General features: G+C 31.3%; 12 protein-coding genes across 21 annotated transcripts; 9 read left to right on the forward strand and 3 right to left on the reverse strand.

Moving 5' to 3' along the window:
• The first annotated feature begins 9134 nt into the window (after positions 1-9134).
• Positions 9135-13054, forward strand: LOC114382253. Its single transcript, XM_028341537.1, has 2 exons — positions 9135-9354; positions 11778-13054. Exon 2 carries the CDS (start codon positions 11850-11852, stop codon positions 12852-12854), a length of 1005 nt encoding a protein of 334 aa, XP_028197338.1. The 5' UTR covers positions 9135-9354; positions 11778-11849; the 3' UTR covers positions 12855-13054.
• An 8909-nt stretch (positions 13055-21963) lies between these two features.
• On the reverse strand, positions 21964-28508 carry LOC114382326 (thylakoid lumenal 15 kDa protein 1, chloroplastic-like). Its single transcript, XM_028341656.1, has 9 exons — positions 28389-28508; positions 25226-25446; positions 25010-25144; positions 24804-24899; positions 24493-24565; positions 24321-24382; positions 23509-23590; positions 22344-22404; positions 21964-22259 (listed from the first exon to the last, which is right to left on the reverse strand). The coding sequence occupies exons 2-9, from the start codon at positions 25337-25339 to the stop codon at positions 22208-22210; spliced, it is 675 nt and encodes a 224-aa protein (XP_028197457.1). The 5' UTR covers positions 25340-25446; positions 28389-28508; the 3' UTR covers positions 21964-22207.
• Positions 26473-28732, forward strand: LOC114381758 (tropinone reductase homolog At5g06060-like). Its single transcript, XM_028340977.1, has 3 exons — positions 26473-26609; positions 26698-27001; positions 28416-28732. The coding sequence occupies exons 1-3, from the start codon at positions 26473-26475 to the stop codon at positions 28611-28613; spliced, it is 639 nt and encodes a 212-aa protein (XP_028196778.1). The 3' UTR covers positions 28614-28732.
• Positions 28733-31346: 2614 nt separating this feature from the next.
• LOC114382325 (tropinone reductase homolog At5g06060-like) lies at positions 31347-41877 on the forward strand. Of its 2 annotated transcripts, XR_003660244.1 has the most exons (7): positions 31347-31497; positions 31575-31782; positions 32954-33170; positions 33273-33379; positions 34823-35427; positions 35556-35605; positions 35694-35957. XR_003660244.1 is itself a non-coding variant. In XM_028341654.1 (6 exons), exons 1-6 carry the CDS (start codon positions 31412-31414, stop codon positions 41692-41694), a joined length of 813 nt encoding a protein of 270 aa, XP_028197455.1. In that variant the 5' UTR covers positions 31347-31411; the 3' UTR covers positions 41695-41877. The 2 variants fall into 2 exon arrangements, 1 of the variants encoding a protein (XP_028197455.1); XM_028341654.1 differs by lacking the exons at positions 34823-35427; positions 35556-35605; positions 35694-35957 and adding exons at positions 34440-34559; positions 41620-41877.
• LOC114382322 (tropinone reductase homolog At5g06060-like) lies at positions 35404-51074 on the forward strand. 5 transcript variants are annotated; one of them, XM_028341648.1, is made up of 13 exons: positions 35404-35427; positions 35556-35605; positions 35694-35736; positions 36130-36351; positions 36684-36790; positions 37352-37442; positions 38067-38182; positions 39800-39873; positions 44776-44882; positions 44991-45198; positions 49239-49455; positions 49718-49824; positions 50727-51074. In XM_028341648.1, the coding sequence occupies exons 9-13, from the start codon at positions 44776-44778 to the stop codon at positions 50919-50921; spliced, it is 834 nt and encodes a 277-aa protein (XP_028197449.1). In that variant the 5' UTR covers positions 35404-35427; positions 35556-35605; positions 35694-35736; positions 36130-36351; positions 36684-36790; positions 37352-37442; positions 38067-38182; positions 39800-39873; the 3' UTR covers positions 50922-51074. The 5 variants fall into 5 exon arrangements, with proteins under 5 accessions (XP_028197449.1, XP_028197451.1, XP_028197452.1 ...); XM_028341650.1 differs by lacking the exon at positions 35404-35427 and having other exon boundaries at positions 36130-36212; positions 36321-36351; XM_028341651.1 differs by lacking the exon at positions 35404-35427 and having other exon boundaries at positions 35558-35605; positions 36140-36212; positions 36321-36351.
• A 646-nt stretch (positions 51075-51720) lies between these two features.
• LOC114382324 (tropinone reductase homolog At5g06060-like) lies at positions 51721-56861 on the forward strand. The gene is made up of 5 exons (XM_028341653.1): positions 51721-51997; positions 52097-52304; positions 52727-52943; positions 53399-53505; positions 56461-56861. The coding sequence occupies exons 1-5, from the start codon at positions 51906-51908 to the stop codon at positions 56653-56655; spliced, it is 819 nt and encodes a 272-aa protein (XP_028197454.1). The 5' UTR covers positions 51721-51905; the 3' UTR covers positions 56656-56861.
• A 9874-nt stretch (positions 56862-66735) lies between these two features.
• LOC114382360 (protein phosphatase 2C 37-like) lies at positions 66736-68728 on the forward strand. Its single transcript, XM_028341722.1, has 4 exons — positions 66736-67351; positions 67462-67776; positions 67849-67954; positions 68067-68728. The coding sequence occupies exons 1-4, from the start codon at positions 66911-66913 to the stop codon at positions 68408-68410; spliced, it is 1206 nt and encodes a 401-aa protein (XP_028197523.1). The 5' UTR covers positions 66736-66910; the 3' UTR covers positions 68411-68728.
• A 5851-nt stretch (positions 68729-74579) lies between these two features.
• LOC114382686 (protein HESO1-like) lies at positions 74580-81048 on the reverse strand. 2 transcript variants are annotated; one of them, XM_028342259.1, is made up of 9 exons: positions 80919-81048; positions 79942-80224; positions 79047-79211; positions 77896-78074; positions 77722-77817; positions 77370-77439; positions 75980-76110; positions 75547-75657; positions 74580-75351 (listed from the first exon to the last, which is right to left on the reverse strand). In XM_028342259.1, the coding sequence occupies exons 2-9, from the start codon at positions 80078-80080 to the stop codon at positions 74875-74877; spliced, it is 1368 nt and encodes a 455-aa protein (XP_028198060.1). In that variant the 5' UTR covers positions 80081-80224; positions 80919-81048; the 3' UTR covers positions 74580-74874. The 2 variants fall into 2 exon arrangements, with proteins under 2 accessions (XP_028198060.1, XP_028198061.1); XM_028342260.1 differs by having other exon boundaries at positions 80868-81027.
• Positions 81049-82973: 1925 nt separating this feature from the next.
• On the reverse strand, positions 82974-88951 carry LOC114382292 (probable methyltransferase PMT11). The gene is made up of 9 exons (XM_028341600.1): positions 88075-88951; positions 87339-87488; positions 86958-87228; positions 86653-86763; positions 86011-86170; positions 84719-84976; positions 84504-84626; positions 84264-84341; positions 82974-83547 (listed from the first exon to the last, which is right to left on the reverse strand). The coding sequence occupies exons 1-9, from the start codon at positions 88726-88728 to the stop codon at positions 83340-83342; spliced, it is 2013 nt and encodes a 670-aa protein (XP_028197401.1). The 5' UTR covers positions 88729-88951; the 3' UTR covers positions 82974-83339.
• A 10484-nt stretch (positions 88952-99435) lies between these two features.
• Positions 99436-105010, forward strand: LOC114382186 (BTB/POZ and MATH domain-containing protein 3-like). Of its 2 annotated transcripts, none has more exons than XM_028341442.1 (4): positions 99436-100173; positions 101684-102029; positions 102591-102867; positions 104414-105010. In XM_028341442.1, the coding sequence occupies exons 1-4, from the start codon at positions 99764-99766 to the stop codon at positions 104527-104529; spliced, it is 1149 nt and encodes a 382-aa protein (XP_028197243.1). In that variant the 5' UTR covers positions 99436-99763; the 3' UTR covers positions 104530-105010. The 2 variants fall into 2 exon arrangements, with proteins under 2 accessions (XP_028197243.1, XP_028197242.1); XM_028341441.1 differs by having other exon boundaries at positions 99448-100173; positions 104439-105010.
• Positions 105011-109155: 4145 nt separating this feature from the next.
• On the forward strand, positions 109156-115532 carry LOC114380902 (ultraviolet-B receptor UVR8-like). Of its 3 annotated transcripts, none has more exons than XM_028340017.1 (11): positions 109156-109439; positions 110600-110673; positions 110765-110849; positions 111084-111215; positions 111461-111685; positions 111855-112094; positions 112526-112569; positions 113431-113613; positions 113827-113917; positions 114680-114713; positions 114909-115532. In XM_028340017.1, the coding sequence occupies exons 1-11, from the start codon at positions 109238-109240 to the stop codon at positions 114925-114927; spliced, it is 1329 nt and encodes a 442-aa protein (XP_028195818.1). In that variant the 5' UTR covers positions 109156-109237; the 3' UTR covers positions 114928-115532. The 3 variants fall into 3 exon arrangements, with proteins under 3 accessions (XP_028195818.1, XP_028195819.1, XP_028195817.1); XM_028340018.1 differs by lacking the exon at positions 114909-115532 and adding an exon at positions 114072-114102 and having other exon boundaries at positions 114680-114723; XM_028340016.1 differs by having other exon boundaries at positions 109158-109439; positions 114680-114723.
• A 9242-nt stretch (positions 115533-124774) lies between these two features.
• LOC114381759 (uncharacterized mitochondrial protein AtMg00820-like) lies at positions 124775-125107 on the forward strand. Its single transcript, XM_028340978.1, has one exon. It carries the CDS (start codon positions 124775-124777, stop codon positions 125105-125107), a length of 333 nt encoding a protein of 110 aa, XP_028196779.1.
• Positions 125108-129357: the final 4250 nt, after the last annotated feature.

The raw sequence follows: 129357 nt of genomic DNA on the forward strand, positions 1-129357 counted from the left end.
ATATGACAGTGTCATGGACAAGAAAACCTAAATCTTGATCGAAGAGACTGGTAAGTGTCACAAATTCACACCAACCCCAATCCTTCGCAGCTTTAGAGTACCGATTTTGAGATTCCTTGAAATCAAATTTATCTTCCATCCTTTGGTTCACAACTGACAAATGATGACTTACAAAACAACTCCAATCACTGGAAGTATTTCTTGAATCTATAACTTCAAGAAACATTGAAAGGTTGCATGGTGGTTGAGATTGCCCTAATAGCACCAAAATCACATAAAAATTCATCAAACTCCATTTTTTTATCACAACCTAAACAAATTCTCAGTGTATCAAAATAATCTGAGTGTAAGAGATAGACTACTATGTTTGCGCATCAAGACCCAAGATCTAGATTGTCATTTATACTCATGGTGGTATCATCAGTAGATATACAACTACAAGCATAACATATCAAATTCAATGAAATTTTCAAAAATAGGAATGCTTCTAAAACAAAGCAAGCATGCTCCTTCAACCATCAATATAGGCAATAACCGCACCAAACTATATACAAAAAGATCACATCTAATAGAGCTATAATAATTCACAAACAACACAACAAATATCTAGCTAACTATAAGCCTAAGCAAATGGTGCACAAGAAACGATAAAAGATTTGCCAGGCAAGAACATTACACACCTCTAGGGTAAACAATAAGTCGATAAAAAATTTGCCAGGCAAGAACATTTGCCAATCTGAAATCTCCTACTCTTGATGCACAGACTCGTAATTTTCCTATTAGCGAAAAGGAAAAATAGGGGAAACAAAGAGAGAGACCTATCTGCAATAAAGAAAATAGCAGAAGAATCACATCCTTCAATGACCAAAACATCGTCGTCGTAGAAGAAGTGTCAGAACAATTTGTAAATGACCAAACCGAAGATAATCTCAAGCCGTTGGCTTGGTCTTGGTCCTTCACCGTCGTCGCCACCACCTTCACCGTCCTTTGGCTTGGGGTTGGGCCTTGCAACCACAGTCGTGTTCCCATTGGAGGCCGAACTGGGGCTACTATCGTCGAGCACGACCAAAATCTCCTCACGTAGTTTCGAAAAACGACGTTGTGTGATTCGGGAAAGGATGAAGGGAGGGGGAAGCAAGAGAATGTGATTAAGGTTTATGAGTGTGTGAGTCCGGGCATGTACTGTTGGGTTTCGCAAGAGCAAAAGGAAAAATGACTTTAAAGCCCGCAATGGCAACCATTCAATTCTAAGACAGTTTTTACAAAATCATCTTAGAATGACAGTCTTTTAAGATGATTTTCGAGAAACCATCTTGGAATGATAACTATTCTAAGACAGTTTTCGTAAAACCGTTGTAGAGCGATAATTTCTAAGACGATTTTTGTACAATCGTCTTCGTTTAACAATTTTGTATTTACAAAATTGTCACCGTGTGACATTCTAAGACGGTTCCACATAATCGTCTTAGAATATGCGTTGTAAAAAATAATTTTTTTAGTAGTGATTATACGATAAAAAAGATGGAAAATAACAAAAACAATATAATTAATAATCAATCACAAGAAGAGGGTGAAATTAAAAACAAAGCCTCTGCACAATGTTACTCCACTTGTCTTATTGACCAAACTAATTTTGATTAGTTAGAAAATATATTTAAATTATACTTTGAATCGTTCTAATTTTTCTCCCCTTGTGTGTATTTTTAAATTTCACTTTTCACGAAAGCATACTAATTTTTCTCCCCTTGTGTGTATTTTTAAATTTCACTTTTCACGAAAGCATAATTTGAGAGAAACTGGCAGAGTCCTCAAAGTGATGAAGAGTGTCTTGAGAAAACACATTCACTCCTCTCTGAAGTACATTAAACAATTTTTACTAGAAGATAGATTTGTTCTTTCATTATAGTTGTCGTTGGCTTGTTGGTTTGTTGTGTCTAGTTAATTTGTCCATTAATATTCATACTTTTATCATTTCTTGTTTGGTGGTTTGTTGCTTCGGTATTTTTAGGTTAGCTCCTAGGTGATTGATCTGGTGAATCATGAAGCACTTAATATATCCAGATATACGTGTTCACTGGAATACGGGAAAATAATTTATATAATTAAGCTTAGGTCAAAGAACCTCTATGTACTTAATTATCACTAGTGTCCAACAGTCAAGATCATCCTACAGTTGAGAATTGCATATATGTCGTCGTGTCTTACGCTTAATAATGCATGCTTATTACGATAATCGAAATCATAATTAGGCAATTTTTTATTTTGTCGAGAAAAATTAAGCCAATATTGTTTCAAAATATGCACCAAAAGAATGTCAATATGATGACGAATAATAATATTTAACACACACATACACCTCACATCTTGCATATGTACGTGGTAACACCATAGTATATGTTATATGTGGGTTATATTTTATTTATTTATTTATTAAAATGAACATATACTAGTGGAGCTAGGCAGAAAGTATAGGCTGGCGTTGTTAGTTGATGAAAGTCATGTGAGAAGTGAGATATTTGGTACGTAGTTTGGTATATGCTATACATTAGTCTTTACATCCAATCAATATGTGAGGATGTTGTCATTACTCTCTAGCTAGATTACATTTTTGAATGATAATTTCTTTTCATTTTCATTTATGTGCAACCACACTGACCTGTATACAGTTTATTAATTAACAGCTAAATTGATTCTAGAAACGAGTTAGTTGGTAATTTGTTTAATTTGATATAAAAGCTTGTGACTCTGATGTTTACTTGACATGAATACTTCGGCCTGTTCGCTATGCTGACATTTGTTGTACATTCTGTTTCTATATTTCAAAGTATGATTTATCTTCAGATACCACAAGCTAGCTAGGTGCAGCTTTTTAAGGATGAAAGAGTATTCGTAGCTTTTATACATTGACTAGTTTTATTCAATGTGTTCAAAGGCAATGTTTATGCAACAGTTGGTGTTACTACGCCTAGCTATTTTCTTTGATATCAGATTATAGGTACTCTTTATAGTTTATAGGAGGTCCATCATGCAATCCTGTACGAGTCATCTTGAGTATTATGTGCCACAAAAAAATTTCTTCGAATATTTATAAATTATTACAACTACATATTTAAAATTTGAGTTTAAAATTATTAATTAAGCTGAAATAATTATATATCAATTAGATGATGAGTTATCTTAAATATTTAATTCCCATGTTATTTTTATTTTTACGTATAAAAAAAAGTCCGGTGATATATATGTCTATATTGCTTAGGTCATCATAAAGCACATACCGTTCATATGGTCATGGTCGCCAATAGCTTTTCTTTCAGCCAATTCATGGAAAGAGTTACCTAGAGGATTCAATTTACTTTCAATCTTTTGTTTGCACTATGCATGTTATATATCTGCCTAGGATCCAGCACCAACGGCAGAAGTAATTGCATGATTGGCCTTTAAGGCAAATGAGTAATAATTCCCAGCAGTGTGTCGTCTTCTGTTTCTATATTTCAAAGTATGATTCTCCCTAGTAGTAGTATATCAGACAAAGACACATAATAATAATAAGGATATATACCTTTACAATTTTCTGTCCTAAAACTCCAGTCAACACAATTAGCATGAATTTTCATTATGGGTATAAGAAATAACTATGCAAAAGAGTGGACACACATGCTTTGTTTTGTTATGATAGTGTGATACACACTCATGTGATTACTAAATTACTATTATTCTTCTAAATTTTACGCGCGTCCTGGCCTTCACACCAACCCATGCCATAGCTACCTGACTTGAAACGCTCCACTTGTTGTTTTGCAAAGAAAAGGTAGGCTATTTTGTCCCCTACCGTGGATGTTACTATTACTTCTAGACTTCTAGTTGCGTTTGGTATCTGCCTGCATGAATTTTCTATAGCATCCAAACGAAAAAATAATTATAATTACTTGCTTAATTTCTAGTAAATGTACGTTGGCTCTTTTCAACAAAAAACCCAAACACATAGGTACTTTCACAATTGGAATTAATATTTTAATGCAAATATGCTAAATTTTGAGACAAGCTTTAGTCGGATCGTAGGAGTATTTAGTGTTGTAATGGTTTTTACTTTAAGTAGCAAGTTTGTTCGGCTTTTCACAGGCATTTTTTTTTTAATTTAGATAACAGAATTTCCAACCCAAAAAAATTGAAGCTTGTGAAGATATGTCAATATCTCATTACAAAGTCAAAATCTTAATTATGATGATTAAAAAAACATGTATAAACAAAAAAGATTAAGAAAAAAGTGGGTATATTTACTCTTACATAGTAGTCATTATTTATATTCTCTTTTTTAATATATGCATTTCACATATAAGTAAAAAAAAAATCTCTTTCAATGATCTCAAACTATCCTCCTTTATCAAGGGATTTAACTCATATGATTGAGTAGTATGTATAATTAAGTTGTTATAAACTCTTTGACGTCAAGAGTTCGACTCTCTCATTTGAAAAAAATTAATCTCTTTTTACTTTTTATTTGATCTTCTTAACCCTTGCCTCATTCAATTTTTTTTTTCATAAATTGTATAAAAGATAATAAAAGAAATAGATAGCAACTTAACCAAAACAAAAATTGTAAAAGTTCTATTGATTATCAGAAAAGTAAAAATGAAAGGATTGAGGAAGGAAGAATGTAATTTTTGTTTGTTGTGGGTTTGATATAAAAATAGAGGATTATGGCATCTTCCACTAGTTTACTAATTGTGATGTATGATGAGTCACACTCACTCAGGGGAAGATACACGTTATTAGCAAAGGGAGCAATTGCTTAAATTAAAACCTATTAAGTATTTTTTTTTTGCCCGTGTAAAAAGAAAATAGGTATTGCCCTCCATAAAACACTATTATTTAAATGAATGTAGAAAGTAATAAAAGATAAAAAATAAAATACATTGGACTTTTATTATGAGATTATATATTTTTAAGAAAACTTATAATGTTTTGTTTATAAAAACATTATAGACTATATATTTTTTGTCCTCACTAAATTTATTTTCTAAATTATATTGCCACTGCTCACACTCTTTTGTGTTCCAAAAAATGCCTCCTTCTTCCTTGTTTGCGAGGGCTTCCCTTCTAAGAAGCACTTTTCTGCCATCTCAGCTCGGTTGCCAATAGTGCTTCTTCCCAACCACAGAGCTAAAGTGGACGTGGTGACACAAGACGAGGGGCGGGCTCGAATTGTTGAAAATGTTTAATTGAGTGATGAAAGTATTTCACTCTCTATATTACGTATAATAATTTATAATTTACGACATAAGGGTAAATGGTGAATTTGTTTAATTTTTAAAAATTATCTTAAAATTTCAATAAATAAAATAATTTTTCTCTAAATATATTGAATTAAATGACATTTAGTATATTTTAATGAATTTTTTAATTATTTAAAATATAATATTTATTTATTTTATTTTTTATATGATAAACATATTTTCACATAATTATTTTGTATTTTTCCTTAACCAATTAGTCCATTACTGTAACATGGTTAACAATTGTGATTATTAAATAACAAATAGTTAGATACAGCATACAGGTACAAGTCCACGTGTAACTTGTCGGGTGACCTAATAACTGTGTTAGTCAACTTCTGTCCACAAATAAGGAATTTTATTATTGGAATTATTAGTTTTAAAATGCAGTTTACATATATAAAAAATTGTTTGGAAAGTTTTAAAGTTTGATTGGGAGTTTAAACAAATTTAAAATGCAGTTTATATACATGGGAGTTTAAACAAACATATTTGGATTTTAGTGGATATGGGTAAATTTGATTGATTTGATTTTTCTTTTCATTTTTGGAATTGATAATTTGTTTAAATTTATTTGACTATTGAACTTATTCTAAATAAAAAAATAGTAAAATTAGTAATGGACCAATTCATTATTTTTTTTGGAAAATTTCATTTCTTTTAAGGTGTTCTAAATATAAAGGTTGATTTTTTCACAATAGGTATTGAATAAGAGAAATGATTTCTTCTATCTTTCAGGTCAAACCGTTATTTGATTTCATTAGCTTATATCCTTCATGTGAGGTTCCAATCAAGTCTAATCTTATTGGATCTAAGCGGCAAATTGATTAAATTGGGTTATCTTTACAAACTATTTTCCAATAAGAGTCCATTTTGAAACATAATATGAAAGGGGTCTATTTTGGTAAGCATTTCGTCAGCACGATTAGCGAATTCGTCCACGTGGCAGCATGCAGTGCATTTTGCCATTGCTGGTGGTGAAATAGGGACATGTGACAGCATGCAGTGCATTTCACCATTGCTGTTGGCGAAACAGTCAGCAGGGACAACTTTCCACGCTTTGGGTTCAATGTATTTTATAATGGCGAAATACTTTCGCCAGTACAGAAAGTTAATTGAACTTATAAACTTCAAACGGTTGTAACTTTTAATAGAAATGTCCGTTTGAGACCCATAATATGTAAACTTTCTGTACTAGCGAAAGTTACAACCGTTTGAAGTTACAACCGTTTGATTTTCTATTAAAAGTGCTACAATTATAAAGAAGTTTATATTAAAAAATCGGTTTAGTTTGATTTTTGATTTTATTTTGGATTGGTTTGAATTTGAACACCCTAAGTCCGACTCAATCATTTCTAGTGGTTTAAGCGCGTCATAAAACCAACATGGACATAATTATATTCCAAGAATCCTGAAATATGGTAGAACATTTTAATACACTATAACATCTAAACTCATAAATATCACAAAGGTTATGCGCTCCAAGCAAGATAAAAAGTCTTTACCTTAACCTAAGATGGCGGGTTGAATAAGACATTTCACTTGAGTGTTCTAAACTGGATTGTCTCCGTATAAAAAGAAATCTTTTTTAGAACATCTATAAATTAAATCGTTTTTAATTTTTGATATTCCATACATATAATTTTTCTTTCCTAATCGATCAATTGCCCCGGGGTTTTCACTCCCTAAGACTAATCCTTTTTTTTTGGACTTTTCATGCGAGTATCAATCACTTTTTATTCGATGCTTAATTATGTTTTGAATTTTGTATTATGAACTTGAGCTTTTTCTTGTGCTTTTTGAGTTTTTGTGGCTACTATTTTTCGTGTTTTTACTCTGTTTCTTGAGTTGGATTGATTTGCTTTTAGCACTTTTGTTGTGTTCATGTAAGTTCAGAATTTAAGTGTTTAGACACAAACGTTGGCTTAATATATACATGCACTGTTATGTTTATGTGGTGATTTATTTCGTTTAAGACTAATCTAACAAGTATTACATAGTCAAATGTCTTAAAAGCATCTATAATGAATAATTATTTATCATAATTTTATGGGTCTTACAAATTCATATAAATTTAAATATTTTAAATAAAAATTCATTCTAATAATAAAATTGTTAAAAAAAGTATTTAAATTAATTTTATGAATCTTATCATTCTAAAAGTGTGTTGTTTATGATATAAACAACATTATATATAAGTAACTCCCGTCATATGTTTTTTGAGAGAAAAAAATTTAAGCAACATAACTTAAAATTAAACATGTAAGCTGTTGAAGATGGTATTTAAAGTTGGTTATGTCATTAGATACTCATATTGAAAAACATATATTTTTGCGTTTTACTTTTCATTATTTTTCCAGACGTTATATAACATAAATTTAATTGAATTAATAGACAATAAGCAGCAATAGTTCACTTGATGATTCATGACTGTATGTTTATTAAGTTGATTTTCTTTTCGTTTTCAAAAGTACTTGAATAATTTTACATCATACTAATTAATGGTTCTTCCCGTAAATTCTCCCAATTCCTGAATATGGTAAATATTAAATATTATTTTCAAAATATTAATGTTAAATACATTTAATTTCTTATTTAATATTTTACTCAAAGAGTATATAAAAATAAACTTTAAAAAAGATAAATAAGAAGATGTAGTATGATGATAATATCATTTCCCAGCATGTTATTTCCCCAATACAATATATGCAACCCAGAATTCTTCTTTTGAGGGAAGGGATGAAGGGTTTTTTTACTCCCAAAAAGATACAAAAAATCACAAACGGGTAAATGCATTGTATTTAATCTCACATTTTCCTTAACTGGTTATTCGGTATCAGTCTTATGGGGAATGGAAATTTGGAATAGTCTAAATTGTGGCCCTGATGCATTGCAAGACTTCAACATGACAAATTGCAAAGCGCCAACTTCAAAGATTGCACAGTGAATAATTGTCATACATATTTCTTCTTTCCTTATGGCGGTAGATGTAAAACAATACTATATTAGTATGCTGATAAAAAAAAGTATCTATTAGTATATTAACATGTATATTTTGCAAACTAAATATGTATGTTTATATAATTAAAATTTATATCAGATAAATGACTTTTAATATACGTTATATTATAATTAAAATTATATAAAATATATTTTTTTGTGCATCAGCACATTTATAAATTATTAACAATTTTATTAAAAATATTATTAAAGTTAATTTAGTTAGGGAGATAGTTACTAAAGGATTTTAATCTAATAAACATGATGTGTGGTGTTATAAACCTCTCCCGTTTAATTCTTTCAAATAAAAAAATTATAAAAATAAATAGAATAAATTGGATTTAACAAGTAATTAAGAAAAATTAAGTATATAAATAAAAATACGTAAAATGGTCATCCATATGGAAAAAAGTGAGAATATGTTCAACGTGTCTAATTAAGAAAATGTAAAAGTCACAAAAATATTTAAGAAAATGTAGAAAGTAAAAGTCTGGTTTTTTAAGCTGTGGATTTTAATTTATAAAATAAAAGTAAATATAATATAATTAAAATAAATAATAATAATTTAATATCTTTGACTGAGTAACAAAGTATCTTCTTACAATTTTTTTTTCTAATATCTTATAAAGAAAATATTAAATAAGATTTAATGTTTTGAAAACACAGAAAAATATTGAACATTCTACTATAAATAAATAATTATTTAAAATTGACTATAAAAGATTATAATTTTTTTTTTGTTTTGGTAAAAAAGGAAGCATGCAACTGTGGAAGAAAAAAATAAAAAAGAAGTCATGTGAAATTCGGACAAGTGAAGACCCTACAGAGTAAATAATGAAAGTTATAAAATACGAGCTATCACAGGGTTTCCAACGTGGAAATGCAGAAGAAGAAGAAGAAGAAGAAAAAGGGAAAAACGCAAGAAAAATAGAGGAAGATCGATCGAGATCTCCCTCGCGTTTGTCTCAGTTGAAGAAATTGAAAAGCAGAACTAGAGTAACTCAACGGTCTCAGAATTTTCAGGGTTTTCAGTACTTCCATATTTTTTCTTCCGGATTTGAGTTGGAAGAAGATCGAAGAGGTGAGGGATTTACAGTTCAAACTTCAATTTCCTGCTTTTTTTCTTAATCCGTGCACTTCGATTAGCTGAATTGCTTCTGTGAGTTTGGTTTTGGTAAACTAGGGTTTTGAAAGGGAATCGTGTTTCTCACGGAGAAATCTTGTGTTTCTGTGGTAAATAAGCTATTGGATTGAGTTATTTAGTTTTGCAATAAGAGGATTGAAGAAATTTGAAAACTTGAGAAAGTTAAAGAATTTCAGACACGAAGTGTTTGACATGGGTTCAGCCCTTAAATCTTTAGATAAATTGTGTTTTAAGTGTGGATTATGATAGTAGACACTGCAAGTTTTAAAACCTTATCGATCTATGCATTGATTAGAAGTTGGAAATGGACTAGCTTTTGCAAAAAATAAATTCTGCTATAGCTTCTGTAAAATGAGTAGAATTTGAGTTGCAAAAATTGGTTTTTAGTGAAACAATATTTGTTTGAACCTTTTTTTTTTGAAGTATCTAACTGGAAATTTTCAAGATTCAATCTTGGGTAAGAAATTCAGAATAAATTTGAGAACATGGTTTTCTGTTTAAAGTTTCGATGGGTTGGCCTACTTTAAGAGAGAATAACTTGATTCATAATATGATCTTGAAGTGGAACCAATTTTGTTGGAAAGCTTACATAGTTGATTCTGGAAATTTTCAGAATGTCTTGATAACTATAAAATTCCCTGCCAACTTTAATTTCGTGAAATTGACTATTGTGTTCTGCATTTTGTTGCAGCTAAGTCCAATTTGAATGCTCATAATTTGAGCCAGGAAAAATTGTTTTTGACTGAACCAGTGGGGTTTGAAAGATAATAAGTTCTTGTTTTAGTCTATTAAAGTTCCAGAATTCTCTAACCCCAGGCACAAGGATTGCTCCTGGTGCATAAAAATGCAGACCATAGTCGTTCTGAATTCTGATGTAAATCAGTGTACTTTGAAGGATCATAAATTGGGTAAAGAAACTCCAATTTGTGTGATCCTGAGCTTGTTGGAAAGCTTAGAAAATCTAGCTTCTTGTGGTAAAATATCAGAAATTATTTCATTGTAAGTCAATCCCATTTATGGATAAAACTGGAGTAGTTTAGTAAGGTTTTCAATTTTAATGCTACAATTTGAAATTTACATGTATTTGGATGTGTTGATTCTTATGATATTTAAAACTTGCATGCTGTAGTCTATGATATATAAAAATATCAGTTCTTTATTCAATTTGTATTGAGAATAGTGTACTTGCAAAGGTTTGTGTTCTAGTAACAATGTGAAGAAATATGATATGAAATTGTTGGAATGTGATATACTGAATACATGACTTGTTATTGTCTGGGATTTGTTTGAATGCAATTTTTTTTATGGGTTCTATGTTAGAACACCCGCTTTGGCTGAAACAAAGAGAATAAAACTGGCATAATCTGCTTTACCGTAGTGAAGGAAATAAATAGCCCATGTGCATATAGTATATTTATTCAAGCCACTGGGTGAACAAATCCATTAGTGTTTAATTGGGCAAATGGATCCTCTAGCTTGGACTTATTTACTTATTCATTATGGTATATAAAACTATTTTGTGCAATGGTGTTATTGATGCTTTGGATTTTATCAAATTATAATGAGAAGTGAGAACATAACTATCTTACTTGGAAAAAATTATGAAAATAATGAGTGTTATGAGAAAATGATATGAAAATGGATAATTGTTTGAATGTTTACAGTTTACATGTATGTATGTGTACTTTGGGGTGTCCTCACTGAGTCTAAGTAGACTCCCTCTTCTATTAGGGATGTGAAGAATGTTGTATTATTCCAATTTTATTTATAAAGTTGATAGTAGTTTTGTTAACCCTTTTGCTTTGAATTGCTATAAACTTTGACATTTATGATTCTGTTTCAAAAAGTCATTATTCATGAAGGTTATTATCAAGTTTTGAAAAAGTGACTTGTAAATTGGGAGGAAATGATAAGCTTTGGAATTACGAAGATGTCTCTAATCTTGGCTAGTCATGCATGGACAGATTTAGACTGTGATAATAATGGAGAAATATGAAGGAAGGATATTGTTAGATATGGAATCATTCATTAGCATTCAAGCAACAGCTTACCTTGGTGCATATTTTGAAGGTCTTGTGTGCTTAACTTATATTTTCATAAACTAATTTCTCTCATGGAGTTATCTTAATGATAATTATTCCTACTTACGAGATTTACATCAAGTTTTGGAAATGAAATTTGTCTGTGTGGAATAAGAATGCATGGCCTGATAAATCTCGTTTAGGTTCTGTTGTTTTACACATGGATGTCTCATTGATGTTTTTTTTTTTTGCATGGATGTCTGATGTGTTTGACATGAGTTTTGCCGTTACTTGTATTGATGTCCAATTAAGTTTCATGTTGATGCTATCTGTACGTAGGTTTCTAGTTGCTTCAATTGTTCCTCTGGGTGGTGGAGACTTGTTATATTTTTAAAATATTGACAATTCGAAATGCCAAAGGAGAGAAGGGATAGATCTTTGTCACATGAAAGTAGCAGAGCATCACCTTACCCAAGTAGCTCTAGTTGTGTTGGAAGATCTGCTCTTAAAGAGTCAGAGGAGAATGTTAAAGAATGGGAAGAAGCTAGGTGTCCAGTGTGCATGGAACACCCTCACAATGCAGTTCTCCTCATATGTTCATCCCATGAGAAGGGATGCCGCCCTTACATGTGCAACACTAGTTATCGCCACTCAAATTGTCTTGATCAGTTCTGCAAGTCATTTGCAGACACCTCATCAACCATTCCTCAAGTAGAAAGTCAAATTTCAGACACGGTTGAAAGTAGAATTGATGTGCCAGAAGACAGAAATGAGGGGACTGTCCGAAGTAGAATTGATGTGCCGGAAGACAGAAATGAGGGGACTGTCCAAAGTAGAATTGATGCGCCGGAAGACAGAAGTGAGGATTTGGTTACAATGCAAACCTTATCCTGTGAGAATGATGCAAAATCAAAGTTAGTATGCCCTCTATGCAGAGGGCAAATAAAAGAGTGGAAAGTAGTGGAGGCGGCTCGTCATTTCATGAATGAAAAATCAAGGAGCTGTTCTTGTGAGACTTGCAACTTCAGTGGCACATACCCAGATCTTAGGAAGCATGCAAGACTTGAACATCCTCTTGAGCGCCCATCTGCGGTAGACCCAGAGCGTCAGCGTAGCTGGAGGAGGTTGGAGCGCCAGAGGGATCTTGGCGACCTCCTTAGCACACTTCAAACTTCATTTGGGGTTGATGATCCCATAGATGATGGTGGTCTGCTGGCTGTGTTTTTCCTCATTCTTCAGCCTGCTTCCATGTCCAGGGGTACGACACTCCAAATGCGAATAAGGAGACCCACTACTACACTTTGGGGGGAAAATTATGACGGACAATCTGGATCTGATGATGCAAATGAATCTTCAGATGGAGGCTCTGATAGTAGACCTCGCCGTGTCCGGAGGCGGCGGACACCTCCACCATGATTTACAGATGGGTCAAATTTGAATTATCATTGATCCTGACTCGCTCTTCTTTCTCACCCTTCTACCTTTCCAGATGCTCATGAATACATGTCGGTTATTAATTGTTTATCAGTATATTTGATATTTCTGCCATCTTTCCCAAGAATTCTGAACGATTGAGCTTGAAATAAAATCTACTGTTGTGCCAGTTCTTTTCTTTATTAGCTCATCTTGCTTCTTGCTAAATTTAAGGTAAAAAAAGAAGAGAAAAACATAGTATGTGAGGTGTGATGTTGAACCTGGCCTATAAGTTTGAGCTGGAAGAAGATTGTGCTGTTCAATGGCTGCATTGCTAGAGTATCTGAAGAGAATTTGAGTGTGTTTTTTCCTTCTAAATTATAAAAGAGATTTATGTTGAATGTGTTTTGGGTATACGAGGGAGATATTAAGTGCCAAATTTTTGTACTTACTGTGCTTTGTAACTTGTACGAAACCAATTAACCATTGAAACGATTTTTTTTTATAAAATAGATTAAGTTTACAATTTTTCATACGAAAATAGTTGATTGGTATTTTATCATTTTTTATAGATAATATATTATTTAAAATATACGTAAATGTCCAATTTATGTAAAGTTTGATATGCATAATTACAAAGATAATATCTAATTCAATTATTAATGATTTAATAATTGAATTATTTAAATTTGTATTTTATAAAAAGTTATCAAGTGCTGAATTAGTTAATTTCGTATTTTTATAAAAATTAAAGTTAATGAAAGATTATCAAGTGTAAATGTAAAAGTTTAAATTAAGTGATTAAACACAAATTGAATAATATGTTAAAATTAAGATTGATTTTTTTTTAATAGTACTCAAGCTCGATCCTTTTTTTATCTGATCAACTAAATGATTAAGAAAAAAAAATATAAAAGCTCAAAACATGTTCGAAATTAATTCTTGCATAATAATAAATTGGGAATAATGTTTCTATATAAGTTGTGGTGTTGATTGTAATTGTAATATAAAAGTGATTGCTTGATTGCAAAGGTTATTATTGGGTGAGTTTGTTTAGACTTAAAATAAGTGATTATAAAAAAAAGTGATTTATTTATATGTGACTTTTATAAAAAATGATAGAGGTTTTGTGTTTGGTTATAATTATAAAAAAAAAATTAATTAAAAGTGATTTTTAGGCTGTTTGGGTATATCAATTATATAAGTATTTTTTAATTACAAAATTACATAAATAACATTATAAACACTTATAAAATAACATGTTTGTGTAAGAAAAAACATTTGTTATAAATGCTGTAAAAAATACACTTCACCATATGTTTATTTTATTTTATTTATTAAGCTAACATCCACACATGCCTAATAGATAAAAGGAAAAGTCTTGTTTAACAGAGACGCCTTCTTGACTTGATTGTTCGTCCAGGCATGTTGTAAATATAAGATTAGTTTTTTTTTTTCTTACTTTCAAATTCTTGTATAACCAAAATATTCGAAACAAAAACTGGCAGCAGAAGCAAGAGAAAAATTGGTTATTAAAAAGAAACAAGAAATTAATATATCTAGGAATCAAAAGCAGCATATAATATTGTAAATAAATCTAGTTGTCTAATAAAAGCCTAGTTTTTTTTCTTAAAAAGGAAAAGAAGGGGAAATTTTCACAGCAAAATCTGGTGATGACTTTTATGTCTTTTTGAATAGCAATTTACTTGAAAGCACACGGCATGTAAGTCTACATAAAGTCGTGATCATGATCCCCCTCTGCAGTTTTTTCTCAGAAAATAAAAGTAGCTTGTAATCAAACCACCAAGTCCTTCCTTTCCTTGGCCTAATACCACTTCTAGTTGAGTTGATTGAGTAGAATCTCTGAATTATTTGTAAAATCCCCCAATTACTACCAATAAAAAAATATTAGTTGATATGAAAATAAAAAAAGATCTTTTTTTATTAAGAGGATAAAATACATTATTATAATTTTACTAAATTATCCCCTTGAGGTGCTGCTCAGTTGTCCACAACTCCACATGGACCACCACCTCACCTTGTCCACAACTCCACATGGACCACCACCTCACCTTCTAGAAGATCCACAATGTTAAGGTCATTTCCAAGGCCAACCTTGTCACCTATGGCACATAAGAAGAAGAATGAGAAAAGGGCGCGAGAGAGGGTTTTTACCTTGACAAAGAGCTTCAGCGAAAGTTGAGAGGCGAGAGTGTACCCGAGATTCGTGATGTTGGGAGGCAAGAAAAGAACAAAGATTTGTAGGAGAAGTTGTTGGGTGGGAGATTCAGAGATAGGTAGGGTACCATCGAAAGAGAATAAAAAGGAAAAAACTCACAGTCCCTTTTAAAGTCGGTTTCTAAAAACCGATGTTGAACTCTTGCTTTGAACATCGGTTTCTTCAAAAACCGATGTCGTAGTGTGGTTTTAAAGACGGTTTTATGAAATCCATCTTTAAAAAGTTACAAATATTTACAAAAATGTCACTGTGTTTTTTACGACACCTGTTTTATTTGAATCGTTGTTGAACCAATGTTGTAACTCTTATTTGTAGTAGTGTTTGAATCAAATTTTATTAAAGCTCCTAGCAATACTTGGTTGATTGATTCAAGATTTACAATTCACATTGCTAATAATGTGCAAGGCTTTCTAAACCTACGAAATCCAGTGGGGAGTGAACAAAGCATCTATGTGGAAAATCGGATGAGTTCACATGCTAAGGTTGTTGGAACTTTTAAATTTGTTTTGAATTTTGGTTTTTGTTTGTTAGATATTGGAAAAAAAATTATGTTCCATTTTTTTAGAAACTTGGTTTTTGTTTCTAGGCTTATGTGTTCTAGTTTGTCTTTTCATTTTCACGATGTTTCTTTTGAATTGATTAAAGATAATAAAGTTATTGGTTGTGGTTTTTTAGTTGAAAATTTATTTAAGCTTTCATTAGATCTTGTTTTCGAAACAAGTCTCATAGCCTTACATACCAACATTGGAACTAAGCAAAGTATTATGGATGCAAATTCGTCTATGCTTTGGCATATGGGTTTAGGGCACATTTCTCTTGAAATAATTAAGAGAATAGTAAAGGAAGAAATTCTTAGGAATATCGACTTTGCTGATTTTAGCACTTGTGTAGAATGCATAAAGGGAAAGCATACTAACAAGACTAGTAAATGTGCCAAAAGAAGTAGCGAGCTTCTTGAAATTATTCATACAGATATTTGTAAACCATTTCCCACACCTTGCTTAAATGGTTAGAAATATTTTATTTCATTTATTGACGACCACTCAAGATTTATGTATCTCTATCTTCTATGCGAAAAATCTGAAGCACTTAATGCTTTTAAAGTTTTCAAAGCTGAAATAGAGAAACAAAAAGAAAAGAAAATAAAGATCGTAAGATTTGATAGAGGTGGAGAATATTATGGTAGGTACACAAAAAGGGCAACAAGCCAGTTCATTTCCAAAGTTTCTTCAAGAGGAGGGTATTGTTTCCCAATATACTATGGTGGGTACACCACACCAAAATGGTGTTGCCGAAAGAAGAAACCGCAAAAGGTAATGTTGAAAGATATGAAGCTAGATTTGTGGCTAGAAATGCAAAGTTTCTTGAAGATCATGAAGTTAGTGGGAGTGAAAATACTCAACATGTGGATTTGAAGAAATAACAGAATCACCTACGAAAGAAATAGAGTTTATTGATATTCAAAACAACCAACATGATATTATTGAACATCAACTAACTCATCAAGAACCACATGTTGAGGATATGCCACATGAGGAATCCATTAATATAAAACCTATTGATAAAGAAGCAATAGGAATAAGGAGATCTACAAGAAATAGAAAAACATCAATTTCTAGTGACTATATTGTGTATCTTCAAGAATCTAACTTTGATGTCGGACTTAAGGATGATTCAATTACATTTTCATAAGCCATGAATAGAGATGATTGGATTCTAAATTATGGTATGGAGCCATGAAATAAGAAATGGAATCTATGGCTAAATATCAAGTTTGGGATCTAGTAGAATTACCAAAAGGAGTCTTTATAGTAGATTGTAAATGGGTTTTTAAAACCAAAAGAGACTCAAAAGGTAATGTTGAAAGATATGAAGCTAGATTTGTGGCCAAAGGTTGTACACAAAAGGTATTGATTATCATGAAACCTTTTCTCCTATCTCTAAGAAGGATTCATTTAGGATAATCACAGCCTTAGTTGCTCATTTTGATCTAGAACTACATTAAATGGATGTGAAAACAACATTCTTAAATGGGAATCTTGAAGAAAAAGTGTATGTGGCTCAACCTATGGGATTTAAAAGCAAGAAAGGTAGTCACTTAGTTTGCAAGCTTAGAAGATCTATATATGGACTAAAACAAGCATCCCGCCAATGATATATAAAGTTTCATAGTGTGGTATCCAAATATGGATTGGTGGAAAATGTTTTAGACCAATGCATATACCTTAAAGTCAGTGGGAGTAAGTTTACTTTCTTAGTTCTATATGTAGATGACATTTTACTTGCAAACAATGACTTAAGTCTTTTGCATTACACTAACTTTTTCCTCTCACAAAAATTTGATATGAATGATATGGGTGACACTTCCTATTTCATTGGCATAGAAATTCATAGAGCTAGATCTCTAAGGACATTGGGATTATCTCAAAAAGCCTACATAGAAAAAGTTTTGAAAAGATTTAATATGAAAAATTGGTCATCAATTACCGTACCTATAGTTAAAGGGGAAAAATTTAGTCTCAATCAATGTCCCCGAACAACATTAGAACAGGAAGAGATGAAAAAAATTCCTTATGCTTCGACAGTAGAAAGTCTCATGTATGCTCAAGTCAACACCAGGCTTGATATTTCCTTTGCAGTAGGAATGCTGAGAAGATATCAAAAGGATCTAGACGTGGGACATTGGAAGGCAACAAAGAGGGTTATGAGATACCTTCAAGTAACCAAGGATTATAAGTTGACATATAAATATTATGATGATTTGGGAATAAAATGATACACAAATTCAAATTTTGCTGGATGCATGGACTCTAGAAAGTTCACTTTAGGCTATATCTTGTTTTTAGTCGATGGTGCTATCTCTTGGAGTAGCAAAAAGCAAACAATTGTTACATCATCCACTATGGAAGTAGAATTTATTAGTTGCTTCAAAGCTACATTACATGCTAAATGGTTGAAGAATTTTGTTTATGGCCTTAAAGTTGTAAACTCTATTGAAAAATCATTGAAAATATTTTGCAATAATTCGGTTGCAGTATTCTTCTCAAAGAATAATAAGAGTGGAAGCCGAAGTAAACATACAAACATTAAATTTCTAGTTGTTAAAGAAGACAACACGAAAGAATTAATCTCTATGGAGGACATAGACACAAAATCCATGATTGTTGATCCATTAACAAAAGGATTGCTAGCTAAAGTATTTTAGAATCATGTAATTTATATAGGTCTTACTAGTTAATAATAATATTTGTCTTTTTTATATGACATTGTGCACATTAAGTTAGTCATGAAAGGATTCAGATTGAATTAATAAAGTTAGGACCCTATATTTCACTAAGAAAGGTTTACATATTGTAATTCATGGAAAGAAATGTTTAATCTAAAATATAACTGCAAAAGGATTGCCAGTTAAAGTATTTTAGAATCATGTAATTTATATGGGTCTTACTAGTTAATAACAATATTTGTCTTTTTTATATGACATTGTGCACATTAAGTTAGTCAGGAAAGGATTCAGATTGAATTAATAAAGTTAGGATCCTATATTTCACTAAGAAAGGGTTACATATTGTAATTCATGGAAAGAAATATTTAATCTAAAATATAACCGCCATGATTCACAAGTAATTAATTTGTAGTGACAATATCAAGTTTAAGTTGACAAGTTATGGTCATATTTGTTTGTCAAAATAAAGATTATATTAGTAGTATACGAGTCAAGTGGAAGAATGTTAACATAAATGTTATATGGCTCATAAACAAAATTGAAGTAGTTGTTACAAAGTTTTTATTTTGTATTATTGACTTTTGATGGAAGAGACAAATAATAAAGCAATAATTATATTTTGAGTTTTAAGAATAGGTCCTTGCCTTGGCCATATAAAGTCTGGGATGTTCCATTGATTCACATAACTTTCAAAAAATTAAAGCTAAAAGATTCATCTATTCTCTTTCTCTATCTTGTAAGTGTATTGAGAGACTTAAGCCATAGTTGTGAGTTACCAATTTTCAGTTTTGAAATGTTATTTTTAACCCTGTTTGGATAATTTTGTTAAGTCTATGTTTTAGTAGTTTTTAAAACACTTTTTTACCATATTTACAAAACAACAAAAATAGGTTTTAGGATTTGGGAGGTGAGTTTTAAACTGGTGGCCTCTCTCTCTCATTTTTGACTTTTGTCGTTTTGTCGCGACTCCCTCTTTCTCCCTCCCTCTTCTACTCGTGGGTATTTCCTTTCGTTCTGCTTTCACCCAATGTCACGTGTCTCTGTTCCATCACTTGTGGGTCTTTCATCTTCTTTTCTAGGCAGAGGAAAACCTTCTCTCTCTCTCTCTCTGTATTTCTTTCTTCAAGCATGTGACCATGGCGGATGGAAGCAACGAGGGAGTTTTAATGCTGGAAGCCCCACCATCTTACGGTAGGCCTACCAGTTCCGACGTGGAAATAATCAACGCATTTTATGAATTTTGGGGTTCCTTCTATTTGTGCTTCTGTTGACTTATGTCAAAAGGATTTCTCAAGTTTTCTTGAAAATGTATTTTTTTTTATATATGTTCAGTGATTTTTGGTTTAGACTGTGAATTTTGTTCTCAAAGGGGTGAAAAGTTATTGCCTTTTTGTGTTTGATTTATTGGTTGGTTTAAATTGTGAAGTGTTGAATTGAGTTGATGGTGTTTGTTTTGTTGTGTTTTAGGATATGTGTGTGTTCTTATAAAGGTTGTAGTGCTATGCTGTCTATAGATTTTAAGCTGCAGCTTCATTAGATACTAATTTTGGTGAATTTTTCTTGATAACTTGTTCTTGGATTTTTGTTTTATGGTGTTGATGGAGATGTCTATGGGTGGCCAAAATTCCAGTGTTGGTGTCATTATTATTACAGTTAAAACTCTATAAATTAATAATGTCAGGACCGAAGAAATTTATTAATTTAGAGAGTTATTAATTTATCAATAAATTAATAATTATTAATTTAAAGAGTTTTTAAGTAATTATATTGTACATACAAAACAAAAAGGCAAATTAGTCTATGCCTCTTAGAATTACGTTGCAGCGAACCTTGAGACTCAACGTAAATTAGTAACTACTGTGTTCATATGCATTGGAAATCAATAATGACTCTTAAAGTACAGTAAATACTGAGGAAACACTTATGGCGTCGAACACTCTTCACAACTTTATGATACAATACAAAAATACAACACTTGAACTATTGGATGCAATAAGAAAAGTTAGAGATGAGCTCCAAATAGACTTGAACTTTATAGGAAAACAGACAACTATTGAATCATATTTCAATAGAGTATAATATATTTTTTTCAGTTTCTATGAATTATTAATTTATGTTTTTCTTGGGACCGAAAATTATAAAGGATTCTCACGAAAAACTATTATCTTATTATTTTATCGAGTTTTTCAATTTTTCACATTAGACCAAGTCGGAACCAGATAAATTTATTATTTTAGAGAGTTTATTAATTTACCGAGTATTAATTTAAAGAGTTTCTACTGTAGTTTCTTTCTACTGATTCTTTGTGGCATGATTTGTGGGACTAAGAGTGATTTATTTTGCTTGAAAATTGTAAAGAATGCACTTGAGGACCCCTACAATTATTTGCAATCTTGGAATTTCAATAACAATACAAAAGGGTATATATGCAAGTTTATTGGGGTTGAGTGTTGGCACCCTGATGATAACAATGTCTTGAATCTCAAAGTGTCCAACATGGGACACAAGGGCCAGTTACCTTTGAACAAGTTCTTGAGTGTCATTATTTTGTTTTAGTTTTAAGAAGAAAAAAATTGTACATCATTTTTTTTAATATTTTTTAATTATTTTTTATATTGCATAATTTTATAATGGAACACAATAAAATGGAATGATGAACTTATTTTATCTATTTCTAACTTACAACAATTTCTAAAATTTCAAAAGTGAAACTCAACACTCAAAACTGAAACTAGGTTTAATTTTTAATAATTTTAATATTGAAAATAGAAAAAGTTGTTGTTTCCTTTGCTTGTAATAATAATGATTGAAAATGGGAGTTTACTTCTGCTGTATGCTCTTTAATTAATTTTATGTCTAAGAGTATATTTTATTCTGTATCAAGGACTAATGACAAAATAATAAATATATTTTGATATTCATCACAACAGGTCTAAGTGTCTAACATAAAATTCCTTTGCATTTGCATAAAATTCGCGCATAGAATTCTCTCACATTTGCAGAAAAGTCTTCTTTAATATGTCTCAAGAAAGTGTAGAACTCTCTTAAACTTACATAAAATTTACGGTGTGAAACTTTTTCACATTTGCATCAAAGTCTTCTTCAATATGTCTCACCAAATTATTCTATCAAACAGGATAGAATTAATAATGTATTTCAAGTATTGTAGACCTAAGTATTATTTCTATGGATTTTATTATGACTTAAATACAATATTTATGGAGTTTTATGTCATGTTTTTATGTGTTGTTTCATTCATGGATTGTATTATATTTAATTTATTTCTATTGATTTAGGCTTTGTGAAAATAGATTATTTGTGATGTGGATTAATTAATATTGTTTATATTAAACATTATTTTTAATTAATTATTTATGTTTGAGGTTTATTAATAATTATAAAAAATTAATATTTTCACTTAATTACCTGTGGCCTGTGGATTTAGCTTAGCTCACTATGCTACGATGAGTCATCGGTAATCTTTACCAAGGAGAGAAATATGGTTCGATTCGTGGTCATAGGTAATTTAATTTTTTTTTTCCGATTACGGTGAGACCTCGGGTTACTAAAGACTTTATATTTTGCGATCTTATTCATGTTTGGCTTTCCCAATCCACTTCATTGTGGATTATTATACCTACCATTTATGAAAGGATTTTTGCTATATGATTACAATAATAATAATATATAACATAGGTAGGCTGGTTATGAGCATTACATCACAATGTTATTGTCAAGTGTGTGTATGGGGAATGGAAATTTGGAATAATCTAAATTGTGGTGCTATGTAAATACAAGATTCCAGCAATATGAAGGGAGTATTTTGTTAGCTATGAAACCATTCTATGCAAACATTTGAAGGTCTTGGAGTGAGTATTCAGCAATGGAATACTAATTGCAGAACAATGTATCACGCGTAGCATTTCCAGTTGTTGGGTTCACTCTATCACCAGAAAACAACTTGTTACAGATTAAGCATATTTAGACAATAAAACAAGCATAATAATTTATAGAGATATAATCATACCCATCAGCAACTTTGCAGAGGTATTCACGTTGATCTTCTCTTAGTGGTACATCCGTGAAGTCTGGTTCCAAGCAAGACAATAAGCACAAACCATTGAAATTAACAAGTTCGCTAGTATTAAATTTCTTGAATGAAGATGGAAATCTTCACTTTTATGCTGCCATATCTTGGCATTTTGATAAAATTATATCAAAGTTTATCTAGATTCATTCAAAGGATCATCCATTATGTTATCCACTTATCAAACCCAAAAGTATTAAACATGAGAGTGTGTATTGGAAATAAATCTAAATCTCACATTGACTAGAGATAATGTTAAGATAGAGTATATAAAATGCTAAGATAGAGTATATAAGTGAAGGATAACTCTCATCTTATGAGTTAACTTTTAGGAATGAGTTAAATCTAAACTCACATTCTAATAAGACTTATGTTGCTACTTATAGCTAGTAATAGTAATAGTAGTAAATAAGTGTAGTTATGTTCTTAACATTTCATCCAGGTTCAGTTATATCTTCGGGTCAAGGAGAGTAGATTTTTTCTTTGTAAAGTTTATAGATATATATTCAGACCAACAAACTTGCTTAGCATTGTTTTTCTTCTCCCTCTTTTTGGTGTACAATGTTCCCACTAAGGATAAAATTTATGATGTCATGCATATTATCCAAACCTACCTCCACTAGGCTGGCCCTAGTGGGTTATTTGCTTTTCTTCTCTTAAATGCTCTCTTCTTTCCCTCTTATTAACCTTTCCCATAGTCTTCCTAAATAGGTTGATTGAAACCCAAGACCAATTGCACCTATGACAATAATATACATGCTTTATATTAAGGGTTTGTCTACGGGCATTGATTAAGAAATTAAAAGATTTTTTTTTATGTCTCCCAATAAATCATAAAAAAGCATAAAAAAACTAATGAAAATTGTAATTTTACAACTCCCAATAAAAAACTTTTTACTCTAAATTCCTTAACCAGTACTCTTAGAGCACTTGTTAACATTTGTCTTTAATTAATTATAGATTAGTTAATTAATCACCAGCCAATACTAATGTTGTCCTTTAATTAGTTGAAAGCTATTATAAAAGACATACACTCTTTTACAACCATATTTCCCTTGAAGGCCCAATAGTAGCACATTATGGTTTAAGTGATATTACTACATACCAGCGCCTGTAATATTTGATCCCTTAAAAGATGTATTTCCTGTTGCAAGTGCACCTTCCAAGTTAGCATTGCTTAAATTTGCCTGCAGAAAGTGATCATTCATGCAGAAGCCAACCAAAAAGAAATTCGTTAATTACAGTGGACTGGGGTACACTGTCAACATTGACTAAAATAAAATTTGACGTTATGATCAAATTATCAGATCCTTTCCCATCTGATTATATCCATATGCAATTTTTTCCCATTCTGGTTCAACTGCAGATGGCTAACAATTATGCTAATCGTCCATCATAGTATTTCATGGTAACTTTGACTGCAACTTCTGTGCAATAATCATAGAAGCTGCATTCTTCAAAAAGGGAAACTGTATGCCATGAAGCATTTTTAGAAAAATGAGGTGGCAGAAGATTCCACTTTCTTTAGTAGTGATTTCTTTAAGAACAGATTCATCTGCCTTCACTGTTATATGATATCCCTCGTATCTCTATTATGTCACTTTGTAACTTTTCACTTCATCTATATGAAGCATTTATAATATCTCTTCTTTAAAATTTATAAAAAAGGGAGAGGAAACAGTTGATCAGATGGTTGAGAAATTTTGTGCATTAAGTCTCTCTCCTCTCTTAACCCCACTCATACAATTGCCCTATGTTTCGTCACTGCCATTATACAAAATTTTGGGTTGATTTGAATACAATGCACAACACAACAAACAAAGGCTTGGACAATTGATTCGAAATTAAATTCCCATTAGATCCTAGCATAATGAACACACATCAGATATTACCATATTAATACAGGAAAACAATTACCTTTGTCACATTTGCCAGGGAAAAATCTGCATTTCTAAGATCAGCATCCGAAAGGTCAGCACCTGACAAAAAAAAACAGATGGGAAGAGAATGAATGCAAATGGTAAACGGTATTCCAAATGTGCATATTACATTCATTAACCATTATTATAACATATAGTGTTGGCCAAACCTGTTAAATCAGCATCAAAGAAGCTAGCACCTATTAACTTTGCACCTTTAAAATTGGCTTGTCTCAGTATGGACTGCAACAATCAAGCTTAATCAACTAGTTAAATTTAGATTAAAATCACAAATTTGATTGACCCCATCATCATATGCCAAATCAACTTAATTTTAAAAATAATTTAATTAGAATGTCTTCCAATTATGAATTGTCATATATGATAAGAACAACGTCTTATCCTACAATGTGAGTATGGCCACATGGATCACAATGTATCAAAATTAAACTCGTTTAAAAAATAACAAATAAAGTTACACCGTTTTGAAGTCTTGTTTGATCAGAGTCTTGCCACTGAAGTCCTTCCCAGTGAGATCTTGTCCCCTTGTCACTTCTTGCCCGTATGGCCCTCCACCCTGAATTCACCGTACCCATCATTCATCAACCCACAAAAAATTAAACTTTAAAAAATGGGGTTCAAAGTCTCATCTATAAACTACAAAATGATGAGTTACTTATTGATTACCTTGAATGCAAGTGCGGGATCAACAAAGATGAAAGAAGCAGAGAGGAGAGCAACGAGGGTGGCACCAGACACGGATTCACCCAATGAAAATGTGAGTTTCTGAGATGGTTGGAGACTTTTCTTTATGTTGAGTCCCTGTGAAGATGAGTGAAATGAAGCAGAGGGAACAAAGAGTGGGAATTGTTTAAGAGAAGGGTATAAGTATAGTATACGAACCAGAAGAGGAAGAGGAAAAGGAAAAGTAGAAGAAGCTTTGTTGGGATTGGAGGTTGAGAGAGAAAGATGGGGTTTACAAGTGGAACACAATGAGACGTTGAGAACAAGAGCCATATCTTGCAGTCACACGCAGATGCAACTCACCACGACAAAGTGTCATAGGTACCATGTGTATGTGGATAATGCCGCTTGGTCAAAGGATCACCATATCATATCATCTCCTTTTTATTTTTGTTGAAAATAATACATGAAATACTTTCAAGTTATTGCAAATATATGCACATATCCACCATTTAAATTATTTCAATATTTATATCTATATTATATATAAAGTAAGTGGTCTTACAAACTAAAGATTGTTTTGAAAATATATATTTTAATATTATTTATTTTATTTTATTTTATGCTTTTTTACTTTTTTATTTTAACAACTATTCATTAATACTCATTCATATTTATAAAAATTGTAAATATTGACTTAACATATTGGTTATAAAATGAATTTTCATCTAACAAGATGGGCGAGGAAAGGTTAATACATATGTCTATCTTGCTTCATTGTATCCCTAGTCAACAAGCAAATCCAACACAAATTATATAAGTGAGTTTAGGTGGGTTTAAAATTAATTTGGAATGAAATTGATTATGCAAAATTGATTGTGGTTAAAATTAATTTTTAAACAAAATGATCTATATTTAACTAAGGTATTTAGTAAAGAGGATGTACAATTAGATATGAATTGATTTTAAAATCTAACAATTGATATAAAAATAGTACACCATAGACCACTTATTATACTTTGTGGAAAAAAACATTCACCTTAAGATCTGTCTTTATTTTATAATCTAACTGGTAAGTGTTTTTTTTTTTAATTCATGATATTTATCTAAAGGATTTATCAGTTTTATTAAAGATTAATTTTTGTGATTAACCACTTTTAATAAGATTTTTCACATCATATTTTTTCATCGAGGCTCCAATCCAAAAAAATTACTTTTAAGGCACCGAGTCCATTACAATCAAACCAACTCCTTATTCGAAACTGATAAGTGTTTTAAAATGATACTACTATGATACATTTAATAAATCGTATTGACCAAATCTTATCATATATTCAAATGATCTTTATTAGAATTTCGAGACAGCAGAGGAAAAAAGGTGAGTAGGTAGTGTGCATGTGCATTTGAATATTGAAGTGAGAGAGAAATATGCAGGCCACCTTCATTGCACAGCATCAAGTCTAAACATGGTTCTTGGACCAAGATACCCTGCATTTAAAAACCATTTGAAAAAGCAAGTGCAGGGAATCCAAATTCCAAATGCGTGTTTGAGTGAAAGCAGTAGCAGTAGCATTAACAGAGGAGAGCAAGATCGTGGGATCGGGTTACTTTTCATCATTCTCTTTTATCATTATTCATTTTGCTTTTGCTTTATTCTCTTTCTTTCTTTAATTTCAAACTGTGTTTTGATTTTGGCACGCCATAGTGAATGACTTAGCTGCGTTTGGCGCCACAGTTGACACTTGTTCCAGGAACCAAACAGAGCTCAACAAGTGCTTACAAGAATGGCAAGGTCAAGGCTTTCAGGTAACTGGGTCGGTGTGTGATGTGTCCTCACCACCCCAGAGAGAGAAGCTCATTCAGGAAGTCTCATCCACCTTCAACGCTGAGCTTAACGTCTATGTAACTACTACTCCTAAGTCATTATGCCTAAGGCTATGCTGTGCATTACATTGCATTTATAAGCTTAACATATGTTGGGAGAGATCAACCCTTTAAATGGATCTTAATGTCTTTTTAAGGATCGACAAATGCTAATTTAATTTGTTAATTTTGTTAGAAATGTCAGTTGGGAGGATTTGAACCCTCAACCACTTGACCAACCTTATATCTCCTTGGATCTTAGTATGTTGATGGATTATAGCACTCACACTCAGATACGGTTACTCTGCTGGAATGTTACTTAGTGCATGTTTGGGGCACAGTCTAGACCCTTTCAAAAGTACTTTGGGAGCAAAAGATACATTATAGTTCTCCAAAAGAATGTTTGACACCTTCTATCAGATTTCCAATAGTAATCCAAACATAGTTTTAGACATCCAAATGTCTACATGTAGTTACCACCATTGTTTTCTTCAATCCTAGATCTACTACATTCCCACTAACTTGCAAAGTTCATTCAGAACAATAACTATACAAAAAAAGAGATTTTTAATTGACATTCATCATAAACTTCACCAGAATAACTACGTGCCATATATATTATAAACTCCCAATATCAAAAACAATTTTACATATGTCTGCATAATCTAAAGTTTAGATTCCAAACCACTGTCTAACCAGACATACTGAAGCTTTTAGAATCTATAAGGTCTATTGGTGTGCCAATTGCTCTATTGGCTTTGTGGTTTGCTGATATCGTCTCAAATCATCAAAGCTTTAGTTCAAACATGTCATCAAATTAAAAAAAAAAGGTTTACTTGTGTACGGATGAATTATTGAATTATTTTGGCTATCAAGTAATTTCCTGTTGTGTTTAACATAAAGTTACCACTTTCATATTTAATTTTGTTGTTTCTTGAAATTCTTGACTATTTTCACCTTTAAATTAAGTTTTGCTAAGAATGCAATACGGTAGATTCTGAAGTCATCCTAACCTAGCAGAATTTTTGTAGGTTTTCTACTTGGAAATTACATATCTATTATATTGGGATGATGAACTTTTGCATTATCAAGAAAATCCATTTATTCAATGTTTTGGCAATTGAAGTTTGAATGAGAGGTAAAGTTTGGCAGATATTTTGAACTAGATCAATACTCCCTCTATTATGAAGCCTTATTTAAGGAGACTATTCTCAAAATATCGTTCATTTAATAACACTAAAGACTTTTTAGTTTTTTATACTTGAGAGATAGTTTAGGAGAAAATTATTTTTTAATTGGGAATGATACAATTTAATGAAACTAACTAATTTCCTTAGTAAATGTGAAACATCTTCTTTTGCTTATATTCAAGAATGGAGGAAGTATATGTTTAGTGTATGTTGAAAATAGAACAGAACTAGACGTGCAGTTAGAAAGTGATACGTTTTGGTTCCACTAAAAGGACTATAATATGAAGAATAGAACAATTTCATTTCATTTTGTGTGTGCCAAAAGTTACCTTAATTGTTTGTTGTTAGAATTATGAATGTCCATGTGTTCGATTAAACTTGTGGAAGATATTTTGTCTCGGACCCCTCTTAAGGGCATTGCAGAACCGGAAGAAGTGTCATCGTTGGTGACTTTCCTTTCTTTGCCTGCTGCCTCTTACATCACTGGACAAGTTATTTGTGTTGATGGAGGATTAACAGTGAATGGATTTCAACCCAGCATGAGAGTTACCTGAGTTCCTTCACTGCTTTTCTGTGGAACAAATAATTCTCATTTTGATTTTATTTTCTCTCCCTTCTACTTGTCTATGAGAATCGGTGGACTTATTAGAGTCATGAAAGAGTTATAATACGTGTGGATTTATCATGAGAAAATTGATTTTTAAGTGATGTAATTTATATTTTAATTTTTTTTATTAAAAAAAAAAAGTTTAAATAGAGGTATTACTGCATGAGGCTGAATCCCTCACTTTTTTTTATTTATTTGGACACAAATATATACAAGATAATGTAAACTCTAGTCAATCTTATAATTAATCTTGACAATAATTACAAAGATTACAAATAAATACAGACAGCAATACTTCAGCTGCATAATTATCACCAAATAAATTTTTGCTATTGAAGTCAGTAGTAAAAATCAATATAATTTTCCTATCGAACATAAAATATACTTAAAATTTTTTTTTTTTGTTTTGACAACTTTAACTGATATTATTACCAGAAACACTCATATATACTGCAATTAGTCACAAACAAATATACTTCAATTAACTGCATTTTTTTATATTAAATTAGTAGTAAAAATCAACATAATTTTTTATATCTAACATAAAAACAACTTAAAGTTAAGATCAAGTCAACTAATATTTTCTAATAAAAGCAAATAAATTGATTTGGCATATATATATATATATATATATATACACAAAATAATTCAAATTAAAAATAATTATTTTTTATAAGAATTGAAAGAGTTAATCTTCAATTGAATGTATGATTTCATTACAATCATTTTCATTAAAATATATACGTCATATATATATATATATATATATATATATATATTTTTTTTTTTCTCAAAGTAAATGTAAATATTTTTCTTATAGCTTTTTCAATGAGTAATAAAATTTTATTAATAATATGCAACCATATATGCACGTTTTCAAAGAGAAAATAGTGCATGCAATGTAGAGTTTTTGGCTTTTTGCACGGTGATCAAATGAGAAATCATAACATGTAATAAGTTTATTAATTTTATAATAATTATTTTAAAATTTATATCCAGATTTCCTATTAGTCGATAATATCCTATTTTTTATTGATAATGTATAGAAATTAAATTTATTTTTAAATTGTATAGTTTTATTTAAAAAATAAAAACTGCAAATATTATAATAAAATTTAGGTTAAAATAATTTTATATCTTTTAATTTATTATTTAGGTTTAATTTTACCTTTTATTTGTTTTAATTTGATTCTCCAATTTTTAAAACATATTCAATATGGTGATTTAATTTTTTTATATTTAATTTGATCCTCTAATTTATAAAATCGATTTATTTTTTAATGTATATTTTATAGTAGTTTAAAACCAATTTAGTAATAATTTTGAATTTCGATAAAGTGTCATTTCTTAGGGGACTGAAAAATCAAATCAAATTAATGTAAAAAATTACATGATCAAATTAAATTTTAAAAAAACTAAAAGATTAAATTAAATCTAAAAAATAAATTAAAAAACTAAAATACTAATTTGGCCTAAACTTTACCATCAAATAATTTAAATTAAAATATAAAAAAAAAATAAGTTGCTTCAATGAAGGCTTAGGCGGCTTACTTATTGTCGTTGAAGCAGCCAATGCCCTTTGCTGCACTTAAAAGACACTCATCAATTCTGCCGAAAAGCCACAATTACCACTAGCAAACATATTAATGACGAGGAATGCATTTTTGCTATGCTAATAATACTTTACTTACTCTGCTATTCTGTCCAAACCTAATAATACTTTACTTATTCTGCTATTCTGTCCAAACCTGGTTGAGGAAGCGTAAAACAAAAAAAGTGGGGATTAAAAGATTAGGACATACTAGATTTATTCTGTCCAATCTTTTTTTTAATAAACAGAAAACAGTAAGGTAAGACTATTCTATTTCTATAGAATATTCACAAGTTCCATGGCTTTGGGTCCGCTAGCCCGATCATGATTTTTCTACCTTCCCTTTTTTGGCCGGTTGTGGGTGAGGAGGGCACTGTTCTATTTCCTATTTTTTATTGATAATGTATAGAAATTAAATTTATTTTTAAATTGTATAGTTTTATTTAAAAAATAAAAACCGCAAATATTATAATAAAATTTAGGTTAAAATAATTTTTTATCTTTTAATTTATTATTTAGATTTAATTTGGCCTTTTATTTTTTTTAATTTGATTCTCCAATTTTTAAAACATATTCAATATGGTGATTTAGTTTTTCTATATTTAATTTAATCCTTTAATTTATAAAATCAATTCATTTTTTTAATGTATATTTTATAGTAGTTTAAAATCAATTTAGTAGTAATTTTGAATTTCGATAAAGTGTCATTTGTTAGGAGACGGAAAAATCAAATCAAATTAAAGTAAAAAATTACATGATCAAATTAAATTTTAAAAAAAAAACTAAAAGATTTTTAAAAAAATTAAAAGACTAAATTAAATCTAAAAAATAAATTAAAAAACTAAAATACTAATTTGACCTAAACTTTACCATCAAATAATTTAAATTAAAATATAAAAAAAAATAAGTTGCTTCAATGGAGGCTTAGGCGGCTTACTTATTGTCGTTGAAGCAGCCAATGCCCTTTGCCTGCACTTAAAAGACACTATTCTATTCTAGAGTCATTAAATGTTTAATTATATAATACTCATTTTAAGAAATATAAATAAAAAATAATTAATATTATATTAAAAACTAAAATGATTGGAGAATTTATTATAATGGGAGTATTATAGATGACTTAGTGAAGTTGGAAAGGCGTTTTAGAGTGGAAAATGGCAGGAAGCAGCATTAACAGAGGAGAAAGATGGTCTCTCAATGGAATGACTGCTCTTGTCACCGGCGGCACTCGTGGGATCGGGTTTTCATCATTCTCTCCTTCTCAATTCAACTCACGTTCTCTTTTCTGATTATTATTCATTTCAAATTCTGTTTCAGGCACTCCATAGTGAGTGACTTGGCTGCGTTTGGCGCTGCAGTGCACACCTGTTCCAGGACCCAAACAGAGCTCAACAAATGCTTACAAGAGTGGCAGAGTCAGGGGTTTCAGGTAACTGGGTCGCTCTGTGACGTGTCCTCACCACCCCAGAGAGAGAAGCTCATTCAGGAAGTTGCATCCACCTTCAATGGCAAGCTTAACATCTACGTAAGTTCAACTTATGATGCTAAGGCTATGCATTGCATTAGATTGTATTTATAAATTTATGTACTCGTAGTATTAGATCTAGAGTTTCATTTTCAATTCACTTTTTTTTTTTTTATAAAACTTCTGCACATGATCATGTAATTCATATGACGGTTTTAAATATCGGTTGCGGTCGTGTTGCAGTTTCATCGTGTTTGTTGATATCGCGGACAAATGTGGTCAATAGGGTCACGTTGCGGTTGTTGATAATTAAAAAATCTTGATGTTGCAGCCGAAATCACGGTCACCACCGTTTCTTAAAAGCTTTATTCATATCATTAGAAAGATTATAGGTGCACTTTATTTTGTTTTCCAGTCAGAATTAGAGTTTCACTTTGATAGTCTGCATGATAAGATTTCGATTGAAGGTCAATCTAGATTAATGAGGTGAAACTCTCGTTTTGATTGAAAAGCGGTACTAAAAAGCATTTTAGAGTCTTGGTTGGATTGAGAAATTTAAAATTCTGAGAAATTTTAAATTCTAAGAATTTCAAATATTTCAATTGAAATTCTTTTATTTTTAAAATTTTCTATTTGGATAAAAAAAGTTAAAATTATAAGTGAAAAAAAATGAATGAAAAAAAAAAGATATGATTGATGTGCTAGTTATATGTATGTGTTTATATACGTTCTCAACGATGTTTCTTTTCAAAATTTTAAATTCTTCACAAAAAAATATCCAAACAATGAATTCTAGATTACAAAAATTCAAATTTTTTGATAAATTATTTTCCTCAATTAAAATTTTCTATCCAAACATACTGTTATGGAAATTTATCTAAGTTTTATCCTAGATAAAAGTGAATTTGTTTAAGCAAACTAACATACAAGACTTGTCCTCCCAAAACAACTTGAATGTTATACTACTACTACATCTATTTTCTTAATTTATCCATTGATCAATGTTTAGAGTCGAAGTAAACAACAAACTTTTTCACGGTTAAATATATATATAGCTTATTGAATTTATTTGAGGGAGCTAGTTAATCATCCTCCAAAACCATTGATGATATATGTAACAAGTACGTTGTTTATAGCTAGATGTGTTTCATTTAGTAGACCTGAACAGTGTGAGCAAATGCTTTCTATTTGAGATCAGAAGCTTCCATCACTGACTTTGTTTTTGTTTTAGGTGAACAATGTTGGAATAAACATTAGAAAGCCAACCATTGAGTACACTGCTGAAGAATATTCACAGATTATGACAGTTAATTTAGACTCCTCATTCCATCTGTGCCAACTTGCATATCCTCTTCTGAAAGCATCTGAAAAGGGAAGCATTGTGTTCATTTCATCTGTTGCTGGTGTAGTGAGTTTAGGTACTGGAGCTGTCTTTGCAGCAAGTAAAGGTTAGTACCATAGTCATCCCGTCTTTTCTTTCGTGTTCATGTGATCAATAAAGTTTTATCACAAACTAACATAATTTTAATTTTTGTCCACTGAATTTTCAGCTGCAATTAATCAGCTTACAAAAAACCTGGCTTGTGACTGGGCCAAAGACAACATACGGAGCAACTGTGTTGTACCATGGGCAACCAGAACCCCGGTTGTAGAACATGTAATTTACTTGTTCCCTACTTTTATTTTTCTTGGCTCTTTTCCTTTCTACCAAAGCCTTAAAACAATATTACTTGGTAGACAATACATTAGCGAACCATCCAAGTCCTGCAAGATTGGGAAAATGTTTGTTAAGAAGAACTGAACTAATTGTACCACTTTCATTGCTAACAAAAAAAAAGATTGTAACTGGCATTCATGATAAATTTCACCAAAAAATAATTGCATGTCATATACTATGAACTCCCAATATCAGAACCAAATTTACATAAGTCTGCATAATAGTAAACCACTATCTAATCCAACATATTGAAGCTTTTAGAATCTATAAGGTCAGCTAGTGGATTGTTGAATTATTTTGGCTATCAAGTATCTCTTGTTGTGTCTAACATAAAGATAACACTTACTTATTTGTTTTTGTTTAATTTTGTTGTTTCTAGAAATTATTGACTTACCATTAAATTAAGTACTGCTAGGCATGCCATAAGGTAGGTTTTGATGTCAATATTACAGACCCAACCTAACCTAGCAGAATTGTTTAGTTTTTCTGCTTGGAAATTATATGCCTATTATATTGAGACTGGTGCAGCGGTAAAGTTGTGCCTTGGTGACTTGTTGGTCATGGGTTCGAATCCGGAAACAGTCTCTTTGCATATGCAAGGGTAAGGCTGCGTACAACATCCCTCCCCCATACCTTCGCATAGCGAAGAGCCTCTGGACAATGGGGTACGAAGTTTTTATATTGAGAGGATGGACTTGTGCATTATCAAGAAAATGTTTCTTTTTTCTCAATGTTTTGGCAATTGAAGTTTGAACTCGAGGTAGAGTTTGGCAGATATTTTGAACTGGTTCAATTATATGTTTGGTGTATTTTGAAAATAGAATAAAACTAGAAGAGCAGTTAAAGAGTACTATTACTTTTTTATTCTTCTAAAAGAGAGGTAGAATACCAAGAGTGTGTTCAAAAGAGCGTGTTATCCTTAAAGAATGTGTTGTTAGTATTTCTCTTATTAACATTATGCCAATGTGTTTGGTCCAAATTTTTTCTTCTTTTTGGGTAGTTGTTCAAAGACCAAAAGTTTGTGGATGATATTATGTCTCGGACTCCAATTAAACGTATAGCAGAACCAGAAGAAGTGTCATCGTTGGTGAATTTTCTTTGCTTGCCTGCTGCTTCATTCATCCACTACTAGAAATAGAGCTTTCTACGACACACATTCTAAGACGGTTATCTGGGACCGTCTTAGAATGTGGCGCGGTGACAAACTTGTAATTAAGATACTCGAAATTTCTTTTTACAACACACATTTTAAGACGGTTGTCAATAACCGCCTTAGAATATACTTAGGTGGCAATTTTGTAATTATTGACAAAAACAACAAGGACGGGTTTAAGAGAAAACCGCCTTCGTTTCGTTTCTAGGAATTAATTACCATGTGTGCAGGGCCAGCTTGACGTTCAGCCTTCTTTCTCTCACACACACTCTCTCTACTAAAGTCGCAAACACAAACACTTTGTGAAGTGAAGCAATGGAGTTTCAGATTTAGATCTCGTGCTAAATCATCGATCCGAGAGAGAGAAAGAGAGAGGTGTTGGATTATTGATTCGCCGAAGCATTTGAGGGTTTATCACACACCATTCTCAAACCCTTCGTCAATCAGACGAAAACCAAAAAATGCAAACTTCTTCGTCAATCTCCACAACATGACCAGCAGTGTGATTCTCAGAAGATCCTCTTCCGTAATCTCGCGCCGCTTCTTCGCCGCTCTTGCCTCCATCGAGCCGCTTCCTCACAGGTTCCCCGCCGACAAGTATGGTGTCTCCGACGACGGATCCCGAACCATTCACACGAAGCCCGGACCGTTGAATTTCCACGCGTCGGCGGTTCCTCGTGCGGCGCAGTTCGCCGTCTAGCGCGATTACTCTAACTACGAGGAGGTTAGCGGCGCGAATAGTGACGAAGGACTAGAGATTGCGAATCTTGGGATGGATACGCAGATTGTAGATGCTCTAGCCAAGAAAGGGATTGCAAAGCTCTTCCCCATTCAGGTAATGTCTATTTGCTGTGTTCATTAGTTTTCGTTGGGAAAAATTATGACTTCTTTTTTGTTAATAGGTTTTTTGCTTTGTTAATTGATGTTGCGAGGTTCATGTCTAGTTTTTTATTATGCCATCAGGGGACAGAGATGGTTATATGAGTGATCCTGGGCATGATCTAAATGAAAGGGTTAGGGAGCTTTATTGTTTATAATTTTTTACTTTTTGTCAACATGGTGAGGATCGTATGGCTAAGCTTTTTGAACTGGTATCCGCAGGGTTCTGTTTCTTCCTTAAATGCACATAGGGAGTCTGTTTTTGGTAAGCTTCAAAGGATAAATAAATTGTTCCTATCTGTGTTTGAAATTAGTTTCCCTGAGGTTGGATTTATGAACAGCTTAATTGGAAATGATCGAAGCTCAATTTGATGTTTGGCTTAGGCAAAGCCCTCAGTGATTTGGAAATCCAGTACACCTCTGTTTCAAATTCTTGTTAAATCAGTCTTATATGTGAATAATATCAAGACAACACTCATTAATTGACTATTCTGCACACACGAGATATTCTGCATTACCTATCTATTTGTATTGAATATACTCTTAGTTTGTAATATGTCACTTCCCTTGAAACAATCATACTAGTTTCTATTCCTGTTCCATCTTTTTCAATGTTCTTGTTTGCTATTTTATTATGTTTAATGATGCTGTTATGAAGTATATGTCAGAGCTTTTACAAGAAAGGAAGCTCAGAAGCTGTAATGTCCTAAAAGTTATGGACGAAGCAAATTAAATTTTGAGGTGATGTCTTTTTAAAATTAATATTTCATTTCATTTGTAGTATTACTTTTATTTGTGCGTGCTTTCTTTTCCCATCTTCATGTGTGCTTTCTTTTATTTGTGAGAAAGATGAAGGAGTATGATATTGATGGCACATGAGGTACGACCTCAATCCTAATCTCTCTCATTATCTAATGCTGATTAATTTCCTGCCTTGCCAACTGTCCTTTGAATCTTTTCTTTTAATCAATAAATATTAATTATTCATTTTTGTTAAAAAAAATTAATTTATGATTTTTTTCTTATTTTCTTTTTTAGAGGTGAATCAACCTTATATTTTTATTTCATGGAAGCCAATCTTAGTATTATTCTCTCATATCATAATCTCCTTTATCAATCATTTCATGCATATTTTTTTCTTTTATTATTAAATCAGTCTTATAATTTTAGTGCCTGAACTTATATTGTTCTTTCACATCATAATCTCCTAAGGTTGGCCTCTATGTCTGGCTTTGCTTCTGCTCTATTCGGGATTCTAGAGAAAGTGCATTGGTGTTTATGCTGTACTGGACACACCGCAGAAACAATAAATAAATAATGTTGGCCTCTATGTCTGGCTTTACTTCTGCTGTAAAATTTGTTTAATGTTTTGCATACTTGCCTTTTCTTTTAGGTAGTCATTGATGTTATGTTTATCAGTGTATGTTGAATTATTTTGTACAAAGACTTGTTTTTTATAGTTGGGAATTAGGAGAAATTTATTACAAAGAACTGCCAATTTCAAGCTTTCATGCTGTCCATTTTTCTCTAATTTTAGGCAAAATTAGTTGTGATATTCTTTTTGAGCTTCAAAAGGTGTGAGCATTATTTTTTTAAAGTTCTGTAAGAAAAAGACTAACTAGTTAGACTGGTTGAATTGTGAACTGGTTCAGTTCCAGATTTCTTGTAATGAATATCATTTATCCTTTGTTATTTTGTGTTCCTGGTTATAATGTCCATTTATATCATGTCACTAGGTCCTTTCTAGATTTTTTTGCTGAAGCATTATCCCCTCTAGATATCTACGAGACATATATCTGGGTTGTTATCAATGTATATTTTTAATATATATATATATGGATATATAAAATTGTAATTGAGCCAAACCAACTCCCTTTCAGGGGCGCCCTCTAGGGACTGGGAAGACTCAGACCATACTTGGGATTCTAAGTACACCATTTTGCATGCTACTCCTACAAGAATGCATTCAAAGTAAGTATAATATTTTTACATATTTCTGTAGTCTTCTATGTCTAAAAATTCTGTTTATGGTTTTCATTTTTGTCTTGAGCAAAGCATTATAAGAGTGTGCCTGGTAGAGGTGAGATTTTGAAGCATTTTTTGCTTCTACCAAGCAATTTATGGTCACATTATTATTATAAGAGTGCCAGCTAGTCGTATTGTTCCCAAAATTACATTTGCTAGCACAGCTAGTCGTAATGTTTCATCAAGAACATGCGTAGGAATTTTTCTACTTTGTAATTATGTAGTAATTTCTTTTAAGAAAATAATTATGTATAACTTATTTATTTAATCATTATTATCTTTTGTCAATTATTATTATTATCATTTTTTAAGAGTCAATTAATACATAATATTTTAAATAATTTTTAGTCATTTAATTTTTAATATTTTAAATAATCATATGTTTTATGAGTTTAATGTCTATGGCTAAATAATTAGATTGAAATCAAGTTCAGGATTCTAAGTAGCATGATATTCTGCAATGGCTTTGTTGGTGAACTAATATGTTTTTTTGTTTCTTTTTCAAATTTTGAAGTTATGTACTTAGTTGGGGATGATATATTTTTTTTTATTTCTTGAATTCTTGTTTAGGGGAGTTGTACTTGCCTGCAGCCCAATAGATGCAGCCTTGGTGGCTACTGCAGGCGGTGATGACAGACGATTTCTCAGGAAGATTGGCCAAGGGGATTGGGCTTTTGAGCTTCAAGGTATTTGCATGACACTAAAGTTAGTGATGGATTAATATTTTTCCATTTATCACCAATGTCAAAATATTTGGTAAAATCAAGATAATGGAGGCAATACATTATAGAGAGGTAGACTTAATCTATCACATTTAAGACGTTGCAATGTGATTGTGTTATAAATTTTTATTTTTATTCTTGAATTAATCTAAAAATATCTCTTAGACAAATGTTAGTTTTATAATATTTTATACAAAAGGCTACAGAAATAAAAACAAAAGAAAGATAAAAACATGTGATGGGTTGAATAGTATGACAAAAACATGTGATGGGCAGAATATATATATATATATATATATATATATATATATATATATATATATATATATATAAACATGATGTGTTAATTAAGGAGTCCTCTCTGTAATCCCAAGAATATTTGGGCCAATACGACTTATGCTTCTTTTTGTAAAAAAAATTATTGTGATATGGTTGCTTGTGCACGCTAAATCTTGTTTTGGTTGGCAAGTGTTATCTCTTAAGTTTTGGTATTTTTTTGTGACTGCTTGCCATGTTTAGATTCTATGGTTAATGCAAAGTTAATTGTCTACTGCACGTATCATTATATCTTGATTGTATTCAATTGGTTTAGGAACTACCTTTCTTTTGTATTAATACAAGAACTCTTTGTTACTTAGGAACTACTGCAAAGTTAATCTTCTAATTATTTATTAGTGTAACTACTAAACGCGTTAATGTTTTAAATTCAAAGTATTTAGTTGCGTTAATCTTCTAATTATTTTAATAATATTTTTTATTAAATATATATTAATTTATATAAGTTTGGTAAAACCTTTGTAATATTCTAAATATAATTTACAGGTTTTAAAATATTTTATTTATTTTAAATTTTAATTATAATATAATTTATAAATTTCAACTATTTAATTATTAAAAATAAAAAATTATAGTTGTCTAAAATTAATATTTATCCCTCATTCCCTTGTAATAGACAACCAATATTTAATTGAAAAACAAGAAAATATAATAATTAAAACCGAGGCACATCAAGCATGTGAGCATAACTTGATTGAGTTTGTTTTTTTTAGCTTTCTTTTTTAATGTTGGATATCGTATATGAGTTGTCTTGTTTTATGCATTTCAAGTGTTTGATAAATTTCCAGAGTGGCCATAAGTATTTTTTGTTATATTTTGAAAAATGCTTATATGGATTGATTAATGATTTCTTAATGGATCTTTAGATCTGTAAGCTAATGCAGATTAACTTTGATTCTTTGTTTGATTATTGTCGGACAAGTGTCTGCCCCTTATACATTGCTGGGACACTTTTGAGAAAAATACTTCTAATCTCACACTTCCTATCAAGGATCACCTTTGTCAAGAAAATTACACTTTGGGCTTGAAGTGTGCAGAATGCATAGGTTTCTTATATTGTGAAGAATAAAAGGTTTTGTTATATTGTTTGACATTATTGTGTTGTAGCCCATTAATTTTCTTTCTGCTTTGACATCATGTAATGAACCAACTCTCCAATAGGCGTTAGGCTTTAATTATTTAGTGAATTCTCATGAAAGGTTCTTTATTTAACACTTGTATTGTGTGTTGTTTTCTTTATTGTAGGAGGCTGGTAAGAAGTCCCTGGAAAAAGCTTCTGAGCGTGTGAGATGCCTTGAGGATGATTTAGCAAAGTCTAGGTAAGGTTTCAAATTTGCTATATTTTCAGAAAAATATTGCATCGGTGTTCATAATTTTTTTAGAAACATGATTGCTATAAGTAATTCTAGATTTCTTATAAATACTACCATCATGATCACACTCAGCCTTTAAACTACATTATTTTGCCATATTTTATGAATTGGGGGGAAAATTTTCATGAAAACAAATTTTTAAGAACAAAATTTGCTACATTGTAAAACTTTAAGAGTAAAAAATACAGTTAATTTTTTTTTTCGTTCATGACTTAATGTAACACCCTAAATTTTTCTTCTCACTTATCTCATTCTTAGAATCATCGATTTGTTTCATCGAATTAGGTGGATGTGAATGGTGACATTGCTAACTTGGCACTCTACTGCACATCCATGTCAGCATTTCTATTAAATATTGAATGTTAATTTAACGAATAAAAAAAATGCACACTTAAAATAGTGGGAGGATCAAATTCACAAAAAAAAAAAAATGGGGGAGGGGGGGGACCAAATTCAAAGATAGTAATGAGACCAAAAGTGTAATTAAGTCAATAATTAATCTGGTAAAATTGATATATGATGGAAATACTTATCCTGTATTCATGAATAGCTTGCAATATGGACTGTGGATAACTTTCTTGTTGGAACTTGATATCTTTTTATATCATAAATCATCTGCAGAAACAGAATAAATGAGTTGCATGAGAAATATTTTGAAGCACTTTTTATCAGAGATGCAAAATGTTTGTTTGTGCTTGAGACTTTTTGTGCATGGCTCCTATCATATCTTCATTCTATTAATTCTTTTATCTTCAAATTACGTAAGCTACTTATTTAGAAAATTGTTAGAGCAGTACCACTTGTGACCTTGTTAGGTTGGCATAGCAGGTAAATCAATCTTCATCATATTATTGTCTTCTATTTCTCAAGTAGCTATTGTCTTGTGTTTGTCAATTTTTCTCTCTGCATCCCATGGATAACTTCCTAAAGTTTATTGATTTCACATATACTATATTGAGTTCTTTCACAATTTGTGATGGATCTTTGAGTAAAAAATTGAACTTTAATGGTTCCACTGTAATTACCGGATGCAGAAATTCTAAATTTTTATGTATGTTATTTTGTGTTCAAGCATTGCACTATGACATCATTTAATCTGTGTAGTTTATCCAATCTACATGGGAAAGACTTTTGCTTCAAATCAATTTTTAGTGTAGTATTAGTTAAAGATATTTTAAGAAATAACCAAAAATATTACAAAAAATAAAACCACCCCAAAAAAATTATAAAAAAAATACTGAATTTTCTAAGACGGTTATGATAAAAATCGTCTTAGAAAGAGAGACATACTAAAACGGTTGTTGAAAAACCGTCTTAATATGTCATTCATGAACTTGAGAATCTAAGACGGTTATGGTAAAAACCGCCTTAAAATAGAAGCTATACTACAACGGTTGCTAGATAACCGTTTTAGTATGTCTAGCTTTCTAAGACGGTTTTTGTCATAACCGTCTTAGAATCTCAAGTCCAAGAATGACATTTTAAGACGGTTATCCAACAACCGTCTTAGTATGTCTTGCTTTCTAAGACGATTATTTGAATAACCGTCTTGGAAAACCTACTATATAAAGACGTTTCAAAAACCGTCGTTGTATATATTTAACCATTTTACGACACTGGCATCTACGACGGTTAAAAACCGTCGTAAAATGTCCAAATCAACCGACTTAAAAAATTATTTTTGTAGTAGTGATCATTGGACAGGTTATTTGTGTTGATGGAGGATTAACTGTGAATGGATTTCAACCCAGCATGAGAATTACCTGAAATTACTTCACTGCTTTCTCTTTGTGGAACAAGCGATTCTCATTTGATTTCAACATGTTTGTGACAAGTGATGCGCAATTTCGTTTTATCTGCCTTCTAGTTGCATATGAAAATGAATGGCCTCATTTAATTCCATATGAAAAACTTATATAATAAATGGAACATCCTATTTAATAGCGTTGATGTTTCTTTTTTCCTTTTATAATAATAATAATAATAATACATGGCTATTGTAAATTATCTTAAAATTTATACAAAATGATTTCTCATTAGTTAACCATATAAAAACTTTTACACTTGGCAATGCATTGTGCATGCATATTAAACTCTTTATTGTGCCAAAAAGTCGAGTAAGAGTGAGAAAGTCAAACTCGTTTTTTGAAAGGGAGTTGTCTGAATTAAGCCCGTGAATATATGGCCAGTTTGGTTCTAAATTGTGCAATAAAAAAATATTCAGTTAAACTGCTAAAATAATCTGATTCATAATTCAAGCCTTGAGGTTTTTTCACGTGCATTATTTAATTAAGGGTAGCGTGCTACATGTTACAGTATTTATTTATGGGTTGCAGTATTTGATTGTTTATTCACCCCCCCAAAAAACAAACATGACTTCCGTCCACGGGCGAATCAGACTGAGAAGGGATGGGGACCCATAACAAAAAATAAAATATATTCAATAATTCTTTTTCCGAATAAATACATCTAACAACAACTGTATATCATTATTTTTTATACAAAATATTTATAATTGGATGTTTCAATAGGTTATGTTAATAGTCTATTAAAACACATAACATCTTACTCAAAAAAGCACATGTAAGGTCTTTCTTATATGCCGCAAAAATAATCAATAATTACTAATTTCAATAAATTTTATTGGATATATATTAATAAGTATTCAATAAAAAATTTATCTTTTATTTTATTACGAAGTATTTTTTTGTTATTAAAACATTAAATTAAAATATGAAAAATTAAAAATCTTTTTTTCGTGTAACGCGATGTCTTTAGCCTTGATTATTTTACCATGTTGCAACTCGTGATTATAACAATTGTTATTATGTGCTTTTATAATTTAAAATTTATAATAATATTCAATCAATCTAATTACACTTGTTTATATGATATTTGAACACAAGAACTCTTTCAATTGCAAAAAATAAAATAGAGTTTAACAATTAGATATTAATAAAGAAAAAAAAATCTTTTTATATAATAACTAAAATTTAATGAAATATAATATTTAGATAAAATTTCTTAAAAAAGGATAAAATTACTATTAATTTTATAATTTAAAAAAGTAGGAGATAAAAACTCATCATATAATAATTAAATTTTGATCAAATATAATATTGAGATAAGATTTCTTAAAAAGGTATTCCTATTTATTTTATAATTTTAAAAATAAAGTTAAGTGATGAAATCTATTAGCATAATAATTTAAATTAAAAAAAGGTAAATAGTCAAATTCATCTAAAAATGTGAGATGCATATCATTGGTTATGAAAGATAAAAATTTTAAATTTAATTCTTAATTGTATAAAAAGTATGACAAATTAATTTTGAAGACAATTTAATGACACATTGGTCCCTAAATTTTGCACCTTAATATCAAATTGGTCATTGAAAAATACAATTTATTGTCAAATTGGTATTCAAACATTACAATTTAATGATAAAATGGTCTTACAAATTTAACGATACAGCTAATTTGGCGCATTTTTTCTACATTGAATAAAATTAAAGAAATATTATAAATTGTAATTAAAATAAATTTTATAATATATATTTAAGATAAATAATATTAATTGAATATAATTTTGTATTGTACAAAATATTATTTATTAAGTGAAGAAGTTTTATTGTTAATATATAATATATAATTATTTTAAAAAATACACTTTTTAAAAATATATTAGACGTTGGTTCAAGTTAAGACAACCTAAAACATAATTTGAACTCATTTTCAATATATATTTTGTCTAAATTATTCAAAAATTTAAATTTGTGAAAATTAATTTTGAGTGAAACTAGATTAGTGCAACAAATCAGATAATCAAGAAGATTTAACTCAGTTGATTAAATAAAATATGTGAGTGTTATAAATCTTTAGATATCGTATTTAATTCTTACGGATAAAAAAAATTATATCGCCAACACCTCTAATATATGTAACTTTTAAAAATAATTAAGAAACTTTGGCACTTGCTATTATAAATATTTGCTTTAGTTAGGGATGGTAAAACATTCTAGTTAGGGTAGGATGACTCGCTCTGAATATATGAACTAAAAAAATGCAGTCTAATTCATTTATAGGCAGGTTGGGGGATGACCTACCAGAAAAAACAAGAAAAATATAAAAAAATAGTTTTGATTTGTTATTAACTAGTATCTTTTTTCACTCATCCTACTAATAGTTTTTAACTGCACGATTCTATCTCACTCCTCCTCAAATTATTTTGTTTCCAATATTAACAATAATATATAACAAAAAAAAAATGAGAGAGACGTACATATACCTTCATTAATTATTTTTGAGTGAAAATAGTATTTCTTAAATGCAATATCACTTTTATGCTGAAATGAAATATAAGCCAAAGTACTGCACTTACTTTTTACCTAATCTTTTTAGGAAAAAAATTTAATAAGCTAGCCCACGCACCTTCAAGTCCATTTGTTAACAAACAACTAATATATTGTTTTTCTTAACTATGTAATTAACACATTTGATTCTTTGGTGGAACATTGAAATATCTCTACAAACTTTTACAAACTTTGATCTTTTGTACTGAAACTAATTCTTTATTCTGATCTTAGTCATACTTAAAATTTCTTGTCACTTTCCAAAGATTCATTTGGTTAGAATCAAATTTAGATCTTTTCTGGTAAACTCAACGTGTATAGGTAGCTAAACTTTGATATAATATATAGCTTTATTAATTAATAAACAAGAGTTAAGTTGGAAGGTGCGTTGCGTGTCAGAGAGCCAAGCATGTAATGTATGTGCATATATATATATATATATATCTGTGTGTGTGTGTGTGTGTGTGGCTTTCTGAGCTGTGAAAAAATTCGTTCAAGATGGTAGCAGAGTCACAACAAAGCAGTAGCAGTAGCATTAACAGAGGAGCAAGATGGTCTCTCAATGGAATGACGGCTCTTGTCACTGGCGGCACCCGTGGAATCGGGTTACTTTTCATCATTCTCCTTCTTTCAATCCATTTTATGTCATTATTAATTTTTTCTTCTTTTTTCTGATTCTTCTTTCATTAATTCCAAACTGTGTTTTGTTTTAGGCACGCCATAGTAAATGACTTGGCTGCGTTTGGCGCTGCAGTGCACACTTGTTCCAGGAACCAAACAGAGCTCAATAAGTGCTTACAAGAATGGCAAAGTCAAGGCTTCGAGGTAACAGGGTCGGTGTGTGACGTGTCCTCACCACCGCAGAGAGAGAAGCTTATTCAGGAAGCAGCATCCACCTTCAATGGAAAACTTAACATCTATGTAAGTATGTTCTACTCATAAGGCTATTGCTAAGGCTATGCGTTACATTGGATTTTTAAATCTATGAACGAGTAGTATTAGATCTAGAGTTTCATTTTTAATTCATTTTCTTTGTTAAATTTTTTTACAAGATTATTTATTGCCATATCATTGTAAATAGCTAGTTTGAGTAATGCTTTTTTTTTATGGACAAATATTAATTGTTAATTAGTTAATTAATATTTGTTAGTAGGAGGAATTCAATCTAATTCAATCCGCCATCTTTTTTTCTTTTTCTTTTTTCTTAACCATTCAACTAACTTTATATTTTCTTAGTTTGAGAAATGCTAACAAGCGAGGGGTGAGAGAGGGAACTATAATATTCATAATTATCCTATATGTGTTTGATTGGAGTGGAAAGAAAATGTATTTACAAAGAAAAAAATTGTAAAAGTTAATTTTTTTCCTTTTTTTTCACCTTTTCTTTAACAAAATAAAAGAAAAAATATTATTATTCTTTTTTTTTCCTCATCAAATCCAAACATACAGGGAAGTACGCTTTGGAATTCCAAATAAAAGTAAATCTATCTAAGCAGCAACATGTCTTATGTTTGCTATTTAAGTAACACATTATGATTTTTTTCAAAGTTAACTTGTGATTGAAACTATGAATAAATTGATAATAGGTTTGGACTCATGCTCATGAGATCTCAATTTATTCTACAAAGAGATGTTTCAGACCATTGCCCCATTGTGGTCAAAAACAAAGTTTATGGTTGGGGTTCTAAACCTTTTAGGATTCTAAATGGTTGGTTTCAAGATAGAAGATTCTTTGAGGTGGTGAAGGAAGCTTGGAAGAAGCAAGATGTTGTTAGGTGGGAGACATAGGCATTGAAGAAATGGAAATGTGGAGCGATTTGGATTGATGCATATTAAACAACAACAAATTGTTAAAGATTTTAATGATTTGGATGTTTTGGAGGAACAAGGGGATTTAAATGAAGCACAATTCAAATTGAAGCTCCAACTCCAAGAGGACTCTTGGATAGTAGCAACATTCAATGAATCCTTGCTTCTACAAAAATCAAGGGAGAAGTGGATTAAGAAGGGAAATTGTAACTCAAAGTTCTTTCACTCGATAATTAATTGGAGGAGAAGAAAAAACTCTTTGAAGGGTATGTATATGGATGGTATGTGGCTAGAGGAGCCCATAAAGGTGAAGGAGGAAGTGAAGAATTTTTTTGAAAATAGATTCATGGAAGACAAATATAAGAGACCTAAACTTGACGGGGTTAATTTCAAAAGAATCTTGAATGAAGACAATGGCATGCTCTTGGAGGAGTTTGAGGAAGATGAGGTTAGGCAAGCAATTCGAGATTATGAGAGTTCAAAAGAGCTCCAGACCGGATGGATTTAACTTCTTGTTTGTGAAGGAGTTTTGGGAGATGATGAAACTTAATATTATGATATTCTTGAAGGAGTTTCATAGACATGGAGTTCTTCCGAGTGGTACAAACTCTTCTTTTACTGCTTTGATAGCCAAAGGTAAGAATCCTCAAAACTCGGAACAATATAGGTCTATTTCTTTGATTGGTTGTCTTTATAAAATCTTGGCAAAGTTGTTAGCAAATAGGATGAGAAAGGTGTTTGATAATGTCATAGATCAAAACCAAAGTGCTTTTATTGGAAGAAGATAATTGCTTCATAGTGTGTTAGTGGCTAATGAAGTGGTGGATGATGCTAGGAGAAGAAAAAGAAAATATTTGTTTTTAAAGTAAACTTTGAGAAAACATATGACTCCGTTTCTTGGGAATTCCTTATCTATATGTTAGATTAGGATTTCACGAAAATTAGATAATATGGATTAAAGGATGCTTTCAATCTTATTGACCGTTGGTTTTAGTAAATGAGAGTCCAACACAAGAATTCAAATGTCATAAGGAACTACAACAAGGAGATCCCTTGGCTCCTTTCCTTTTCCTTGTCATGAAGATGAGTTTGAGTGGACTTATGAAGGAGACAAAGAATAAAAATTTAGTTGGGGGGATATAAAGTGGGAGAAAAAGACTGTATTATTGGTATGTTACAATATGATGATGATACTATTTTTTTTGGGAGGTGAATGAGAAGAATGTCTTTAAAATAAAGACTATTTTGAGATTATTTGAATTAGCATCTGGATTGAAGGTTATTTTTTTAAGAGTTGCTTTGGAGTTATTGGGGTGGAGAGCCATTGAGAGGTGTGCTAATGTGTTGAATTGTAAAGTTCTCACTTTGCCTTTCATTTATCTTGGTTTACTAATCGGTGCTAATCATAGGAGGGTGGAAACATGGCAACCCATCATTCAAAAATTCACAAAGAAATTGTCACTTTGAAAACACAAAAATGTCTCCTTTGGAGGAAGGATTTGCTTAATCAACTCCGTTTTTTCATCTCTTCCTTTATTTTATCTTTCTTTTTTCAAAATGCCAAAGGAAGTGTGGAGGAAAATAGTGGTGATGATGAGAATTAAAAAAATAGCATGGTGAGATGGAAAAATATTTGTAAAAGTAAGGAGGAGGGTGGGCTTGGAGTGAAAAAATTGAATTTATTCAATGATGTTCTCTTGACCAAGTGAAAATGGAACTTATTGCATCAAAAGGATAGTTTGTGGGGTCAAGTTCTTACTTCTAAGTATGGGGGTTGGCATGGTCTAATGGGAAATAGTGCTTTATCTTGGAAATCTCTTTGGTGGAAGGATTTGAAGAAACTTTGTGGGAGTGAGGTGGACAATCCATGGTTTGATGAGAATATTCTGTGGAAGATTGGAAGAGGAGACAAGTGTAGGTTTTGGAAAGATGTATGGGTTATGGGTTAATGGAAATAGTTTAGCAAACTTAAGAAATCGCTTGCCAACAAAGGATAATCTTTTGCAACGTAACATTTTGGGGAAAAATTCTGATCATGTTGTTTGTGTTATGAGGGAAGGGAATCAGTGAATCATTTATTTGTGGGAGTTAGTTTTATATGTTGGAGGATATATTGTATTTAATGTGATATTTGGTGGGATTGACGTAACTGATTTCAAAACTGATATGCTCTCTGATTTGATTACCTAGTATTTACTTATCATTGGAAGTTAATGCTTGGTAACCATATCCTATTTTCATGTAATCTGAATTTTAGGTACTACGGGTACCAGCTATTTAAATATATATTATTTTGCCAACTTAAAAAAACACCAACTACAACGGCAAGACTTGGCCTCTCATAACAACTTCAATGTTAATACTGTTACTACATCTATTTTCTTAATTAATTTAACCATTTTTTATGAACCTGATTTTAAGGAATTTATTAGAAATAAGGAATTGAATAGAAATATTGGGCTTTCGTGGTTTCGTTGATCAATATATATGTTCAGAGTTGAAGTCAACAACAACTGTTTCTCGTGTAAAAAAAAAAAAAAACTGTTTCTCTTGTGTAAAAAAAAAAAAACTGTTTCTCTTGTGTAAAAAAAAAAAAAAACTGTTTCTCGGTTAATTTATATTGCTTATTGAATTTATTCGTGGAAGCTAGTTAATAGTTAAACAACTATAACAAGTACATTGTTTACATGGCCAGATTTGTTTCATTGAATAGACCTGGACACAAGAACGATAGACCTAAAAGAAAATTTACTTTAAATATGTTAAATTTTTTTGCTAAAACATGTGACTTTTTTATGAGACTTTTTTTTTTATAAACATTAATAATAAATATATTTTTATTGATGAGCCTAAAACGTAAACTTTGGTTGTTTTATATTCATATCCGTCCTCCCACTGTGCAAATACTTCCAATTTGAGGAGAAATTATTTGATCATCTTAGACAACCACCAACCCATAATTCCAACTAACATTTACATAGAATATATTTAAATTTTATAATTTACAAAAAAGAATTAATAACACTTTATGTGTAGTGCAACGATTAGTAGGGACTGGATCACGACCACATAATAGGTTCTGTAATTTGAGATCATAAGCTTCCATTTCATATAGTTGTCAATAATCATACATGTGCATGACTTTGTTTTAGGTAAACAACGTTGGAGTAAACTACAGAAAGCCAACCATTGAGTACAGTGCTGAAGAATATTCAGAGATGATGACAGTTAATTTAAACTCGGCATTCCATCTATGCCAACTTGCATATCCTCTTCTCAAAGCATCTGGAAAGGGAAGCATTGTGTTCCTTTCATCTGTTGCTGGTGTGACCAGCATGGGTACTGGATCTGTCTATGCAGCAAGCAAAGGTTAGTACCATACTTGCCACGTTTTTCTTTCATATACATATGAAAAATGAGGAGGGATTAACTTATTGTAAGAATAAGTTTAAAAGAATTATTTTTTATTACAATTATTAATTTTTTTGAAATCTAATGATTAAGATTAACTATTTATTAGAACGGTTAGATTTCAAGAAAAAATGACGAGGATAGTAAGTTGATTAATTACTAAAATGTTATCACAATTACAAAGAAAGACTATTATATTTCTTGTCCATTGAATTTTCAGCTGCAATTAATCAGCTTACAAAAAACCTTGCTTGTGAATGGGCAAAAGACAACATAAGGAGCAACTGTGTTGTACCATGGACAACCAGAACCCCACTTATAGAACATGTAATTTTCTTGTTCCCTATTTTTACTTCTCTTACCTGTTTTCATTTCTACGAAAGCCTAAAAACATGTTACTTAGTATACAAGACATTAGCTAACCATTCAAATCCTGATAGGTCTGCATGTGTATTGATGGATTATTAAATATTTAGGGTAAAATATAATTTTGATTCCTAATATATATTGTTTGTTTCAGTTTGGTTAATTAAAATGTTTTTGTTAGAGCATATTAATCCTTTAGTTAATTTTTAATAATAACTTATCAATTTGATAATACTTAATAACATATGACAATTTGGGAGAAAAATCACGTTAAATAAACATTTATCACATCAGTCAAAATTGTTGATGTCGTTTCTGTCAGAAAACGAAGGACCAATTTGATCTAATAGAGATGCATTAACATATTAAAATGAAATTTTTAAAACTTAAAAGAGTAAATTAGAAAAAAATATATATATAAATAAGGAACCAAAATTCAATTTTAGCTTGAATATTTTGACTATCAAGTATTTCCTGTTGTGTTAGCATAAAGTTAGCACTTTGGCATTGCATTTTACTTTTGAAATTCTTTACAATTTTCACCTTTAAATTAAGCACTACTAGGAATGCCATACGGTAGATTTTGAAGTCAATATTACAGAGCCAACCAAACCTAGCAGAACTCTGTAGTTTTTCTATTTGGAAGTCAATGTCTATTATATTGGGATGATGAACTTGTGCATTATCAAGAACATCTTTCTATTTAATGTTTTGGCAATTGAAGTTTGAATAGGAGGTAGAATTTGGCAGAGATCAGGACTAGTTCGATATATGTTTAGACGTTTAGTCATTAGTGTATGTTGAAAACAGAATAGAACTGGAAGTCTATGTGCTCGATCTAACTTTCTTTCTTTTTTTTATAGTTGCTCCAAAATCAAACGTTTGTGGAAGATGTTATGTCTCGGACCCCGCTTAAGCGCATTGCAGAACCTGAAGAAGTGTCATCGTTGGTGGCTTTCCTTTGCTTGCCTGCTGCATCTTACATCACCGGACAAGTTATTTGTGCTGATGGAGGAGTAACTGTGAATGGATTTCAACCCAGCATGAGAATTACCTGAAATTACTTTAGCTGCTTTTCTATGGAACAAATGATTCTCATTGGATTTCAATTTTTCTTCCTTCTAGAGTACTTTGTCTATGAGAATGAGTGATCTTATTAAACTCATGAAAAAATTGTATAATAATAGCTTTAATATCTTTTTCTTTCATAATATGTGACCCTTTTATTATATTTATAATTTGCATGATTGGATATGATCCCCAATACCGCTCTAGTAATGAAGTATAAAAAGCATGGATTAGAGAATTCCATTTGTATTTTGGTGACAATGCATGCAATGAATTTTTATAGTTTTTGTATAGGCATGCAAATGTTTTTTTTTTTTAATAAAAGGCATGCAAATGCATAGATATCACAATTATGAAAAGAAGTATAATGTATCGTATTCATATGATGAAAAGAAGTGCTTATACTTGTTTGATTTTTTTATTACATTATAAGTTACAACCACTAAAAATAATGAAGTAATTGTGTATTTTTTTAAGAGGAAGTAATTGTGTCTTAGTTTTACAATAACATGACTTAATTTTACACCCTTTATTTGTAACAATATTTAAATATATATTTTGATATTATAAGTAAAAGATTTCTTTTTCATCTTATAAGTTATAAAATATTGTTTTTGTTATTGAAAATTGTATTTAATTATTTTATATTTACATTATTATTATTATTATTATTATTATTATTATTATTATTATTATTATTATTATTATTATTATTATACCGAAATATATATTTAATCATTATCCTTTAACTAGGATTAAACCAGCGAATTCAACAATGAATTGCAATCCAAATTACCAATACCTTTACCAATTAACATTCCAATATCAATCCACTTTTCAAATCATTTTACGGTTGTGTTTTTGGATGAATCAATTATCATAAATAACTCAATAAATTGCAAGCATAAAATGGGAGGACATGAATTAATGTTGCGTTTTTAAGTTCTGAGGAAGAGGAATTGGTGATTGAAGAAATGGCAGATGCAGCGAAGGGTACCTACAGAGCCTCAAGATGGTCCCTTAACGGAATGACTGCTCTTGTGACCGGTGGAACTCGTGGAATTGGGTCAGTCCCTTTATTTATTATTGGAAAGGGAATATTTTGGTTGTAAAAAAGTTTGATGCTTTTTGGTCTCTACCTATGAAAAACTGTGTTTGATTTCAGGCATGCCATAGTGGAGGACTTATGTGGGTTTGGTGCCACTGTCCACACTTGTTCCAGAAACCAAGCTGAATTGGATAAGTGTTTGACAGAATGGCGTAGCAAAGGTTTTTTGGTTTCTGGGTCTGTGTGTGATGTCTCATCTCAACCCCACAGAGAGAAGTTCATTCAGGAAGTCACTTCCATCTTCAATGGCAAGCTTAACATCTATGTAAGTGGGTGTTTGGATGAGCGATGATAAAATTGATTTTGAAGGAAATTGATTTTGAATGAAATTGATTTTGTAAAATTGATTTTAAAGTGCTGTATTTGTGTTTGAATGTATATATTATAGAATCAAGTTAAAAGTAAAATTCAGTATAAAGTTTTTTATCCAAGGTAAAAGATAGTCAAAATAGCATTAACACATACTCAAGTTTTGTTCCACTAAATCATGTTAACATTGAAGTGTAAAAACATGTAGGTCAAAGTCATAATCAAGTTTGACTAGCTCTAGACTCAAATTTGGTGTTCCAAACAAGGAACCAAACAAGCTCTAAGTCAACCCTCTTTTTCTAATACTGAAAAAATCAAAAGGGAATTACATTTCTGAGAGGCTAAGGTTGTTTTAATATTCCTTGTAACCTAACATAGGTGAACAATGTTGGAGTAAACTATAGGAAGCCCACAATTGAGTACACTGCTGAAGTATATTCACAAATTATGGCAGTCAATTTAGACTCTGCTTACCATCTGTGCCAACTTGCATATCCTCTTCTGAAAGCATCTGGAATGGGAAGCATTGTGTTCATTTCATCTATTGCTGGAGTGGTCAGCTTAGGTACTGGATCTGTCTATGCAGCATGTAAAGGTAAGTCACCGTGCTATGAAACATGCACATCTTTCTTGTTTGAGTGTCTTCATGTCGGACATGTTTCCGACACCGATATTTGTTCAATACTTGTCTGACACTTCTTATTAGGTGTCTAATTTAAAAATTATTTTTTGTTGGCTTGAATACTAAAGTTGTTACCTTTACACAACTCATAAATTTAAAAAATATCGAAGGATGGTTTAAAAAGATGAAAATACCATCAATTTAGATATTTTGTAATATGACTCTTATTGAACCAATTTAGAGTTTCTCTGTTTGTGTGTATGTGATATGTCTGTGTCCTAAATTTTAGACATTAATTATGTCAAAGTGTCTGTGTCCGTCTCATATGCTTCATTGGCATCATGTTCATACTAATTTGGCTTTTGAGATTAATAAAATGTTGGTGTGATTAAGGGCACTGAATGTTTCCTGTCCAATGCTATTTTCAGCTGCAACCAATCAGCTTACGAAATATCTTGCTTGTGAATGGGCTAAAGACAACATAAGGAGCAATTGTGTTGTTCCTGCCACTACCAATACACCACTTGTTGAACATGTAAGGCTCTTCTTAATTGCTTCCTATTTTTATTGGAACTAGTTGCTTTCCTTTTGACTGAAGGTATTGAAGATAGAATAATACTGGAATGAGGCATTAAGAGCCTGTTTGTTTCTCTTTTTAAAATGAATTTTTTAGTTTCTAAAACTTAAAAAATTAAAAAAATTGTTTGATTTGAAAATTCTTTTCAGCAGATTTCATTTCCTGCCAATTTGTTTTTTTTATATGCTTCATCAAGACTCAAGCTCAAAACACGTGGCTCAACACAACGTCATCATGCAATTCACAAAAATTCACGAAATTTGTTTGCATCATTCAGAGCTTTACACCGTTCAGAGTTGTTGTGCTCTTATGCAGTAGCACTTTCCAGCTGCATTAAAGTTTTAAAAAAAATTGAAAACTAAAAACATCTCATACCTCTTTCTGTTTTTTACTTTTTAAAACACTTGTTTTCAAAATAATTTTAAGAACTTGATGAAGTTTAAGTGAAAAATGAACTGATGAGTAACATAAAACTGTTTTAGAAATCAGTTTTTAAAATCAAAAACTGAAACAAACAAGGTCCTAACTATCTTGTTCACTCAATAGGACTTGGAAAACACCTCTAGTCACTAGTGACTAGTGACACACCATATCCTCCAAAACTTACAATTATAAACTTATGTTAGAGGAGAAAAAAAGGCCAAAAACTAATAGCTGTCACATTTGAATTTGATGCTTATGCTTGAATTGAATCTGGACTTGGTACATGAACCTAGCTATATACAATGGTAACAATGCGCACCTTCAAAAAATACTACTATATTCATCAAAGTAAAATTACTTACTTATCTGTCCTGCATTCCCTCACTTATCATAAACATTTCGACTACTCTGTATTTGTGTTCTATATTTATAAACATTTTCAATCTTGAATTAGCTTAACTTTTGTGTAACTATTTTTTTAATCACATATTTCTTCAAAATAAAGTATATTAAAATTTTCTTTTTGATACACATCACAAGACTTAGGCTTTAAAATAATATAATTTTATTAAATAAAAATAATATTACATTTATATGACTGAAAATTTTGATTAGTGAAAATCTTAATTATTGAAGGATTTAAGTAATATAAATTTTTTAAAAGTCCAAAGAAATATTGTTTTTTTGTAATAAATAAACGGAATTAATGTCAACAGTGTTAAATATTCTGGAAGAGAAACTTTTATTAATATAACATATATCAATAAAGTATTACATATTGCTATAAAATTAAACTAAAAATGATGCATTACGTAAATAATTATTTAAATTGAAGTATATGTATTCTTTTGTAATTTTAAAACCTTAATATTATATATTGGTATGGAGATAGATTTATATATAAAAGGATAAAGTATTTTTTTTAGTCCTTCAGAATATTTAGGAATGTTATTTTAGTTCCTATAAAAAAAATTAACATGTTTTACGTCTCTTCATGTATCCAAAAACTCATGTTTTTAGCTGCTAATGAAGTACTAAAATCACGTCACTTTTAGTAAATGTAAGGATTATAAACGTATTAAATTTTTATAGGAACTAAAATCAACCTTCCAAAATATTTTGTGGATAAAAAAAATTTAATAATACCACAGGTTGATCCAATATTGGCAGGTTTATTTAACAGAATGTATTTGCCATCAAGCTTGTGCTCTACCTGTTAAAGGAAAACATGTCAAATAAATGTACTAAGAGCTATTTGCCTTCCTCTCTTTATGTTTCTTCCAGTATATTTTTTGAATAATTTAATAAATTTGACTTCCTTAAAATGTATTTATGTTTGTTTTAATAACACATATATGTGTGGAAAATTTGGAATAGTAGCTATATTATTAATAGTTAATATTTATTGTACATATTGTATTCTTGTTCTATACACTTACCATGTTAAGTACCCTAAGGTTAAGGTGTATTGTGGAGAGAAACAAGGGAAGGCAACTTAGGATTTGATCCCTGGAGTGAAAGGTGTAACCTTATGTATTATTCGCTGTACACATGACAGCAGGGAGCATAAAATTCTATGGGAGATTCTTCAACAGAAAGGTGTGAGAAAGGAGTGAGTGGGGAAATGATGGGAGTCACCAAGCCTCTCTTTAATGCCTTGGCTAGCAGTGTTTCCATTTTTGCTTTTTCAGAAATTTCATTTCTGTTTCGGGTATATAACACTACTACAAGCAGTACATGGCCTTTTCCCCTAAGTAACAATGATGAAAACTTAATTTCAATGTCATCTGAATTTGACTATATATTGATAAAAAAAAACTTGGGAGAATCAGACCTCAAAAGCTAGTCATTGTAGTTGGAGAATCCAAGACACTCTCCCATACTAGAATTTCATATTTCACAATTCCAATATAGAACTAAGTCTTATACCTTGCAATTGGATCCCAACAGACAATTATTTGAGTTAATATAACTTCAAGACTTCCTTTTGAGGGCTACCATACTTTCTGTTAAATAAATTACCTAATTATAAATGCAAAAGGCTCATAGGAGGTCTGCATTTCAAAACATGGCAAAAGTAATGGTATTCAAATCTTTTGTTAGCTTAAAAATCTTAGATATCTTAATTTATTTAGAGTCTACAGCTGTATGGCTCTTGGATTGTCTGGTTAAGCTGAGAGATATGACATGATTTCTGGATACCTTTAGTGATAATTTCTCCTAATTTTTGCTGAGAACTTTTGTGTTTAGATTGGTACATTTTTAATAATTTTGAAATAGAAACTCTTTTTTTTATCAGCAAATGTTAATTGTTAGTTTTTGTCAGCAAGGGAATTTGAACCCATGACCTCTCTTCCCTTTCTTTCTCTCTTCATCACTAGACCAACCTTATATCTCCTACAGAAACTCCAACCTTATATCTCCTACAGAAACTCTTTTTTATATGCAATAATTCTTTCTGATTGTTTCGCACTCATGTTTTGTGATAAGCTGCTTCGCAACAAGAAGTATGTAGAAGAAATGTTATCTCGAACTCCTCTTGGGCGCATCGCAAAACCTGAAGAAGTTTCTGCCTTGGTGGCTTACCTTTGTCTGCCAGCTGCCTCTTACATCACAGGACAGGTTGTTCTTGTTGATGGAGGATTATCAGTTAATGGATTTCAAACCAGCATGAGAATAACATGACTTTCACATATTTCTCAGTTTATTGTCTATCAGCATGAGAATGACATGACAACACTATCCTTTATTCTTGTTTTATCCGTAATATTGGAGCACATTGTGAGGAGGTTTATAACAAGTCACACATCTCAACTAACTGAGATACCCTTCATTCTTTAATTTATTTCATGTGACATTGGATTTAATTTCATCCTTGGTGATTTTGCTTTGCCTGCCTGCTGCCTAGAACATCACGGACAGGTTATTTCTGTTGATGGGGATTGGAGAATAAACCATGAACGAATTTCAAACCAGCATGAGAAATTGGGAATAACACATCTTTGAAATAAAGGATCTCATTCTTTCAAACAATTTTTATATTCCACGAAGCTATGGACGTATAATCGGTATGCATTTTATGCTGCTACTTTGGGATTGCAATATTAGTTCTCTTGTGCCCGAAATGGATAATGCGTCTCATTGAATAAATTTTTCCATAAGTACTCATGGGAGATGAAAGTAATACAATAGAATAAATTTAAAAAGGATGTGCACAGTATAATTTTTTTTTATGTTATCATTCCATCTCAAATTATCATGTTCTCTTAACAAGTCACATCTAAGATGATTTTTAATTGGATAACAATATACAATCTTTTATTTTATATATATATATATATATATATATATATATATATATATATATATATATATATATATATATAAAACTCTTTACCATAAGAAAAGAATATGCAATAATAATATAAAGTTATTTTTTACACCATCATTCAATCATAATATACAATTGGTTGACATGGTGAAATCTTATACGTTAAGAGTGTATATTTATTAAATTTTTTAAAATAAAATTGTTAAAAATAATTGTTTAATATTGTTACTTCTCAATTTTATATAATATTAATTGAATTTAATTATGATATATAACCAAAGTAATCTAACTTTAATTTTCAAACTATATAAAAATTTATTATACAAAATATTTTAAAATTATTATTCATTTATTGAGTATTTACTTTAATTTATTATTTTTATATCAAAACAATTTGGAAAAAAATTAAAAAAATATTATTTTTTTATCATGCATGATGCATTTGTTTGTTTTACATTGATACTATGGACACAATATTGTTATGATCATATGCCATAAAATTATACTCATATTTTCAATTATTATTGTAGTTAGGTTAAAATTATACTCATACTTAACAAAGATTTAGGATAATATTTTTTTTAAATGTTATAAATATGAGATATATAGTCTATAAAAAATTAATAAATTATTTTGTTAAATTATAATATTTAATATATTTTTAATCATAACCTTATAAAAAAATGGCTTTTAAAATGGTTAATTTTGATTAAAAAAACATATTATTTTAAAAAATATTTTAACGATGATTTTTATAATAAATATAAACTTGTTAAAAAAATTATATTTTTTATTTATTCAAATTATAGTTTATATTTAAATAATTTTGTGCAACAGCATCGAGTTATAATAGATGTAGGTTGAATTTCTATACTCAAAAGACCATATATAATTCTTAAATAGAAATTATATACTATTTTGATATGTTACAGTGTGATTTCAACAATGATGTTGAGTGAACCGCCTACTTTGTGATATGAGGCATGCATCTGAAATTGTATTAACATCCTACTTTTAACACCATCACGGTATATGTTAGTTCACTAAGCATACATACATTCAAGGTCAAAGTAAACCTAAATAACTTGCTTGAGTGGCCTAATATCAATCAAAATCACACTTTGGAAACTTGTTGGGTATTTTTCTTTTTGCAAATTTTTTGGATATATAAAATTTCACGTCTGGGAGTCGAGATAATAAGTCATTTATGAACACCTTTTCTTTTTAATTTATAATCTATCAAAGTCCATTCTTAAGAAGAAAAAAAAAAAACACATATCCCAATAATACTTAAGATACTGGTACGCTTAATAAATAATAAATAAATACTTGAGGTAGGAACACAAACTTTCTTAATTTGTTAAATCAAGAGATGACACCATTTAGCCGAGATAGTATGATATTGAGTTAATACTTTTAAAGTTGGACAAAGACAAGGTCATGCGTGTCAAATTATATCACAGAGGTTTCAGGCAATTTTCTTATGCTGCTTTCTTTGTGTACCATATGACACACATCATGGATACTAGAAAAAACAACATATGTTGTCTTAAAACTCTTGGCATAGGAAATCTGATTTTTGGTAATTGCTGTGTGAGTAGTTTCACATGAGAGCATGGGAGAGGTGCCATTTGCTGAAGGTGTAAACCTTATTCATCTAAGGCATGGCTTCCTCGGGTCATATGTCCCCTTTAATTAATTGGCTAATCATGCATGTGTAATAGAATCTCTGTCTGTCAATAGCTGCTGTGAGTATCAAGTATCAAACACCATGTTGGAGCACATTGACACATCACATATTTTTGTCTTTGTTTAATCTTTTATGTTATACATTTGAAGTAGTTTAATGAAACACTTGTGTTGAATTGTGATAAAGTAATGGTGTGCATATACACTCTAATTTCCCTTTTTTATTTCTTGGACGATGGCCAAGTCATTGTACTTTATCTTTTCATGAAATTTAATGTTTTTTATTTACTCTTACCAAAACTAATAATATCTTATGCACGATAACCAAATATATAAATGAGTTACTCTAGAGTTTTTTTTTTTTCTTTCTTGCTAAATCTCAAGTACTATTGTCAATATTTTAATACACCACTATTTTTTTTCTTAAATTAAACAACTGTATTTTTACTTTATTTTCTCATGTTTTCATTTACTTTATTTTTCTTTTTCTATTCTCATGCATTTTAGGAATAATTATTCATTTAGTCTTTATAATTATACAAATTTTATATTTTAGTTCTTATACTTAAAAATCATTATCTCTATTGGTCCCTCTATAATCATTTCTGAATATTTTTGTCACTACTATTGCACAAAATTTACCTTTTAATCTGTCATTTTGTAACAACTAGTGTAATGGCACCGTCTTAAGTTTATAATTTACAAATTCTTATATTATTATAATTTTTAATATATTTGTAATATCTTTTTAATTTATATATATATATATATATATATATATATATATATATATATATGTTTTTGTGTTTGTGCATGTGTATATATATGTACGTGTGCATGAGTGTATGTATGTGTGCAAGTATATTTATAGGTTTCTGTTAAAAGATTAAAACAAAAAATAAATTAAATTAAAAACAAACAAACAAATTTGAAGCATATTGTTATACTAAAACATATATTTATACTAAAAATAAATAATTTTTAATTTTTATATTTATACTAAAATTATATTGGAGCAACTTAACTTATATATATTTAAAATTATTTAAATAATTTCAAATTACAAATACCCATGAGTTTGAGTTATTACCTACTCATGGCTAGTAAATAAATAAGTAGAGTAAAAATTGATTTATTTTACCCTTAGACACATATACACGTTAAACTATCTATTTTCAATCTATAATAAATCTTAGTACATATTTTTTGTCATCTCTAATAGTTATATTTATAGCCGAAACTAAAAGATGGATCAAGAGAATTCACAAATGAAATAATATTTTTATATTATATATCAGTCATTCGTAATCATAATCACTGGTATTGATAACTGTAATCATCGATTTTGTTTCATACATGCTTACCCATTGCATTATGTTCACCATTAAAAAAAAATAAAAAAGATCAATTTTAACATTATTGTAGAGAATGATGCATGAAATATTTTTCTTTAAAGTAGCATGTGACAAATGAAAAAATTTACTTGAGAAGATCACCCTTTGTCACACTTGAAGAGAAGAAACAAAAAAATGACAATAAAAGTTACTTTATTTTTTTCCTTAAATTAAACCGCTCTAGTTTTATTTTATTTTTCTCATGTTTTCATTCATTTTATTTTTCTCTTCCTATTCTCATGCATTTTAGGAAAAAAAATCACTTGGTCTTTGTAATTGTACAAATTTTATCTTCTTATACTTAAAAATCATCATCTCTTTTGGGCCCGTTATCATTTTTTAATCCTTTTTGTTGCTATTATTACACAAAATTTACCTTTTAATCTTTGTCATTTTGTAACAATAGGGACTAAAAAATATATAAAAGTATTTGTATATGGACCAAAAGGAATGATTTTTAAGTATAGAGCTTTAAAAAGTAAAACTTGTGTAACTATAAGAATCAAATGAATAATTTTTCTTTTCTTTTATTTTTTTTTTCACACCAAAGACATATTAGAAAACTCATCATAATTATTAATAAGTCATTGTTCTGAGTGAAACATATTGTTAAAAAAGATATTAAGTTTGAATCTTTTGATGAAAAAAAAATGAATGAAAGAATTTTTTTTACTAAAGATAACAAAGATTAATCATAAATAAAATTGATAACATTTTACACTAATGTTATGATAAAAAAATTAAATTAAAATATTTATACTAGAGATGGAAATTATATTTTAGTTATATTTAAATTGGATTATATGATATGTTTAGTGTTTAGTAGGAAGGAAAGAAAATAGGGGAAAAAAACTCAAATAATAATAACTTTTTTAAAAATTGAGAAAATAGAAAGAAAAAATTACTAATAAAAACATCAATTTTAATTTGTCTTTCACTTTCCTTATGATTCAAATTTCATATTTTCTCTTTCATCTTTATTCTCTTTCCCTCATTCTAAACATAAATTTAATCTACACATTGGAAGAATTAAAGAAAAAGATCATTTAAAAGAAAAGAATGCATTCCCAAGGATAGCAAAGCATTAAACATAGATCGTAACAACCATGATGATAAATTGATAATAAGAAAAACTTCACTGAAATTAGTACATAAGGAATCAGTGTGGCTTTTTGGTGAAAGACTGAAAAGGTCAGGATTCTGAGTGGCAGATGACTGAACCTCTCTGTGCCTCTGGCAATGTTAATCACGTGGCCCGTTTTTGGTCACGTCACCTGTACTCACTTGCAGAGTTTGAGAAGTAAATCAAGTGTTTGGTGCATTGCATTCATCTGCACCTTCCCTCACTCTATAATTCACTCTCTTCCCTACCCTCTACGGGTATATCTCTTCTCCTTCCGCCAACAGCATCAAACCCAACCATCATTCAATACAAATTAATCAATTTTTCTAGAAGCAACCTAGCTTCTTTTCTTTTTCTCTTCCATTTTCCACGTATTATTTTTTTTATTTATGTATTTTTACTACATTTAAAAATCAAACTTATCACCCCTGAATGCATAGTTCATAGGATCAGAAAAATCAAAAGAAAAATTGATTAATTATATAGGAATTGAAACAAAACAAAAATCGCTTCAGTTTAATTTAAATAATCCTAGATTATATATGAGTAGATTTTTTTTCATTATTACTGTACGCGTTATTCATTTGATGGGAAGAAAATGATACTTGTTAGTCTTAGTTCATTAAAAGCTTGAAAGTTTTGTCAATGAAATTCAGTAGTGTAAGTAATTTCAATACGGTAAGCATGTGCTTTAATTTATGAGAAAATAAATTCCATGCACCAAGTGTAAAGATTTTTTCTACTCTCATTTTTTTTAAGAATTAAATATGATATCAGAAGATTTATGATACGTTCTATTTAATTAATTTTTTTTTTCTATTATCATCCATCTAAAAGTTATATTTATCATAAAGTATATCAATACATATCTATTAATTCTTAGTTTATTTTACAATATTGTTTATAAAGTAGTGTAAGTTCCACTATTTTACGTCAGTGATCCATCTTCCATAACTGATTGTTTAGTCGAATGTAGTAGTAGTCATACCCGATATCAGTTACGCCATATTTTAATTTCCCCTTCCACAACAATTGTACGCATTGCAAGCAAAGTGTGATTGCATTGCATCTTCCACATGTTGTGTTCTGCACGTTGTTAGTGCTATCCTCATGCGTGTCTCTGTTTAATGCTCAAATGACTTATAACGTGTTACGCTATGTAGTTCTAGTTGAAGACGAGGAAAACAATACCAATACAATAATAAATAACTAAAAAACAAACTAATAGTAATATTAATTACTACATAAAAAATAATTTCGCCTTTGATTACTGCAACTAAGCAGACAGAGAGCAAGACCAGTCAAAAGGAAAATATCAAGCGAAGTCATTCAAATTGGATAATACTTTTTTTTCACACTGACGTGTACCCAGATTAATGGAGGAATATATATATATATATATATATATATATATATATATATATAATTTGAGTTTGAGTTTTACCTACTTCAATTCTACAAAATCAACTTATAACATAAAAATATCAACTTATTATGTATTTTGTTTATATCATTAATTAACGTGAGGGGTAGTCATTTTGATTATGAAGTTTTGTAGGATTAGACATATGATCCAATAACATGCCGATAGTGAGTAATCTAATAGAGCTAATAGAATAAGTTTAGATACCATTTTAGTGCATATTTGTGTAGTTGTTTTTTTTTTTAAAGGGAATTTGTATCATTCTAAGGCACAAAATGCAAAAGGAACAAATTTGTTACTTCTGCATTTTATTCATTGAAATTCATGCGATTACATTTACAACAAACATGTTCTTAAAAATTGAGTTTAGACTTAGTTGATCTCCGTAAAACCGACTTATAAATTTTGTATTTAAGAAATGGTACGTTTTTTATTTGATTAAATTACAAACGAATTTCCGCTGGCGTGAAGGACTAACCATGCATGCAAAACACATGTATGTAGTAGATGTACAATGGAATTGAGTTTACACGTGTAAAAGATATTAAGATAAGAATAATTGGTAAGCAACCTATTAAGACTAAGCATATGAAATTATGAGGCCAATAAAAGTTAATTTAGTTTATAAGAAAAGAAACTATATATTAAAAAGATATGTGGTCGATTCTCACTACAAATATAAGAATTTTGTTAATGAATATATATAAATATTTTGAGTCTTGATATTTATTTTGATTCTAATAAATTTCAAAAATCTAATTCACTTAATATATATATATATATATCGGGAGGCGGCGAACATATGAAATTATGCATAAAGAAAGATCAAAGATGTGTATGATTGAATTGGGATGTATCTAACATACATTAGAATTAGATGGAAGAAGAAGAAGAAAAATGGAAAAGTAAGTAGCTAGGAGGGATGAGAACTGACAAGTGTCGTTTGTGAAAAGCATGTAGGTAGTAGGTTGGTGGTTTTGAAGTGTGAGTGGTATTGGAAACTTGGGGGGGGGTTGTGTCGGGTTTGATAGCAGTTTTGGGGAAGGATTCACATAAGAAGTAGCCACGCGTCCCACATTCAATAATGAGAACCTCAGATATTCTGCAAGCGTCAATCGCCTTTGACATGCGGTCCCACACGTGTCCAAATATCGCTTGTTACGTACATCGCTTTCATTCGACAACTGGAATCGCCACCTCCAACAACCTCCGTCTATTCCACGCTCTCTTTTTATCTTTTTTTTTTTTTTAATCTTCAAATTACCAATAACTACTAGTATTTTAATCTATATCAGACCTGGCCTTTTTTTTTTTTTTATAAATTCTTTGCTTATTATAAATTTAAATAAAACGAAAAGGATATTTTAATAGAATTAGATAAGAAGAAATTCGCATTTTTTTTAATGTTAAAGAAACTTTCTTTGTTACTTTATTATAATTTAAATAAATAAGTAAATGGTATAAATAACATTAGATAAAAGAAAATAATTTTAATATTGATAAAAATTATTTATTAGTATTTTTATTTTACAGTTTAAAAATACTTTAAAATGGAAAATGATGTGGAGATAAAAAAAAAAGTTTAAAGCTGAGCATTTTTACTTTCAATAAGTGGGAGTGGAAATCACACTCAAAGAAGAAAACAAAAACTAATTGCTAGTGAAGATCATTTGTTCAATGGTTGATGATAAATTTAAAAACACAACTTATAAAAAAATACTCATAATTATCTTATTAATATTATTGTAACAGGTTAATGATTTATTAATATTATTTTTACGTAATGAGTTAATATTGTTATTTAATAATAGGAACTAAGAAAAATTTATCACATTTTTAAATACCAAAATTTTATTTAAGCTTAAATTGTATTGACATGTGTTGCATTGTTTTAATAACATATTGCCTCTTAGATTATCTCTAATGGCATTTTCAACATTGTATATGTGAGTTACTTAGAATAAGATTTGTTGTTTAAATTATTGTTTCTTTTATACAGTACTGTTACTTGTACAAGCAACATTGCTTAGTTATTATTTTTTTCAATCAGAAGGTATTTTACAGGCCAATAATCAGTAAAAAAAAAATGAAGGAAACTAACTATTCATTGTTCACAACCATTGGTCAGATAATCAAACTCAGAGACATTATTTTAAGACTATCATTGCACAACTTTAAAATTAAAAAAAAAAAAAAAATCACACTCAAACTCAAACGCCTCAGGGAGAGTTAATCTATGCCAAATAGGCTAGATTTGAGTTGGAAAATATTATATTTGTTAGAGAGACTTGGACCTGATTTGCATCAAAGATCATTGGGAGCCTTAGAGCATGAGAACAACACGACCAAAAGAGATGGTTAGTAGAGAAACAAGAGAGAGACCAAATATTTTTACTTGATAAAATAAAGTTTACATATGATTTTGGTTTCTTTATTTTGTTTAATTTATAATTTTAATTATTTTATTTTAAAATAAAAATATTTGATCTCCTATTTTGAAAACCCATAAATACTTAATTTTATCTCATTTATTTTTCTTATTTTTATATTTTCATTAATTAAATTATGTCTTAAAAATACCTTAAATAAATATCTTATTTTAGAATTCAATTGGATCAAAATAATAAAAAAAAACATAAACAAAATAAAAATTTAGTCAAAATAACAATTAAACAAAATAATAAGAACAAAAGTATACTTAAACCTAAAAATATAAAGTGTTGAAAACATCAATTGATAGATCAATGACTTATATAGAAAAGAGGGAAAATATAAACAATAATATATTATTCTTTATTTAATTAAAAATCAAATAAAATTTAATTTTAAAACATAATTGAAATTTGTCTTAATTTTATTTTTTTCAATTATTTTGACTAATTATTTTTATCTCACTTCTTTTTACTCCGTTTGAATTGAATTTTCTTTAACGAAGGCGCGTGTTGGGCACATGGAGGGAGCGACCGTGAATAGCAGAATCAAAGAGAAATCTCGTATTCTACGATGAAGCCACGTGGTGACATCCCCCGGCCGAGTGTCATAGGAGACCGAAAAGTGGAATACAAAAGAAAAAAAAAGGAAAAAAGTGAAGGAAAAAAAATACTGGAGTAAATTGAATGCTATTAAGTTAGTTACATCCGCCCAAAAAATTACATATGCGCAATCAATTAATAATCAAATATTACAATTACTCAATAATTAATAATTTCTTAATTTTTTTACATGAATAATTTCTTTATTTTTTATTTTTCATTCCTAAAAATAAAAACTGTGTTAGAAATACACAATAATTTACGTGTTATGTTTAATTAACTTAGTTACATTTTTTTTTTCCAAAGTTAGCATTATGGATGGCATGTGACTATTGTGAACCTAACTGATCGTTGATCTACATGTGTAAAATGAGAATATATTATTTATTTAATGATATTGATTTGGGTTGAGGTTATGCAATAGTAATTATTTGGAAAGATAATAATAATTTGCGGGTGAAACGGAAACCAAATGAGAGAAGACAAAGAGGTTTGAAATTGGAATTTAGAAAAAATGGAATGGAAGGTGGTAAGAGAGAGAGAGGAGAGGACCACATGCGTGTCTGAAAAGGAAGAAGTGTTGGACCTAGCGTGGATGGAAATGATTGGTGCCACGTAGTCCTTTGAAAAAAGGGAATGCACCACGTGTTCGAAAGGCAACGCAGAGAGCGATGTGATCAAGGGTGCAAATAGCATACGGTGCCTCTGACGATGACGGTGTGGCCCCCAGGTGAACAATTCCTCTCTCTCTCTCTCTCACCGCCTAGAAAACCTTTTTCCCCAACCCCATTTCAATGGGTCCTTTCCACTCCCTCTCCCACTTTCTATTAACACCCCTCTTTCCTTCTCTACCTCTATTTAACTAATTCTACAATCTGTTATTACTTTTGCTTGCATCTCTCTGTGTTCAATCTTCAAAGACTTGAATTCTTCTTACTTAGGTTCTGAATGGCTGGAATTTGCTGTGGTGTTGTCGGAGAAGGTGACACTCCGGCTCCACTCGAGCCAACTACTCGCCCCTCCAGGCGCCGGAGTTTGGACATCTTACCCTTAAAATACATCGCTGACATGGCGGTGCCGCCGTCGGATGGTTCACGGAAACGTCCCAAGCTGGATCTCAGGGACCGCGATAACGTAGTTCAAAATTGCGACGAATCCACTGGACACAAGGTGGTGAAAAAAGAAGCCAAAGTGGAAATCCACGACAATGTTTCCGAAACGAAAAACGTAACTGTTGCGGATGCTTCGGAAGTTGAAGATTCTCCTAAGTTCGGCGTGACGTCAGTTTGCGGCAGGAGAAGAGACATGGAAGATTCCGTTTCGGTGCGGCCTTCCTTCACCCAAGGCTTCCACTACTTTGGCGTTTTCGACGGTCACGGTTGCTCTCATGTTCGTATTCTCTCACTATTCTTCTGCTAAATAGTAATGGATCTGGTTGTGGTTGTGGTTGTGGTTGTGAATTGTGATTCTTAGAAGTTGTATCGTTTTCTTTTCCACAGGTCGCGACTATGTGCAAGGAGCGGTTACACGAGATCGTGAATGAAGAGATTGACAGCGCGCGCGAGAATTTGGAGTGGAAGCTGACGATGGAGAACGGATTCGCTCGCATGGACGACGAGGTTAATCGCAGGAGCCAGAGCAACCAGACCTTCACCTGCAGGTGCGAGCTCCAGACTCCCCACTGCGACGCCGTCGGATCCACCGCCGTCGTCGCCATCGTCACGCCGGACAAACTCGTCGTTTCCAACTGCGGCGACTCCCGCGCCGTCCTCTGCCGGAAAGGCGTAGCCATCCCTCTCTCCTCCGATCACAAGGTCATTTTCCTTCATTTCATTTCCCGAGAACCAATAAAAAAACCGTTTCCCTAACGTAACCGTTTATTGCAGCCGGATCGACCCGACGAACTGCTCCGAGTCCAATCCAAGGGAGGGCGCGTGATTTACTGGGACGGTCCCAGAGTGCTTGGTGTGTTAGCCATGTCTCGAGCCATAGGTAAGTGAATGAAACAACGCGCACGATAGCAGCTTGATCTCTAGTTTTCGTTCGCGCATTTTAGCATAGGCGGTTAAGATTAACGCCAGTGTGTTACTTCCGTTTGTGTCAGGTGACAATTATCTGAAGCCGTACGTGATTTCTGAACCGGAGGTGACGGTGACGGAGCGGACGGAGGAGGACGAGTGTTTGATACTGGCGAGTGATGGGTTGTGGGATGTGGTGTCGAATGAAACCGCATGTGGTGTGGTGAGGATGTGCCTCAAGGCGCAGAAGCCGCCGTCGCCGCCGGGATCTCCGGGGAGTGACGTGGCGGCGGACGGTTCCGACCGGGCTTGCTCCGATGCGTCGATTTTGTTAACCAAGTTAGCGTTGGCGAGGCATAGTTCGGATAATGTGAGCGTGGTGGTGGTTGATTTGAGGAGAGATCAACGACAATCATCAAACTCCAATTAATTAACGTTGGCGAGAAACCAAACCAAAACCCTTTGTTTTCAGGACTTCGTTAAGAACGGGAAGACCAAATCAGAGGGAGGAGGGGCTTGTGGCTTTTGCTTTATCAAATGTTGATTGTAATGTAATGGGATTTTAGGTTAAAAAAACAAAGGAGCAAGGAAATTGTAACTTTGGAAAATGAAAAAAAAAAAAAAAACATAGGAAAATTTTACTATGGGGAAAATTTGTGTCGACAAAGGAATCAATCGGCCGGTCGACGCCCCTTTTCTCTTTGTCCATAATCGAATCTATAAATTGGATTTTGCTTTGATTCGTGTCTCTACCAATTTCTATTTTAAGTTTATTCTTGCAAATATTGGATCAAAGTTCATTATTGAATTTACTAGGACTTTTTGAAACTGAATGTGTCTATTGTCCAACTCTACCAAGATTATACCGGTTCGATAAGTTATATATTTTTTGTTCTGTAGTTTTACTTACAGTACAACATTTGGAGATGAACGACATTATTCATCTGCAGTTTTACAAGACGAGCACTGGAAAACGTTGCTATTCTTAAAAATTCAAAGCCAAACTGCCTCTTTTTTATTCCTCTGAACACTAATTGCTTGGATTAGATGTTGAATAACTTGACAGACAATGGCCCTTTCTGCTCCTATCCTCCCCAACTCTTGTGTATCTAAACCAAAGCTATTATCGCACCTAGTTTCCTCCTCCACTCTCAAGTCTCAAATCAGAGAAAAACTTTTGAATATTAAACAAATTATAGTTATTAACACTAATCTTTACTAATGATATTTAGATGAAATTTTAAAAGAGATGCATTTTAGTACCTTGTCACTTGTCAGGAAGCTTGAATAAGTGTCATGATTTAAAGAGTTCGTCGAATTATTTTTTATCCAAGTGTACTAACTCGATATCACAATAATAATATCGAGAAGGAAATTAGATTGAACAAGGTACTGAGGAAGTTGCGACATCAGAAAAAATTATAAAAATTTGAATCTGTAGAACCAGTTAAATTGGTTTAAAATGCGGATCTCGGAACTCTTGCATCATGAAAAAGATAATGGGTAATTTTCATGTTTGGATAATCTTTCTAAAAATACTTTTGGATGATAAATGTTTTTTTAGAGAAAGATATTGTACATGCTTGTTTGGATTCAAATTTGTGGACATAGCTTGAGTCAAAAGTATATTATAAATCTCAAGTTTAGTAAAAGAATGAGTTTACTATAAGTATAGTTTATATTTTGATATATTTTTGTTTAAAATTATGTTAATAAAATGAATTTTATTTGAATAATATTATTAATTAGAAGTACTTTTAATTAATGTTGCTATTGAATAGAAACTATTAATGGAAAATGAACTTTCAAAAAGATCAGTGATTAGATATAAGTTGTTAATATAATAGAATTAAAATTGAAGCATTTAAGTATTATTTGAGTTTAATTTTTGATAAAAAAAAAATTTTGTTAGATTTTATTTACCTCCCGACTTAACTCCAGATCCCTTCAAAGTATTTTATATACCTACATTAAACACTAAAATGAGTTTGATTTAGAAGCAACAAATGAGGCGCTTTTCAAAGTTTTTTTAGTTTAATTTTCTAGCCCTGCTGGTGTAAATATTTTTTAATTAAAAACCATCTTAAGTGTGGAATTTTAAAGAGCCATTATAAAAGTTGATAAAATTATAATATATAATATAATAATTTTTAATTGAATGGTAGTGTAAAAAATATTTATCTCATCAATAAATTTTAATTAAATTCATGCATATTTTTATATATGATTTCATACCATTCTTCGGTTTTTTTTAAAATACTATTCTTACTTTTTCTTTGTGTAGTCTAATAGATAAAACATAGATTAAGAAATATAATTAATATACATATTTTTAAATTTTTTTTAATATAACCTCCATTATCATTTATCTTTTATTTATGATAAATATATAGAATATTTTAAAATTAAATGAAAATATAAAAATATTAGTAAAATCATCTTAAGCTTTTACAAAATAGATCAATACGAAATTTTGTAAGAAAAAATACGGACACGTAATAAAAAGAAAGATAATGTTATTATTTATTGTAAAAATTGATATTATTATTATTATTATCATCATTATTATACCATCAAATGTTATGATGATGAAGCTGTGCTGGGTAGCAATAACCTCTACACGACACAAGAGTCACATAAGAAACTCGACAATAGATGTAATTTGATGACAGTGCCCTTTATTTGGGACCCCAGTTGTCGACTTGAGGATGGATAAATGTTGTTCCTCTAAATAGTTATATTCATGTAGTTCTTTTTCCGTACACGGCTTAGGCAATTAAAGAAACAAATCAATAAATCAAAAGATAAATCATTTAAAAAAACATGCTTTAATTGTATTCTTTAAAAATTTATATAATTTAATTTCTAATTTTATACATTTTGTGATATGTTTTCTTCTAACCCGAAATTGAATAAATTTTAAAATTAAATTTATGATCAAGTCAATAAAATTTTTAAAAAATAAATTGTCTGGAAAGTAATTATTTTGAAGACTAAATTATGTATTAAGTTGTCATTAATTCGATATATTTAGAGATTAGATTATACATACAAACAATTTTAAGAATCAAACTAAAATTAATTGTCACTGAGAACGAAATTATATCTACTCATTTTATAATTAAATACTTTAATGATGATCTAGTAGTTATCGGTAGTATTTTTCTTTTAAGAGGAAACACAATTCTTAAACAGAATGAAAGGAAAAAGATATTTGGGTTTTGGTTGTTACTTGTTAGCACATTACACCATTTTTTATGCAAATTTCACAAATAAACTAAACATGTGGGCTCACTTACATTATTAATCAAAGATGGACACGTAGCATTTGATCCTTTTTTTGTGTCACCATCTCTTAGCTGGACGAGATTTGCTTGGATTTGATGCTGATTGCTTGCGTTCAACCCTATCAGTTGGGCCCATATACTAGTTACATCTAAGAATCAATTTTCTACTTCTTCACTAATTATTTCTGGAAAAAACCATTGAATTTGATCTTAAACTAATATATAGTAATTAGTCTTCTTTAAAAACGATTAGTTTACCTAATTTGGAAATTAGCTTAAGTGTTATGAAACCTTCTTGATATGGTCAAGGCTATTTGCAATAATGTGCATTTTGACAAATTACTACATAGTGCATATGACTATGAGGCTGCAACTACTACTTCAGAAATAATGTGGGTGCGAGAGATAAAAATGTTTGAAGCACAATTAGAGGCGAGGATAGAACAAAATCAGAGTAGGTTTTAGTAGGTTGCCACCCAAAATGTTTTAATGAGATGTTTGTTTAGAGATTTTCTCTTTTCAAACTCCTTGAAGGAGTGATCATCTATTTCACAACAAACTCTGATGATAGAACTCAAGATGTAGAACTTCTCTTAGTCATAACTGACTCTGACGCTCAATTTCGTTAGGTGAAGAGTTAAGAAGCAAAATATTAAAGATAATGTACACATCTCATGAAGCTGTATCCAAGGTTTAAATTGCTCCATTAACTTTCTTTTAAAAGTAATTACTGTTTTGAATTTGTTATGAATATGATTTATCTATTTTTAAATGTTCAAAGATACTTTATAAGTTATTTTTTTTATCGATAAATATTAATTATTAATTTATTATTTTTAATTAGTATGAGAATTTGAAGTTATGAATTCTCTTCTTTTTTTCCCTTCTTCCTTTATTCATTAAGCCAAGAACAAGTCATTATCTGGTTTAAACGATTGATTGGTATCATAAAATACCAGATACATGATAAAGGCACTGAAGTTCATTAGGTACATTATTCGTCACTTTTACGTCATTATTACAGTACTTCTTTTAAAGTAAATTCCGACATACGGTTAGTGGTACAATTAATTTGATATACAGCATGGAGGGTTGGTATTGTCATGTGTTTAATGTTAAGAGAAATGATTGGATCAAGCTATTTTCCAAAATACTTGACATGGTATGAAACTATGTGATCTTGACCAATCTCTATATAACATATAACATCTAATCATATTTTTTAATTTTAAAAAAAATGTCCAATAGAGATTGGTTGAGATGACATTGTTCTAGCCCATGTAATAATTTATTGTTACATACCAGTTTTAGTTCTGTGCTAGTTTCAGGTAGCAGTTTTAGTTCCATGTCTCCTAATATGATAAGGTAGAAAATGAGAACACGGGAAAGCATAGAGCATGTAGAAATAACATTTCCATTTTGCATTTGGCCTAGAATCGGATAAGATGTAACCTACAATAATGTTATCCTATCCGAACTTTGGCATATAATCAACCATAATGCTTTATAACTTTCTTCAGCAGTTTATTGCTGCAATGTGTCCCAATCAAAATGGAAATTAAAAAAAAAAAGTAACATAATTCGTGCGTGTGGAAAATTAACAAGAATCTGATACCATTTAGTAAGAAAAATACCTAATAAAAAAATGCAGCGTCCACATGTTCTTACTAGAAGAAAAATGTACACGACTTCATAAATTGTTAAGATTCAAAAGAAATAAATTTGGCAGAATCTGTGGATAAATTTTTATTCCCCGAAGCATGGTGTTACAAATTCAACCACTAATCTAAACATATATATATATATATATATATATATATATATATATATATATGCTGAGGTTGACCGTGAAATGTGAATGCTCCACTTTTGAGATTTCCTGAATATAACATCCATAAGGAATAATGTCATAAGCATTACACGTGTGAGGAAAAACACTAGAGGCTTGAAAAAACATCCATCCATCCAAATTTAGATAATTAATAAACAAAAAACATTTGACGATTCATATTTGGTCACAAACAAAGTATGGAAGGTATCATATTCTGGTAGGATGCATGTCAAAGACAAAGTGGAGACAGTTCTTATTATCCCTTGCTGATCAATCGCTTCACTGACAAATTCTAGTGATTGTTTGATTCTATCACACGTTTTTTTGGTTTAAGTGTTGTACGTAACGCTAATCAAGACAGCGATTTGTCTTTCTCCTTTCTAAAGATTCAATTATAGTTACTTTCACTAACTACAAAGATATAAAGAAATTGAATCTTTCAAATTTATTAATGTTATTTTACATATATAAAAAAGATAGGATTAATTAACGCAAGTGGAAAATTTATATTTTAATTGTTTTTTCAAATGTAATTTTATCAATTCAATAATTATATCATGATAGTTTTCTATTGATTATGTATTTTTTTTTATTGATAAGATTATTATAAACGATAAAATTCATTCTCTGAATATTTAACGTAATAATATATTCAGGAACTTGATATTATCATTGATTTCAACTAGAGCAATTTTATACCAATTAATCCACATGTTTATTTTATCTACACAAAATTTTAAATAATTTAGACACTTATGGATAAGTAATCGGCAGAGATTATCTCCATTGAAAATTAACATGAGAGTATCCTATGAATACATCTCATTCATTCATGTTTTTTAAACATTACTTTATAGTATTTTTAATAAAATAAATTATATAATTTCAATGGCTAAGATATCATCCAGTGACATTCACCGGAGAGGATCTTAACTCTAAGTAATCTAATCTAATAACAGAAATATTGCTTATTTTAAAGAGCATTATATGTTAAAATAAAACGGAATGATAAATTATTAATTAAATTTTAAAATGTATAAATTTTTTCTTCATCTATTTCATGAAAACTTTCAATTCAATGATTAAATTGATATATTTAACATTTATAAAAAGATGTCAAAAGTGTAAGCTTGTCACTGGAGAGCTTCCAGTCTGTCATGAACTTGTGGCCACAGGGCATTCAATTCAGGCTTACTACTTGTCAAGTGAAAAATAGAGACTAATATATTTAATATCCTATTGCTAGTGGGAAAATTGATCACCAATCCAATCCAAGATGTAGTTATGTACAATTAGTTTATTTTATCTTTAAAAAAAGAATATTAAAAACACTTGGCACACTCCTCATAACACTTACTAAATCAATTTCACGTAGGTTGCAGTGTGCCCAGATCATTAAATGAAGCTCCCATTATTTCACCTAATAAAAAATGTATCAAAAGTGTGTTACGTCATTTCTAAGTCTCTATAATGCGACTTGGTAACTAAACAAGCAAAACCATTTATGGTTCATATACAAAGTTCCATTTTGCAAACTCTTGCATGCTCCGAATATTACCACAAGTACATAAGAGTTGTAAAAACGTCAATATAATGCCCCCACCAAAACCTCATGTAATATACACGGTTAATCACTTTTTGATCCACAAGGGCACAAAAAAAACCAAAATCCCATTCTTTCAATCACTTGTGTTAACAAGTAAACTGAAAGACAATAGTCAAAACCTGTTCAAAGCTAAAACCATGATGACATTTTCAGAGTAATAGAGACCCCCTTTAACTCTTTGGCCTCCACATCTGTTGGCCTCTATGCACCGGCGTATGTCCTTTTGAAGATGAACTGTTGGAGCTCACTCCTTTACGCGCTTGTATTTGTCCAGTTGAAAATGAACTGTTGGAGCTTGTTCCTTGACTGGCATTTTGAAAATGATGTTGCGACTGCGGTTGCAGCGGGCGTATGGCCCTCTGCACCTGTGGCTGAGTTGGGCGGAACACTTGCGGCTGAGTTGGGTGAAAGTAAGCAACACCCCTCTGCACTTGTGGCTGAGTTGGGTGAATGTAACCTCCACCGTAAGGCCTTGTGATACATCTTATTACATGTGCTGGTGCTAAGTTGGACAAAAGTGAAATTTGATTCTGATTTGTTGAGGTAAGCAAGTCGTGCGTCCTTGCAAATGTCTCTGTTATCTTCTTCAGTTGTCCTGCACTGACGGATCTTGCAGTATTTTGTGGCTGCTCAAAAGGATCCTCAACCTAACCAATCAAAAGTCAGATACAAATATAATTAGCAGAGCAAGAGAAAATATGTATATGATAGAATCTAGTATTATTGGCCACTACACTACGGCATTGGAATCAAGCATTGTTCTTGCAATAACCAAGCATAACCTATCCCCAAAACAAAACTATAATGTCACTAAAAAATAGAGAACATAAGCAAGGTGTTACAAATATTGCGTAAGTCTTGGGCAACCAAATCATATTGTCCTCTATCTGTTCCCATTTTCCAGTATAGGGGCAGATTCCCATCTCCACGGCCATTGAATCCATCTTAGCAAACTGCAGGAACATACAACATGCTGTAATCATTATTATATGTAAATAATGCCTAGAGGGAAGTACTATAGATTGAGGAAATTCATTGCCAGAGAGCCTCAAGAACAGATACGTATAAAATGTTATCTTTTCATTAAAAATACATGACATCCATCATTACGACATTTCACCGGTATTACCCAGGGGAAAAAGGACATAGCTTTAAAAATGATCAGCTATGAACTGTATGATCAAGTGCACAGAAAAATTCCAGATATTAAACACGGCATACAAATGTCTTTTACCAATAGCAATTGAAAGTATAATCAACAAAATAACAATTTACCTTCCCTACGAAATCAACAAAAAGTTCCGCCACAGATTTTCTGTTAATTGACCTTGCCCTGTTTGATATGAACCGGTTTATGTTAGCATCACAAGTTTCTGCAATAAGATTCTCTGCATCAGATCTAATACCTGCATACATTACATCAAGATAAAGGTTACAAACTCCTGTATACAAGTAAATTGACAATACTAATTCTAATATATACAATTAAATTGACAATTCTAATTCTAATATATACAAGTGATTGACAATTCTAATTTTGGCACTATTTTAAGAGACACATCAAGCATTTTGATCATTCCAAACTCATAAATTCAAAGAAAATTTGGCAAAGGGTTGCTGCCTGGAAATCATGTTGAACAAGATTTTTGTACTTATCCCTCAGCTGTATTTAGACCAACTAGAATTGCCTCGAGGGAGAGTCAAGGGAAAAGGATAGTCAAATCCCCCCCCCCAACCCTGTTCTTTGAAGCCCTAAAAGTTTAAAAAAGGAGAGATAGAACAAAAAGTAATAAACAGCACTATACATGAGCCTGCAGCCCACCAATCTGTCATCAAGAGTTGATTGTTTGTCAACCCCAAACCTACTAGCCACTATTCTTTTAGCAAATATTATCCGAAGGCCTTTAAAACTAAAATCAATCCAATCAAACTAAGATACTGAATACCGATCATGCCTTTCAAAGAGGATTAATTCTTCAAATACATGTAAAAAAGAAAACTACAAAAGGAAAGTGATAGAGGACTAGGAAGCTACAAGGGGCCTATTATTTTAGTGTAATTTCTTGTTATTGAGCTTTTGCAATTGACTTTTTAGTTTTATTAGTTAGCATGTTTAACTTGTTGGGCTCATGTGTAAAATGGGCCTTGTTAGTTATGGATATAAATATGACTCTAAACATTTTTGTAAACGTAGCTTTTGATGAAATTTGATATTAGCCTTTGTGTCACGTGAGAGAGTTCTCTCTTGGTTCTTGGATTAAAACCTTTTGATTTTTATCAAAGAAACACTTTCTTTGTGACGAATCTTCCTTGACTTATCAAACAATTTTTGTTTGTGGCGTCATTTCCATTTCTATCTTTTCCATTTTGATATTTCTTTACCTTTTTAGTTTCATTTCTTTGATTATTGATGCTGAAATTTGAGATCCAATTTTAGTAGTTTGTATCAGAAAGTGTAAAGTAATGCAGGGAGTAAAGGAAATAGCAAGGTGAATATGTTTGAAGTCTAGGCATTGAAATAAATTATAGGCATTTACAGAATTCTTAAAATTGAAGCATGCACTCAACCTGAACATAAAAAGAGCGAATATTTTAGCTTTCTATGAACAGGTTCAGAATGCTAGAATAATGACATTTCATGCTCAAAAGGAAGGATGAAATGTACCTATAAGATCATCAATCATGTTGCCAGGGTATATATCTTTAAGCGGTGGGAAAATTGCAGGAATACATGTCTGAAAAAGAAGGGAAACATTGGATGCATCAGAGGACAAAGATCCATCTATTATTTTCAGAGAGAAGACTACTAATAGTTAAAACATACTATAGTGGATGGCTGGAGGCACCCACTATTTTAGGGCCTGTTTAATTTGAGAGAACATTTTTTGTTTCTATTTAATGTTTTAAAATATAATTATAAAATTGTCACCTTACTGGCTTACTTTCACTGTGTCTCTTTTAAAATATTTATATAAGAAATTACATGAAAAAAAAAGTGTATGAAAAAGGAGAAATACCTGAAAATAAAATATCACAAGCAAACTTAGCGAATAGGAGTTGAAAGTTCCAGCTTTTGAGTTATTGATTTTATGTGCTTTGGCCCATTCCTTGACCTATACAAACAAAAAAGAAATTAATCAAACAGAAGCAATTCCAAGCACAGCAACCTTTCTTTAGAATCAAGAATGTACCAGTAAAACCATATGACGAAAACGGCCATCTATCTTGTTGATCCAAAGCAAAATCTTGGATTTCATTTGGCCTGGAAGGTTATTAATTGAAATGTCACAAGATACACCCTGCCGGTAGCTTTTAAATTTTAAAATGGGCACTCTAGCATTGGAGATGAACTGCAAGTTACTCCCTCCACCTGCAAATTAATGTTATTACAGAATGTATTAGGACATACTAAAGAAACTCACAAATTTCTTAAGTTTTATAGGCAAAGAAAGCTATGAAAAGTTTAATAACCACTGCTAATGGAACTCTTAAATCTAAAGGAAAAATTTAGTCAAATAAAATAAACCTCTGATAATCGGTACCAAAGTTGACATGGAGTGATAAAAAATTAAAAATCATTATTGGATTGATTGGTTCAACAAGTAATTACATGATTTTATAGCGTAGATGAAATAATCATGCTGTCTAGCTTGACTCAATCTTAAATTTAAAATGGATATTAAATTATAGAACAACTCAACCATATAAGATCATTCACCCTGTTTTTCTCCAGTTACTGAAGCGTAATTTTTGTCCAGATTTAAAGCGAGTCAACAGAAAAGACATATCTGGGACATCAACCCAGTCAAATTTTGAAGGGAAGTCATCTCCCCTTATCCTAATCTTCAACAGTAGTCATGTCACTACATTATCCAACCAATTTCAGTTTTATTTGTAAAGTTACATGCAAATAACAATTTCAAGTGACATATAAAATAAAAGTTGTACCCTGTACAAGCCACTAATAAGTGCTCCATAAAATAACGAAATAATATATTTACAGTAACCAAGTTGGTACTTATCCTAGTTGTATTAGTTAATTTAGAAGAGTACACATTAATAATCATATGATAAATATACAGTGGTTTGTACCCCACACTACAATTTCTTGCATGGATATCTGTTACACCTAATTGCACTTTACTTCAATGGATATTTGTTACAATTTCTTGCATGGATATTTGTTACACCTAAGCTTTACATCCTATTGCTTGAACTGTTTGAAGATAAAGAAAAAATAATTGTAAAATTGGAAGAAAAATGAATCTGCTACATGGTTAACAAATACACAGATTTTATACTAACTTCCAAGTGACAGAAGCTTCAAGTATAAGAATTTTACCTTTCATTCTCAAAGCTTTTAAAACCTCCCCCAATAAAGTCTGTTTTTGTTTTTTCCCTGCAGATGAAATATGCAAACCATTTGATAGCTCAATTGAAATATCCAAGTCACCCCATCGCGTGAAGAGATTAGACACAAATGATCCATATGGCTCAACAGTTGCTCCTGTTCCAAAAGTGAAGTACAACTTTAAATACTTAAATTTTTTAATTAATGAGTTAAAATCTGCTTATATCTATAAGATACAGGAGCCTAAATCGTCTTATGACATGACTCCATATAGAGCAGAAAATTTCATGGTAAGTCACTTGAATCCATCTGTTTCTACATCTGTGGTACTCAAGGTAAACAACAAAATTAAATGCTGGAAAAGTTGTCATGCGTAAACCATAATAAAATTCATTTTAATTTCCATTTTTTATTGGAGAAACCATCAAGTTAGTTTGAAAGTTTGCCCCACAAGTTGGCATCTTTTACTTTTCCCTTCTTTGGATGAGGAGAAAAAAACAACTTAGTACAACCATGTAGCATTCCCTACGACATACTGACATATGTCCACTCTGATGCTGGTTCATAGCAGTGTAAAGTAGTTAATGAATCTAGTATATTATTCAATCATAAGCATAAAAAGAACTATTCAATCATATGTATAGGAAGAACTAATGCTAACAAAAACAATTAGAAGAATGTAATTAGCCCCTTCTTGGATCTTCCTTCGCTATATACAGAAATCATGGTCTACAACAAGCAAAATTAGGTTAAGTGATATCCACTTCAAGCCAGCAAATATGATCATGCGTAGAAATTGTAATTAAATAAAGGAGAATCATTATCAACACTAGTAATAAAAGGGGGAGGGGGTAGAGAACAGAAACAAAACTTCTAGAAAGTTCACCTCTCAGGCTTTCCACAGATTCAACAATGCTTCGAAAATCGTTAATAATTGCAAACCGTATCTCCCAATCTTCTTGTAATGGTGTGACCACTCGAAGTATATCATTTACAACAATATCCAACATACTATGTGTACTCATTTTTGCCCTTCAATAACTCTCAGTAGCAGTCAATGTATCAATAAGACAGCTGCAATTATGGTATGCAACACTAAATGAAAAAGATGAAGGCAAGAGGATCACAATCTACAAGCATATTGAAAGCCTTGGTGCAATATCCCTGACCTGAAATAATTGTTCATAAAGTTAGAGATTGCATTATGCGGATCTGAAATAATTGTTCATCTTTTGCACTATCCAGGCCTCATAGGTGTGACAACAATTACATAGAATGTAAACAAGGTAACATACTAGGCCTTCAGCTTATAAAGGCTAATGATTAGATTAATGAGAAATTAAAATCATTTTTCTTAATTGATAGCTCATAAATTTCATTCAAGATCAAATCTTGTTGGTTTCCTCTCACCATACTACCACCAGAAGGTATCCAAAATAGGATGTTCAAGAGACAAACAATTCAAATTCATAAGTTGTTTTGGCCTTGTTTAGTACCAATTCAAAATTTATCAGAAACAAGCACAATTAGCTATCCATAGAAAAATTAATAATTGAAAAACACGGTAACCATGCCTAACTTATCCAACACAACGCCACAGAAGCTCCATCTAACTCAAATCCACACCCCAAGCAGAAAAGCATGAACATAAATTCCACAAATTTCATTCACATATTTCCCTTGTCCAATTCAAGAACTACCCAATAAAAAACAGCAATAGTAAAAAGCAATAAATGAATACCCAGATAATAAAAAATAGAAATAAAAGAGCGAGGAATGTAGAAAGAGACAAAGATGAATTAAAAAACGCACCATCAAGAGAAACCATTCGGAAATAAATGAAGGGTGATTGCTGAAACTTACGTTGGCATTGTTTATATGTGAGAAAGGAGGAAACTTGGGAGTGAGTTGAAGTAGCAGTGCCACCGAGCAAACTTACGAAGAGGGGTTTTCTACTTTGAAATGTGGGAAACCTTTTTAAGACAATGAAATTTTAATTGGGTGATGTTTGTCCCACTAATAAATTTGGAATAAATTGTTTCCATTATTATCGGTATTCTTATTTATTAATAGAAACCAAACCAACCAAGTGATGGGACAAAAAAAAAGGTTATCATGCTTAAGTTAAGAAAAAAAAAAAACAAGTGAAGATTTGGATTAATGTGTGTTTTATATGGATTAGTAAGGTATTCGCCAAAATAAAGTATGGATTAGTCAGGTCCTGATTAAGACAAAAAACCAAGTGAATATTTGCTTTAATGAAAAGTAATTGAGTAAATTTCGGAATAAATCCTTCAATTTCTAAATCGTTTTATTTTGCAAGATAAAAATATTTCATTGAACTCTAAACTCCCGAGAAAAAAAGCCATTTATTTAAGAGTTCTTAGAGTTGACTGATTTTTATATATCGGTGATATAAAAAAATTCACATTGTAACTTGATGTACTATTTACACTTTATTTAATATTTTTACTTTATTTTTACGGACACTTTTTCCCAAAAAAAGAGACAAAAAAATATTTATATAATGCAGTGGAGAAATAAAGGAAGAGGGGTTTTTTTTGTTTACTTCAAAAGAAGAGGCTTTTAAATCTCAAAAATTAAAACACTGGACGCGTATATTTTCGATGAAAATTTTCAAAATTTTTCAAAAAAAAAATAATATCTCCTTTTTATAACTGTTATTTAAAAAATGTAGATGATTGTTTCTTAATTTTTTTTATTTTTATATAAGAAGTAAAATACTCTATAAAGTAATGGATTTTGATTCAAATTTACACTGATTTCAACAAAAAATAATCTTATATGTTAGGAAAGAAGAAAAAATCAATAAAACTTATTTTAAATTTACTAATACTAATGTTTTGAACTTTTTTATATATGAAGAACCTTTGAGGATGACAATTGGATGCGGGAAAAAGGATAACAGGTCCATTGCTTTTTCTGAATTATTTTTTATTGGTGAAAATCAAAGACAGTAATACAAAGAAATTTATAATACTATTCGATCATATTCAATCAACTGAAATAAATCACCCTTAATTTTTTTTTAGGGTTTTAAAATGGCTGGCAGAGTAGTGCAGTGCAGTGCGGGCAGGGAAGGAGAGGTGAGTGTGATTTTCATTAGAGATGTCACATGGCCTGGTTCTTGGGTCAATCACAATTGTCAATTTTTTCTATTCATTTTGCCAACATAAAAACGTGAATTTTTTATTAAGAAAAATAAAAAATATAAATTTATATAATAACATTTATCATGCTAAAAATATAAAAAAAAAGTGTTCAATAGTTTTTAAAAATAATTAATAGAGCATATATTAAATGTTTCTTAGCATCTGTTTTTAAGAGTTAATGTTATAGTGTAGAGTAAATATTAACTAGTAACTGAAGAGTGTTGATTGTAAAGAATGAAATTGCTCCTAAAATCTCTAATACTCCAATCAGTTATCACTAATGAAAATTATGATGTGGCACATAAAGTACTACATAATGCACATTAGACAATAAAATTATTAATATTTTGGTTCTTAAAAATTATCTCTTTCTTTCCAAAACCATGGGCATTTTGATCTCCAAAGATAATTTTTCCATTGCCTGAAAAAACACTTATCACATTTACATTTTCCTTTGACGCAAATTACAGACCTTTACTTTTACCAAAAAAAATAGATTTTGTTTTCCCAAAAAAAATAAATTTGGCACGGTGAAGCAAAATCAATTTTTTTTTTCACAGTCACACTGAAACAACGCTTTGTTGCTTCTGATTTTTCACGGTCACACCATAATTTTGGCTGTCAGAATCGATTCCAAAGGATATCTATACACACACTTACTTATAGCTAGTATATTTTTGTTCTGGTTGATTTGTATCCAGCTAGCTTGGTTCCAAAAGGAGCTTCTAAGAAAAGAGATACAAACTGACCCAAAAAATTTCTAAAGATCAACACCGAATGTACTTATATTCGTGGGAACAACAAAAATATTTAAGCCACGAGAGCTTTGGAATATACAAATAAATTGAATTTTACAAATAGGTTAGATGATGCACCTGATCTATCCAGCTTTAGGGATCTCATGAATAGTGGTATCGATGAATAAATGCTGACCATCTTCCTACACGTTTGTAAGGATGTGTTCTTGCATCTTCCTGCACTTCTCAAATGCCTAGTAGTACTTGCACTTGCATCTTCCTACACTTCTAAAATGACAGATTTTGCCATGTTCTGTTGATGACTTCCACTTGCAGGGTCGTAGAAAATATCATGCAATATACCCCATTTAGCTTTAAGAGAGTAGCAAGTGCTTATCACAAACCAATACCCTATAACTTGCATGAGGCCCCTCCTCTGTGTCTCGCAACATCACGTGCCAGCCTATTGCCTTGGCAATCTCTTGAAGTTCATCCATGATATCAAGAGAATCGCGGATGTACACACGTCCGCCAGGTCTTAGTATCCGATCCATCTCAAGCATAATGGATGAGACATTGCATCTGATAGAGAGAAATGCAACAGATAGTAAAGAATAGACATCATACAACATGTTTCTTATTTGCAATAAGCAATTATGAACTGATGGAATCATAATACATGCTCTGAATGAATGAGATATTAAGACAGTTGCAAGTTTGTCCTTAATTTTTGTATCAATTATTCCTAATTAATGCCTTGATTTGATATTGTAATAATCTGTTCAAAATCAAATTTGAATAAAATCTGAATTATGATCAGATCATAGGTGGTAGGCTATTTATTGCTTCCTTGTTTTTTTTCCTGATTGCAGCAGATTTGATTTCCTCTTTGGGGACTAATTCTGTCTATAAATCAGTGTTGTATTATCCAAAATCTATTAGAGAAATAAAATATTTTGTAATAATACATGCTGTGGAACAATGAAATTGCAAATATTAGTTGTTTCACTATGCATGAATATTGAGATCTAGTGCATATGCTTGTTAGTGACAGCCTTAAATTCAGAAACATTAATATAAGCTTATTTAAAGTAGTATATAAGGCTAAGAAGGATAATAAATTGGATATTAAAAAACAAATCACTTTGCTTGAGAGACATGAAAGGCTAATATCTAAACCACAATACAATACTTATTTTTATTTTTATTGGCACTAATATGGAGATTTGTGTCAATAAATAGTGCTGATAAACAGTTGGCAAGAAAGAGATAAAGTGCTGATAAGTGGAGAATAGTACCTTTTTTTCTCAACAGAAAGTAGGTTTGCAGCATGCAATAAATCATAGGTTCTTGGGTAGGTGTCAAATGCCTCACACCTATATTACAAATCATGAAATTGTTACTTCGTGCTGACAAGTTGACAGTAATTTAGAGGATTTGGACAAAGGGGAATTGTTCAGCATGTGGAATTAAGAAACCACAGCACAACATTGAGAACACTTGTATTTAATATATCTTAACTAAGCTTAGTGAAATACCAGTCATGCATAACTCCAATTAACCCACGGTCATATATAACAGGCAAGGTGTTTGGACCACTAACAGGAACCACATTCATAACCCAGCTGTCAAGATTCTGATCAATCAATGCTGCTGCAAATCTGCAAAAACACTCAAATATATTGAAGATTCTCATAGGAAAATTCCTAAAAGCAAATTTATAACAAGAAAGTAAATAAGAAAAAAACAATACCCTCCAAAACCTGCTCGCATGTCCATAACATTTCTTAATCTGATTTTTTTCCAGTGCAAAACACGAACATTGCTTGCTATTATTTCATTCCAGTATTTTGATTCTGCCCTAAAAAGCTCTGATCTGGATGTGAAAGCATCAAGCTTTATGGTTTGAAGCCTATCAGGGGGGCTTTGCAAACGTGCAGGCCATTCAGTAACATTTGCTCCATACATGTTCTTAGGCAATTCAGAGATGCATGCTTTTAGATCAGCATACCTAGATTAATCAAGTAATTAACAAAATCACCAATAATGAGCCATTAAATTTTAATAATAACACTGAGATGTGTGAAAAGCTATCATGAGGCTTCACCCAAATTTATTTATACAACTCACTTGTAGTTTTCTTTTTTATAAGCAGTATAGGTTTTAATTGTGTAACCAGAAAAAGCATTCTACAACATTACAGATAGAAATCCAAAATAGACACATAAAACTTGGGGGCAGCACTGCCAATTCTTTTGCTTCCTTAGTCTTTACAGAATTCCACATTTTATTATGAATTAATGTAATATAATATAATATTTAACAAATGGAAAACCATATCTACAGTGAAATAACCATTTTTCCATTGTTATGGACCACCATATAATTTTGTTTTCATTTTTTTTGTTTCTGTATCTTTCCCCAAGGAGGGTTGAGTGGAGAAGGATTAAGTTGTTTGTAACTTGGCATATGCTTCAGTAATCAAGGCTTATACTGTTGAAAAAGAAATTTGTATATCTCATTGTAGAATTTACAAAAGGCTCTGAGATCTCTAACAATAACAGTACTTATACTGTTGAGATTCAGTTGAAACTGAAAAGTAACTAAAGCTAACTGTTAACTAACTACAGTAGTAAACTAAACTGAGTTAGTTACTCATACACACTACTTATACACTCTTACACACCTAAAAAGCTAAACTATTAGATTGAAAATTAGAAATTGATGACATAAAGGCTGCTACTAACTATTGATTGTGTGTGAGATAGTCCATAGTCATTTTTATAGTCCTAGTATAGAATTGAGCTTAAAGTTTCATCAAATTTATCCTAACAAACATTATGTTTCACTTTCTGTTTGATGGAAAACATCATTTAACATTTCAACAATATGAAGGAACAAATCTACACATTGGCAAAATCCACCTGTTTTCTACTCCCTGATTTTATCCAGGAAAGGTCTATCACATACAAGAACGATAGTAATTTTAAGCTTCACTTTTTTGCAATAATCATCGATGTATAAGGAAAGGCCTAAACACAATACCAAACATTGTCTGGGTCATCACTTGGGTCACACATTGGAGGTTTAGTTCCTTCCTCACGGTCTAGATAGCAACTATTGTCAGAAGGTTTCTGCCATACTGCAATGTACCCATCTTTTTTCAAAAAATTCCAGCAGAGTCGAGTGGTAAGATTAAGCATCTCTGAAGATAACAAAATCAAATGTTACATTCATCATAGGTTTAGACAGCATTCTTAGCAATAACAAGTTAGACAAACCATAATAATAACTTATTGACTGTTCAATGAAAATCGCAGAAGTGACTTAAGAATGAAAACAGATTAAGATGCTTTTCCTTGAGCATATATTTAAGTCATAGCATATAAGACAGAATTGACAAATGAAATAAAAAGAAACATCAGAAGGAAATGTGGAAAAGATCAAACTTATGCTTTGAATAACAGACAAATCGCTGAGAGAGGTATATGTCAAAGGTTGATGATTAACAGGTTGCATGTTAATTCTGTGTCATCTGGAGACACTGATGGAAACCATTGTAAGAATCAATTTGGTGTGTATGGCAATTCATACAATGCTAATATTAATACAAAAAGGTAGAAAATAGAGCTATCATTAAATACACTAACTCCATAGCTAAAAAAGCTTCAAAAAATTTAACTGCACCTTCCCATTGTTCTTCTAAAACTTCTTCATGCTTATAAACCGGCTGGGCAGCCCAGACAAAGTACCCTCCTGCTCTTAGCATCCTATTAACTTCAAGCAGCAGTATCCCATCTTCATCACAAGTAAGTTTAAGCATCATAACACAAATAATGGTGTATACAAATCATACTAGCAACAAAAGCGGCAGTTCCAACATGCATTCTCTAGTTTCTAGTGTTGATTAGCTGTTGTAGACCTCTCCATATAATTTTTCTCCTCATTGATACTAAGAACAATTGCACATCAAACAAGAGAGAAAAGCATACCATCTCTAGTCCAATTAATTCTACAGCGTGAACAATGTACCAAGTCAAAAGCTTGACTTGGATATAACAAGCGTCTAGTAGCAAATGCTGCTGCCATTGCTGGTACGCCACGCTCAAGAGCAAACTGAATCTGATTTTCATGAACATCCTTGGGAGCAACAGACATGGTGACAACATTCCGTGACAGTAAGTACGCACCAAAACTAGCAACGCCACAGCCAACATCAAGAACCACCCTTATATGCTTGCCAAATGTAATATCAGGAATCATCTACAATTGCAATAGTCCAACATCAGATTCCTATAAGGTGCACCCCTGCATACATTCTCCAAAGAAAAAGGTGAAACCAAAACCAAAGTATACAAAAACAGCATAACAACCTTAGAAATATGGTCCAAGTATTCATTTGCCCCATGTATAAACTGTGTACCACCTCCCGGGAATTTAAACTTATCCTTGTCTCTAGAAATCCAGTTTTGGCCTCCCTTATCTTCAACAAGACGTGTATGAGGAACATTATTGTACCATACCTACACAAGAAACAAAAATAAACCTTGTGCATATGAAATAACAACAACAAAGTCTTGTCCCACCAAAGTCAGCTATATAGATCACACCAGGTCATTGGGTAAGGTTAGTTGTACTTGTGAAAACCTTAAAATAAAAAGGAAAAATGAAGTTGTGTAGGTGTTTTAGTACTGTTCTCTAATCCAAATTAGAGTTTCACCTCAGTAAACCATGTTGACATTTAATGGAAACCTTATTTACATATAGAGAAATGTTAGCAACAAATTCTTTTCAACACATTCTGTGTTATTGGTTGAAATTTCTTGGAAATCATAAAATAAAATGTGGGTCTCAACTTATTTTGTAACTTTCAATAAATTTCAACCAATAATAAAGTGTGTGTGTTAAGAGTGTGTTGCTAGCACTCCTCCTACGTGTATTACTGAGGTAGAACTCTTTCTCTTGGCAGAACAGCACCAGAGCACCTATGAACTGCATCTAAGTTTTGTCTAATAAAAAAAAGAAGCTAATTCAAAATCCTCCAAATTGAAACCGAAAACACCCATTTGGGTAAATTGGAAGAGAGAATAATAAAGGCAACATTTGGACCTCATCTCGGCTTCTAGGCCATGGAATAGGGGTACGGTACCCATTGGGTGCAGGAACCAAGCAATTCAACCCTCGACCTTGCTCAGGGCAATGCCGCTCGAACCTCTCCCCTTTCTCCGTCGAAGGAAGCTTCCGAATCGCGTCCTCGTTGTCCAAACACGGTATATACTCGCTCATCTCGCGCGGGCACAACCCGAACTTCTTGATCCCAAATCCCACATCAGAATCAGAAGTAGAAGAAGGAGAAGAAGAAGAACCCTCGCTCTCATCAACCTGAGTCTCGTTCACCCACTGTTCCACCATTCCCGGATCGAAATCCCCCACCTCGAACTCATCGGACATCGTGCCATTCTCGTTCACCACCCCCAGTTTCTCGATCGACCCCTCCTCCGGCGGCGGCGGAGGAACATTTTCCGGCGGCCCTGGTTGGGAGTTGTTCTCAATTAGGGCGGAGACGTTGAATGGTTTGGCGTAATTCGGGGACGTGGAAACGACCGGGTTGGAGTTCGGATCCGAGTCGGATCGCTGAGTGAAGAAGACGAGTTGCTGGTAGCCATCGGACCAATGCTTGCCGAAGTAGAAGAATGTGACGGCGATGAAGAAGAAAGTGGCGATCTTCAAAGTGAGGGGTGTCCGGAGAAAATCGCCGGTCATTGGGAATTTCGTGATTCAATCAAAATTCATGGATCCAAGAATGAATAATGGGTGCGAGTCAAAATGCCTCCTTTCGATGCAAGTGCTTCTTCACTATGTTGCCACTTCTGAGATGAACAATAGTAGGTGCAGTGACTGTGTGTATGTGACTGCAGCTAATTTTTTATTTTTGTAGGGGCAACCACACAGAAAACGGTATTTCTTAGTTAATAATGGATGATAATCAATTTATTTATGTGACAAGAATTAACATATATAGAATGGGATGAGACTAAGGTGGGAGAACTTTTAAAGGTTTTTTTTAGTAGTAGGGATGTTCTAAGGTTGAATTAGATCGGTTTTAATAGAAAAATTTATCTAATTTAGTGATTTTGATTTGATCTAATTTAAGTGATTTTGATTTGATTAATTTTTTATTTTAATCTTATTTTATTTTAAAAAATATTAAAGTAAATGATAAGATATATAATAAAAATTTTAATAATTATGTATCATAAAACAGTTTTTTTAATTATAAATTATTTTAAAATAATTATTTTATAAGTTAACACATTTATGCTAAATGATAAGTTATGATCAAAGGCGCCTTCTACAGTGGGCATGGTGGCCAATGGTCCACCAAATGGAAGTGCAAATATATTAAAATATTATATAATATAGTGACATTTCGTTAAATTAATATTATCTTTTTTTTATATCTTGAATAGAGTAAACGTAAATTACAACTATGTCTATACGCGTATTTTTTAAAATGACTACGGTGGCCTCATATTAAAAATTGAATGAAATATTGCAGAAAAAAGGTAAACGGTTTGGATGGAGGATTAAAACAGAAAAGTAATTTTTTAAAGAATTGAAAATTTCTAAGTTTAAAATTTTTTGTTTGGATATCCTGCTGATTGAAAATTTGAAATTTTAATATTTTAATAAATAATTCTTAATTAATTAAAATTTTGGAATTCTGAATTCTGTCTATAGAGTGAGAATTCTAAAATTTTGAAATTTAAAATGTCGTCGACGAGAACCAGATCGGAGTCGAGGTATATAACCCTCTCGACGTAGGGTTCGAGGAGGTCAGTGAGATAATTGCTGACGTAGTTGAGGGGTTGTTCGAGGGTTTGTCTGACGGAGGTAGAGATCAGGTTGCGGACGATCTCTGGATCGAAGTAATAGACCTTGAAGTTCAATTGCGGGAAGGTGGATTTGACGAGGGACTCAAGGTTGGTTTCGCAGACGAGGAAGTGGAAGATGTTCTTCAGGCATTGGGAGTGTTGGAGGATTGTGGACGGCGGCGATGGAGCCGCATAGGTACTCCACGTCAAGGGTGATGGCCACGTGGACGAGGGAGGGGTCGCAGACGGAGGTGGAAACGAAGGAGGCGCATTTACCGTCGGCGTCATTACGGAATGGAGCGACGGGGAAGGAGAGGCGCGGCGAAGGGAGGCGGAGGAGGCCGTCGAGATGGTAGGAGGAGCGGATGTTGGTGTCGTGGGGACGAAGCCAGAGAGTAGAGAGAAGACGACGGAGAGGAATCCATGCTAAGGTGTGCACCGTCTCCTCTCCTCTTCTTCCTCTGCTACCTCCCTCTCCTCTTCCACCAAATGTTTTCTTTCTCTATGCGCTGATTTTAATAATATTGAAATTCGAAACAAAAGGGTAAGCATGTTGCAGTAGTAGCACGAACACACGGAGAGAGACAAGTGATGGAGGTTATAGTAGCCTTTGGACAAGTGAGGAAGTAACATTTAAATTCGATTCCAACCTGTTATTTTTCCATCATCAAATTTTGGTGTATCTGTATTTGCTTTATATTTTTAGTATTTCTGTTTCCGCGCTAAAGACTTGAAAATTGTCGTGTTAAAGGATATGGAAGGAACTGAAATTGAATTTGATGAAGATGATTGTTTTCAAGCTAAATGTGATGATGGATTTTCACTCCACCTAGGTGAAGATTATTGTTTTGAAGCTGAATATGATGATGGATGTTCACTCGCCCCAGGTGAAAACAGAAGAGTTATTTTACAAGATTGATTAAGTTTACAGTTAAGCACCTTGATGCCCATTTAAATGACCCAACGAACCCAATAGCTCCATCCTACAGGGAGAGCAAAGTCTACTCGTAATTAGGGGTGGAAATGAGCCGAGCAGTTTGTCGAGACCTTCGACTCGGCCTACATAAGACTTGTTTATTATAAAGGTCAAAGTCAAGCTTTTTAAAAAGTATTTTTAGATAAAAAGGTCAAACTCAAACCATAAAAAAAGCTTGTTACGCTTGACAAGTCGACTTGTTTGACTGATAATAATAATAATAATAATAATAATAATAATAATAATAATAATAATAATAATAATAATAATAATAATAATAACTTTATTTTATCAAATCTTATCTTATCCCGATCTTATTCTATCTAAATTTTATTTCATCCAAATTTTAAGCTTTGAGGCGAGGACCTATATAACAGCACCAAAGTTTTAGTTTAGGGAGTTTTTTGTCGGAGAGGTAGGATTTTAGAATTCTAGTTTTTATTACTGTTCATACACACTGCTGTTCACGTAGAATAAAATTCATTTTCTGCAAATCATCTCTAATCCATACATTTTTTAATATTATGCTCTTTTTATTTTCTTTTGATATACTTTGTGCTTTAACGACTTGAATTCAATATGATTTTGTTTATCAATTATTTTTGGATTTGTACATTACTTATACGAAATTTTATAAGTTTCTTTTTTTAATTAATATTTCACTAGGTTTTAAAATAATTAATTAATCAAAGACGTCTTTAAACAGACTTTTAAATAGGCTCGTGGACCAAGTCAGACTTTTATATAACCCGAGCCGAGCCTTAAAATAAAGCCTATGACAGGTAATAAGCTTAGCTCAAGCCTTACGTATTCAACTCAGACCGAGCTCAAACCTAATAAAGTTTGACTTGACTCATTTCCACCCTACTCCTAATGAACACAAATGTAAAATGCTTCACATTATTATTTTATATTATCAATTCATACTAAAACGTGTACAACTTACTCGTAAAGAATCCACACTATTAATATTAAAATAAAATATGTTAATATTAAAATAAAATATATCCAACGACTACAAATAAAAGGCATCTGCACGTGAACCATTTAACTCAAAATACAAATCATATTTTATAAGCTGCTCCACCAATGCACCACCTAATAGTGTGTCCACCCTAGAATTTGCCTATGATTAAAATAATTAAAAAATAAATATAACCTTTTTCTCTTATATTAAAAAAATTAAAATATCAAATATTTTATTTATATAATAATAGTAAAAAATATATATTATATAAAAAATAAATTTACACAACTTAATAATTATATTTATGCATCTTAACTAGTAAAAAAATTAATTATAAAATTATAAATAAATATAAGTTATGTAATAATTTTAAAAATAAAAATGTAAATATGATATTATCAAATTATGAATATATATATATATATATATATATATATATATATTCATAAGTACAAGTTTGGTTTGGATTTCAGTTTTCCAAATCAAATCCAAAATCAGATTCAATCTAATAAAAAAAATTGAATTTTCAAATTTTGAAACTGTTAAGTTTTCAGTTTATTCAGTTATAATTTTTGGATAAGCTTTCCTGGTTTTCCTTTTCATTGAATCAGTCACACATTCTTACCTCCTATCATGCAAACTAACTTTGGCATTGTTAGATTAATTCACTTTTAAATTAGTGGTATAAATTTTTTTTCCCTTTTTCTCCCTAACTTTTCTGAATTGTCTTTGATCTCCTTCTTTCTTTCTCTTTATTTTTCTTTGTCCCTTATCCTCCATTAGTCGTTGTTGAACAACCAAAGTCCCTTCATGCTCTAAGTTCATCTCCCTCATCCAAAATTGTACCAACCTGCCATAGGACCTAGTGTACAAAAGTGCTAACTATGTCAGCTTGTCACTGCATATTCTTGCTTTAACAGCGTTTGCAAGAAGAAATCTTTCATCCCTTTCTCCTGCACCATATGCTTCCAAATCTTAGCAGTGTCGTCAACCAATCATGTGAATACCAACCTGTTTAGCCCCACCACTGCATGTTCATTAATGACATTGTCGTGCATTTCATTCCCAAAATGCATGGTGGAGAAGTGTGGTAGTGAGTTCAAGAGTTGTGCATGTGTAAACACATTTCATCCCTAAAATGATTTACTCCTCCAAATCACTGTGTGATAGTTCTCTAGATGTTGCCACTGAGTTTTGTTGACCTGTTTTGGTGTGTAGGTTGTTGTGTTTTTCGAACTTAGGTTTGGATTAATTGTGGAATCTGCAGATTTGGAGAAAATGGGAGAAGAGAGCAAGGGGAGTTTGCCATGTATGGTGGCTTGCGATGATGTTTCTAGCTCGAAGGAAATATTACTTGGACAAGATTGGGTAGGGGTATATTGGGAGAAGAAGAAAAAGAAGAAAGATGAAAAAAAAAAATGGACCATTGATTTAAAATCAAGTAAATCTAATGGTGCTAAAGTTGTTTTCTATGGTGGGAGACATGATAAGTTTCCCAATCTAGCCTCCACCAAATAGCAATTGATAAAAATTATTATTAATGTTATATGTGTTGAGAAAAAGGTGGTAGAATTGTATATCTGGCTCATTCAACGTATCGAGGTGTGAAAAGTCAGTTGAGTTTTAGACTAAAATTCTTTATGAGGTACAAAAATTTTGGTTTGACAATAGTGACTTTCTTTTATGTCTTAGTATATATATATATATATATATATATATATATATATATATATATATATATATATATATATATATATATATATATATATGTTACAAAAAAATATCAAATATAGATTTTAAACCTCCATCTCATAAGTCCTATCAAACTCATCAAGTCAAATCAAATTGGCTTAGTTCTTTTTAAGCTTACAAGTTAAAGGTTTGGTTTAGTCTTATTTGCGAGTTGATCTAATTAGTTTCATTTTGTAACCTTTAGTTGAATAGAAGCTCAACATGTGATGAAACTTTAGAACATGTGTATTCCACGGATTAAAAGAATATTTCCAAAAATATAAACATCAAAATGTAACATTTTTGTTACAAGTTTTGAAAAGTTGTTTTTTGGTATTATTAGATGGACAAACTTCCATAAGCATATCAAAATACAACATTGATCCATTACATTTTTGCATTTTCCTTTTTTTCTTTTGTACTTTATGTTTTAAAATTTATGTTATGGTCATTATGTCTTTGAAGTGAGTTATTATAGTCTTTTTCGTCGAGTGTCCTTAACAAAGTTGAAAAAATGATGAGGTACTCGTTAAAATAATTAATTTTAACATAATGACAGTTTTTAATGGTTATAATATTTTTTATTAGATTTTTGAAAAACACAAACCTAGAATTCTTAATTCAAACATGATTTATTTTTTGTCATTTTTGTTTTTGCCATTGCTCTCTTCTAAAAAAATTATGTCTAGTTTTATTGTTATCTTCGTCACACTTTTTGTGATCGGGATCTGTATGAATCTGGTTCAAATCTACAGTCGACGGTGGTTTCGGTTAGGTCTTTCATAGAACTAATGCTTAGAGGCTAAAATCTATAGTACAGAGATGTGTACTTCATGTTTGTCTTGCTTTTGGAATTTATTATATATAAAGTTGTTTGGTTTTGCGTATTTGCTTATGTTTTGAGTTTGATAACAAGGTCTTCGGATGATGCACTTCACAAATGCAATGTGATGATTAAAATTTTGGGTTGCCACGGCAAGTTCGACGAAGCAAGGAAGCTGTTTGACAAAATGACTCACCGAGATTATGCTTGACAAGTTTAATTTATGGGTATTTTGTGTGTGAATATAGGAAGGCTTTGCACTTTTTTAATCAAATTAATGTGTGAGAGAAAAAGCTTTCACCATCATCAACTTAAGCACCTTTAAAGAAAGTTTTCATATTACTTGTAATAATGGTGACTCTACTATATACACTCTTCCTTACGCTTGTGTTTCAGCTACATTAATTGAAGCACACTTGCATTTAGTCACAAATAATTTTTTGTTGTTAATATAGTCACAAATAGTAACCTCATGGGTTTGAAAAACCATGTCGTTGGTCACGAAGCATGGAACCACCTACGATGCTATGTGCACATAAAGATGACATGTTAAGGCGCATGTGGCGATAAATCTGCGTTTGGTCCTAAGTACTTGAAGAACCGTGTCCATCCTTTGGTGGGGATTTGTTCTTGCTTGTTGTTTGATGGAGATTTGGAGGTTTTGAATTTTTAGGATTGGGATTTAAAGATTGTGAGGAGGAAGGTTCATTCATGGTTTTTAAAATTAAATTAAAAGTGTGGCAGGGAGAGGGGTAATTGTCAATATATTTAAATTAATGATTTTAATTATAATAATTAATTTAAACATTACATGGTTTTTTATCACTATTATATTAAAATTATGGATAAAATATATTTTTGGTCACTAAATTATCTCTTATTTTTTTAGTCCCTTAAGTATTTGTTGACCAGTTTTAATCTTCTAACAATTTGTCCGTTTCAATTTTTATCTTCACCATCCATCTCCTCTATTAAGTAGTGTCACATGGGTAATTTTATTTACATGTCTTAATTAAAAATAAAATTAGGGGTTACCTGGTGGCCATTTTAATTGATGTGGTTTTTTCTCAACTTGAAAAAAAAAATAGTTTTTTGTTGAGTCTTATAATAAATAGTTTTTATTTATTTTATTGTCGCACTCATCCTTATTTTCCTCTTCACCTTCAACTCCCCTCCTCTTGCCAACACTACCCACCGCCATGTTCACACCCACTTCCTCTCTTTTACATTCAGCACCTGGGAGAAGCAAGCAAGCCACTCTGACACCTCACGTCGCTTCCAATGGCCTCACCATTATCGTCGTTGGCTTTGTTGGCACTCATTGTTTTGTCGCTCTCAAAAACACACTGCAATGATGTCCTGGGCCAAGACAAGTTAAAGTCTTAATCAACTACTAGTCAACCCTTCCTTGAAAGGCGTCAACAACATCTAGGGTTTGGGCTTCGTCCAACTTCATCTACAACCTTAACACCCAAAACCCTTTCTCGGATGCACTGGCCAACTCTCTTGCCTCTATGCCACCACAAAGAAATTTGGTGAGGAAACCGCCCACACCTACAACCACAATTATAGATTCTTCCTCACTGAAATTCGCTTGTTGACTGTGTACAACCCTTAGGGGAGACTAGATATGGCTTATTTTTTCTTCACCAAAGACATCATCCAAGCGAAAACCATTGGCATGTGACTTCACATACATTGAAATATTGTGAAGGACTGCCTTGGCGCCCTCGACATCGTCGAGAAGAGCACTGGGTGTGACGACAAGAAGCACATCATTAAGATGCCATCAAACGACGACGTTCCCCACACACGCCAATGTGAGCTTGGTGTACATGGAATTCCCTTATAGAGAAAAAAACATATAAATATTTTTTAAAAAAAAAATACTTTTTTTAAGTTGAGAAAAATCCACATCAATTAGAATAGCCACCTGGCATCACCTAATTTGCCAACTCGACAAACAACTCGTAACTTAACAGAGTTCACAAAGTGTGAGGATGAAAAACAAAATAAAAATATTGTTAGAGGACCAAGACCGATCAACAAATACTTGAGGGACTAAAAACAAAAATGCTTAATAGTTGAGGGACCAAAATATATATTTTCCCTAAAATTATTTGGTTTAAAATAAACAAACACTAACACAAAAATTTTAATATGTTTTTAGTATAAATATATGTTTTAAAAGGATTTGTTTAAATATAACAATACATTTTAAAAGTATTTGTTTAAATATGAATACAAAAATATAAAAGTATTTGTTTTAACATAATTTTAATATGAATACAAAAATTTAAAATTATTTATTTTTAGTATAAATATATGTTTTAAAAGTATTTGTTTAAATATAACAATACCCTTCAAATTTGTTTGTTTTTAGTTTAATTTATTTTTTGTTTTAATTTTTTTAATGGATATATTTATATGAATATATTTGCAAACATACACACATTCATGCACACACATAGACATAAAGACATATATATAAATATACATTTAAAATAAAAGACATTAAGACATTGCAAATATATTAAAAATTATAATAATATAAAATTAAAATTTTGTAAATTGTAAACTTAAGATCCGTGTTCAAAATGAGTTATTACACCATTACAACAAAAAACATCAAGAATATAAAATAAACTTGAGATTTTTCACATGACAACTTGTACCATGGGAGACTTTGCCATTTCTTTCAACTTGGGAAACTTTTTTTTAGCCATTTGATCAGTTTATTTTAAAATCAATGGTTCATATTCTTTCAATTTTTTATTTTCTTTTTCCTCAGTTTTCCAAATTTATCACTTCTATTTTTCTCGTTGAAGTTTGTTGCTAGCCGCATTACCCACCATCATTGATACTACGACGGTACCAAAATCACAACAAATGAAAAACTATAGAGATAAATAAGTAAATAAATCTCATTCATCTATTTAAAAAAAATCATCTAATGGTTACTAAAAGTTTCCCAAGTTGGAAGAAATGACAAAGTCTCCCATGGTAGAAGTTGTCATCATTTATGTACTGTCCATAGTCCACAAAATACACGTGGTGTTCTACATGGCACTCTGAGACACGTGTCAACTCTCCACGTCAATCCCATAACAGGAGCACGGACACTCAATCCCCATCTATTGACAGATAGTTAATTATCTACAAAGCCACACGTTATTTACAAGATACAATTATCTTCTTCTAGCTTTTATCTATAAGCTACGATTTATCTCAGACATTATCTACAAGCTCTTAGCTATTATCTATAAGTCAGAAATCATCTGCAAAGACTATAACAAACCTTACATATAAGGATCCACAATTACGCTTCACTCCTATAAATATCAGGTTTCATCAAACCCTCAACACATTCGCTCACATCTCGAGCTTACCCATACTTGCTCTCATACGCTTATACTTGCTTATTTCTCCTCTTCATATACTTACTTGGGTGTTAGAATCATTTATTTTGCAGGTCCCCCTTCTCTCCTTTCAACAAAGGTCATCTCCAAAGCCGACGTGTGAAGTTTAGGAACCTACTTTAGTTACGTTCACCTTAACTTGTCCTAGCTCTAGATTTTGGTAAGTGCATGTAATGACAAAATTTACATATAACATTATTAGATTGACAAACTTTGGTAAACATCTCAAAATTAACATTCTTTCATAATATCAAAATGAAGTGACATCAGAACTTCTATTGAACATAAATATGATCAGAAGATAGAATATTAACAAAATATAATCAATTGATAGAAAAATTATAAGTTACCTATAATTAGAAATTGTATTAAAAGATGCAAACAAAATAAGGGTGTGTTTGGTTTGCATTTTCATTTTCTGTTTTCATTTTCTGAAAACTGTTTTCATTTTCAAAAGATTTGAATTTTGAAAACATGCTTGGTTTGACTTCTTGTTTTCTGTTTTCAGGAAATAAAAACACTGAAAATTTATCATTTATTGATTTCTTGTCTTTTTTGTATTTGTAGATTTGCTTAAAATTACATTTCTTGTCACCGCGTTTTTATTTTACCCAAAATGAAGTTCCTGTTTTCAACTGAAAAAACTGAAAACGAGATTTTATTATTTTCATTTTCTGTTTGTTTCCTGTTTTCATTTACACTGAAAATGTTTTCAAAAATCCAACCAAACACATTTTCATCACCATTTTATGTTTTAAGTGAAAATAAAAACAGAAAATAACCAAACCAAACCCCCTCTAAGAAATGCATAAAAAGAAACACTTGCATTGTTCCAACAGTAACATAATTACTACATCTGAAGAGACATGCTAAAAAAACAACAAAAAAAAATCAATTTTGATGACCAAGTACGAATGCAAACAAAGTAACACAATCAAAAGAAGACTATTATACATATACTGCATATATTTATAAACATGCTGTCAGAATTTTGCATATTTTAATTTTTTTCATAAGCTATAATTCAGACAGATTTCAAAAGTCGTCAAAGAATATTTCTCTAGAATATTAGGAATTGCTAGCACCAAAGCATAAAAGGGATGAGTCCTAACACACCCCTTGAAAATCAAGTTAACAAATACCATAGAATCAAAATACACTCTAGTTCTATTATTTAGGCTCTATATAATGCATTGTATCCACTATTTGAACGTTAAAAATAGCAAAAGTTAGAGTCAATTCCTTTGGAAGAAACTAAAGACACTTTAAAAGTTAATAAGGTGAATTAGTGTTACTAAAGAGTTTGTATCTTCTTATTAGATTGTGTGTTCCTACACTAACAAAGTCCAATATTTAATAAATAACAGTTTCTTAAACATGTTATTCGAGATTTGATTGTAAACCATGTAAATTACAAATATTTTGTTAGAAGTGGTGAAATATATATTTCGATAATCTCTACAACTCAAAAGAAATTATCGAGTATCTTCTTACTATTATTAATAGGAAGATATCCTTAATAAAAGAAAAAAAATGGTGTTGTTTCTATTCCTCAGTTTGACTATTTACCAGTTTTTAAACACGAGGCCAAGCCAAGGCAAGTCAAGCACAGTGTAGGTGTGAAAAGGAAAGTGAGGTAGCGTGTTACAAGGTTAACTTACCTTACGGTGGCTGGCAGTAGTAGAATCCTATAAATACAACAACGGGGTTTCGTTTCGTTATGTTGCGTTTTTGTGTTATGAAATAATGTTGTTACCTTCCTCTCTCTAACCTGCAATTTAACAACTCCTTCGTTTCTTCTTTCTTTTTTTTCTAAAACCTCAAAACCAAAAACACAACACAAGTTTCGTAACGTGTCTCTCCCTTCTTCCTCTCCTCTCTCCGGTTCCCTAATTCTGCCCTCACTGCACCCAATTCCAATTCCCCTCACCCCCAATTCGGGGAATTAGGGTTTCGCCCCATTCATTCATCGATGCACCACCACCATCGTCGCTAGGGTTTGCTTCGATGGCGGAATTGGAGGAGGAGCGGATGGGAGGGGATTTCAAGCCCTTCTCGGAGGGCTCTTCGTGCTCGCGTTCGATCAGCGAAACCGTGAACGGCTCGCACCAATTCACAATAAAGGGTTACTCTTTGGCCAAAGGGATGGGCGCGGGAAAGTACATCATGAGCGACACTTTCACCGTTGGTGGTTACGATTGGGCTATTTACTTCTACCCTGATGGGAAGAACCCTGAGGACAATTCCATGTACGTTTCGGTCTTTATTGCGCTCGCTAGCGACGGAACCGATGTTAGGGCTCTCTTCAAGTTGACGCTGGTGGACCAGAGTGAGAAGGGGAATGATAAAGTTCATAGCCATTTCGATCGCCCTCTAGAGAGTGGACCTTATACCTTGAAGTATAAAGGCAGCATGTGGTTGGTACCATCGATTCCCTCAATTCTGAATTTGGAATAATGGGTTGGCTGCGGGGAATAATGGTGATATAGAGAAATTTTGGGCTTTAGGGTTTTTTTGAATTGAGTGATGGCATATCAACTGGTGATCAGAGTTTAATAGCTTCATAATTTGTTAGTTATGTATGTGCATTATTATATTTAGTTAATTCATAGTTCTAAATTGTGGTTTCGGCCATTGTGGTCATTGCCGCCGCCCCCCGTGAAATATTTGCATTGAATTTAAAAACATTTTTTTCATTGGCAAATGTTAGTTGTTAATTGATAGTTTTTTATTGGCGGGGAATCGAACCCACAACCTTTCCCTCCCTCCCTTCTCCTTTTACCACCATTGTGGCCATTGCCGCGGCATGAAATTATTGTATATGTGTGCATTGAATGTAAAAGCAATTATTGGTATGTCTTTTATTTACAAGTTAGTACAACTTTTCATTCATTTTAAGATTTGGTATCCCTCAACATCCTATACGGCCACACCCATTCGACCATTGGCACCTTGAAGTGAGAGTAGAAGATTGAAATTTGAGTATTTGTCTTTTTAACAAAAAAATTGAGTAAAACGATGTTGAAGTTCCATTCTGGCTCCATTCTGCTTCCATTGTGGCTGCATAGTGGCATTTTATGTGATTGAAATTCCCACCGCAATTGCAGGCTGCTGCGATTGTGGGCAGCTCCGCAACAGCAATATTGTGGCCTCAATTGCGGTTGCTGACCTCAATTTAGAACCATGATTTTAATTGTAATTTCAATTTTCAATTATTGAATTTTTAATCAATGGTTATAAATGTACTTTATCATCTAAAGTGTGCTGCTCACTTCGAAGGGGTCAAATCCTAAGACAGGGCAACTTAGTCTCTTAATTTGTTTATGCGTGTTCCTGAATTTTTTGAGCTTGAATTGTGTGACTCATTTTTTGTTTGTTTCACTTTAATCCCTAAAAAGGAGTAAATTGTACGAGTAAGACTGATTTTCACATGAGCAAAATTCATGACTAGATTAATGGTGAATAGTAATTCCAGGGACTGAGTAGGTTATTTGCCCGTAAATGTAGTTTTACAATTTTGGTTGGTATGTTGCTTTTTTTGGGCTGGTGGGCAGAAGGTTTTTATCTCTTGTCTTGGTGGTTCTTGTTATTAACATTTTGATCACCTAATTAAGAATGGTCCTTACGTGTTGAAGTATAATGGCAGCTTGTGGTACCTTAAATTTTTTCATCATTCTCTGCTTATTGTTTTATTGTCATTAACGTGTTTGTAAATTTGGAATAATGGCTTATATGGGATTTAGGGGTTTGAATTGGGTGCTATATGTTTGATTGAGAATAAAGTTAGAAAGGAGCAATGCATTTAAAAATAGTGATTGTAATTTTATTTATCTATATTTGACTTAATTTTCTTGGGATGGTGGACAGAATGTGGTTGTCTCTGGTCTTGGGTGTTTCTTGCAATTAACTTTTCTTTGCTCATTTCAGGGGTTACAAACGCTTCTTCAGAAGATCACTACTGGAAAATTCACTGTATCTAAAAAATGATTGCCTTGTCATGCATTGCACTGTTGGGGTCGTTAAAACTCGTTTTGAGGGATCTAAACAGGGTGTTATCGTGCCACAGTCAGACATGGGCCGAGATTTTAAGGACTTGTTGGAATCTGAGGTTGGTTGTGACATAGTTTTCAAGGTCAAAAGTGAAAGCTTCAAAGCTCATAAGTTGATACTTGCAGCCCGATCTCCTGTGTTTAGAGCGCAGTTTTTTGGGCTTGTTGGGGATCCTACCTTAGAGGAAGTAGTGGTAGAGGATATTGAGCCCTTTATCTTCAAGGTAGCTTTCAACTTCAATTAACTCCCATGAACAGTGAAATAATTGAGCTCATTCTTTCATCATGATGAATACACCATGATAAATAGTCATTACTCCATTTGTGATATATGAACTGTGAAACTTTAAATTATTTCTGCATTCTTAGTTTCAGAGTCTGACCTATTTGTGTTTGCTTTTGTTTCTGAAGCAGTCAGTTGGAACTAGGTGTATCTTGCCAAAATAGTTTTTTGTGATGGAACAAAATAAGTTGTTTAATAAACAGTTTTCCTTGTTAAATTGCAACAAATTAGATTGGAGAATGTTGTATGTGAAAAAAATGGCTAAGCATAAGTATTTTGTTGGGTAATGACTAATGAGAGCTGTTTATGTCAATTATAATCTCATTCCATTCCAATACTTAGAGAATTGTGGTTGGTTTTTTAAGACATTTTTAGTTCCTGCAGCTGTAGTATTCATCATGTTATATGCTTGGTGACAATTTCCAACTGAAGTAATTATTCTTTCATATTATCTTGTTAATCAGATTGATTAAGTGAAAATCCTTTCATCTGTTTTTTCCAGGCAATGCTTCTCTTCATCTACTCTGACAAACTTCCTGGCATATATGAGGTTATGGACTCGATGCCCCTGTGCTCATACACTGTCATGGTGCAGCATCTCTTGGCTGCTGCTGATCTCTATAATCTTGATCGGCTCAAACTGCTTTGTGAATCAAAATTATGTGAAGAAATCAATACTGACAATGTGGCCACAACACTTGCGCTGGCAGAGCAACACCACTGTCCACAGCTTAAGGCAATCTGTTTAAAATTTATTGCAAATCCTGCAAACTTGGGAGGTGCGTATCGTTTTAGAATATGAATGTAAAATTTTTTGGTTGTTTCATTTCAACTTAAGATTCTTTTGGAAATAAGCATAATATGTATTACAGTCTTGATGTTTCCTGACACTTTCCTTATTAAGTATGTTTTCTTGTTTCTCTTAGTCTCTTTAAGTTGATAGGAGGGTAAGATGTTTGATATGCTATATGGCCAAATATCATTATGAGCGACGGTAATCTGTTAGAACTTTTGAGTGGGTTATGGTTTAGGTTGTGTTTCTAATTCATTATAATGCTAGGAGTTTGTTACTGTGTTTTGGTAGTATAATGTGAATTTTCTTCTTTCTTATTCATAATATATACAATGGCATTCAAAATAAATTGTAACTTTAAATTCTTTTGAGCCCCATTCCTTCCTTCTGTAAGCTTGGTTTTAAATTTCATTTTTATTTCTGTTCATTGTTTAGTAGGTTTCTTCCCACATGCTCCCTTGTTATTTCTGTTTAAGAGGGAAAATGGACAGATATTGATTTAAGGGAACAATAGAAGTAAACCTAAGTATAATGACTTTGTGAGAAGGATGTGGTTCTCTGTGTCTGTGCGCACCCACATGTGCATGCACATAAAATGCAACATTTATAGGTATCGTGCATGAATAATTTTATGCCTAGTTTTGTGAATAAACTAACACTCATTATTGATGCATTGAGCTTGCTTGAGCTAAAACTGTGTTTGGATTATATATATATGTTGTCATCCAGTGTGGCATAAAGCCATAAACTTGTAACTTGACATATAACAATCATCCAGAGATCTAGTTCTGCTTATGACATTGCCATAAGAAGCCATTTTCTGTGCTCTGTTAGTTACACGATATTAGCGGAGTATTTCTCATAACAAGATTACTACATTGCTCATTCAAATAACAAGTTTCTTCATCTCCTATTCAGTTAGTAGGGTGTATATATTCAAAGTTCAAGAGAAATTTCTTACGCTTTGGTGCTCCCTTGTACTCTGTAGTTTGAGGAAGTAATTTTTTTTATTTGTTGGTACCTATAATTTTTGCAGCTTCTGTCAATTTACTTTTTACACTTAATTTAAACTTGTACCCCCCCTTACATACAGAAGGATGATTTCTATACCATGTCACTTACTCAATTGATTGTAGTTTTGTTTATAATTTTAATTCACTTGACTTGTAATTTGTTTAACCACTGTTATTAGCTGTACTTTCTTTCACATGGTATACTATCAATGACTAATCAAATGCCCTTACATTTTTCTTCTTTATTATCTATTAATTATTTTATTAGTTAATTAATGTTAGGATAAAAGGAAATGGTGGTGGGTCAATTATCCAGATTTTAACAGTGAGTCACTGGCTTTATGTCTGTGGGTCTCGACTTGAAATAAATGTTTATAGTATTGTTTTCAGAAGCTCAATACTGTTCAGGTTTTTGTGACTTGTCGCTTAAATTTGGCTCACTTCATACTCTTGGGGAATTTATTTCCTTACTGTTAGTGCCTTTTGGAGTCCTTGAAATTTCAACCTTTGAGTTTTCAGTGATATATTATTACACCTTGTGCAGCTGTAATGCAGTCAGAAGCTTTTGTGCATTTGAAAGAGAGCTGCCCCTCAATGCTGTTGGAATTGCTGGAGACATTTGCATCAGTGGATGATAACTCAGGCCAGACATTAAGCAGAAAGAGAAGTGGCAGTAGCATATATGGTCAAGATTTAGCAGATGGGGCAGCTGCTGAATCAGTTAATCCGAATGGCAGGCGAGTAAGGAGGCGGACATAAGCATAGTTTACAATCTGAATATGCAACCGTTGAAAGTGTGATATAGATAACCCACTAGTCCTGTTAATATAAGTGATTCACCATTTTCATTTCCACCTGATCCCTGAGATTTTATGTCAAGTTTTCTGGCCTTCGCACCTTTTCTCAAGGGGCTACTTTGGACAGCATTTTCAATGGTAGTTTGACATTAGAACAGTTCTAATGTAGGGTATATCGTGTTTGATGACGTTAATAAAAAAGTAAATAGCCTGATATATTTGTTTTTTATAATGTCGTCTTGGAAGAAAACACTTTCTTAAGTGAACAAAATAGATGAATGATAGAACTTGGTTTATCCTCGAATGCCAGGATTTGCAATGAAGGTTCCAATTTCCAAACTTGAACCACTGGGTTTATGATTCAATCTGTTGGTATTCCCCGCCATATCTAAAACTTTCAAATCCATCTTGTCATTTTCTGATAAACAGCCTTGTCTATCTGCACTTTCAAAATCAAATTTATACTCGATTAAATCTAATAAACTTTTAAGTTTTTTTTTTTTAGTTTTCAATTTATTCAGTTTTTGTTTTTTGGATTATTTTTTAATTTTTTATTAAATTGAATTGGTTTATGATAACTTTTATTTTTTTTTCAAAATTTTTAAGAGTACCACTATTTTAATAATCTTCATACTTATTAAATAAACAAGTGTCAGTAAGATATTAACTTTATTTTTTTATAATATTTTCTTCATAAAATATTTAAAAAATTATAACAAATATTGCATCACTCATTCTTCGCTAAGATGCTTTGTGATTGTCAGTTTGTCACACGACACTAAAAGTCTAAAAACCCTTCGTGAAATTGAAGTTAAATAATGGCTCTTTATTCGTTGGCTACTTTCCCACATGAACCTTTAATCTTAGGTCCCAAACCCAATTAGAAGCCACTTTGTAATGCTGAATGAAATGGACCTTTGAAAACTCAATATACACCAGAAAATCAATGATTAAGATAACTTGGTATAGTAGGAACACCAATTAAAAGCTATCAAGAATCTTTATTTCTTTTACAAATGATATTATGGAGTCATTTTTTTTTATATTCATATAGTCTTTTTTTGATTCATTATTATGGAGTCAATTAAATTAAAATACAGTGTTTGGAATACATTTATTAGGTTGGATCTTTACATTTTAAAATTAAATTTAATTGATGATGATGTAAATGATTATCTAATCATATATATATGAATTTTAAGATAACTTTGTTAAAATTAACAAATTTATCATTGATTTAGAATTGAATGACAATCTAATTTTTTTTAGGAGATGTAAAATTATTTTACACCACCCGTCTATTCTATTGCCTTTTTTTTTTCTTTCTTCTTGAAAATGTTGTATTTTTTCTTAATAATAATAAGTCAAACCTCATCAAAATTTGTAAATATTTATTAAGAATGAGATAAATATAGATTTTTCACATTATAAAATTGTATAAAAATCTAACATAAGAAAATACAAATTGAAAAGATGTAACAGTTATGTTACTCTCACTACAAAATTCTTATTGCATGTTTTGATTGTAATAGGGTGTGGAAACTAAATTCCAAATGCAAATAAATAGTAACATGTTTGAAAATATCATGGCTAAATTACATGCATATAAATAGACACACAATTTTAGAATTCAAACCACAAATTTGAAAATATCACGGCTAAATTACATGCATATCAACATTCCAAATCTTGATAAATAGTTCCTGAACAATGCTTTCGTTAAAAACAATTGTTCTAATTTGTATATTATATTTAGGTCGAGTTCTTCTTTATTTTACTCACTTGAGAGTCTGCACAAAAATAAATTACTCAGTTGAGAGTTCCCTCTCAAATTCGACTGCCACGATTTTCCTCGTAACGATAAAGACTTGGACAATCAAAATAATTGATACTAACTATCAACCTATGATAAGATAACACCAACATCAAACACCTCTAATGATTGTCATTATTTGTCCATACAAAAATCCAACGGTTCTATTTCTATATAGCTTTTTGTCTGTACAACTTGATGGACGATTAAGAAGCACTAGCCCATCACCACCTTACCCTGGGCCCAGCCACAGTCAATTATTACATTGCATTTCTCAACCTAAGAACCCTGTCCGTATGGTTATTGGTGATGGCTTCGTAGCCACACGATCGTGGGCCCATCATAAAAGAGGGCCCAATTCACAAACAGTTTTATTGGGCATGGTATTTTCTCATCGAGGTGGCTTGTTAACGCCCATGTGTTGAAATTAGTGTGAGGGGAGGTCTTATCAGTGCCACAAATAATTTAGCGCGAAGGAGCAGTGTGTGATGATTTGGGGCAACGTGTCTTCATGCGTTTTAACTGGGCCGGGCCTAAAGGGATCCAATTAAAAACCCTGTGGCTATGTGGTGGGTGATACTAGGTGCACTCAACATTTTAAATGAATGGGCAAAAATATCTCACTCAAGTTAATCCGTATGAGTCATACGGATCAAGTTGATCCGTATGTTTAAATTATATTTATAAATTAAGTTCACCCGTACAAATCATACGAATCAACCACGAACTTGCATACCTTCGTTGTAGGGTAATTTTGAAATTAATAAAAAAATGCTTGGTGCACAAATAATAGAGCTGGTCCCCCTAGCATCACCCCTATGAGGTTCTGTGTATTTTGCTTTTAACAATTTCCAATTCCACTGAACGTGTTTCTTCTCGTCCTTCTACTTTATTAGACTTTGGAAGTGAGTAATAAACGTTTGTTGAAGTTGATGTTAATGTAATGCTCAGGTGGGTCTAGATTTTTCGTTGCACGCAGAGGCCGAATAGGCCAAAAGTTTTGAAAATGGTGATCACTTAATTTTGTATTATTTTATTATTGTTATGTTGATTCGAATGAAATTAGAGTCAGATTTATTAATAAGCTCTCAAGTTGTAGCAAGGTAAGTATTATCCCATGTAAAAGAGAAAATATTTATTTCATAAAAAAAGCTCATGTAATTCTTAAATATTTTTAAAAGTTTAATAAAATACATCCAATATTTTTATGCCATATTCACATCAGTACGTTGACAATTGATACCATGTGGCATTGGAAAATCTTTACCAAAACCTTCGAAACATGATGCTTTTCTTTATGGTATTGTTAACTCTCACAGTAGAAGCCCGAAAGTGAAAATCACAGTCAGACCCACCACTCACCAGCATTTTAATTATATGCACATTAAAGTTGTAAGTGGTCGTAGTGCCTTGGTGGAGCACCAAAAAAAAAAAAAAATAGAGGGGGGAAAGTGAGAAAACTAAACATATGCTGAAAATAGCTCAATGCGTTTACAAGGGGAAAACGCCAAGAACAAAAAGAAATTTGGCTTGATTTAGAGAGTACGTATGTCTGTTGTTTTTCTTAGGAAAATATTTTGTGTAAAATGAAAGTGAGGCAAATTTTATTTATTTTTTCTTTAATCATAAACCAATACTATATATATATATATATATTATCAATAATCATAAAGGATATTAAATATTAAATATAATACTATTAGCTATTGACAAATATACGTAGAAAAGCAAGAAAATATAAAGAAGTGGTTGAACAAAATTCGGATACGTAAACTCCAATTTTCAAAATCAAATTTGTCGGACGAGTGGTATTCACCTACGTAAGCTACACACCAATCAAATCAGCACACTTGTTTTCTCCGTTTGGTCAAGCAACATCGATTAGATTAGCACAAACACACAGCATTCATGTACTATTCTAGTATAATTAGATCAAGATTTATATTAAATTAATTTTAATTGTTCATAATCCAACATCACATGATTTCTTGGCCATAAAAAGATTATAACTAATAATTTAGAGGGATCATAGAGTCATCATAGTTGTTGCTGCCTCCCAAAAGAAACCTAATAACTTCAGTCATTTTTATTTTTTAATCATAGACTAATTCCGTTTGGAGGTAAATAATTCTTGTTAATTTAATTTTTTTTACATGGAATAAAAATCAAACACATATACTTTTATTAATTAAATCTTATACCAAAGAGAGTTTTCAGAATAATAGAAAGGAGGAATCCATAGGCTGAAATCGGAAAATATAAGAGCATCGAAATGACACCATCACATCACTCTCTTCTGGGGCCCATTAATGACGTGTCAGAAGGGGAGGACGAAACGTGGCGATACGCAATCATTGGAGGGTACAGGAGGGAGCAACACGTGGCGCGCGGAGAGAGCGAACACGGTAGCTGGGACTCGGGGGCGTTAGGAGAGAGGCTGAGAGACCTTCCAGAAAGTTCCGCCCAAAATAATGGCCAGAAATCGACGCAAGACATAGCGGCCAGAAAGGAGCCACGTGGCAGAAAAACCACGTGAGCGTCCGACGTGGCACCCTCGCTACGCCGAAAATGATACGCCCCTCCTTTTTTTATTTTTTATAGCAGTGAAAAAGATTGGGGCACTTTCCGCATTTTTTAATACCTGAAAATAAGGGAAGAACTAAGAAGAGATTTTATTATTATTATTATTATTATTATTATTATTACATTGGGTTTTGGTGGGAATCGCTCGCCATGAATGGCGAGGGGAGTGAAGCAATGCAAGTGGAGATGGAGATTGAGAAGGAGAGGTTGGTGTACATGTGGGGTTACCTTCCCGGAGCTCTGCCGCAGAGGACGCCACTGTTGACGCCGGTTCTCGTTAGGGTTCCGCCCTCTGGTTACTCTTGGAAGGATGTTTGCGGTGGTGGTTGTGGATTCGCCATGGCTATCTCTGGTACCTAATTTTTTTTTATTTGAGGGAATAAATTTCTTCTTATTCCTTTTTAATTTGTGTTGTTTTGCTTCTTTATATGTTGATGAGAAGCTTGATATGAGAACTTGGGAGTAAGAATCTAACCTCACTGGACTCAGTTCAGTAGCTGGAGCTGCATACTGATGTTGTTCTCGGCATAGTTCTTTGTGTGTGTGTGTGTGTGTATGGTTTTGTTTGGACAAAGTCCTTTTCCTTTTTTGATGAAGCTGTGTGTGTCTCTCTGTGGGACTAAACAATTTCCCGTTTATTTTGAAGTTAGGGATTGGTTCTGCTAAAGTTGATTTTGAACGGAATCAGCAATAATGCATTGAATCGAATCCCCTCATAAATTTCTAATAAGTGTGTTTGGGTGAGAGTACTATAACTGTATAAGGATTGATAACCTCTTGGGAAGTTCTGGTGCTGTACTTCTTTTTAAAAATGAATATTTTTGTTTTGCTCCATAAGATGTGTCCAATTCAATTTAAACCGTAGGTTTTACTTTGGAACCTGTGCTACAGTGGGAAAAATTGATTCTAGTGTTTTACCTAATAGCCTCGTAGTTTTTTATTTGATTAAATTATTCCGTTTGAGCTTTTGTTGTTAAATGCTCAGCTCCACCACAGGCTATTCTTATGCTTTTTATCTGTTAAGTTGGTCAAATATAAGAAGAGGTAGCTAGGAGTTTGTCAGGCTTTCATTATGACTATTTTGAAGTGGTTTACTTTTTTTTTATTGGCAGATGTCAATTGTTAGTATTTTGTTAGAATGTTAGTGAGAGAGATTTGAACCCATGAACTCTCCCTCTCCCCTACTTGGCTACTCCTTTCAACCACCAAGTCAACTTTATAACTCTTGGAAGTGGTTTTATTTATTTTCATCAATCTTTTACACACTCACTTCGTTGGAACTTCTTATTGTATGCTCTTCTAATATGCTGGTATTTATGTTTATTGTTTAATGTCTTCAGTATGAGTGTAATTTTTTATATTAAATGATATTGTATTAGTAATTAAGGTCAGCCTTGTTCTCTTTATTTTAGTTTCTTCTGAAGGGAGTTATCCCAGTGCACATCTCTCTGTTCTTCCCTTTTCTTCTAACGTAAAGGAATCGTCATTACTTATATTTTCTTCCTTGATCAGAGCCTGGAAAGCTCATAACATGGGGTTCAACAGATGATTTAGGCCAAAGCTATGTTACATCTGGCAAACACGGGGTAATGCATATTGCATAACCATTTAGAGGGGTACTGCTTTCTCTCTCATTTCTTTTTCACTCAACTAACATTTTATAATTTATTTGTAAAGGAAATTCCAGAGCCTTTCCCTCTTCCAACTGAAGTGACTATTGTAAAAGCTGCAGCTGGATGGGCACATTGTGTTTCTGTGACAGGTAAGGTTCATTTACTTATCTTGCTTGAAAAGGAAGGGACATAGTGTGATTGAAAGGGGAAGGGATAAAATAATAAAATCAAATTGAATTGGCAGTATTGTTCTGCTGGATAAATTATCCAATACTTGCAAAATTTCGCAAATAATTAATCCAAAATGGATTCAAGAGATTGTATGTCCATCATGTTTTCTTACTTCTGCCATCCTACATACCTGTTTTGTTGTTCCTATGCAGATTGTGGAGAAGTTTACACATGGGGATGGAGGGAATGTGTACCCTCTGGGAAGGTGTTTGGTGAATCATTAACTGGGGCAAGCCCCGAAAAGGATGTACCAGGAAGGCAAAGTTCATTCTTGACGGAGCAAGGTATGTTTGACCTCTTTATAATGACCATTTGTCTACAGCTACCTCTCCCTCTCAGGAGGTGATCTAAGGTAGCCAAAGTGTACTAAAAGGAGTGAGAGAGGAACTGTTGTGATATTGGATAGTGTGTTTGAAAACCTAAAAGGAAAAAAAAAGGAGTTTTTAGTTTTTTACCCTTCATGATGGATGATAAAAAAAAGATACTTAGCCTTTATCTATCTAACTGATGTGGAGTGGTTTTGCAACAGTGAGCCCTCGTTCTCAAGGCTCAAAATCTACTGGAGGAACTGCCTCTGGTACCAGTGGAGAAGAAAGTTCAAAGAGAAGAAGAGTATCTTCAGCAAAGCAAACAGCCGAAACCTCATCATCTAGTGATGATACTCAGACAGCATTGCCATGTCTTGTCACACTCAATCCAGGTGTAAGGATAGCAAGTGTAGCTGCTGGTGGTCGCCATACCTTAGCATTGTCAGGTATTGACTTTATTATGGACTATTTGTCAACCTAGGTCTAAAATTTTATCTATGTTATTTTTGTATATAATATGATAATCTTTTGGTTGAAGCATAACTTTTTGTGCTATGGAAGATCAGTTATGCATTCGAAGACATGTCATTGATTGTAATTTTCTGGAAGTTTCAGATATAGGACATGTGTGGGGTTGGGGCTATGGTGGTGAAGGGCAGCTTGGTTTGGGTTCTAGAATACGAATGGTGTCCTCTCCTCATCTAGTTCCTTGTATTAATTCCTCTTCTTATGGTAAAGATATATCAGCATCATTGGCTCGAGGAAGCATGAGTTCAGATGGGCAAAATTTCAGAGTTCCTGGAAGTTATATAAAGGGAATTGCCTGCGGAGGTCGACACAGTGCAGTAATCACAGGTAAATGTGTATCAGTCTATTGTATTCTGTATCTCAAGTTAATATATTTCTGGACAGTCTGCATTAGTTTCTTTGGGGAACCAAAAGTGAGAATATCCACGTTCATTTGTAATGCAATTTACCTAACTGGTATTGGTGTTTATAAAGAGGGAAAATGGTTCTACATTATATGTTACAATTAGATCAGGAATTGCATGATTTGATGATGAAAGGGAGAAACTATATCCTAATAAATATGAGAAACATCAATGAGTGCTGTGTCTTTTTAGATGCTAGATTAAGAGTCAGGTAGTTAAAAAATTTACACTATAGAAATTTGGAAACAACTTCCATAATTGCTTATTATTTCCTAAAATTCTGCTCATCTAGTTGTGGTGAATTTTACAATTCATATATACTGTTATCCCAATATCTTCCTGTTGAATTGACAGATGCTGGAGCTGTGCTTACGTTTGGTTGGGGACTTTATGGACAGGTAATTTAAGGTGAAATTGGGATATCTTTGGATCCTTTTCTCTACTCAAATTGCATATCCTATTTGGCAATGTAAACTTTGTCCCGTTACCACCTGCTTATTCCCTTTTATTTTGCGGCTACCTAACTACATATGCTGTTAACAACGCTACACATGTAGAGCTTTTCCTTCCCAGAAAATTTCATCAGTATTAATTGTAAATAAATTCCTCTGATGTGTTCTTATCTGTGCTAGCTTGCTTGGGCCCTCATATTAGAAAGCATATTCTGGCTGAATCAGTCTCGAGAGAGACCATTAAGTTCAGCTGCTGGGGGCCTAAAAAAGATACAAAGATAAAATGAAATTTTTTTTAGATGGGCTACACGTGTTTTCTTGATATGAGATGTATCATCCACTGCAGTTAGACCTTCCCTTTGATAGTTCCTTTTGGGTGTCTGCTTTATCACTTAATTTTTTCAGATTATCCACATGTTTATTTTTGCTAGCTGATACTTCCCTGGTACTGTGAATTAGTAAAATGCAGCTGATCAAAGACTCTGTGAGCTGATCAGCGTAAGATTGCTTGCAACTTCATCGCATAAGAATTAACTAAATTATACTTAAGCCTTAAGAGTTTGGTCAGTTGAAATATATTCATCTTCTATATCATCAACTGTTAACCATTCTTTAGGATCAACATGTAGGTAAAGTAGAATATGATGAGCAAAAGCAATGTAGATGTTGAAGATGAAGTTCACTCTAACAAGGGATAATCTGTTCTGTTACTTTACAATATTTATCTTTCTATTCACTCTCTTTGTTGCTGCATGCTAATGCTTGTTAATTTTTATACTAAATTAATGTCATCTTGTTTTGGAAAAGTGTGGGCAAGGAAGTACAGATGATGAATTAAGCCCGAATTGCGTATCTTCCTTATTGGGTATTCGAATAGAGGGAGTTGCTGCAGGACTGTGGCATACTGTGTGTACATCTGCTGATGGTGATGTATATGCATTTGGTGGAAACCAGTTTGGGCAGCTGGGAACTGGTGGTGATCAAGCTGAGGTATGCCCTTTCCATCCCTTAGATTTGCTTCTCTTGTCATTAAAACTTAAATGAAACAAAATGATGTGATTATATTATTTATAGTGCACTATGACTACCAATATCATTATTGCTGTCACCTAAAGCTCCATAATGCATGTTATGTTCTTAGTTTGTTGAATTGAAGCATTCTGTGTCCCGTGATATTAATTTTTATCTTGAATTTTGAAACAGACTATACCAAGGCTCTTGGATTGTCCGAGCTTGGAAAATGTGAACGTAAAAAGGATATCTTGTGGGGCTCGTCACACTGCTCTAATAACAGGTATACTATAACACACAGAAATGGTTATGGCATTTCCATAACCATGTAGGCAAAGCTATCCTTCCAAGACTAAAAGTCACTTTCATGCATATCTAAATAATGCTAGACTTGAATGCCTGCTTGATTTCTCTACTTCATCTCTTTTCTATAACAGAATCTAGAAGGTGCTGTTGTTCAAATAGACAGTGAGCACTTAACATTAACCTTTTTCTTTCAAAATTTATTCTTTAGCATCTTTGACCAAAGTTTTGAGACTGCTACTTGTCCTTTAGTTGCATTATCTTATGTCAGTACAACTGATAGAAATGATAGAAAATAAAAGAACAGGTAGTTTTATTTTTTCTCTTTAAAAATGATGGGTGATGATGCTACTGTGAAATGGTGTTAATAGGTGAAATATTCTTTAATCTTGTGAATTCCAGTGACATAGGTGGTAACATTGAAACAGGATAATCTTTGGGGAGGATTGACTGCAAATTGTTAAATGTAGTCTATGTTATTTACCAAGCCCACCAAATGAAAATATTTCTACCATAATGTAACTGAATAAAATGGCAAAGCAGGACTTCAAATTCAGACTGTGCATTACTGTTTTATTCTTTCACAAGTCACAAAGATCTTTTTGGCATTCGTCTTGGATACTTACGAGGCTAGTTACTCATTGTGTTGAGCACATTGATGCTGTATTTTTTATTATATGGAAATTTGCATGTCTATTATTAATAGATTCTTATTAGCTCTCCTTTTTTTTCCCTCTTCAAGATAATGGAAAAGTCTTCTGCTGGGGATGGAACAAGTATGGACAGGTGCTTATATTGCACTACCATTTTCATGTGTCTCCTTTTAATTTCACATTTAAAGTTTAAACGATCAATATTGCTGAATTTTCAATCTGACCATATGCATATTTTAAGTGATACTCATTTTGTGAATTGTTGGCGTTCTTAGTACTGATCATACTATTCTAAATTTCAATTTCTGAATGTGGCAGCTTGGCCTTGGGGACGTGATAGACCGTAACATTCCTTCTGAAGTTACCATCGAAGGTTGTGTAGCTAAAAACGTTGCATGTGGCTGGTGGCATACTCTTCTTCTGGCCGAGCCACCCACTTGATGTCATGTGGCCTTTCTCGAGAGGCTCATGACCCAATTTTGTTAGTTAGCTGTTTTGTTTGGTAAAAATCATATGAAAGCCCATATGCATATGTATATGTACATACAGTAGTGGTATACATATGACATATGTATATATGCTTGTATTCTTTCATGCTGCAAATCATCATGTCATGACTGGCTCTAGCATTTAAACAACACATCCAATAGAGATTTCTGGTTTGCATGGGAAGGAAAATATTGGGTCCTTTTCATCTATGTAACATTATTCTTCATAGTGTATATTTTCTTTTAATTGTATAAACTAACCAGTGTAATAGATACCCTAGAAGTTATTAGGTACTGTCCCTGGCATGTTGTTGTAGGGGGTATTATGGGGTGGTTCTTTAGCTTTAGTTTATAGTAGATATCCATGCAAGTTGGCCTTTGAGGTCCATTTTAAATATGTATGGTAGTGATAATTTTATTTTCAAATGCAAGCTCCAGTTTTTCTCAATTCTAATATTCTGTTTTCGACCGACAATAAAAGCTTCGCATAATATTATGATTTCTGGGAAATCGGAATGTTCATGTATGACGCAAACTTTGAAAATGAATTACCCACAGATTTGAAACAGTTGCTTTTTCCAGATTATATATAAATGTGACGTGATAGAGATATATTTCTTCTGGAATCCCTTGCGTTGTCAATGAATTCAAAGTCAAATAACAGAAGCTGCTTTCCGCGGTTTTTAGGCATGGCCATAGCTGTCATCCAAGTTATATATATTCTCTCGTGACAGCGTAGGGAGGGTGGACTAGCATATTAAGCAAGATCTTATCACGTGAATATGAAGAAACAAACATCTTTTTCTTGACCACTCTAATGATTAAGGCTCAAAACTTGGGGGTTGGACTATTCGTTTAATTGTGTTAACATAGTAGACCGCATTGATTTGGTATAAATTTAAAGCTAACTTGTCACAAATCATGCCTAGGTTTAACAACATTTTTCTATGTATACAAGTTTTTTTATAAGATCAATTTTTAAAATTTATTTATAATTTTATGATTTATTTTTTAAATATTTTCAGACTTTATCTTTACGTGAAAACAAGGATTTCTCTATTCTTACTTCTGACTCTACTATTCAAATGAATTTTTTATTTGCCATTTCTCTATTAATTTTTAATTATAAGAACGGTGCTTTATTTTGCATTTTATTTTTTGTTTTAAAAAACGTATAAAAACTAAATTTGGTCGCAGCTAAAAATTTTATGAAAGCATTTTTCTTGGAGATTGACATTTAAAAAGTTTTCATGACCGTTATTTTGGGATAATTGATTCATTCATGACTTCGTTAATCTATGTATATGGTGAGTTTTTTAATTTTCATTTTATTTTTTAAAACATAATATCATAAGCTATTAAAAAATTATTCAAGGACACCTTTCATGTCATCTATTTGACATCTATCTAACGAGAGAAAAATAGAAAAATATAAACGTAACATGTGATAGAGAAAAAAAGATAAAAAAAATGATTAAATGTTACTTCTGATCATTTATCTTATTTATTTTATTCAGTTTAATATCTTATTTTAAAAAATTAGTTTGATCTTTTATCTTATTTAAAATATTAAAAATGATCATTGTTATTAGAGAAGTGTGATATTCATCAATCGAGAAAATTGAACTAGATGATGTAGCACGAGACAATATTATTTAAGTTCAGATTTATCCTTTAAATTTTAAAAAAAATTAAAATAGTCCTTCTTTAATACATGATGCTCAAAGACCAATTTTGAGCTTCAAAACTTTTTTTGTCTTGTAAAACCAATCTTTAAATCATTTTTCCAAATTTAATTTTTAACCAGCTAATATCATTGGACGAAGTTAAGTAGACAGTTTATCATATATGTTACTTGATCCACCTAACTCTGCAAAGATCCAAGAATATGAACGAGATCACCCCTACAAGTATCCATTGATTTACAAATAAAAAGAAAGTAAAAAATAAGCTAGACTTCCACCATAAAGCAGAAACTTGCAAGTGTTATTTTAAGGTACTAAAGTCTTGACGAAGCAAATCACTATCATTAATATGTTTGTCTTTTGAAAAAAAAGTTTAGATGAATTGAATTGCATGAGTTTATTAGGATTCGAGCAAACTTTAATGTTCAAAAAATACTTACATATATATTTTTATATTATTTATTAACAAGGTCTTCATGTTAAGAGTGAGAATTAAACTTACATTCTTTTAATATATGAGTTTATTTTTTATCAATGGGACCAATCTTTATGGGTAATACTATCATTAATATAATATCACATTCTAGTATATTCTTTCACCAAAATCATTGGAGTATAAGAAGTGGCTAACCTTTCCTCTGTTTACAGTGAAAGAAAACTAAAATCAGGTAAAATGAACAGTATAACGAGACAAGACTCACACTTTTACACTAATTTTAATTCAAAATTTTAATTTCATTTCATTCTATCAAACGTTCTTTAATGATAACTCCAAAGAAATATTTCTCAACTAAGAATGGGTTCCGTGCAAATGTATTGTTTTTAAGTAAAAAGAGAGAGATAGAAAAATAATAGGTGTAGAACTTTCCAATATTTTTTTAAGTAATTACTATTTTTTTTAAAAAAAATTGATTGTATGATAATTGTTGTTCTTATAATTTATATTTAAAAATAATTTTATATACTAATTTTAGTTTTAGAATTTAAGAATAAAATGAATTGGTTTATTTTAATGCACCAAAATCAGTTAAAGAAATGGAACACTATATTCAAATACACTTAATAAATCAATTTAATTTAAAAATTATTTTAAATAATTTAGTTTTTTAAAATCTTATTTGATTTGATTTTTTGAATTTCTTTTCACAACCCTAATTAATGACTAGTTGTTGGAAGGGTGTTCAACATTATTTATTATTATTATTTGGATTCTAACGTTCATTATTATATTGGTTAGTCAACCAATGTTCTAGATGCTTGGCGGGCCGTTCTTATCAGAATATTTTTCACATTATTATAGTATCATATAGTATAGGCTTATCACTTCTTTTTCTTTATTATTATTATTATTTTAAATCTTTCTAAGGATATTTACCAAGTACAAAGTACTTTCCTTTTCTCTCCTTACATTTCTTTGTCAAATACTCAAATCTTTTTTCTTAACGTAAAAATTTACCAAGAAGCACTCTACATATTTTTTTCTCCTCTCAATGGATGGTGGAAGATCAGTGTTAGTATATTAACTCTTTGAATAATTTTAAAGAATAATGATATTTTATTATGTTATTCTCCATTAATTTTTTAATATTCATTTCGTTTTGTTGCATAAACTATTTAAGGTTATAACAAATTAAACTTTTTTTTTTTACATTTTCATTATTTGTATTTTTAATATATCATTTATTTTTATTATTAATTATTTTCAAATTTTATATATCAGAATTTTCTCTCTCTACTTTTTAATGTGGGTATACTTTTGAAAATAATAATTAATGTTATTTTGAAATTTTAAAATAAGATACATAAAATCAGTTTTTCCCAAAAGTGATAGATAAAAAGAAACTGAAATAACAGTTTATAAAGAAAATATTAAACGCGGTTATTTAATATTTTATTTATTTACTGTATCTTTTTTAGTAATCCCTTATTTACTAGATTAAAAGCCATTAAAGTTCTTTTATATTTTTAAAACAATAAAAAATTCATTTAATTATTTATTAATTATAGGAAATATTAGGAAAACTAATATTAGAAGATTACTATTACATGAAAATATATTTTTATTCTATTATTAATCTTGTCACAACATACATGAATATGTTAACATTTCTAAATAGTTTTTTTTAGGTATTTTTTTGCATCTTCTCGAGCAACTGTTTGAAGTATTTTATTTTCTTCTGATTATAGCTATTACTTTACGTTGACTTTTCTTATTCATAAAGTCAAAGTCAACATCAAGCTAATAAAGAATGAGCTTAAAAAAAATCAACAGAATCAATTTTAGGTAGGCAGATCTTCATTGCAACTAATTATGAAGCATTTTCATTTTGAAAAACGGGTGGTGTGTTCAAGGGAAACAAGACATTTGTATATGAAAATTATTTCAGAAAAAGTAGTGGTTTAATATATCGATCCCATATTAATCCCTAAAATGTTACTAGTAAAAATAACTAAATGTATCTAATTCTGCGGCAATGCCACTATACTTCATTCTTACGTCAATTGTATGTATTGGATAAAGATTTGAAAGGGATTTTAAAATATATATATATATATATATTTATTGGTATTCAATAAAAAAATTTAAATGATATAAATTAGTCTTGTAATATTTAATTAAGATTTAAAAAAAAAATTAGTGAGAGCAACAAAATTTTATAATATTCAATTAGGATTTTTTATAATTTAAAAATATACACATTTTGGTGAATTTTTTTTAAGAAGAATTTCAATGAATTTCATAGTACTTTTCAATATAAAATATTTATCAAACAATCTTGTTCAAATACTTGAGATTTTATTGGACTTTTTTCTTTTTTTGTCTATTGGTTATCAGACTTTTTTTTTCCATCAAACATACTTTCCTATCTCTTTAATATCCTTCAAGATGAGCATGTCATATGTGTTTCTCCAATTCTTTTGAAATAAAAAAATGTCAAATAATCATTCCCTTTGCATTTTTCTGTTTATTTTCCAAATTAATGTTTGTCTTATGTGTTAAGACTAATCATTTTTCCTCACATGGTTCATCATTCACTTGACTTAATGTTTTCGTGATTGTCACCCTTAATTTTATCATTCACATAACTGAATAATTATCCTACAAATCTTTCATATTCTCCACTTCCTTCCATCCCATTTAAACATGTCATTGAATTTTATCATGAAATAATTATAGTAATTAAAAAAATAGAAAAATAACATAATTTTAAATTGTTTGTTCAAATCTAAAAGTAAAAATGAGAACATGTTATTGTAAGAAGGATTAATATAGGAAGAAATAAAACTATAATCAATTTAACTATTAAAAGATTAAAAAAATTATATTGATTTTACTTTTTTTTTTATCTAAATTTCATCATTTCTTATTATTTTTTTATTAATTTTTATAATTTTGAATATATTTTCAAAAATTATCACAATCATTTCAAATCTTTTAAATTTTTATGATATAAATTCACAAAAATTCAAATTATCATAAAAAAAATTTAAAATAAATATAATAAATCATAATATTCCTACATAATCTTTAAAATTCACTAAAACTTTTTTATATTAAAATAATCTTTTAAAATCATAATATAATACATCCATAACCTCAATAGTTTGCTTATTGCAACACGATGTTAGTGTCTCATGTTCGAGACATGGACAGGTTCAGAATCAAAACCAAACCAAAGTATTATATTATACATAATCTAGAAAAGATAATTTTTTTCCCCCGTAAAGAGCTGAATTGTCAAATGAAGCAATTTGACGTTCGAAAATGACTGTTTGATTCAGTTTTAATATGTTGTATATTTTAATTAGTGATTCATAAATAATTTATTAAGTTAACTTAATTATCATTAGTTTCTTACCCAAAAAAAAATATCATTAGCTTACTCAAATTATTATAATAAAGAAAAAAAAATTAAAGATATAAGGTAATTTGTGAAATTCATTTATTGATTTTTTTTAGAATTATATATTATTTGATAAGAAATTATTTAAATTATATAAAATAAATGTAGATGATATATAATAACAAAATCCTCAAAAGTTATAAAAAAAATTCAAAACTAAAACAACTTACGCTAACAAAACAAACTTTAAAATAACATGTTGAGCCGTTTTTGAGAATGAACCACGAATAAATATGCTTGTACAGTTTGTGGCAATTAATAACAAAGGTTGAAGAAATAATATGGTAACATTTATAAAGTAATGCAACCATTCTATGTCCACACGACCACACACAAATTGTTCAAAGTTTTTTATTATCTTCCACTGTCTTTCATTGATTCAGTGTTTAACCAAATAGTAATGCAGTAAAAAAAACTAAACAGAAGTATTATTTAAATTAAGATAATTATTTGAGTTTATAGTCATTAAATGCTTGTCCATATTGCCTTTTTGTTATCATTCTTGACTCCACAAGGGAAAAGGGAAGAGGAAGATTCAAAGATGAAAAAAGAGAGAAAGAAATAATGTATTTTTTTATATAAAAAATGTAAGAAAAGGGAGAAAATAGTTTTGAAGAAAAAAGTAAAGTGAAGAGACTAATCTAAAAGAGAGAAAGTGAGAAACGAATAATTAAAGACAAATAATCTTTTTTAGCCGAAGAAGACAAATAATGTTATCATTAGAAAAGAATATTAAAAACATAAATATATTATATGAAATTATTATGTTTTTATTGTTTTACAATAAACTAAAACTCTAAGTTAAAAAAATAAATTTAAAGATTTTATTTAATATATTTTTTAGAATTATATTATTAGAAAATAAATTTTCTTATATATAAAAAATATATGGCATACTACTATAATCGTATCACTCACAAAAAATGTACTATAAATTGTGAAGTTTCTTTATTAAACAATCAGAATTCTAACACTAGAATGTACTCTAATATATATATATATATATATTCATTTTTGTAAGGCTTGAATTCGACGCGTTTCTTAGAAAAATTACAAATTTCATACAATTATAAACTAAAACAACTTACATGAGTCAACAAAGCAAACTTAAAATGACACACGATGAGCACTGTTTTGACAAAGATTTTATCTAAACCCACCAATAAAATATAACTGTACAGTCCGTGCAAATTAATCACAATAGTTGAAGAAACAGTATTAGTAAATGATAAACACAGTTGATAGCATAATAGAAAAAAAAGATTATTTTACATACCTATAAAGTCAATTTGACAAAATAATATCTTATCCTCTCTTCCCTTTATTATAACCTCTTGGATTAAATTTGACAAGATCTTGGATTGAATAATTATTCTTTAATAAATTGATTATTTTCCTAATTTTAAAAAAAAAAACTCATTTTGACTAAAAAATCTATTTTTCAGTCTTTAAGATTATTAATTTATAATAATTTTTCTCAAATAAAGACTAAAAGTTAATTATTTTTAAATAAAAAACAAAAATAACCACTTTTAAATTAAAGAAATTAAAAATAAACTAAATTTAAATTTGAGAGACTATAAATATACTTAAACTTCAAATCTCTTATAAAAAATTTCGTGCACAAATAAACTGATCCACAATTCAACTTAATGTCCCAATTGTATAAATTTATTAAATATACAAAAGAGAAACTTTATTATCGAACTCAAATAAAATTATATGTCTTTCAAAAGACATGCACTTTCTCCTTCTAATTCACACTTTTAACAAAATTAATTAATTAAAATAATATTATTAAATTTTTCAATAATTTGTAATATTCTTTCAAATTACTCATAATTTTTAAAATTAATCATTTTTCTTTTACTACTTTATTATTTATCACCTCAATGAGCACTTCACCATGGTACGCTCATAGTGTAACCATTGTGGTTGCCTCGGTCACACCAGTGATATTTGTTATCAGAAGCAAGGGAATGTCGTTCCTAAATGCGAGCATTGCACATGTTTTGGCCATACGATGGATGTCTGCTACGCAAAATTCAGATACCCACCTGGTCACCCAAAATATTTGGGTCGACCTCGCCTTCCCAACAAGAGTGGGAATTTTAGCAGTAACAGCAGTGGCACTGTCAACAATGTTGCAAGTGATGGAAGCAGCAGAAATCCATTTGGTGAAGAACGCAAGGATGGGTATGTACCAGCACCCAGTCCCAACATTACACAGGCCTAATTTCAACAACTGATGGCTTTACTCCAAAAGACCTCAATTGGTGGTGCGAATACAAGTGAAATTCCCATTTGATCCAACCTTAGTCACTCTAGCCCAAATGCTTTTTCTTATATGTTTGGTACCTCTTTCATTTTTTATGTCAACACCACACACACACTTAGCACAACTAAATCATACAACACACCCTGGATTATAGATTCAGGGGCCACGGATAATATCACTTGTTCCTTACATTATTTTCACACTCATTCTAAAATAAGACCAGTGAATATTAATTTACCAAATGGACATGTTGTTAAAGCTCACATTTCCGGCACAATTTATTTTTCACCTACTTTTGCCATCCATGATGTCTTATATCTCCCTGAATTTACATTCAATCTACTGTCCATTTCTAAGTTAATTTCCAATCTTAAATATTTTATAACCTTTTCTCATTACTCTTGTCGAATTTAGGAAATGAACACGTTGAAGATGATTGGTTCGACTAAATTAAAGGAGGGATTATATCACTTGGAAATTAAAGAGAAAGAATCATCCTCACAACTACCTTCTATCATCAATGCAAGCATCAACCATACCAATGATTCTACCCTTTGGCATTTTAGACTAGGACATTTATCTGGAAATCGTCTCAATGCTTTACATCAAGAGTACCCTTTTATTTCTAGCAAATTTAATGAAATTTGTGATATTTGCCATCTAGCAAAACAAAGAAAATTACCTTACTCTCTTAGTACTAACCGAAGTTCTAAAATCTTTGACTTAATCCATATGGATATTTGGGGCCCTTTTTCTAAAAATTCTATCCATGGTCACAAATATTTCTTGACCAATTTTGGATGATCATAGTAGATACACTTGGGTGGTTTTATTAAAGTCTAAGGCTGAAGTCAAAATACATATAGAAAATTTTCTTTCTTTAGTTAAAAATCAATTTGAAACAAGCATCAAGTGTATAGGCTCCGATAATGGACCGAAATTTTTGTTAAAAGATTTTTTCTTTTCAAAGGGCATAATCCATCAAACCAGTTGTGTTTACACACCACAACAAAAAGGGAGAGTTGAACGCAAACATCAACATATCCTTAATGTTGCTAGGGCTCTAATGTTTCATTCAAAAATTCCTAGCAATTTTTGGTCTTATGTTATCAAGCATGTTGTTTTCTTAATTAATCGTGTTCCTTCTCCCATCATTTTAAATAAAACCCCGTTTGAGCTTTTATAAAAACAAAAACCTGATTTTTCAATGCTGAAAGTTTTTGGTTGTTTATGCTTTGCTACAAAACACACCCCATAGCACAAATTTGATGCCAGATCTCAAAAAGGGGCCTTTCTGGGTTATGAAAATGGGACAAAAGGGTATGTTATTCTTGATACAAGCAACAAAGAAATCTTTATTTCCAGAAATGTCTTATTTCATGAAATGCAATTTCCCTTTGATAAAACCAGCCCACACACTACCTCTATTGGCCCAGATACAAACTTCCTACCTACACCACCCTTAGGCCAAGCCACATCTTTTGACCAGACTACTTCTAAACCCCTGGACGGATCCACCATATCCATTGAAACTAACCTTCCCATGCCACCTCCAACAAACGATATCTCTCCTTTGTCCTTAACTCCAGAATTCTCAAATCCATCTCCTTCCTCTCCTTTGACTTCATCTTCTCAACCCAATTCGCCACCACCTATCAATCCTCCACCTCGCCGATCAAGTCGACCTAGCCAACCACCACCGTATCTTTCTGAGTATAAGTGTGATCTCCCTCCTCTCAAATCGGTTCAATCATATTCTACCTGCTCATATACGATTCAAGCCTCCCTCACATATGATTGAATTTCTCCCTCTCATCATCGTTACATTATGTCTCTGTCTTCTAAGTCTGAACCCACCAGATTTGACGACACCGTCAAACACCCTTGTTGGAGAGAAGCCATGAATCATGAAATTGAGGCTTTAATAATGGACCGGACCTGGGATGTTGTTCATACTCCTCCTCATGTTCGTCCCATTGGGTGCAAATGGGTTTACAAAATCAAGAGGTTGCCCGATGGTAGTGTTGAGCGGTACAAAGCCCGTCTCGTTGCAAAGGGATTTTCTCAAATTGAAGGTGTTGACTACTTCGAAACCTTCTCCCATGTGGTTAAAATGTCAACAATCCGTGTAGTCCTTGCCCTTGCCTCCATCAATCGTTAGAATCTTCAACAATTGGATGTCAGCAATGCGTTCCTCCGTGGGGACTTATCTGAAGATGTTTACATGGTGATCCCTCCTGGACTACATGGATTCAGTCCCTCTTAGAGTTGCAAACTTCACAAATCTCTCTACGGTTTGAAACATGCAAGTCGCAAATGGTATAAAAAATTGTCTAATTTGCTCTTGACCTATGGATATTGACATGCCCATGTTGATCATAGTCTTTTTATCAAGGCTAATTATGTTGAATTTATTGCTCTTATCATTTATGCTGATGATATTGTTTTAACTGGTAATTTTGCCCGAGAAATCAGTAGCGTCAAATAGATCCTCCACTCTAATTTTCACATTAAGGATTTGGGGACATTGAAATATTTTTTGGGAATTGAAGTGAAACATTCTAATCAAGGGATTTCTCTATGCCAAAGAAAGTATTGTCTTGACCTTCTAAAGGATTCTGGCATGCTTGTATGAAAACCATCTTCTACACCTATGGATAGTACTCTTTGACTTCATGCTGATTCCTTCGGCCTTCATGCTGATCCACTTCCATATCGAAGACTGGTTGGTCGCTTAATTTAACTTACAAGCATTAGGCCTGACATAGCTTTTGCCCCACAACAATTGAGTCAATTCATGTCCAACCCCACAAAAGCTCATCACAATGCAACAATAAAAGTCCTCTGTTATCTCAAAAGTTGTCCCAAAAAGGCTTAGTCTTTCCCAAAAATTGCAACACTCAAATTCGAGGTTTTAGTGATGCCGATTGGGCAACCTGTGTGGATTCTAGACACTCTATAACTGGCTACTGCTTCTTCATTGGTAATTTTCTTGTTTCATGGAAAACGAAGAAACATAATACCGTCTCCCAATCCTCTTCCGAAGCCGAATATCGAGCTTTGGCAGCTACCACTTGCGTTGCAATGGCTTACTTATCTCCTTAGAGACCTACGGGTTCCTCGCTCAATTCAATCTATTATCTATTGTGATAATCAAAGCGCTTTACACATAGCTGCCAACCCCGTTTTTCATAAACGGATGAAACACTTGGATATTGATTGTCACCTTGTTAGAGAAAAATCTCAGGTAGGACTTATGCAACTGCTTCCGATTCGTTCTTCAAATCAATTGGCAGACATTTTCACAAAAGGCCTCCCGCCTCGCCTCTTCACTGTCAATTCATCCAAGCTAAAGTTAGCTGATATCTACCTACCTCCAGCTTGTGGGGGCTAATAAAAGAAGACCATGATTCTAGCCTAAGCATAGCATAATGCAGTAACTAATCATAATTCTATTTTCTATTTTATCAATTGTATAAGATATACATTCTAGAACCAATGAGCTGTAAATAGTACGGGAATATGAGCGGTAAATAGTACAAGAATATGCTCTCCCTCTCTCTTTTAGTTATTCCATTTTATCCTTTTAGGTCATTCTTTGTATTCTTTCATATATAAGTTGTAATAATTGATTTGCTGAATATACAAATATTTATTCCAAATCATTTCATTTTATTATGTTTGTTCTTTTCTGTTAACCTGGATCTTCCTGTGAATCGCTGACTCTAACTGGATTTGGAGATTCAATGGCTTTCACCCAAAGAAACCAATCTGAATCCTCAATATTAAGGAGGATATATATATATATATATATAATTGTTCATTTTTAAATTCATTGATTTGATAAGCGAATTTTAAATTTATTGTTAACCAAACAAAGCATAACAACACGGGTTGGGTCTATCAGAAGTATGCTCACACTTAGTATCTGTCCATGCCATAAATATGATTTATTGGGAAGGGGAAGACATGTGAGAAAAAAAAAAAAAAACAAATGACATAAATTTTGACAAATTTTAGACTAAAAATCATTTAAATTGTATTTTTTTAATTTTAATTATTTATAGAATAGCTAATATTGATCTTTAAGCGTATCAATCTTAAGAATTGATTGTATTGCATTATTAAGTATTGTCAATCTTCAAAATTATTATTTTTTATCCCTAAAATTAATTGATTCTTAAATGGAAATTAATCTCATAATAATTAAATTTTTTTAAATTTAAAAATTAAATATTTATAACAACATATTAAATTAATATATGATTTCCTAAAAGATATCTTTTATTATAGTATTACAAAATATTAAAATATTTATAAGATTTTATTTTTAATTCAACATTGACATAGAAGCAATCAACTTCTAAAAATTCCAATGTAATTGATCATGTAATCAGGGATTGAAGACAAATATGTTTTGAAAGAATAAGTTATTTCTGATAACAAAATTGGATAAAAATTTTAAGATTGTCATTTCATTTAATTCTAGAATTCTATTTCAGTTTAAGTATAAATAATTTTACAAATTATTGCTTTTGTAATGGTAATAAACAAAAGTGAAAGATAATCTCTCGAATATATTAAAATTTATCTTGTAAGATCAATTTTTTTCACATGATTAATTGTATATTTTTTTATTCATAAAAATTAAACACTTGACTTAATCAACGGAGTTAAACCTATATATATATATATAGACCGAGAAAGTTTTTAAAATTTTAATCAGATATTGTTAGTCTTATTAGTTTTGTACCATCTATATCAATATATCATGTATTTGTTTTCTAATTTATGCATAGTTATGATCGTATTACCTTTTTTATGTACTCTTCGATATTTGTTGTTTCAAATTCATAAGATAATGCACAACATAAACAAGCATTTTGTCACACCGATCCACAAATACATTTTCTATCAGACAGCTACTTGAACAAAGGTGATAATTTTTCTTCCACAAAATTGTATACTTGATAACATATTTTTTGCATTTATGCTCCATTAAGTTATTAGCAATTGCTCAACACGTTTTCCATAAAAAATGGAAATAAATTAAATTGAATTTATTTCACATAATTTTCAATACTTTATTTTCATATTCACTACACTAAATTCTTTTTTTATATTTTATTTTTTATCAGATGTTTTAGGTACTTCAACAAAATTTGAATACCTTTCAATTTTTTTTAAGAATTACATATGTCACAACTCTTAAGAATATTATAGTTATGGCGAAATCAATATTCTTGATGAGTTTCTTATCAAGAACTTTAATGATCCTATCCAGGTAATTGTTGAGACAACGTATCCTAACTTATTACAAAACTATAACAATGGAGATTTCTTGCAGAAAAGAGTTGTTCAAGCCTTTACAAAAGATGTTATTGATAATATAAATGATTATGTCATGTCTTTGATACCCAGTGAGGAGAAATAGTATTGTAGTGCTGATAGTGTTGATAAATCTGATGAACTATTCAATCCTACATTTGGAGTTCTAACACCTGAATTTTTGAACTCATTGAAAACATATGGAATACCTAATCACAAGTTAAAAATCAAGGTTGACACTCCCATAATACTATTACGAAATTTGGATCAGACAGATGGGTTATGTAATGGAACTAGGCTTATTGTCACAAGACTTGGTGTACATGTGGTTGAAGTAGAGATTATTACTAGCCCCAATATAGGACATAGGACATACATATCAAGAATGAATATGTCTCCTTCTGATTCTCCATGGCTATTCAAATTAATTAGAAGACAGTTTTCATTCATGGTTTAATTTGTAATGACCATTAACAAATCTCAAGGATAGTCTTTGGCACATGTTAGATTGTATTTACCAAATCCAGTATTTTCTCATGGTCAGTTATATGTAGCACTTTCCCGAGTGCAAAGTAAAAAAGGACTACATATTCTTATTCATGATAAAGAAGGCAATCCAAAAAATACTACTATTAATGTAGTATACAAAGAAGTCTTTGCAAACTTATAGAGAAGGTATGCTTCCCAAATTCTTATTGTTACATATGCATTACCATTAATGTCATTCATTTTGTATATAAAACTATAAGAAACATGCAGAAAGATATCCTAGGTTTGATAGCCATCTAATTTTTTATTGACTTCTTTTTCAGCATATTAATTTCCATTTCAGCAAATTATAATGTACTATATATTTAATTTTTTCAGCATTTTTACTAGTTCCAACATGCTCACTTTTTTAAGAAATATCAATGCACATCTATCCCCTTTATCAAACATGCAAACCATTACCTATATTCTTTGTAATTCAAACTTATTTTTGTGTTAATCATATATGACATACCATTTATAATATGTCATCACAATATGTATATGGAATATTATATTTCATTCAAATGTTTACTTGGATGATATTGTTTGTAA

This window comes from Glycine soja, chromosome 13 (assembly GCF_004193775.1).
Source record: "Glycine soja cultivar W05 chromosome 13, ASM419377v2, whole genome shotgun sequence".
Lineage (NCBI taxonomy): Eukaryota > Viridiplantae > Streptophyta > Magnoliopsida > Fabales > Fabaceae > Glycine > Glycine soja.

Coding starts and splice junctions, on each gene's coding strand:
- LOC114382253 (XM_028341537.1), top strand. CDS start 11,850: ATGCCAAAGGAGAGAAGGGATAGATCTTTGTCACATGAAAGTAGCAGA.
- LOC114382326 (XM_028341656.1), bottom strand. CDS start 25,339: ATGGCTCTTGTTCTCAACGTCTCATTGTGTTCCACTTGTAAACCCCAT. Junction 24,566..24,803: donor TCAAACAAGACTTCAAAACG/GTGTAACTTTAT, acceptor TGATTGTTGCAG/TCCATACTGAGACAAGCCAA. Junction 22,405..23,508: donor ATCAAATATTACAGGCGCTG/GTATGTAGTAAT, acceptor GCTTGGAACCAG/ACTTCACGGATGTACCACTA.
- LOC114381758 (XM_028340977.1), top strand. CDS start 26,473: ATGGTTCTTGGACCAAGATACCCTGCATTTAAAAACCATTTGAAAAAG. Junction 26,610..26,697: donor GAGCAAGATCGTGGGATCGG/GTTACTTTTCAT, acceptor TGTGTTTTGATT/TTGGCACGCCATAGTGAATG. Junction 27,002..28,415: donor GTTGGGAGAGATCAACCCTT/TAAATGGATCTT, acceptor TTAGAATTATGA/ATGTCCATGTGTTCGATTAA.
- LOC114382325 (XM_028341654.1), top strand. CDS start 31,412: ATGGCAGGAAGCAGCATTAACAGAGGAGAAAGATGGTCTCTCAATGGA. Junction 31,783..32,953: donor ATGGCAAGCTTAACATCTAC/GTAAGTTCAACT, acceptor TTTTTGTTTTAG/GTGAACAATGTTGGAATAAA. Junction 34,560..41,619: donor GCTTGCCTGCTGCTTCATTC/ATCCACTACTAG, acceptor TTTGTAGTAGTG/ATCATTGGACAGGTTATTTG.
- LOC114382322 (XM_028341648.1), top strand. CDS start 44,776: ATGGTAGCAGAGTCACAACAAAGCAGTAGCAGTAGCATTAACAGAGGA. Junction 45,199..49,238: donor ATGGAAAACTTAACATCTAT/GTAAGTATGTTC, acceptor ACTTTGTTTTAG/GTAAACAACGTTGGAGTAAA. Junction 49,456..49,717: donor TGTCTATGCAGCAAGCAAAG/GTTAGTACCATA, acceptor TTGAATTTTCAG/CTGCAATTAATCAGCTTACA.
- LOC114382324 (XM_028341653.1), top strand. CDS start 51,906: ATGGCAGATGCAGCGAAGGGTACCTACAGAGCCTCAAGATGGTCCCTT. Junction 52,305..52,726: donor ATGGCAAGCTTAACATCTAT/GTAAGTGGGTGT, acceptor AACCTAACATAG/GTGAACAATGTTGGAGTAAA. Junction 52,944..53,398: donor TGTCTATGCAGCATGTAAAG/GTAAGTCACCGT, acceptor TGCTATTTTCAG/CTGCAACCAATCAGCTTACG.
- LOC114382360 (XM_028341722.1), top strand. CDS start 66,911: ATGGCTGGAATTTGCTGTGGTGTTGTCGGAGAAGGTGACACTCCGGCT. Junction 67,352..67,461: donor ACGGTCACGGTTGCTCTCAT/GTTCGTATTCTC, acceptor TCTTTTCCACAG/GTCGCGACTATGTGCAAGGA. Junction 67,777..67,848: donor CTCTCTCCTCCGATCACAAG/GTCATTTTCCTT, acceptor CGTTTATTGCAG/CCGGATCGACCCGACGAACT.
- LOC114382686 (XM_028342259.1), bottom strand. CDS start 80,080: ATGAGTACACATAGTATGTTGGATATTGTTGTAAATGATATACTTCGA. Junction 76,111..77,369: donor CATGATTGATGATCTTATAG/GTACATTTCATC, acceptor TAATGTATGCAG/GTATTAGATCTGATGCAGAG. Junction 75,658..75,979: donor TTGTTGATTTCGTAGGGAAG/GTAAATTGTTAT, acceptor ATGTTCCTGCAG/TTTGCTAAGATGGATTCAAT.
- LOC114382292 (XM_028341600.1), bottom strand. CDS start 88,728: ATGACCGGCGATTTTCTCCGGACACCCCTCACTTTGAAGATCGCCACT. Junction 84,977..86,010: donor GATGACCCAGACAATGTTTG/GTATTGTGTTTA, acceptor TGATTAATCTAG/GTATGCTGATCTAAAAGCAT. Junction 84,627..84,718: donor ATGCGAGCAGGTTTTGGAGG/GTATTGTTTTTT, acceptor GTGTTTTTGCAG/ATTTGCAGCAGCATTGATTG.
- LOC114382186 (XM_028341441.1), top strand. CDS start 99,764: ATGGCGGAATTGGAGGAGGAGCGGATGGGAGGGGATTTCAAGCCCTTC. Junction 100,174..101,683: donor AAGTATAAAGGCAGCATGTG/GTTGGTACCATC, acceptor TGCTCATTTCAG/GGGTTACAAACGCTTCTTCA. Junction 102,030..102,590: donor TTGAGCCCTTTATCTTCAAG/GTAGCTTTCAAC, acceptor TGTTTTTTCCAG/GCAATGCTTCTCTTCATCTA.
- LOC114380902 (XM_028340016.1), top strand. CDS start 109,238: ATGAATGGCGAGGGGAGTGAAGCAATGCAAGTGGAGATGGAGATTGAG. Junction 110,850..111,083: donor ACATTGTGTTTCTGTGACAG/GTAAGGTTCATT, acceptor GTTCCTATGCAG/ATTGTGGAGAAGTTTACACA. Junction 113,614..113,826: donor CTGGTGGTGATCAAGCTGAG/GTATGCCCTTTC, acceptor ATTTTGAAACAG/ACTATACCAAGGCTCTTGGA.
- LOC114381759 (XM_028340978.1), top strand. CDS start 124,775: ATGTCTCTGTCTTCTAAGTCTGAACCCACCAGATTTGACGACACCGTC.